This window comes from Juglans regia, chromosome 9 (assembly GCF_001411555.2).
Source record: "Juglans regia cultivar Chandler chromosome 9, Walnut 2.0, whole genome shotgun sequence".
Lineage (NCBI taxonomy): Eukaryota > Viridiplantae > Streptophyta > Magnoliopsida > Fagales > Juglandaceae > Juglans > Juglans regia.
Window position 1 is genome coordinate 19,223,720 of NC_049909.1, and position 137,370 is coordinate 19,361,089.

Consider the following 137,370-nt stretch of genomic DNA (forward strand, 5'->3'; position numbering starts at 1 on the left):
CTAATTTATTCTAAATAAACTTCTTTATGATATTCTGACAATGTCAACATGAATCTTGCTTCAGATCTCAATAAACAAGAAGGTAGTAGTTGCTTCACAGCATAATTTTCATGAGAGATGAAAAGGAAATGCTTAATTAAGACTTTTTTATTTTTTCAAAACTTCTCAATTCATCTTATTTTATTTTATATAATTATTATAATCTTTTTAAATTTTTATATAAAATAAAATAAATAATTTAATTTTTTTAAATTTTAAAATAAAAATAATATTAAAAAATATTTTTTAATAATATTTTTTTAATTTTTAATTTTTATCTTAACTCAATTTATCTCATCTCATCTTATCTCATCTATAAATACAAACGTGGCTTAAGTCTATTATCAGGATATTTATGATTCAATGACTAATCAGCAAATGTAAACACAGTTTACGTGGGCTTTATATCTTTAACCCTTTGGCATTTTCGTCATAAAAAGAGTAATTTTTTTTATGTATTTTTTTAATCATTATAAATAATTTTTAAAAAAATAAAAAATTCATAATATTATTAAAAAATATATTTTTAATCATTCAGTGAAAAAAAAAATTTATTTGAGACATTTTTTAGATCCGAACCCAAAGCATTTCTCATTTTATTATGTGAATAAAAACTTAGAGGGCATGTCACACCGCTCGTGGACCTCCCTGTCCGAGTTAAAAGTCAAAAACGTGTTCGCGTTTCAAGACAAGTCAGCCACGCGGCATAGTTCTATGTGAATGTGTTATTCCAAATTTTTGGAATTTTTTTCTTGACCTAGCTTTAAGCCAACGGGCAATAATGTAGAGATAGACAGCGGGGCTCCGGGCAGGTTTGGTACATCAACCAAAACATAAAATTCTCATCTCATTTCATCTCATCATTATATTTTTTTCAAATTTTCATACAAAATATTATAAACAATTCAACTTTTTAAAATCCCAATACACCTTTTTCAAATCCCAAAACAATAATAATATTAAAATTTAATATTTTAAACTTCAAAACAAAACACAAAATTCTCATCTCACTCCCCAAACCTACCCTTACTGCCCCGTCTTGTTTCTGTCCCGTCTCTGTATGGGTGGACGGGCTATCCAGCTTGGTCCATGCAAGGGCGGGTCCCCTGCCCCACATAGAGAGATGTCCCGCCTCCGCTTTATATATAAATTATTTATTTATTTATTTATATATATATATATATAATTTATTAAATACTTAAAATTATATTCAAGTCATTGAATTGTTTTAACCTCTTAGGCCAATTAAGTCTCACATTACTTAAGGATGACTATTGTATTGCATTAGCCTTCTATATAAAAGTTGGTCTAAGAGACCAAATCAATCCAAAATCTAACTCTAATGAATTTAAGTTTTTTTTTATATTTATAAATTTTAATTTATTATTTAAATTATATTATAATTTGGGTCTAAAAAAATATTTTTAGACTAATTTTTTTTTTTAAATACAATGTGGTGCCTAGGTGGGGGGTGAGACGGATTGAATTTTTTCCCCCGCCTCCCGGCACCGGGGCAGGGGGAAACCCCCAACCCCTGCATGGTGCGGGGCAGGGTGCGGCGGGATACCCCCGCCCCGCACCATGCGGGTATCACCCCTACAATAATGTTATGATTCTTCGATTCCCAATTCAATGGTTCTATGATTAAAACCGTGTTATATATAAGAAAAATTTACATGTATTTAAGAAAAAATTATAAAAAAATTATTTTTTCACATATCAGTTATTAATATGTTAAAAATCATAAAATTTAATTAAAAAAATAACAAAATAAATCTTATAAATAAATTGTAAATACATATAGCATTACTCTATATATAAAGATACATATCTGGTACCTTATTAATTGTATGAAGTCTAAGTTCTAACTTATTAGAAACAAGAAAAAAAAACTAGCAATTTCATGGAAAAGAGAGAAAAGTATTTTAGATTTGAGAAATGTTTTAGTTATAAAGAGATTTTATAAAAATAAATTTAATTGTTGTGACTTCATATAATACGTCAATATGATAAAATAGATCTAACGTATCACATAAAGTCACATCAATTTATGAGTTCACTTTTATAAAATCTATTTATGTATATAGTAGCACTTCTAAAAAAATAATATTTTTAAACAGACACATAAAATAGAGTAATACTAAACATACAAATCCTTTAAGAAAATAAAATCCATTATATTATTTCAAGTTGGTCCTTTTCTTCTTTTTTAATTTGTACAAAACTTGCGGCTCCTAAGCAAACCCAAGTCATTTTACTAGAGCTAAAACTTGGAGTAGCTCGCAATCTCGTCCGATTTCAGACACAATGGGCTTGTTCCCTCATCCACTATCTAAAGCCCAGCTTTTAATTAAGACACTGGCAACTCGGCCTATAAAAGAAAGAAATATGGGCTTTTTGGGCCCCCACTGAATCAACTCTGGCTCCAATGAACAATCACTCATGTTTGATTCAGCAAATTCAGTGTGCTAGAGCATTGCAAAACATGAATTTGCGGGGGCATCGGCGTCCCCTTTCCTTCCCACTATATTATGGTGGGACACCATTCATATTTTATAATTATTTTATAAATTATTTTAAAATTAATTAACGTCACTTTATTAATAAAATATTTTAATTTTATATAACTACCCTTTACTTTAAATAGAGTTATAAAATTGGCATAGACTAATTGTAAGTTTATCATTTTTCTTTCATAATTATATTTTAAATTCTAAAAAATAACATATCATATCCTTTTAACTACAATGCGCTAATTGTAGTTGAAGGATACAATGTGTTAGTTTTGATTAGTTAGTATAAAATATAAATCCTCTATACATTTAAAAGTGAAAAATACATAAGGTCTCGAATCAAATCTCCATTTTTCTAATATTTAACAGCCAAACGGTGGAAGTTCACGGCTTGAAGCAATATAGGTTACAATCGTGAGGCATGCTTGTCCCAAACTACATCCCAAATAGAACATGACACTCAAAAAGAGAGAATTTATACAAAGATAACTGCACGGAATTTGACTATTTGAAACTTGTACAAATTATTTCTCTTTTAAATAATATTATCGGGTCGAAATCCTATAATAATCTTACATGATCCCTAAGTATGATGGAAATTATTTTATACTTCATGTCTTCTGCTAAACTTTATACCATGATTATGTCGTGCTGTGAGCAATTTGGAGACCCTTATGATGAATGGCAATCAGCCCTTCAGATTCTGCAGGCAATCTCAGTTTTACATCTTTCTTCTTGCATAACCCTACACTGCAACATATACTAAAAAGCCTGCTTCTAAGCTTTTTGGCCGTCTCCTTCATTTCCACGTCCAATATCCTTCTCTTCAAGTGACTCCCAGCTTCAGAGTTGGCGACAGATCCTGCTTCATCAAGGCCTTCCTTCTTTACGGCATGGCCACAATCTGAGCTCGATGTAAATGGTGAAATCGTAGAGTTAGAACCGGAGAAAAGTGGCAAGGCCATCATGTGCCGCTCAAGGACATGGCCAAGTGTAGCTATTTCATATGAATCATACAAAGGACTCCCACAGTCCCAGAGGGTTGCAGCTTTTTCTTCCTTTATTTTCTTCATTTCTGCATTTTTATAAGGGATTTTGAGGTTATATATATAGACACTAGTATGCTTTTTGTTTTTTTGGTATATTCTGAAACCTATATTCCTTGGTTAAAATCTTGAGATGATGTCACCTAAAACTGCTTTATTTCATGTCTATTTACTATTATAATTATTTATTAAGACCATAATATGTTTACATGTAAGCAGATAGAACAAGCCATTGGACATGTGCTTCGATGTAATTGGGCTGCTGAAATTGATGCAGTTGGAGTTGTTGTTGCATTAACATGTTCCTCAAGTTTTAGCAAAAGAATCATTTTTCTCCTGTTAGTTTACAAGGAAGCCACCTACCTAACCTTGGCCACAACATGACTGCACACTTGGAGAGTTCAAAAATCGACTTCAATGATACCATCATGATAACGTTGATTATCACTACTAAAAAGAAATGCAGAACTCTATTGGCCGGTCGGTTTTTGTCCATTTTGGGGTCATGTACTACACTGGTTTGGTTGATCTTCTGGCAGTTTTCGTAAATGAAATGATATGAAATGAGTTAAGAAAAAAGTTAAAAGTTAAATAAAATATTGTTAGAACATATTTTTTTAATATTATTTTTATTTTTTTATTTAAAAAAATTGAATTGTTTATTATTTTGTGTAGAAATTTAAAAAAATTGTAATAATTAGATAAGATAAAATGAGATGAATAATTTTATAAAAATGAACGAGTAAGTGTTCTTTCGTGGATGATTAGAAACTGTTGCGGGTTGGGTCGGCCTTGGACATGCATGAAGTTTAGAAGTTTCGGGCTGGGTTGGTACGTTTTCTAGCCTAGGCTGGCTAGCACTCGAGCCTCACTGAACTTCGAACGCATGAAAAGAAAGATCGAGTTGAGTTTAAGGAAGTTGTGAATCATACTGCTTTATTTGTTCATTGAGTCTTGCTTACAACTCATCGTGTAAACAATACCATATCAATGCGGTTTGAAGCTCAGATTTCCTGCTGAAAATTTTCAGAAGATGCTAGCTCTTGCGTCGAATGATCGGTGACCCCGAGGCCACCTCCAAGCAAAAGTCTCTACTGTTTTAACACAGCCTCAATGATCTGTTGTAAGATTGAATCAAAGCCGACGTTTCATCATTTCAAGATATAGCTAGATAATGGTAGATACATTCTGGATTAATGATCAGGGTAGGCTAAAGTTGGCATCCAAAAATTTTACACTATATGCTGAACATCAATATTCAAGCATCACCTTAAATGATTATCCACCAAATTGCCTGCCTCCCCGGAAAATAGAAAAGGAAGAAGAAAAATAGAAACAATAAAAACAATTATGGAGCAAAAGCATAAGGACACACTTATATGCGAAATGATCGGGCACTTAGCTTGCCCCCTGCCCTCTAACAGTCACCTTTGAGAGCATTTCCTTGAAATAATCCTGTCTACTGCGGTGATAATCAATCCACACGCACAGCTGCCTTATGGCCTCCCTTTTCTCCTCCCCAATTCCCAACATACCATCATCCTTTTCTTTTATCGTGTTTTTCAACTCTGCTACTGTCTTCTGGAGTTGGTTTACTGCTTTACTCAGATTCTCTTTCTCTGCTTCTTCCTCGCTTGCCTTCACCTCTAGCTTCCCAACCCTCTCTCTCATTGCCGCTTCCTTGTCTTTAATATCTTGCAGCTGCTCCACTAGATTATGTAACTCCTTCTTTAGCTGCTCTTTCTCAATATTTGTCTCCGCGACCCAGTTCTTTGCAATGTGAAGCTCACTTGAAATTTCAAACATACAATTCTCATAATTTTTGTAGTCCTCTTCAAACTTCTGGATCACTGTTTCCAGCCCTGTCATGGTACTGTTCACAATCTCCGAGATTTCTATAATCATTCTTTGATGGGCTTCATTGTTGCTAGCAATGATTCCAGACAATGTCTCAATTCTTTCTTCACATGCTCTCTGTTCTTGCTGGAATCTCAGTTCTGTAATTCTGAAAGCTGCTTCTCTCTCAATTAGTAATTGTTCAGTGACACGGAGCTTCTGGTTTGAGAGGCGGTGCTTAACTTCAATTGTGCGGACATTCTCAACCAAAGAACTATGTTCGTCTCCTTTTAACTCTAGATCTCTTCTCAGGTCTTCAGCCAGTTGTTCCAGATCAGCTATCACCTGATCTTTGGATTCAATGTTCAAGCGGAACTGCTCTGCTGTTTCTCCAATCTTCTTCTCTGCAACTTTGAGATTTAACTTGCACTCCTGAAGCTGACCTTCTAGCTGTTCATGCTCCTCTTTCAGATTTTCTATCTGGATTATGTATTCTGAATTTTCAGGTTTTCTATCTGAAATTTCATCTTCTCTCTTACTTGACATCATTTCCATTTCTGAAATTTGGGCTTGCAGTTGTATATTATGTTCTCCCAGTTGTTTTGCTTCATCTGCTTTACTCTCTAACTGTGTTTCCATATCTCTTTTCTGGTTTTGCAGCAATGCCAGCTCCTGTTCCAGGCCTGTAATTTGACCCAGAAATCCCTTTAGCCGAGTTGATGATTCATTCTCATGTGCCTCGCTCATATCCTTGAGATTTGAAAGTTCTGTTTCCCTCTCACATAGTTTCTCCTTTAACTGACTTGACTCACCCGTGAGTTCTTGTATTGTGTTCTGTGTCTGCTGAATCTCATTTGAGACTTCTGAAATTTTCAAGCTGAGAGATTTATTCTCTTCCTCAGAAGCTTTCAGATTGTGGCCTAAATCTGACACTTGCTGCTCTGCAGATTCTAGCTGCTGCCTTATATCGACAACTTCCCGTCTAACAGCTTCTAGCTCTTGCCGAAGGTTTACCTTTTCATGTTTGAGCTGATCAACCATAGTTCTTAAGCCTTTTGTAATCTTCTCTCCCTCTTCAATCCTTCTGACAACAGCCTCCTTCTCCACGATCAAATTATCTCTCTCCTTGCTCAGTTCTGCTTCTATCTTGCCAGCAGTCTCCAGTTTTTTATTCAGTTCACTATTCTCAGTCAAAAGTTTTGTTTTTTCAAAGTCCAACCTTTCACCTTCAGTCTTCATATCGGCAACGATTTTGTCTGCCGCTTGTATCTTGCTCAAAGCTGCATGGTATTCCACATTTAAAGCTTCCTTTTCCTCACCCATAGCTGTCAACTTCCTCTTCAGGTCAGCAACTTCTAGACGAACCATTTGAAGTTCTTTCCCAACGCCATCACTAGTTTTCCGAAATTCACTTTCCAATTGTCCGTTCTGACTACCTTTGTCCTTTGGAGAGTAGTCTGAATCCGAGTCTGAGCTGGATGAAGAATCACCCTCTTTTCCTTGTTTGCCATGAATTTCTTTCCTTAGCTCTCCTGTTAGATGATCATATCTTGCATAGAGTGACTGGTAATGTTTGTGGAAATCCTTAATTAGTTGAGCAACTGCTTCCTTTTTGGAGTTCTCTGGGATACCATCTCCTTCAGGATCTGTGTCTTTGATCAGCTTCAAGATCTTTTCCACATTGTCCTCAATTTCTGCAAAATCAGGGAGCTTAATTTTCTATTTGATGATCAATTAAGGTTAAAAGGAAAATATCAGTAGATACAAATTATGATTCAAAATTGATGTTAAGCCAGTTCCAGCTATGAATTTGATTGCGTCCAAATACCCTTCACAAGCTCAAATCTATGGATCAGCATTATTTTGATATAAACAATCACCTGTTTTAGCTTCTTTCAGTTGTTGATTATTCTCTGAATCAATGTGGTTCCCAAAGAAAGACTTTATAGAATCCCTGAAGCGATGTTTTGTCATCTCTTCTTCAGAATCTCAAATTTATTTAGCAAGTAGGCGTCAAGACAAGGTATCTCCAGCTTGATTTAAGAAGCTCAAAATCTGAGAAAACAAAAGAAATATTAACGCTATAATGGAAGTTAAATCTGCATTTGGGGGACAGGGGCCACCCTAATATCAGTTTCAGCTGCTGAAATTAAAGGTTCATTAATATATCGGTTCATGACTTTACAGATGGAAACTATAGCCACTAATTTTTTTCCACTGGTTCCCAACTAAATTCCTTTTAATTTAATGGTAATTACGCTACTAAAGTCTGATGCTTTTTTGTACCATCAAACCCATCCGCATAAAAAGTACCAAGAAAACAGATACACTGGTCTTAAATTCACAACACCACCCACTTCCAAACCCATTCGGAACCAAACATGGCTCCCACCAATACGTTCTCTCTCCCCCCTCTGTTCCTCTAAACAAATTAATATTACCATAGCAAAACCCCTTAACGGCCACCGTGTTTAAACTTTAAACAGCGCAGGTCATTAATAGGGGAGACGTTACTAATCTGGCGCCACCTCAGCACATTGCAGGGAAATCCCCCGGAAAGCCAAAAAAAGAAAAGGTGAGTTGTGCTTTTTGTTAGCTTTCTGCCCTCTTCACAAGAAAACCCAAAAAAGGAAAAAGGTGGTTTCTGTATAACGGAGAACGGTAGCAAATTTTAATTTCAGACACGCGGTATTAAACGGTATAACAATGGGGACGATTCAGCCTTCACAACCACAGAATAGTCAAGAATTACTCACCCAACAACAGGTTTTTCCTTAGCGAGCCTTCGGTTTCCGCGAACACAACATTTTAAATTTTTCACCCTAAGCTGCCAAAAAAAAAAAAAAAAACAAATGAGTCAGATGCAAAAATATGAAAGCTTCTTCCGAAACCACGAACAATAAGATTCAGAGTTGATTCTATATCATAGTGACAACTTTTTTAAATTTATATAAAAAATATAATAAACAATTTAACTTTTTCAAATTTCAAAACAATACTAATATTAAAAATTAATAATCAAACAATATTTTATTTTCCTTCCCTTAATATCCAAACCTCAACTAAATTACCTCACAAAAGTGTTGCTTTTTGACTTAGGAATTCGTATGGAATTCTGATTTGAAAACATACGTCAAATAAAAACCCGAATAATCGGAAACGGGAAAACGATTCGGGACTCTGAACAGAACTTGGAAAAATCATGAAACAAACATTCCAGAAAGCGGAAGGCAAGCAAGTCCAAGCAAGGAAAATCAGAACTAACCGTACAAGAACCTGATCTAGGCAAATTCAAAAAACCAGACAAAGCAAACCGGAAACCAGAGCCTTTGGTCCAAAGTCTTAAGTTACTGTCGTTCTTCACCGAGAGTTCACTCGTAGATCGAGACTTCAGTTGAAAAAATTTGAATAACAACAGGAGAGAGAGAGAGAGAGAGAGAGATTCAAATAAAGGACCATAGATTACCTGAAAGTCAGAGAGAAAACACTAAAACAGACAATCAAACTTGGAGTAAACCGAGGAAGAAGGATGAGGCTCTCCGATGAGAGAGAGAGAGCGCAATGGAAATGTATTGGAGCGCACAAAGAGGCTGCTAAAGCATTTGTAGCTCCAAATTTCAGAAGCTGCATATCTTTGGAGCATCCTTCCAATATAGACACCCTTTCGTTTTCAATCTATTACCTTTGTGCCATCCAACTGATCCAAGTACTGTCGCAACCTTCTCTAATAGGAAAAGGGAAATGCTATATCTGGCTCCCGCTAGAGATTAGTAATGTATTTTTTTATGTGTTTTTTTTTTAAGTTATTTTTTATATAGATTTTTTAAATATTTTTAAAAATTAAAAAATATTCAGAATATTATTAAAAAATATTTTCTTAATCATGAAATAAAATAAAAAATTATAAAAAAATATTTTTTTATTTTACTTCATGATTAAGAAAGTATTTTTTAATGATTTTTTATTTACTTTCTAATTAAGAAAGTGTTTTTAATGATGTTCTAAATTTATTTTATTTTTTAAAAAATATTTTTTATAATTTTTTATTTTATTTCATGATTAAGAAAGTATTTTTTAATATATATTTTTTTACTTTCTGATTAAGAAAGTATTTTCTAATATATATTTTTTACTTTCTGATTAAGAAATTATTTTCTTAATGATGTTTTAAATTTATTTTATTTTTTTAAAATATTTTAAAATAATAAAAGATCTATATAAAAAATTACTTAAACAAAATACATATAAAATAACACTACACCCCAAGCGGGAGCCCCCAACAGGGGCTGTAGCATCACCCATAGGAAAATGTTGTAGTCCACTTATATTTTTTTATTTTTTATTTTTTAATATTTAAGTAAGTGATTTTTTGTTTTTAAAGATTTCAGTGATTGGTAGTGAATTTATTTTTTTTTTAAATTTTTTTTAATGGTTATAACATTTAAAAAATACTTAAAAGAAAAGGAAAAAATCATTTGTATTTAGTGTCCATATTTGGGGTGCAAATTTGATGTGCACTTTAAGGCTATACAAAAATCGATGGAACTGGCCCTTGCCGACGTAAACTCGCTAGAGTTCGGAACTAGTCGGCCAACAGTAGAAAATTGATGAAACCAACGTCAGTCGATTCGGTCCAGCACCGAACCAGCAGATATAACATATTATATATTATATATATATATATCTTAGGTAAAACGACATAACGTTGTTTTACACGTACCATTTAGAAAAAAAAAAAAGTTAAAATAAAATTATGTCATTGTTTGGTTTTAGGGTTTTAAACCCCCTCCTCCTTATTCTCCTGGTTCTCATTTATCTCAGATTCTCTCTCCATTTTCTCTCGCAGCAAGTCGCCGTCAGCTACACATCTCTCTTTCCTCTCTCACTCATCGTAACTATACGACATCTAGTCTCTCGATACTATCTCTCATCGTGCCATCTACAAGACATCGATAAATCGACCTGAACCATGCCAAAATCGAGCATGCCGGTTTTCTCCCATTAGTTGGTTTCAATTGTTTTTAAACATGTATAAAACTAGTCGATTTTCACCCCTAGTGCACTCTAGCATTGTCCTTTCATATATAACCTTAAAATTGTGATATAAGGTCTCGTTTGGTTACACATACGAAATAAAATAAGATGAGATGAAAATTAAAAATAAAATAAAATATTATTATAATACTATTTTTTAATATTATTTTTATTTTGAGATTTAAAAAAATTAAATTTTTTATTGTATTTTATTTTAAAGTTTGAAAAAATTGTAATAATTAGATGAAATAGGATAAAATAGTTTGCAAAAACAAATGAGGCCTAAATCTACCCTTCTTCCAACTTAGTGCATAAATATATAACTTTTTAAAAAAATATATATATATAACTTATTAGAAAAGTTATTACACCATTAAAATAAATATAAAAACTCACAATAAAAATATATTTGTATTTAATTACTGTGGCAGGTCTTTATATTAGCTGTGTACAATAAAATAAGCTTACAAATAGATTTTTTTTTACGTAATTTATTATTAGTGTTTTTAACTATTTTTGGTAATTAAAAGTTTTTTTTTGTATTTTTTTACCCCTTTGTTTGAATTATTTGATGGGATCAACTTGCTTGGGTCCAATTGAAACAGGAACTATTGACACTTACATATCCTTTATGTCTTGCTATTAAACATCTTATGTCCTTGTCTTTACAATTTAATGGTCGGGGTCCTACTATTTATTATTCAACAAATCGTCATCTCGGTCAAAATATCGCATTCTTGGTTTGTTAAAGCAGGGGCAAGAGATGCGAAAAAATCATGACATACCCACGACCCATTCTATCCGGGGACGAGAAATCAGGTTCCCGCCATTCTTTGGACATTGGTGTGGCCAGCTTTGAATTCGCCGTAGTAAACGGATGAAATGTATTGCAAAATTACAAATTATAGTTGATTTCAAGATGGTATAATTGACATTTGAAGTTTAGTGCGCAGCACGTTTTTCAAAATAAAATTGAAAAATTTGAGAGTACTGCAAATAATTTATGTATCTTATTCTTTAAAATATATCATCAAAATTTATTTTTTTATATTTTACATACTGATTTTTATAATATATTATATGTTAATTTATCTTTTTTTTTTATATTATATTATTTAATAGTTTTTTAAAAAAAAAAAAGTACAAAGAGAGAAATTCTTGTGAGAGATAAAGTACATGAAAAATAAAAAAATAAAAAAAAAATATTTTTACATTTGTGTACAGTTCACACTACATGTAGCTAAATACTATAGCAAAATAAAAAATAGATTTGAAAATGATGAAATTAATGGGCCTAACTCATCTCATAAAACCGGTTGTATAAGAGAGGATTGCTCATTGCTTATAAACATGCCCAAGATCTTGTCCACAGTCAATGTGGGATTATTCATCAACACCCTCCCTCACGTACAGGCCAGTATTTTTTCTGGTCCTTGTCACGGGGTAAATAGTGTAGGTCCACATTCGTCCTGTGACAGACTCTGATACCATGATGAAATTAATGGGCCTAACTCATCTCATAAAACCGGTTGTATAAGAGAGGATTGCTCATTGCTTATAAACATGCCCAAGACCTTGTCCACAGTCAATGTGAAATTATTCCTCAACAGAAAATACATGATTTATTGGAGGTAATTTTGAGTTATTTTTCTTTAAAGTTTACATAAAAATGAGTTTTATAAAATATATTGGGAGTGTTTTAAAAAAATAATTTTTTTAATGATAATATTTTTTTAAAAAGAAGTATACGAAACTTACCTATCCTATGAATCTAACATTATTACTCTACAAACAATCAGATGTATCAGGACTCGTTGCCCGTTGGCGAATGATCTCCAACCCAATGCAAAAGATGGCTGGCTTCTGGAATCGAAACTCATCCCAAGTTCCTAGTTGTTAAGGCCACAGGTTGTTTTTGTATTTTTGTTTTTTTACAGGACAATGTCAGTATGTACTATGTATCGTTGTCTTTAGTGAGTTTTTACTTTCTTTCTTTTTTTTTTTAATATTTTTTAAATATATTTAAATATATAAAAAATATGCTCATAATTATTAGTAATTACTTTTTTAATTATGAAAATAAAAATAAAAATACAGAAGACAAAATCAAGAAGCTCTTAAAATTTTTACTTTTTTAAATTGTCGTATATGTTCTGTCACTCTGATTGTTTTTTCCGTTGCTGTAACTGGTTGTCTTCTCCTTGTCTCGAGAAGGAAATTGGCGCCTCTTTCGGAAAAAAATACACCCTTTGAGTTTGGAAATATTACGCCGAAAGCCATTGAGTCAGCCTGCCAATTTCTCTCTGACTCGGAAGTGGAAAGAGCGTGAGATGTCGTGTGCAACTTGAAATTTAAGTTTTTTTGAATTTAAAATGTGTATAAGATGAGGCCACGTGAGCCATTTCCCGCGTTTGTCCGTTATCTTGTCTGGTAATTTGGGCTGTGAAAATAGACGTTGCCATTAACGGATATTATTTTTTAGGAAGAAAAATGCTATGCCCACAGAAATTTTTTACCCAAATTGTTGTGATTTTCTTTTAAAAAAATATTTAAAGATATAAAAAAAAAATGTATGGAAAAAGGAAAAAGAAAAATCAAATTTACTCTTTTCGGTGGAAGTCATCTGTGGACCTAACAGCATCTTTTCATCTTTTTAAGAATGCGTCAGTTACTATTCACTCTCACTCCTCACATCTATAATTTATTTTTTCATTAGATGTAAGAGTGTTTCTTATAGGGTGTGAGATAGTGAATAGTAACTGATAAGAATAATTTTTAATTATTTTTTAGAATTTTTGTAGGAACACCATTTACAAACAGTTTATTATTATTATTTATTATTATTTTTATTACTATTCATAAATCATTTAAAATCACCCTAGTATCCAAACCAAGTCGAGTGAATACAAAGAAGACACGTAAAGAGTGTCTCACCAAATTTTAATTTATAACCATCATAATAAATGATCTTTTGGACAGTATTAAATATTCAATAAATATTATAAATTCACATTACGTGTCTATGTCCCTTACTCTATACTAGGGGTGTCAATATGTCACACGACCCATTAACCCAACACGAACACGACACGATAAAAGCGGGTTAGGGTTTACTCTTAACGGGTTCGGGTCAAAACGGGTTGACCCGTTAAGACACGATAGCTTAACGGGTTGATAACGGGTCAACCCGTTATGACCCGTTATAACCTGTTATGACCCGTTAAGAAAGTTAAAATTACAATTATACCCTTATACCTAAAAAATAAAATTGTTGAGATTTTAATTTAGATATTTTTATTGTTTAGATTGTAATTTTGGACTTGTAGTTAGTTTTATATTTTGTATAGATATTGTGATTTTAACATTTATATAAAATTATATGCTAAACTTAACTAGATTAAGGAGGTTAATTTTGGGTTTGTTTCAATCCATTTACATAAATAGGTCAAAACGGGTTGACACGACACGACCCGTTATGTTATTGGGTCGTGTTAGGGTTTGAGATTTTGACACGATAAGCTTAACGGGTCGGGTTAGGGTTGACCTATATAGTATAATATACATGTCTTGACACGACACGAACACGACCCGTTAACACGATTTGACACCCCTACTCTATACTATGTATATAGTTTGGACAGGAATTCTAAAAAATATCATATTATCAAGAGGACCTCTTAATACATAATCAAATACTAGATGTCCAAATCTACAATTCAATATAAATCCAGTTAGATTATATGGATCAATACTTTCATTAATGGAAAAATGTAAAAAATTTAAGAGTTGATGTGTGTAGTGTATATATAAATAAGTAATTGGGGACACGGATTGTGATTTGTTGTTTTGTAATATTGTGTAAAAATGATTAAATTATATGAAATATCAGTGGCAGTCCATCACGAGTAATGCAAATCCTGGCTGAAAAATGATTATAACATTCATAGACAAGTTCAGTACTAAGAGATAGTCATTAATCTCCAAGACTCAATTCCAGTTCCCAACCCTTTTTGGTTGCGAAGTTAATTTCTCTCCCAACCCGCCTAGAGAGGAAGAAAATTGAAGTACGAGGAATGGATATTCACTCGGATCTCTTCTTCTTCTTCTTCTTCTTCTTTTTCCAACGATAAGTCAAAGTCCATGACTAGTACAACAGCTGGCCAGCCTGAGCGGCTGCATGTGCAAGATGGGTAACCAAACCTACTGCCACTCTGAGTCAATGCGGCTACATTACATTCACTTCTTTTGTGTAGGGGTTTGGAGATTTACGAGCGCATTCGAAGTGGAGCCCTTCAATCATGGAGTTGATGTGTTTTGTCAAAAGGCAATTCCAGATTATCAGGAAGATTAGTTCCATTTTCTTTTGGGTATATATCTTTCTTAAAAAGTGTCGATGGAGAACGAAATATGATGAGACAGTACTTTAGGTCTAGTTTGTTTTCAGAAAAGTTTTTAACTTATTTAATTATTATAATTTTTTTTAATTTTTATACAAAATAAAATAAATAATTTAACTTTTTCAAATCTTCAAATAAAAATAATATTAAAAAAATATATTTTATTAATATTTTATTCAACTTTTAATTTTTATCTTAATTCATATCATCTCATTTCATCTAAAAAATAAATAAGAACTTAGTTGATCAGCTTTGCAATCAAATACTTGTTACTTGTTAGTCTCGACCCAGTTTCCATCCTCCCAACTGTCATCCATGTAATACTCTGACGACCTCAAATTATCCTTTTTTTTTTTTAAGACATGACTATGGAAAATAATAGACCATATGACAATTGTGGATATATTGAATCTTGACAAGATAATTCACAACATATCATTTTTCTTTTTATTAAATGCAATCTCTAGAAATAATATTAGTTTGGATTGACATTGTAAGAAAACTCAGCAATTACAAACCGAAAGTATGCAATTATCAAAATGAATGTACACATCAGACAAGTATGGTATATAATTACAAGATGACTTGGTTTCAAATGTCTATCCTGAGGATTTTTTTATCTCACATGGCTACCGCAACATCACTCGGTAGAGAGTCGAGACATATGGTATAATATTTCTGTGGGAGTAGCATTTTTCATGTCAATAGAAAAGTTGCAAATAATTTTATTTTATTTTATTTTTGGTAAGAAAGTGACACTTCATAATATACTTTTCCCGAAAGTTTAAGAAATAAAAGAATACTTACTAGCTTAACCTTCTATAGCACTAGGACTAAGACAAAAGAAGATCGATCATCGATGTAGTTCGAGTCCTCCACAAGAATATCTAGACAGTTAATCCAGATTTAACGAGTAAAAAGAAAAAAAATAGCTGGATAGTTAAACTGCATGTAGTAAATAAAGTGTAAGGATCAAGTTCCTGTGCAATTTGCTTAGGAATAACATTGTATGGTACAAGGTTTTTTTTGTTTTGTTTTAAATTGTATGGTACAAGTTATTTAGAAATAAGATTGTCTAGCAATTTTTCTGTCTATCAACATCTACAAAAAATAAGTAATTCAGTCACACAGATCAAAGTACTAATGGCTGTCAAAGCTAGCGTTATATTCTTATTCTCTTATATTTTACATTATTGTTAGTTTAATTCAAAACATTAAACCTTCAAAATTTTCTTCATATATGCAGACAATATATTCATAGGCTTAGGCACAAGCCTTGCTATAAAGTAAAACTATATATGAATTGGGAAAATCAATTTTATGAACAAAAAACAAAAAAAAAAAAATCATCTACAAGTTAACTAGCTACAAAAAAATTACTCATTTGCGACCAGTTAATTCTAGTAAAATGACTATTTGTAACTAAAATTGATTGTAAATAATCTTTTAATTGCAGTAAATTGATCACAAAAACCCATTTTTCTTTTTAATAACATGATCATGTATAAAATAAATACATGCCCTATCTAATAAACATTAAATTTTACAATGATTGTATATATGTTTCTTGGTTTAACTTGTTCATATATCGTTGCCTTGCTTGCTACCTCTGCTGCTACAGATTAGCAATTATTTTTTTATAACTAACAAAACTATAAAAAAACTTCTATATTATTTAGTTCATTATCATGTTAATAATTATTATTTCTCGTCGATAATTCTTAATCTTAATGATATGTTCTAATTGATATGTATTATGAAGGTTATATTTTATCATATAAAAAATGTAGCAATACTTTCACTTGAGTAGGCCCATATCGTGTGTGTGGGTGTGTGTATATAATAGTTACAAAAAATACGAGTAAAAAAGGATGGAAGACTCCAACAATCCTCCCAATCAAGCTAATACAACACAATAAAAGGGGGAAAAAAAATAGTAGGGATCCGAAATCAATGACTTTGTCTCCATCCATTATTTACAAAGGAGAGTCGTTTGAAGCGTTTTTGATACAATTCAAAATCTAGATTGAGATACTACGACCAAAAGTCTTAGTAAATTGATTTGTATTGCATTTTGCTGATCTAAATTGGTCAAATGAGACTTTGCATTTCATATTTCTCATGACTTTTGAATATGAGAAGTTGGAGCATCGAAAATTCGCAAGAGACAAATGGTTCGAATCATCTGCAAACGACCATCAGTTGTTATATGGGTGCATGGGGACACATGCCAATGTTGGAGAAACGAGGTTGGTCGGAAAAAATCACAATGGCGAGGCAACGTGTGGATCTTCTTATGCTTGGCCATGAGTGAGCCACAAACGCCATTTTTTTATTTTTTTGACGATCTTCTTCTATCGATTAAAGGATTGACGCTGAAGAGTCTTGTAGTGAAAGGCGTGTGACGGTCATGGATTGCTGGAATGCAATAGATCAAGCCGTTTTCGAGCTATAGTTGGAAAATAATAAAAAATAACGCAAAAAAACCACTAGACAATTAGTGGGAAGCGCCAAGATGGATGAGGGAGAGAGGAGCCCAGATTTAACCCTCTGGAGGGAGATAAGTGGATTATTAGGTGCTGGGCGGATAACACAGAGTTTTTAACTTTTTAAGACGAGAAGCTCTCGAAATGATGATTTTACTTTGTTGAATGATTATTTTTCACAATCACATCAATTTATTTTTAAAACATTAATATCACTTGATATTTTAAGTGACATTGTGATCTTATCCTTTGGGAATTTGATTAGAGCGGTGTAGACAATGAAAAGTGGTAAGTACTCGTACTCCAGCTCCAATAAAGAGTTTAATAAATCTTTATATGAGTAATACTAATTGTTATCTTGAATGCCTTCTATTCGGGATTTTTTTTTTTGTATTGACTAGTTACAGTTATAAATTTATTTCCTATAAAAAAAAAAACTTAATAAATGCAAAAATTACACTGGAGTAAATACGAAAATAAATATTACAATTTTCAAGGTAAAGTTTCTTGGATTGGGTAACGTTGCTTTCTTTGATACTTTTACTTCAATATAATAAATTTCATTATTTTTTTATTTTTGCATCTTAACCTATATATATATTTTAAAAAGTTATAGGATTAATGAACAATATCATCTTAATTACAGTGAGATAAAAATATTATAAATATTAAATACGTAATTTATAAAACTTTTCTTTAATGATAAGAGGATTCAGATGAATATAGCATTAGCACCAGCGGCGCGATGCCTATAAAGAGTTGTCGTGGCTGTATTCTACCTCCACTCTCTCCAATTTTTATAATTTTAATATGCGGTTTTTGAGTAACAAAAATTATAATCAGCTGCTCTACATTATACACTTAATATTTATTAAAAAACAAAAAAATAAAAATACAAGAGATATATAATATAAAGGAAAATGTTAGTATGTTCCATGAATTTGTTTTTTTACTTTCTTATTATTTATTTATTTTTACTTAATGATTAAGAAAATAACTTTTAATGTATTGATATATATTTTTTATTTTTTTAAAAAATATTTAAAGATATTTAAAAAATATAAAAAAGAAAAAAATGTGAATTTGTACTTGTGGGCACTCCAGCCGTTGAAGTTGGACGTCAAATTAGCACTACTCTAATATAAAACTATTAAATATAGTAATGTTCCGTTTGGATAATAAGTTAAGATGATATAAATTGAGATGAAAATTAAAAATTAAATAAAATGTTATTTTTTAATATTAATATTATTTTAAAATTTAAAAAAATTAAATTATTTATTATATTTTATATAAAAATTTAAAAAAATTAATAATATTTTATTCAACTTTCAATATACGTTTAAAATTATCCTACCTCATTTAATTATCTAAACCGCACCTAACTTTTCGAGTAAACCACGTAATTCGGTGGCCTGTGGAAAACCAATGCCTCAGTGTCATGGGAGGTTTTTCCGCTCAATGGAGGGCCACGTGACATGACCACCATCCCCTCCTATAGACCACGTGCAACACTGTTGTATTCCATCTACGTGGACCGTGCATCTCCATTTCTTTCTTCATCGTTAATAATACTTCTATATTAAATCATTTTCTTCCTAATTCAAAGTCATAACAACTAAAATCAAGTAATTTTTTTGAAAATTATTCTTAAATTTTTAAATGCGTTTGAGCTTATTTAAGATCTAATTTTTAGAGTAATATTAGATATAAGAGTATATATCTTCCGCACATTTTATTTACAAAAATATACTATTAAAAAAATAAAATTTTCATATATATTAATTTTTTCATATTTATTATTTGTTTATAACTTTTAAAAAACAAATTTTGAATTTTTTGTAAATATATTTATTGATATATATTCATTGAGATTTAAATAACGTGTATGAAAAAAAAGATCTATTCAACTATTGCGAGCGAGCCCATAACAAAGAACCAGAGAAAACCAAAGAAAATCGGTCTAACAAATTAACAGATTTAGTTTCGTAGAGTCCAAAAATAAAAATTAGAGTTTTGAAAAACGAATTCCTAATGTTTGCAGTGAGAGATTTATGTACAAGTTTCATCTTCAGGATCAACTAGGGCTTTCGTCTTCGACAATTTATGCGGTTTTATCCTTAGCCGTTCGTACTTGAAGGAATTGGAACAACTCTCGAGCTCGGCCTGTCGAGGTGGAGTGCTTCGTTTCGGAAACGTCAGTAAGCACTGCGTTAAATTGGGATGGTTTTTTTTTTTTTTTTTTTCGCTTTTAATGCATTTACTGTTTTTGTACCGTCTCTGCTTTGAAAAGTAAGGGAGCTAAAATGGTTTGGTGTTGTATTTAAATTTTGGGGTCTTAAAATAAGTTCATTCTGAAATTTACATATGCTCACTTGCTTTATTTTCTTGCGTTTTGTTGGCTACCAATTGCATCCGAGGAGTTTTTTTAATTTTTTAATTTTTATTGTTTATCTTTCTTTTTTAGTCCGTGATGCTAGCAGTTGCTGTGAGGAGGAATTGGAAAGAAAAGCTACATTTAATTTGTAGTTTATCTGGTTTTGACTGTCCCTTGTGCAGTAAAAGCTCAGCTATGACTGAGTGAGGTCAGTGTGGATAGCATGGACGAAGGAGTAGGCGATGAGGTGACCCCGTTAGGTGCAGTAGAGGGTGCGCACCTCCAAAGCAAAGAGAGTGAGTATTCTCTAAAACCTGAAAGCTGCAACATGTTGGAATCTGGGCAAATGTTTATACATGGAGAGGGTGACTATTCCCAAAGCCCACCCCAGGAATTTGCAGTTCAAGAGGGTAAGAATGTAAATAGGAGTATAAATCATGTGAATGGATTAGAACACCCCCATGCCACTCCTTGCTCAGTTGATGATGCTGGTATCATGGTTGAAGAATTGAGATTGACCAATTACAATGGCTCAAACTTAGCTATAGTTGGTACATCAAACAATCGACAAAGAATGCGGACTAGGCAGAATCAATTGCAGCATCTCAATCAGCTCGCAGGTGGATCAAAAGGTGGGGATTCAAATGTTGACATAATACATAGGGACAATGGTCAGACAATGTCATGTTTCTGGGAGGATATGGGGTGCGGAGCTTTTCCGGAATTATTGGCACCAAAACCATTGAGTGACGATTGTAATGATAAGATGGAAAATTTACCGCATGCCGAAAATGAAGGGGCATCAGAAAACAATCATGGAGGTATCCGGACGAAGATTATATCTAAATCAGGGTTTTCTGAGTTTTTTGTTAAACAGACGTTGAAAGGAAAAGGGATTATACATAAAGGTCCGCCTCATCATGTCTTTCATGTTGAGTCCAGAGATCAGAAAATTTTGAAAATGGCCGGTAGTACTATGGTGTCTTCTGACGTATCGCAGTCTTTGGCTTTGAAAACTGAAATGCCTTCTCTCGAAGGTGTTGCTGGGATCAGGCCTGGTAGTTCTGATCATGGTGGAGTCAGCTTGAGACAATGGCTGAAAGTTGGACGCCACAATGCAAGTAAAGTTAAGTGCTTGCATATATTTAGACAGATTGTGGATTTGGTGAATCACTCTCACTCTCAAGGAATTTCCTTGAAGAACCTACGACCTTCTTGTTTCAGGTTGTTGCCATCGAATCTGGTCAAGTACAGTGGGTCACCTGTCCAGAGAGAAATGTTAGATGGTGTTGTGGATCATAATACTTTGCACTTGGATAATTTGCTTGTAAGAAAAAGGCATTCGGAGCAAGTAATGTCTTCCTCTGCTGCTTTATATGGTAAGAAGCAAAAGTTTAAGGAGAATGCAAACTTCATTAGGCAGTGGCATCAATTCCCTTCAAGATCTGGCTCCAAATTTGAAACTGCATGTGATAAAAGCATTAATATCACTTGTCCACGGGATTCTTGTGATGGGTATGGTGAAGATAATGCAGATACAGCATGTGAGACTCAGACCAAATTTGGCAGCCCTTGTGGATCTTCTATAGGTCAACAGCACTTGACATTCTTAAGTGACCAATTGGAAGAGAAGTGGTATAGAAGTCCTGAGGAGCTCATTGAGGATGGCTGCACTACTCCATCAAATATTTACTGTCTGGGCATTCTTCTTTTTGAGGTGAGATGCTCTTTCCCAATATATGACTTGAAATTTCCATTTCAGCTTTTATATTTTTGCTAATCCTTAACTCCAGCCAGACATGCTTGTCGCCTTTGTGTTGAACACTGTGTCTACTAGAGACAAATACAGAAGTACATACATTTGTCCATAAATAATGTGGTTTGGTTTGTGTTTTGCAAATGATGCTGAATATGTGACCAATTTATGTTTAGTATCTCTGTATTGACTTGTGATTTGAGGTACTGCTGAGTTTGAAAAGATTTTTGCGCTTATGAGGGTGTTTTTAGCTTATGAGAAGAAGTAAATTTGAAATTCCCAGTTCTTAATAAGTTAATATACCTTTGGTTCCACTATTTATATTTAATCTCAAAGGAACTTTGCATTTTATCTTCATAGTGCTGTTTCAATCAATTTTATTGTTGCATACTCAGCTGCAGAATGTGGATATCTTTATGATATGAACTTCTGATTCAATCCAGCTCTAGTTTGCAAAGAACTTGAGCTATGAAATAAGAGATCCTTGCACCGTAGGAGACGTAGCTCTGGGAATTTAGAGTTTTACTGCTCCTCTTGATCTGATAGCATGAAGGTTTAAATTACACCCACTGGTTGTCTAAATCAATGCTATTCCTCCCCCACATTGTATTAGGCTTAGCTATGCTAATTTGGCACCCTCTACTTGAATCACTTTGCATTGGTGTACCTAGTCATCCTTGTTTCATGTGACCCAGCCATTTTGGACAAGTTTTTACATTTTCCCCTCTTTTATGGTAGTCACCACAAATGAATTTATCTTTTCTTACCACTCATCTGTCTCTATGACAGTTCAAAACCAGCATTATCACAATTGAAAAACTCTTTGTAGCCATGTTCAGGATCTGGAATCATTATTTTGGTATATTTTTGTTTGGTTATACCTATGAGTTATGGGGTTTTTTTTTTCAGTTACTTGGCCGTTTTGACTCTGAAAAAGTGCGTGCTGCAGCAATGTCAGATCTGCATTATAGAATTCTTCCCCCAAATTTTTTATCAGAAAATCCCAAGGAAGCTGGATTCTGTCTTTGGTTGCTTCATCCTGAACCTTCATTGCGCCCAACAACCAGGTAATACGGAACTTTTTTGATGTTGAAGTCTATTAAATTTAGTTAATGTTGGGTTTGGAGAATTTGAGGCCATGACATGCTAAGTGTCTTTTCCTTCACTTGAGCTGATGAACAACAGAACAAGATACTGGATTTTTATTTCATCAAAATAATTTCTGTTAGAAAGTATTGGGTTGAGCTGATAATAAAGCTGATGCAAATACTTTGAATTTTGGACCTCAGCTTGGATCTGTATGTGGGCATAATTATCTGAATTGATATATGTCTGTCTCTAACAGGGAGATTCTACAATCAGAATTGATTAATGGAGTGGAGGAGGTGCATGCAGAAGAATTATCATCATCCATTGACGAAGATGATACTGAATCGGAACTACTATTGCATTTCCTTGTTTCATTGAAAGAGCACAAGCAGCAGCATTCTTCGAATCTAGTAAAAGACGTTAGCTTCTTAGAAGAGGATATTAAAGTGGTTGACAGGAGGTGCAGTTTAAGAAGCTCATTGGTTCATTCTTGCTCTCACGATGACTCCCTCTGTAGAAAGGAGAATAGGTTTTGTCGTAAAGAGTCATCAAGTCTGGATATGCTTTCTCAATCACCCCCTATCTCTAATACCCATGAGTTGGGGTTGACTAGGAATGTTGGCCAGCTTGAAAGTGCTTACTTCTCCATGAGATCCAAAATTCAGCTCTCTGAAAATGATGCCACATCACGGCCAGATAAGGATTTATTGAGAACTCGCGACAATTGGCATTTGGCCCAAAAAGATGGAGAAAACCAGATTCCTACTGATCACTTAGGAGCCTTCTTTGATGGTTTATGCAAGTATGCTCGTTTCAGTAAGTTTAAAGCATGTGGGATACTACGAAACGGTGATTTCAATACTTCTGCAAATGTCATTTGCTCTCTTAGTTTTGACCGGGATGAGGATTATTTTGCTGCTGCTGGAATATCGAAGAAAATAAAGATATTCGAATTTAATGCACTCTTTAATGACTATGTTGATATTCATTATCCAGCAATTGAGATATCAAATAAGTCAAAGCTCAGTTGTGTTTGCTGGAACAACTATATCAAGAACTATCTGGTTTCAACTGATTATGATGGTGTAGTGAAGGTGTGTATATCTACATGTCTCGCTGTGAATTGACTTATGCTTGGGGAGTGAGATGAGTTGAGAATTTTGTGAATAATAGTAAGATGGTTTGTGTATAGTAGTGAGATGGTTTGAATTAAATATTTTCTGGGTTTTAGGAAAAGAGAGAGAAAAAGTTGAATAAAAAATATTATAAAGTTAAAATATTGTTAGAATATAATTTTTTAATATTATTTTTGTTTTAGGATTTGAAAAAGTTGAATTGTTTTTTGTTTGAACGTTTGGGAAAGTTGTAATGATTAGTTTGAAAGTGTTTGTGTTTCAGTTATGTTTGGGAATGAGATGAGATGTGGTGAGATGAGATGAAAATAATTTCCAAACATCCCTCCTAAAGGATCTTTTTCTATTAATAGTTCATGCTCATGCTCTGATTACCTCTGTTAATTCTAGTTCCCACTGTTAATATTTATCATTTTTTTATTGCCTTGAATAGGGCGTATAGGGGGGGAACTCCAATGTTCCATATTGTAGGGCTGACCAGAATTTCTTAAACCTGAACAATGAGACCTTAAGACTTCATCAGAGTAGATACAATTAATTTACATACTCCCTATGGATGGTATGAACTGTGTGCACACCATCTTCTTTAATCCTTTTTATCCTCAGTACATAATATTGAGACACTCTCTATGGAAGAATGGATTATATATGTAAAATTATGGGCTAAGATTATGTTCAAGATGGGTACGGGAGGTTTCTTGATTTCTTTTAGACATATCTTCAATTGCGTTATGCTAGCAACTAGATGCATATATGCAATTGTTCATATTAATGACTAAGTATTTCTGTATTGATGGTTGATACTACAATATACATCATTATTAGTTAATCCATGATATTACAAGTTAATTTCAAACATGGAGGTTCTTGTGGGCTTCCCTGATGCGTGGTGTTTTAACTTGGCATATACCTTGCTTTGACATTTACTAAATTTCCTTGTTGCTCATGACATGATTTGCTTGGATTGAGTTACAGTTATGGGATGCAAGTACTGGTCAAGGGGTTTCTCAGTTCAAAGAGCATGAAAAGAGGGCGTGGTCTGTTGACTTTTCTCGAGTATATCCCACAAAACTGGCCAGTGGAAGTGATGATTGTTCAGTGAAACTGTGGAGCATTAGTGAGGCATAATTGCTCTCTCTTTTACTCTCTTTCTTTGACAAATTAATACAAGAAAATTGGTACCAAAATACATGACCTGTTGTTCTTAGAATTTCATTATCTCAATAATTTTAGTGAAAGCATGAGAAAAAAGGGGATTTTATTTAATTTTATGCTGTTCTTTAAGCTAAAGAAGTGCAAAGTTTGCTTGTTGTATACATCAAATTGCTGATATTTGAAGAACTATATTTCTTTTTTTTTTACTGGATAAATTTACTTTATTTCCAAAAAGGATCATCTTTATGCCACTCATTGAACATAGTGAACAACAAATGCAATCTTGTGATTTGAAAATATTTAAAAAAAAAAAAAGATCGAATAGGAACGCAAGGACTGTCCTTTGTTGGGTCAATTGGCAAGATGTGCTGGTCGGTTGATGGATGGTGATAGTTTTACTTTGACCCATGGGAAGATAATGTCACATTTTAGAATTATTTTATTGTAGCTCTGACCACTGCTTGAAAATATTTGGAAGTCTTATGCAATAGAACTTCTTGTGCAGAAAAACTGTTTAGATACAATCAAGAACATTGCAAATGTCTGCTGTGTTCAGTTCTCTGCTCACTCCTCGCATTTGCTGGCCTTTGGGTCTGCTGATTATCGAACTTATTGCTTCGACCTTCGGTTTACTAAAATCCCCTGGTGTGTATTGGCTGGCCATGGAAAAGCTGTCAGCTATGTGAAATTTTTGGACTCTCAAACATTGGTTTCTGCATCCACTGACAACACATTAAAGCTTTGGGATCTCAATAATACCAGTCCTAGTGGTCTATCCGCTAATGCTTGCAGCTTAACCCTTTGTGGGCATACTAATGAGAAGGTTAGTTTTTTTACATGCTATGACCTACCTTTGTTTCTTGATTCTAATTAGATCTTGCTTTGACTAAGAATCTGACATTTGCTTCCTTTTTCTTGGTTGGTTCAATATTAAATTTGTTTCCTTAGAATTTTGTGGGTTTATCCACTGCTGATGGTTACATAGCATGCGGTTCGGAAACAAATGAGGTATTCATCCATTGCTGGTGTCGCATGTGTTCATTGATTTATAAAGGAGAAAGCATTTTTCTTTCGTCCTTTCTTTTTTCCCTTCTGCTTTTTTGTGTTCTCTTCTTGTAAATCGAAGGAAATTTGGTACCTGGTAGAAATTGAAGAAGTTTAAAAAAAGGGCTTCCAGCTGCTGTTCAATTCACCAATATCTACATTTTTTGCATGAGATAATAGAATTGTCTAATCAATTGAAGCGGTCTTGTTGTTTTCAGGTTTATGCTTACCATAGGTCTCTGCCTATGCCAATTACTTCCCACAAGTTTGGCTCCATTGATCCGATCTCCGAAAAAGAGACCGAAGAAGACAATGGACAGTTTGTTTCAAGTGTCTGTTGGAGAGGGAAATCAGATATGGTAGTTGCTGCCAACTCTAGTGGGAGCATAAAAGTGTTGCAGTTGGTTTGAGTAAAAGTTGACTGTCTGAGACCAAGGAATTGCCGTCTTCGGTGGCTTCTTTAAAGCTCTGAGTCCCCAAGCTGAAACCATATAAAATCTATATGGGGAAGCTGAGAATCTGAAGAATTCTTCGGCTCTAGCTGTTCATGTGAAGGGATTCACTCCTTTGAAATACCGACTCAGCAGAATCTCAGCCCAAGAAAATCTCGGGAGAGAAGCCAGCCAGAAATTGTGACAACTGATTCGAGATCTCCACATTGGGAAGATTGAGATACCAGAGCATAAGAAATTAAAGGCGTAAAACCAGACATCATCTTGTCACTAATAGAAAGAGGCCAAAGCTTCACAATGTCAAATGATTCATCCAGATCAACATGAATTCAGGATAATTTATAACTATAGGATTTGAGGCGCCAATGTATAGGATCGCAATAAGTGATCAGTTTTGAACAAATGCAGAGTGCGTTGCGGTCCATACCATACAAAATAAGTTCTGGATGAAGGACTTGCATTTTTTTAACCCGAGTCGTTTGTTCAAAGACGACAGCTCAGAAGTGATGCTGACAAATTAATGCCATAAAGTGAGAAATTGTATTGTAAATTTTCATAAACAGATCTGACAGGATGTCCCGATTCTGTCTTTTTTGGCTTATTTTGTAATTTTATAAACTTGCGATTAATTTTTCTTCGAAGGAAGAGTATATGTCAATCTGTTTCTTTCATTTTAAAAAGTATTAATGATGTTGTATTGGGCCATTTTCAGAGGAATAAAGTGTACAAATTTAGGGCGTATGTGAAATGAAAAAATTCTCTTGGCTGAGGGCTAACTGCTATATATTTTTTTAAAAAAATTATATTTTTTATTCTCATACCACATATTACACATAATTTTTTTTATTTAAAAAAAAAAAAAAGAAAAAAGAAAAGGCACCGGTTTTGAAATTAATAAAAAAATATGGACCGAGCATCGTTTCAGTCGCAAGCTAAAGCTAGCTAGCCATAGATTGCAAGGACCACAAAAACGACTGCGTTACATGCTCGCACCGCGAACGTAGAAGACGATGCAGTGGTACTTCGTTGCGGCGCTCCTCACCATTCTCACCAGCTCTCAGGTCAGCAAACAGAACATCATAACTCCTCTTTGTTGAGCTTCGAATCTAATACAACGTAATGTACCCAATCAATGCTCGATTTGCTACAATTTCATCCAGTATCCACGCTGCCTGCTTTCCTTTTCCATTGTATAGATCCCTTACATTAACTGCTACTCATTACTATGATTTTTGGGATTTTTCATTACAATTTCGACCAATTTCATATAGATCCGATGCTTATTGGAAATGAAGTGACATTTTTGTTAATTTTACTTGCTTACGCTGACTGATTGAATTCTAATTTAGAATTGAAAGAGTTATCTTCCTGATTCAAATGTGCTAGACATTGATATTTCTGGATCTGACAGGGGATTTTGACAACACTCTCTCAAAGTAATGGACGGTATTTGTATGATTATGCAACCGTTCCATTTCTTGCAGAAGTTTTTAAGGTATTTTTCATAAACTGAAGTATTAGTCTAGCTGTGCTATCAGACTGTCAGAAGCCCTTAATATACAATTTTTTTTTTTAAAATCTTGTTTTTATTATTCCAGCTAGTGGTTTCTAGTTTACTTCTTTGGCAAGAGTGCCGGGTATCGCCTTCTATAAGGATGACCACGGACTGGAAAAGTGTGCGGTTATTTCCTATTCCTTCGGTCATATATCTAGTTCATAACAATGTTCAATTTGCTACATTAACTTTCGTGGATACGTCAACCTACCAGATTATGGGTAATCTGAAGATTGTGACCACTGCCTTATTATTCAGGTGCCCACATTGTACCATTTGAGGTCACGTATTATCTGATTTGTTTTTGCAATTTTTGCTGTACTGTTTGTTATCAGTAAATCTTTAGTCTCTTGCTTTTTTTACTAGGATAGCATCTTGTCGATAATTTACTGAAGAATCACTTTATATGATGCTTAGGCTATTCCTGAGGAGGAAGCTGTCTAATATAAAATGGATGGCTATTTGTCTATTAGCTGTTGGAACAACCACAAGCCAGGTTTGATTACTCTAAATTATAGAATAACACAATTGAGGTTGGTTTCTTACTTGAAACCGTGGTGTCTTACATGTTCATGAACCATTGGTCTTTAATCATCTGATGTTTTAGCAACGATCTTCATGCTCATTCAGAAACATACTCAAATTAATGAGAGGCAGCTTCCTGCCTGGTGTTTTTATGGCGTTCATTATAAGAGGCTGGACCTTACATATTCTGAATCCACTTAATAGAATGTATTATTTGTACCCTTGATAATCCTTAATAGAATTTTTTTTAGATGCATTTGAAGGAGTGAACTAGGTGGTCATCTTTGTATTCTTTTGTAGTTGAGAAATTATGCTATTATTTTTCCTTTAATTGGTGAATTATTAAAACTAAAAGAGAAAAGAAGTCTATATAAAAGAGACCGACCCTTTTGCCCAAATTTTATTGTTTCAACTGTTGTAGATTAAAGGTTGTGGAGAAGCTTCATGTGACTCTCTATTCTCAGCACCAATCCAAGGGTATATGTTGGGGATTCTATCTGCTTGTCTATCGGCATTGGCAGGCGTTTACACAGAATTTCTGATGAAGAAGAACAATGATAGCTTGTATTGGCAGAATGTACAATTATATACGTAGGTATCTTTTATCCTCATATTAACTTGATTATTCAACTGTAATCTTGAGTATTTGCCATTGCATATCTCATCCAGAAGTCTTTCATTATCGGAGTCTTAAAGGATGTCTAAAAGTAATTCACCCCCCCCCCCCCCCCAAAAAAAAAAAAAAAAAAAATTGCTAAATTGAAGATTGGTAGTGTTTCTCTGTTTCGGGTCCTTTTAAGATCTAAATAAGGAAGCTATTGGATTATGAGTTTTATGGAGGTTTCTCAATATATCTTGTATGATATTTTTGGGAGATAGCCTTTTTCAAGGCATATGCTTGAATTATATTTTTGATTGTACTCTTTTAATAAAACATTTGATTACTTTTTTAAAAATATATATGTAGATTGTAGTCTAGTGTTTCCACTGCCCCAGTATACTTTGGGATAATGTTTCTTTCTCAGGTTTGGTGCAATTTTCAATATGGCACGGCTTCTTGCAGATGATTTCAGGGGTGGATTTGAGAATGGTCCTTGGTGGCACCGTATTTTCGATGGATACAGTATTACAACTTGGATGGTTGTATTAAACCTTGGATCCACAGGCTTGCTGGTTTCATGGTTGATGAAGTATGCTGACAATATTGTGAAGGTGATTTTTTTTTTTCTACAAAGCTTTTATTACAAATATAAGTTACCTGAAAATGCATATCACTGAAATATTCTATTAGTTTCTTTGTTTTTTCCCCTTAACTTTTACGTAGTCTTTTACTCACATTCTATTTGGGGAACCACATTAGCGGTGTAAATATACAAATCAAGTGTACCTATTGTAATGAACTTGATATGAAATTACTAAAGAAGTGAAATACTGGAATGGATGATAGAGAAATGTATGTAAATGATATTATGATAAACTGAGTATTTTCGAGGAATACTCAACCTCCATGAAAACAGAAAGCAACTTGATCAATATTCTTCCAGATGCCCCATCAACGACCCCCTACCCAGTACATATACTAGAAGACAATAACCCTAACTCAACCACAACCAAACCAAGGCCATGGGCCAATTCTTACTCACACTAACTAAGCCCATGGGCCACTAACAACAACTTAGCAACTCAATAAGATAAAAGATAACAAGTAGGAGGCCCATAAAGTCCGGCCCAATTCAATTGGGTTCATAACACCTATACGCTAAATTGTATAACATTTTCAATGGTACGCTTTTGCTGACCATTCAATGTGTTTTCTTATTTTTACTGCTGTTTACATGCGCTAAAATCAGGTGTATTCCACATCAATGGCCATGCTGCTTACAATGGTTTTATCTGTATACCTTTTCAATTTCAAGCCTGCACTGCAGGTAAATTACCATGTATTTCAAAGTCCAAATTTCTTCTCTATATCTCATGCCAAGGAGTACTTTTACATGGTTATTGAATTTTGTTTTTTTTTCATGTTTTCCTTTTCTTGTCTTACTGCAGCTTTTCTTAGGTATTATTATCTGTATGATGTCCCTACACATGTATTTTGCCCCTCCAAACATGCTGGTGGATTTGCCATCAACCACGGAAGCAGCTCCCATGAGAGTCTAAAAGAAGTTTGTGTTGAACCAAGAACAGATTCCTGGTGTTTCTCTTGTTCAAGGAAACTGATAACTTTTGTCAGATGCCCAGTGGAAATGGCTACTAACTTATTAATGAATTGCCATATTCCATGGAATATATGGAGAGGGGATACCACACTACGTCCATCGAGAAGCATCTGTAGTTGGAAACTACCCTGTTGACATCTGGGTTCTTCACCCCCGCTTACAATTACTATCCTAAGTTGTGACAGAACAAATGTATTCCATTATTTACGTGAACAGACTGACATGTAGATTGTTTTCAAACTATTTTTTAGCTCCATGTACTGATAATCTTGTTCAAAATTTAAATTCCGCTAATTTTTTTTCGTTTTTCATTCATCATCATTAAAGAATGGCTACAAATTCATGATGTTTGTCCTGTGCAAGGAAACTGAATGCTCTTTTGTCATGTGCTCACCTGAAGCTGGCTATACTCCCCCAAAGGCACTAGAAACAAAATCATATATTCAAGGATATTTATGAACAAAAAGTTTTACAACTTGAATTCTTTAAGCTAATCATAGAATAGCTGAAGAAGTTGTTAGGGAATCAGAATCTCTGATCGAGGATTCTTTGGTTCTGCTTTGTTCATTTTGTATATCCTGCATGTTTTTTGATGAATCCAAATCTGGCAAGATCGATGGATATCACGGTTAGATTTGGATAGTGAGTTGAAATGAGGTGAGTTGAGCTGAAAGTTAAAAATTGAATAACATTTTGTTAGAATATTATTTTTTAATATTATTATTGATTTAGAATTTTAAAAAGTTGAATTGTTTATTGTATTTTATGTAAGAATTTGTAAAAGTTGTAATGATGAAATTAGATGGGTTGAGAGTGTTTCTCAATCCAAACTGAGCTATTTTAAATTCACATAGCTGGGTTTTACCAAAAGAAATCGAGTGGGGGTATTTTTTGTTAGGGATGATAAGAGAAAAAAATAGAAAAAGAATTAGACACGACACAAAGTTTACTTGGTTTGGTAAGTCTCTACGTCCATAGAACTGCAGAGAATTTTATTTCAGATGATCACAAAAACAGTGCGCAGCCATACAATAATAAAATACAAGTAATCCCTAATGAACCTGCATGTTTTAGCACTTTCCTTTTAAAATGCCTTGCTTCTCTGATTCTAGAACTCGCTCATGATGAATTGAAGAATCACTGCCTTCACCCTATACTGCACTAACAAGTAACAAGTGCAATGAATTGAGCAAAAATGGATATAGATATGTATGTACACATGTAACATCAAAACTGCAACTGGGTGCATTATTTTATTACTTGCAAGGATAGCTCTAGAAAATGGATGGTCAGCTGGCAGTGTTTCTAAAACTTAATCAAACAATACTAACCATTCAATCGTTAGAGGCATGAATATGGACTATCATATATAGCTTTCAGTGTTGTTCGGATGCATTAAATTGAGTCTCTCAACCCTTAGCCCGCATTATATACTGTAAAAAAGAAGAAAAATCCATCATAATGTTCGGAATGCTTCGCTTTCAAAACATTAATGCACCCTCATTCTTGTAATAGTACACATGACTCTCTAATGTTCTCCTTCCAGCTAGGATGTCTATAAAAGGGTAACTTGGGGACTGGTTTCTGATCAAAACAACACATTGTGGGAAAAGTGATCAGGATGAGTAGTGGAAGTGGTTGTGCCAACACTGCCTATGCCATGCAGGGGCTAAAGCCAAATGGGCAACAAGTGATGAGCAAGTGCAACAAGTGCTACACGTTCCAGATGCCTCTGCACTACCCAAGGTACAAAAAGAGTGACTACGAGGCCATGCCTGAGTGGAAATTGGACGGCCTGCTTAATGAGTACGGGCTGCCTGTCAATGGAGATGTCACCCAAAAGAGGAAGTTCGCCATGGGAGCCTTCCTTTGGCCTTCCCAGCAATGAACAAATGCATGCAATTTCGTTCCAAAAGCTTATTAGTAATAACTAAGAAAAAAGGGTGGATGATAATCTTGGATATTTATCTTTGAGACTTTGAGGTTTATTTAGATTATGTAATTTTTAATGTTTTAAGGTCGATCGATCCTTGGTCTGTGTAATACTTGTGTGCAAGTATAATGAAGATATATAACATATTAATACATAAGACGAATATCTATTCAAACGATCGAGGAGCTTTAGATTCATGCGTGATTGGGGTGGCCATGATCCCCTAAACCTTTATATTTAAGTTGAATTTTGCAAGAAGCATATAGGTGGCGCCCAACCCTATGTTTGACTATTTATCAGCAGAACCATCACGTTGGTTCGCATGATCCTAAAATTTCGGACGGCCTGTGCTAGCTTGTTCATGATTTCCCTGCATATATATACACACACACACGCACGCACGCACATACAAGAGTACCAGACTAAAGCATGCATACAGTTCAATGCTCAGCCGCTCATATGCAGTACCTGATTGTCATGTTTGTGTGTAAGCTAGCTAAAAGGGTTCAACTGTAATGCAGATCATAAACTTCAGCATGCATGCATCATACTTGAGTTCTCCAAGAAATAAAAAGGGATCACAAGGCTATTCTCTTAATCATCATTATAAATAGATGGTCATCATGATCTCTACAGGATTACTTATTAAAAAAAATGATATCCAACAGGATTCTTTTTTATTTACCACGTTTGAATCTTTGCTGTTATTCATCATCTAAGGAATTACTGCGCGTTGGACGATAGTTTTGTTTAGTGTGTGTGTATATATATGATAATCATGGGCGGTCTCTCCCCCATCATATATATTGAGATAAAGTGTGTGGTGTGAGATGATGAATAACATCCCTTTGAAAATATATATATAGAGAGGATACAGCGAAAAAAATTAGCTTGTACGTAATGGGGTGTTTTCCACCCAGTGAAATTTGTGGTGGATTTCAGAACAAGCTTTATTTCAGCTCCATGCTTATGGTGCAATCAGGGGCGGAACCACTAAGAGGCTGGGGGGGCTTTGGAACCCCCAAAAGTTTCAAAATTTGATGAAAATTAAGTTTTGAATGGTAAACTATATAAAAATTAAGTTTTTATAAAGTAAACTATATAAAAATTAGTATTTGACCCCCCAAACTTTTTTTTTTTTTAACTTGGCCCCCCAAACCAGATTTTCTGGTTCCGCCCCTGGGCGTATTGCATCCTTTCACGATCATAACGTACTGTGTAAAGTGTCACAAAATTTATTGGCACAAATGACATCGCCCCAATAACGATAATATGTAATTAATTCGATCGAAGAGATCAAAACCATATTGATCTCTCTTTCTGATTTGAAAATTAGCAGTATTTTGTTATGATACGTGCAAAAACTAGAAACCCATCTTCTTCAATTTCTAGTGCTGCAGTTCGATCAATATGTAGGCCCTCTTTTTTACGGCTTCTGAGACTGGTTTTGATGGCTCCATTACATAGAAATGGATGAGGTTGGACAAAAACTTGTATCAGATAATGAAGAATATCAAATAGGGTTTGCCATCACAGATACATGAGTTGTATGTGTAGTTTGCGTCGAATTAATTATAAGGTCTCATTCAATATGACAACTACGAACACGTTACCTCTCACCCACGGCATCAACAATATTATGGAATGCCAAAATGTCTGTCTTATCCGGTATCGACATTATGACATGATCAGCATAAATATATATGAGTAATGTTATACACCACACTCTCATTCTATTTTGATCATACTAAGTAGTATGTGATACATTAATCACCATTAGATGATAAAAAAATACAATAAATAATAATTTAATAGTGATAAATATGCCACATTATATTTAGTGAAATAAAAGTGAGATGGTAGTATGGTGTATAAAATTTTTTAACATATATACTTCTTTAATCGCCCCCCCCCCCCCATCAATCATATCAAATTAACATATTTAATGGTTTTTAAAATTCAAGATTGTGTTGTAAGAATCGTCTCTCAAAATTGAAAAGTGTTATATCCCGTTTGGATAGTAAGATAAGATAAGATAGTTTTAGATGAAAGTTAAAAATTGAATAAAATATTATTTTTTAATATTATTATTATTTTAAGATTTAAAAAAATTGAGTTGTTTATTATATTTTGTGTGAGAATTGGAGAAAGTTATAATGATGATGTGAGATGAGATAAAACACTTTCACTGTCCAAACGGAACCTAAAATCATGCTTGTGTGACTAGTGCTTTTCAATTTTATTTTTTAAAATCATCTATAAAACTTAGTTTTACCGAAATTTAACAGGCGTGATTATATTTAGGATAATGTTAGGGTGCACACCAAATGTGCATCCCAAATATGCACATCAGTGTAAATAGTTTTTTTTTTCTTTTAAGCATTTGTTAAACATTCTTAATCATTAAGAAAAAAAATTTAAAAAATATATAATTTTATTAATAGTCATTTTCTTAATTATTAAAAAAAATTAAAATATATAAATAAACATATTTGATGGATACATTTGAGAGTCATGCTATCACTTTCTTGTATTTATAGTCTAACCACTCTTAAGGGTTGGTTATATTCCCAATGTGAGATTGTTAATGACTGAGGTGTTACACATTTTTACCTACTTTGTTTCATGGTCTATGCTATATCTGATGAGTAATTTTTTTTTTTATAAAGTTATTTTTATTATAAAGTAAATCTAACAGATCAGATAAAATTATATTAATTTATAAAATTATTTTTATGTAATTTGTTTATAGATATAACAATACTCTTCGTCTTTAGAAGACGTTTGGATTCGAAGATGACTTGAGATGAGCTGAGATGAGATGAGTTGAGATGGATTGTGAATAGTAATGAGATGAGTTGTGAATAGTAATGAGATTTGTGAGTTAAAGTTGCTGAATAATAATGAATAGTAGTGAGATAAACTGAGATGAGTTGAGATGAGCTCAGATGACTTGCGAATCCAAACGTGCCCTAAATGCACCATATAAGACAAAAGAATCATATTTCAAGCCACATCTGCTTGAATAGCCATAAAGTCCGTTTCAATACGCAAGAAGATCAACCACTCTCGAAGGCATCAATTAATATGAAAAGAAATTATGATTCACGTCCAACTACCCACTCGACTGACATACACAATTAATAGATTCATGAAGTCAATAGCAATTAAATATGAGAATTGCTATTGACTTACCATCAACGGCATGAACATTACGGATTGAACAAAATTCGTGTCATATCAAATAGTTTTTCGTGCATATACAGCCACCTTCCCTTCAAAACTCAACCTTATAAAATGTTAAAATATGCAACTTGGTTCAAGTTTTAAGACTGTTCATCCGAGTTTGATTTTGATTTTGATTTTGATTTTAATTTTTTTTTCAGTCCGATCCGAAACTCGAATAACTAGATTTCGGTACGGTTTTCGGCCTGAATTTGATCCGGGCCTAAACCCACATTCTAATAACCGGTTTCATCCGGTCTGGACCCGGGTATGAGACCCGGGTTCCATAAAACACCCGATACCATCCCGGATTTATATAAATTCGAAGAGACGTATGTTGTAACCCTAGTGTCTAGCCGCTTCAGCCTTCATCTCTAACTCTCCCATACTCCCATCCATCTCTCTCTATCTCACATCCGTCTCCATGCCCTCTCCCCCCCCCCTCTCTCTCTCGTCGCTCACGCTGAAACCGTAGTGTCTCTATCGAGCAAAGCTCCGTCTCTCATTGAAGAGAGTGAATCGAAGGTCTCTTTCGATGATTCCGTCTTCTTCTTCATGTTTCTTTCGGGGCTCGAAGGTCTTCTCTCTGTGCCGATCGAAGAAACCCTAGCCTCCCTCCCTCAGTACCGATCGAAGAAATCCCGTCATCCTCGTGACCTCATCGTCTTAACTGACTCGCCGTCATCCTCTCGACCCCAAAGTTTGTTCTCTGTGATTTGGATAACATTTGTGTAGAAAACGAAGAACCAAGGCAATATTTCTCTGTAATATTTGTGTAGAAAATCAATAACGACCCAGAATGGAGGTCTTGGCTTGCTTTCTCTGTAACAGTTTTTTTAGGGTTTTCTCGTTTTATCACTTTGTTGATTTGGGTCTGTTCTTATGAAAATGTTTGAATGGAAGAATGTTTGATAGATCTTCGTTTTTTGTTTTTTGTTTTTTTTGTTAAATATGGGTATAAAGTATATGCTGCTAAACATGGGTGTAAACATGGATTTTTTTGTTATTTTGCTATCTGAACTCTTTGATGATGCCTCAAAGTATGATGCTCTTGTTATCCCTGGAGGTCGAGCTCCTACATATTTAGCTTTAGATGATTCGGTCATTGCCTTGGTGAAGGACTTCATGGAGACCAAGAAGCCAGTTGCATCCATGATCCATCTGCCATGGTCAGTAGATTTTAGCTGCTGCTAACGTTCTAAAGGTAGTCTTCTTGAAGGATTGGCATTATATTATTCAGTTTTCAATTTCTCTTATAAATCCAAACAATAAACTAATTGAGAAAAAGATTAATCTATTTCTTATAAAAAGGTGAATTTTTTTCTTCAGATAAGAAAATGGTACGAGGATAGACTTTCAGGGGCTATCTAGATATATTAAAAAAAAATGGATAGATGCTTACTTACTACGATTGGTTTTGTGTGTTTGGGGATTGCTGCTGACCCAAGTATTTAATTCTTGAAAATGAGATAGATGAGTTTGGCAGTGACAATAAAAGATAAATTTGACCATTTTCTGTTTGCAGGGAGATTTAAAATGCATCATTTTCTTTGTTGCTGCATAAATTACCATTATGTCTTGGTGCTATCTGTCTTTCATGTTGTCTTTACCGTGCCACAAACATGGCTACACCTTTTTCTTGAATATTATTAGCACATCTTAATGTTTTGGTTTTGTTCAATGTGTTGGAATAGGGAAGAAAATGTACTGCATACCCAGCCGTGAAGCTCAATGAAGGAATGGTCATGTAGTCCCAGATTCAACTAATGCCACAGAGTTGCAGTTTTCACCTTTCTGTTGAATACATCTTGCTGATAAGCTTGGACCAACAATGGTTGTTCTGAGACAGGAAATTCATCAGAAACTAAACTAAAATTGTGGAGGAATGCATTGATTGCATGAAGTAGACATTATGTATTGGTGGCTCTATGTAATCCACTTTTGATATATAATTTTATATATTGTAATTTGTATTTTGTAATGTAATGTATAAATACTAAATAATGAAATATGTAGTGATTGCATTATGTTTTTTTTAGATGCATTTAGTTATAAAGTAATTAGTTTTATATATAAAAGAATATAAACATTTATTCTTGAAAAACGACTTCTTTTTCATTGCTATTTAAAGCACTGGTAGAACGCTATTCTTTTTTAAGATCAGCAATCATTTGCTCAATTTTTTCCAGTGTTTTGGCCTGAGGGGTTTTGAAATCAATTTTTGGCCGTTCTTCTGGTAAAATTATCAAAGGTTTTTCAATCTTTTTCTTTGACTGATCTTTGGGAGGAACCAAAGGATTTTCAATTTTGAAAATAGGATTAGAAGTAAAAATAGGCTTTTCAACCTTTTCTTCAATCCTATCTAGCTATTGTCCGATCGTGTGGAGAGCAAGGTTTACAAAATTATTCTGATGAATAATCTTTTTTGTTTCTTTTATAACCTTGTCTTTCTCAAGATCTCTGGAAATAGTTTCAGGGATTTTAAAAGGAGAAGCAACTACTTCTGATCCTTTAAAAGGAATAAGTATCTGTCTCTAAAGGCGGATGACTGGCTTGAATGACAGTCTTGCCTTCTTCCTTGACAAAATCGTTTTTAACAACATTGAAAATATTTTTTGCAACATAAATGTTTTCAGCAAAGTCTAGAAGAGGAATATGTTGTTGAAGCCTATTCTTCTATTCTTTCCATTTGCGTTTAACACGTTTTTATCGTTTTTAACAACATTGAAAATATTTTTTGCAACATAAATGTTTTCAGCAAAGTCTAGAAGAGGAATATGTTGTTGAAGCCTATTCTTCTATTCTTTCCATTTGCGTTTAACACGTTTTTCTAAATCAGAAAATTTTGCAAGGTAGGCTTTTCGCCTTTGCTTATTTTCTGGCAAAGCAAATTCATTAAAAAGTTCAATCAAATCAAACTTAAAATGTTTGTTTAAAACAGTTAAACTATGATAAATAGGTGCAATAGGGGCTTGCATATCTGAAGCTGTTGGTGACATAGAAGAATTATCTTCTTTGTCAACTTTATCATTTATGTTTTGATCTTTGGAAGATCCAGCTCCCTGTGCTGTGTAAAAAGCAGAAGTAACTTGAGAGGATGTGGAAAGTCCCTTCAGTTTTAAAGCAGGTTTAGCAGGTTGAACTGTTCTTATTGAATCTTCAAGGAATTGGTTAAGATTTGGGTTATTCCTTGAATTGTTTTGGACAGAATCAACAAAACTAGATCTAGAGCCAGTAAAAAAATTTCTTCTTTTGCTTGGGGCTTCAGATCTGTTAAAAGAAATTTTAACAGTTCCATTTAAATATTGTTGGATGATATCTACATCAGCATCCGAAACAATATTTCTAGGAGGAGGGGGTATTTTTTGTTCCAAAGTCTATTCAGTGGGAAGGGTTATGTCTTCCCAATAAATTCTTTTTGGAACCTTGATGTCCACATCTGGAGAAGTACTCTGGATCAGTAGAGTATTTTTTCCAGAAGGTTTTACAATAGCTTTTGGATCTAAATTCGTTTTTAAAGGACGATAATAAATCCGAAAAATTAAGACAAGTGGTTTGCTTCCTTCAAGAATTTGATAACCTGAAGTTAAAATATTTAGAGTTAAACATTTTAAAATATGATTGTCTGTTAAAGACAAAGTCAAATTTGGAAAACAATCAAAATGAACTGGTTCTTCCGAAAGGGAGGATTGGATCATTCCAAGAATGCTATCCTTAAATTTGAGGAATCTGCCATCTCGTAAACAGAAAAGAACAGAGGCGTTGATGCCTAACCTTGTTAGAAGTTTAGCAGCAACCTGAACAGAACCTATATGAATATATTTATATCCCAGTCTTTTGTATTCATCAATATCTTTTTCTTTGAAAAGAAAACATTTTTCTTGGGATTTAGATATCCTTTGAAAGATCCTCGTATGAAAATGGGAACTTTTTGTGAACAATTTGGCCTTTCTAGTATTGCTCCGTCTAAAAGAAAGTATAAAATTTCTAAACCTCATGGTGGTTTTAGGAGAAAATCCCGTGATGAATTTTATAAGAAAGCTTATAAAAAACCTTTTTCTAAATCATTTTCTAAGAAAAAGAATTCCAATGAATCTTCTCAAGGAAAATATTTTAATTCTGGCAAGACTGGGCATTTTGCAAATAAATGTCCCAAGAAAGCCAAAAAATTAAAAAAGAAGCTTAATCAGTTGGATATTGATAACCATGATAAAGAAGAACTATTTCAACTCCTAGAAATAACCTCGTCTTCATCATCGGATATCCTTGAGTTCAGTTCTAGTGATTCAGAATATCACTCTGAAACTGAAACTCCTGGTCCTTCTGGTCCAAAGCTGGGTTGCAATTATAACTCCACTTGTTGTAAGCCTCCTATTAAGACAATTAATGTCTTAACTAAGGCTGAAGAACAAGAAAATCTCTTGTTAACCTTGATTTCTCAAATTATAAATCCTGAGCTTAAAGAAAAATATCTTCTTAAGCTAAAGAAGACCATGGTTTGTCAAGAACCAAAAATTTCAAAACAAAGGATTAATTTTCAAGAAACCTTGAAGAGATTTCAAAAGAAAAAATCCAAAAATATTTCTATTTCTGATTTACAACACGAAATAAATTCTGTTAAAAATAAACTTGTTGAACTCAGATATGAAGTTAACAACCTCAAATCTGAAAATGGAGTTTTAAAGCAAGAATTTTTATTATTTAAAATTGATAAACAGCTTGATCAAGATATTCCTTCAGATAATGAGCAAACAGATGAGGCTGGTTCTAGTCAACATGACTTGACTACAGACAACTAGATTTGTTTAATCTGTTACATTATTCCTCCAAAATGGTTTTCACGAGTTACCATTATTATTGCTCATGATTTTTAATTCTCTGTTGTTGCTATGATTGATTCCGGATCAGACCTGAATTGTATTCAGGAATGACTCATCCCTAACAAATATTTTGAAAAATCTAAAGAAAAATTATTCCCAGCAAATGGATCAAAGATGACCATTAATTATGAGCTCAATAATGCTCATGTTTGCCAGGATAATGTTTGTTTTTGAATTCCCTCTGTTTTAGTCAAAAATATGTTCGACAAGGTGATTTTGGGAATCACTTTTATTTCCTCTTTATATCCTTTCATGACTGAAAAAGATGATATCACCACCGACCCTTTTGGTCAAAAAGTAAAATTTCATTTTGCCTCTCGTTTTGAGATTAATTCAGATAAAAGTAAGAAATCTTTGCTTTTGACAAAAGAAAAACATTTGAACTTCCTCCAACATGAAATCAAATACAAAGAGAGTTCTGAACAGTTATAATCTTCCCTACTAATTTCGAAAATCGATGATTTTAACAAATGTTTGATAACGGATGTTTGTTCTGATTTACCCAATACTTTTTGGTATAGGAAGAAACACATAGTTTCTCTCCCATACATTAAAGGTTTTGATGAAAAACATATTCCAACAAAAGCCACCTCTGTTCAAATGAACAGACAAACTTTGGAATATTGTCAAACTGAAATTACTGATCTTCTCAAAAAAGACATTATCAAGAATAGAAAATCTCCCTAGTCTTGTTATGCCTTTATATCCAAAAAAATACTGAACTAGAAAGAGGTATCCCTTGTCTAGTTATTAATTACAAACCCTTGAATAAAGTCTTGGAGTGGATTAGGTACCCTATTCCCAATAAAAATGACTTAATTCATAGGTTAAGTGATGCAGTAGTCTTCTCCAAATTTGACCTTAAATCTGGGTTTTGACAAATCCAAATAGCCGAGTCGGATAGGTATAAGACTGCTTTTGTTACCCCTTTCGGTCACTTTGAGTGGAATGTGATGCCTTTTGGTCTAAAAAATGCTCCTAGTGAATTTCAAAATATTATGAACGATATTTTCAATTCGTTCTCTACTTTTACCATTATCTACATAGATGATGTTCTTGTTTTTTCCAAATATATTGATGAATATTGGAAACATTTGTATTCGTTCCTTGACATCATTAGATATAATGGTCTTATTGTTTCGGCAACAAAAATCAAATTGTTTCAAACCAAGATTCGGTTCCTGGAATTCTGCATAAGAAAAATATAGTATTATTAAAAAATAAATTTTAGCTATAGTACTATGTATTTCCAAATTTCAATCTGATTTACTTAACCAAAAATTTTTTGTTAGAATTGATTGCATGAGTGCTAAATTTGTTTTGAAAAAAGATGTAAAAAACATTGCATCAAAACATATTTTTACACGTTAGCAAGCCATTTTATATATATATATATATAGATGACTCCTGTGGTAGAGCAGCCTTCTCCAAGCCAATTTCTAAGTATCAGACAAACAAGACAAAATTATATATATATTTATATAAAAAGGAAAATTATAGGTTTTTAGTATTGTGTTTGTTTATTTTTTCTATATTTTTTTAAAATACATAAAAAATGCTTTAAAAACAGGAAGAAAAAAAAAAGCTTGCCCTATCGGTACAAATTCTCGGTGGATTTTCTCGGTGGCCCTAGCAGCTTCTACAAAAAAATGATAATTTCATTTGGTATATACTCCTCTCACGCGAAATACCCAACAAGTGAAAGGGATGTGTTTGATGTCATATAACAAAAACCATGGTTTTCCTTCCACAATTATGGAACAGATACGTGATAGACTATCGGAATTTGTATTTATTTTTGTTGCAATATCATATTAGATCAAAGAAAGCTCATCCAACATGCTTCTGCTGCTTTGCAGATATGAAAGAGTCCACGACCCGTTAGATCCAATAGTTTAGACAGTTTCCCATTGAAAACCTTGCATTTCCTTATTTCCTACCACTACTTACCACCTGCCATTGCCATTGTACAAGTAGATAAACTTGATAGATGTTTTTACCATTGTAAATGTTTTAAGTATTCAAATGCTGAAAACACATAAGCCTTCTAACCAATCAAACAAGAAAAATAAGACATGCCATCCTTCTGACCTTCCAAATGAAATTCCGGCCAGAATCAATAAACAATACTTTTGTCAAGATCACAATCTGTTGCTAACAACAAAATCCTTTATGCATTTGCATGCCCAGTTATAGTCCAAACACTAATGTACTGGGTACCAAGTTTCTCATTGTTAAATATCGAAGCATATTTCAGTCAAAATTCAATCAAGTTATCTTGCTTGTTGGGTTTGCTTCCTGCTGTTCCTGATCAGCTAGTGAAAATTTCTTGACTTTCTGCGTAGGAACAAAACAACACAACAATTTCAAACAAAAGAAAAGAAAAAGCAAAAGAGAGCACAAGCGTGTGTTTGTCTATTGGCCTGCAATCAAGATGAACAAAGAAATAGAACGGTTATGCCAAAGAGCATTTTGTGATGTGTATCATATATAGCATTTTGCACTGTCTACTCCCTTCAAAATGCACACCTTCACCTGAGGCCAAGTCTTTTGCAAATGGATTACATTGCATGTCAAATCAAAAATTTTCATCACAGCAGTGTCTGTGCTACCTTGCCTCAATAATCTATTCATCTTACAGCCAAGCATCACGGTTGAAAGGTCGAAGCCAATTAAGTTCAACCGAGACTTAGGTGGGGTTAAATAGCAAAGAAAGAAAGAAAGAAAGAAAGAAAGAAAGGGAATTAAATGAAAAGTCAATTCTGTTTCACTTCCAGCCTACATAAAACAGAATCAAAAGAATGAAGGGCATTCTCATCTTCTGTTACCTTTGACAGAAAATACTAAGAAGGTAAATTTAGAGCTTGACAATGGCATTTGAGATGATGTAGCCAAGCAAGCTGTTCTGCAAATGTGTTAAATTGGCCAGCATGTGCGATAATCAAAAGTTTTATCACCATGATAGAAGCATTGTCTATTCCCCCAAAATTAGTTTGAGAAACAACTGATGCATTTATCAGGGAGACAAAAAACAAGGGTACAGAAGAGGCTACTATAGTTAATATTTCTTCAGGCTGACCCTTCTTATAACTTTAATGCAAGTTTTGAAAAATTCCCCCATTCTTCCATCACCAATTTAACTAAATGCCAAAAAAAAATTGAGACAAACCAAAAAACATTGAGACAGAAAAAAAAAATAGTTGGATAGTTTCAATAAAGATCTTATGAAAAATGCAAATTCAAATTTTGATTAGCAAAACCATATGAACAGAAGGGAGATGTGAAAGTCATCCTTATCAAGAATCAATAAAAGATAGTACTTTGGTACCATGGCCGCACATTGATGTCAAATAACTAAAATATTCCAGCTCAATCAAGCCACCCAAACGCTATGACCCACTAATCACACTATTAAAATTAGCAAAGATCAAATATTTCTTGCTTGGATAAAACTTCAAAACGACAACCTCCAAACCTAACCCCCCCCCACACCCCCAGGCCCCCCCCCCCCCCCCCCCAAAAAAAAAAGAGAAAAAGAAGCAACAAATCCGTGATATATAACCCAGAAAACAACCATATACATGTCTGACAGGCAATCGCAATCATATAGAATACCACTCAATCATCAGATTTTCTTTCGGATAGGTAGAATACTCAAATTTTCATATCAGGGCATGTGCAACTCCACAAATAGCTATAACAACCTGTAATTATATACACACAAATAAAGAGAAGGGGGGGGGCACCTTGTTGAGCACGCAGTCTCGCAATGACAGCAACAGGCGGAGGCATTTGTCTTGATCGTATGGCGATTCGGTGACGCAGTTGAGCAGATCAAGAGCCTCCCTTGCGCACACAGGCTGGCTCTGAGCACCATCAGGTTTATCCATTGGGGTTGGGGTTTTAGATTAATCGGGGAAAAACCCTTGATATATGATACAGTATACTTATTACTTGGCTCTCAAGAGAAACTTTGGGAAATTTTGACTACCGCTACGTCTGTTTGACCGTTTGTACACAGTACAGACACTGAAAATGCTGATACAAGCCGCGGACTTTAGCGTTGTAGATCCATGCCTCCACGTGTATGTTTAGATCTGCCTCCACGTGTATGTTTAGATCTGCCTCCACGTTTAAAATCTTTCACAAAAATATAATTTTTATTAAATTTTATGTAAGTGAATGGGAATTATTTAAAGATTTATTTAAATATAATATTTTGAGAGTTTTTTTTTTTTTTTAATGTTTTGGTTTTTGTATTTTTGTATTTTTTCGTGAAAATTTAGATAAAAGTTATAAAATGATTTGATATTTTTTTTTGAAAAAAAATTTACATAAATTATAAATTCATTCATTAATCATTACAACTGGCCATTCAACTTTAGGAAATAAATAAGGAATTTGCTTCTGTGCATGATTTTCTCTAATTTCGATAAAAAAAACTTTTGTCATGCATATAAATATATATACATATTCACTTTTTTAATTATTAAGTAAAAAAAAATTAAAAATATATAAAATAAAATATATGAGGGGTCAAATTAAAGAGATAAACTCAAACGGCTGGATGACAGTGTTATCGTTTTCTATATATATATATATATATATTGTTTCCTTTTTCTGAAAATTATACCTTGCCTGGATGGCAGTGCTAGCTCACCCTACCCATTAAAAAGAAAGAAAAAACAACCTCGTTGTTCTCCAAAAATAGAGATGAAATGCTCACGATCTCTCTTATTTAACTGAAATTTCCCATTAATAAGCAAATACGTGGACTTTGACAAACCCATGGAAATTTGGAAAACCGCGAGCCTCTCATGCACAGCAGCACAGGCACATGAAAAGCCGACCACGTGCCGATATAACTGAGCGTAGATCGATGCATGATCTCAACGTTATGTTTTGTTCCCGCATGTGTTGAGGGAAATCGAGCAAACTATACAACCTCTCCTTCAACACAAAATTAAGATTGGACAGAAAGTATTTTTTGGGGAAATAGCAGAAAAGGGCAGGGAAGAAAAAATGGCAAAGATTCATCTAACTTTGTTCCTGTTGGCAGTAATATTTGGCTGCAGCGCTTTTATGGGTTCAGTAAATGCAATGACCCATGTTGTTGGAGGAAGCCATGGCTGGCGTGTGCCTGACAACAAAACCTTCTTTGATGAATGGACTAAACCAAGAACGTTTGGTGTTGGCGACAGACTTAGTAAGTTCATTAATGTCTTTAGCCTCATCATCTGATCTCTTGTTAAAGTTTTTGAGATAATTAAGAGGTATTGATCTACCATATATCTCTCTCACCTTCAATCCTTTTGGATAAATTGCCCTTTCTTTAGGGAATTTCATCAAGGATTCAACTTTTAAACTAAGTAACAAGCTGTCTAACGATAGACCCATTTGATATTTTGTATTGCTTGATTAATAATGATCGATGAGCTTATTTGGGTTTTAATTGGTCGCTAGACCTTCTTATTTTGATGTTTGAATTTTCTGTTTAATTAATGATATGCATCCGATAAATGCTACAAATATAAAAGAATTATATAAAAATAAATTTACAAAATGATGATGTGCATTAGTTATGATATATTACTTATCACATTAAATCTCATCATTTTGTAAGTTTATTTTTATGTAATCTCTAGCCTAAAGAATTATTTCTCTGTACATTCTTAAACGTATGAGCATTGCAATTTTTCTTGTTTCGCATTTGATTGGTAATGTCAAAAAATATATGGCATAGATTGAAGAACATCGAATAAACCTCAAAGTTTCGCATAGAAGGATCACTAATTAGCACAGCCAAAATTGCAGTTTTTCCATACAGGCCAGGGTCGAACAACGTGGTAGTGGTTCACAAGGAAGATTTCGACGTATGCGGTCAAAAGCATGTAATCAACATGTACTACAATGGACCAACGATTATGAACCTCACAGAGACTGGGGAATACTTCTATTATTGTGGCGTTGGGAAGCATTGCGAGGCTGGCCAAAAGCTCCACATCCAAGTCGTCAACGAACAGGGCTCCTCCGGCAAGTCTTCCCCTTTTAAACTTGTCGGCCATGTCAATTCTAAAACTGCTGCACCGGCACCGGCCGCCCTTCCTGATCATTTAGATCCTAAATCTTCGGCGACCACCGTTCGTAAGTTTTGCATGGTTTCTGGTCCATTAGCTTTCTTGGTTTCACTGCTCATCTGAAGTATTGTGCCATTGCTTCTGAATCATGATCAATGTCATAAAAATGTCTATTGATTAGTGTGTTTTAAGTACGAGATGGGATCAGTTTAATGTTATACATCGTGAGATCATGTGTATACTATTGTTGTTGCTGCTTATGTTATATTATGTAACATTCAAGCTAAATGTTTTTTTTTTTTTTCTAGTGCATGTAGGAAAGAATATTATTATTTTTAGGCATTTTGTTATCATTTCTGGTTTGCTAAAAACTTTGTCAGGCCTGTATGAGATTAAGATAGGCATTTCCATGTAAGATCCGCACTGAAAGAAAATTCTATATGGACAACATAAAATGCGTGCGACGCATACGTTATATGTATATTTTGAGCTTTGTTACTCATCATTCATATACACCATATTTATTTTTATTTTTTTAAAATTATTTTAATTTTATTCTTTTTAAACTAATTAATTTCTTATACTCATCATATATATACCACATATTTAATAAGAAAAAATAATAATAATACTCAGTGTGAAAATAATGAATAGAATTTTTCCTGTTTAAAACTAAGGCCAGATATCCATCGTGGGCCTGAAGACTATAGGAGGATATATGAACAATTGGACCAAAAGTAAATCGAGAATAAAACGGGCCAACAAGTGGCCTGGGCTGCTGGGCATGTACATGGATGGTCAGGCTTGGTTAACCAGCCTACTACCAAACATGACGCGCTCAACCTTCTCTTCCATTTCCCAATGCAAGCCCATATACACGTATGCGTATAAGAAAATGGCTCTCATATTTTTCTTTTCAGAGTAATGTTATTCGTAATTTTTTATTTATTTATCATTCCCTCAACATTTTATGATATAAAATTGAGTAATTAGAAAATTATTTATTTACGATTCACTTATTTTTCAATCATTGAATACTACATTAAATGATGTTAAGAGAATGATTATTAAAAAATATAAATAGTATTTTTTTATTCTAAAAACAAAACAGTTTAAATTTTGGCCATTGTGTGGGGGTACTGCATGGGGCACAAACACTTGCATTAAATAGCCTCATAAACATATGGAAGTGCAATCAAAATCCACACAAGAAGTGCGCGCATGGTGCAGTCTCAGCTTTTATTACAAATAACTTCTGATCTATCACACTTCATGAGATATCTGTCTCTATTTATAATGTGCATACCTACCCAATCCGATACTTAATACACACATCATCAAAATCGTCGTCTCTATCCAAGTCCACGATATATATCGGACTTGGATAGAATATTATATTATCTTGATATGATCTTTATAATAATTAATATATTTAATTTATATTCTTTCAATGTAATTCTCCTAAAAATAAAAATTTAACACTTGAAGATAATAAATATGTAACCCTCACAGTCTTATTCTCTTCTTTTATATATATTTTCTATCAGTACGGTAGTTGGCTGTGGCTTGAAATGCGGTGTGATATTGCTAGCCTGCTTTTCTAACCCCACACAGTACTGCATTAGTACATGAGACGCATCAAAGAGCTGAAAATTAATGTGTGAGGTCGATGCCCAATAAATGGAAGGAATTAGAAAAGAAGACTAGTGTCCAACACAGGTTATATAGAAAATTAATATTTATATTCTTAGGAAATTCAAATATCGCGTGCTCTCTTTAGAAATAAATAAATTATTTTTTTAATAATAAATCTTATATTGTTTTTAAAAAAATATAGCATTCATTACCCACCAATACATAAGTAGCATCCATGCGTCAGCGAAGGAAGAGATTAATTATTAGGTGGGACCGCATGCAATCACAATCAGACCCCCTTCGATACAGCGATGATTGAGCTGGATTGGACGCCGGGGACCATGCATGCATGCATGCCTGCCATGGGGCCTAACTCAAAAGTAAAATGGTCTGGTCTACTCGCACTGCCCAAGATGAAAATTTGAAATCGATAGACCGACATTTCGTTTACGTCCGTGATTGACTGCTTGTGGCTGGAGAATGACACAGAAGATCTTGATCTCGGATTGTTTTGTTTTTTTTTTTTCCTTCTCTTCGATCTTCTTCTATTGCTGAATGAATCTGCAAAAGCTTTGGCATCTTCTGCCAAGAACTGTCGTTTTGCCTTGTCGCCTCTACAAGTTTGGTTTCTGTATTTTTTTGGCCTTAACCTTGACCTTTTATTGCTTCAATGACAGGGGTAGATAGCCCAGCTGTTAAATTGTGTGAATGCCAAAATGTAATATCAATATTCACTTGCAAACTACCCATTAAGCATCGATTTTACTGGGGAAGAAATAACGTAGTCTTTCCTCCTCTTTCTTCTTCTTCTTCTTTTTTTTTTTTTTTTTGAGTTTCTTTTTCTCTTTATAAAAGGTTTGAATGCATCTTATTATCTTATATAGTCAAAAGATGCATATATCAATGACGGGGACCCAAAATTTAATTAAATACAAAAGTGAAAGGCTCGAATGTTGCTGTCTTTATAGCATCAAATGGGTTGAGAAGTTGGCAAAAATCTCAGTTTCTAGCCTTTGCAGTATCCTCCTGGATGCTCTGAGTTATCACTCTCTCATTAAAAGCCTGCAACGACACTAGCACGATAGCACCTGATCTTGATTTTATCGCACAGCACAAGTGCATGCAGGGGTTTAGAAAAACCCTGCAAAATGTTAAACTAATTGAATACACAGACATAACACAAACAAGGAAAAAGGAGCAAGGGCATCTAATTTCTAGAATTATCTGTATCCCAGACTGGAAACAGATAAGTAGGATGCAAAGCTTCATAGATAGTCCAATGGTATTTAATTAAATTATTGGCACTAGGCTGCAATGGTACTGCAGTGAGAGGGTCCTAATATGCCAAAATCCGATGGCAGCCATTCTACTAGCAAAGGGGACCATCTCATTGCTCTGATCAAACCCAAAGCCACTTGATCAAGTTGCAAGTACTTTGAAGATGTGCTTAAACTTGCTAATTCATAAAACTTATGGCCTTTGCTGCAATTATAAATTCCCATTTTTGGCATGATTAGAAATAATGGCTTCCTAGTCTAAAATTAAATATACCATTATTGTTGACGCGGTACATTTTAAATGATTTTACTATTGATCTGTCAACACTCAAAAGATGCACCTTATGGCTTATTGTGATCCATTTAATCATAAAATAAAAAATAAAAATAAGTTTGTGCTAATGCCTAGGTTTGCATCTGGTTGAGATAGCAAGTGGGAGTATGCGAGCGTGGGTCACTCCTTCCTATGCCCTGAACCGTATCGAGGTTCCAGCTTTAGAGCCCAATGGACGCTCCTCTCACTGCCAAAAGCCTTTTTATAAAATAGAAAAGCCTTTTTAATAATGTTTTGAATATCGTACCGGACGACGTACCGGTCAATGCACTGGAACGAAATATTTCGATACCGGTATCGTTTCGAGATAGCGTTTCGGGATAATGTTTCGGGATAGTCGATATATAAATAAATTATATATAAATATATATAAAAATTATATTTCAAAATAATAGTCTATATATAAATAAATTATATATAAATACATATATATATAAATTATAAATAGTCTAGTCTGAATTAGGAGTTAAAAAATAAATTTATAATTTGAAAAAACGAAAAAAAAAAAAAAACAGGCCGAAATATAGGCCGGTACAGGCCGAAATTTAGGTCGAAACGGCCGGTATTTTGGCCGGTACGGAACACATATAGTACCGGCCGGACGGCCGAAACGAAAAATTTCGGCCGTACCGGCCAGTACGGTACGAAATTTAAAACTTTACTTTTAAAAGTTGCTTAAATAAATAAAATAAAATAGAATAAAAATATCTCACTTGCTTGCTTTCTCACTGATAACTATCAGATCTGGGAGTGATGCTTTCTACGTAACGGTCTTAACTGTATGCCCGTGGCATAGAATTCCAAATCCAAGATGAATAAGGTGCCACGTACTCAATCAAAAATCATGTCTGATTTCACCTTTTGTTTTTTTTTATATGGGAATCTGCAGTGTTGTTCTTCTTATATTTTTATTGACCGTGATTGGAGTGGTCATTTTCCTTTTTTTTTAATTCAACTATGTATGTATTCATTTCATCAACTATTCACGTGTTGCATCTTTTTCCTTTATAATTAAATTGTACACAATTGCTAGAATTTTCTCTATCCAGCATTGTTCTTCATCAGACTTTAAGTCTAACTTTGCCAATTGGTGGGCCATTTCATTTCCTTCTCTTCTTATAAAATCAACAGTCCACTTCTTCCTCTACTCCAGTATATTAATGAGATGCCCATCCCATGCTTCATTTCTCATATCAGCCCCCACAGCATCAATGACCTCTTTTGCATCCCCTTCAAAATCAACCTCAGGGAAGCTTAACTCATTATATAAGCACATAACCCTCCCTAAGACATTACATTTAGCCTTAAAGGGGACCTAACATAATCTCTACTAGCACACGTTGCAGTTAAAACATCCCCATTATAGTCCCTTATCACAATACATATACCCATCCTCTGTTGAATTAACACAATTGCAACATCAATCAAAATTAGCTTTGAATCTATCACCGTCTGGTTTCCTCCATTTCGCCCTTTCCACAGCCCCCTTCTTCAGACTACAATCCCCTTCTTTTCTTTTATTTGTCTGCTGAAATTTATTCAACCATATAGTAGCATTCTGTACCATTACTTTAGGGCAAGAAAGTTTATCTTCAAAGTAAAATTTATTCCTTCTTGACCTCACATCCTTCATTATTACCACCATTTTCTCTACTTTATCTTTTGGTAGTTTTTTATACACTTATGTCCATAGTTGTAAAAACTCTCAACAGTTGTTCTTCCATTTATTCACAGGACTAACATTATCTGCCCACACATCAGAGGCAACAAGACAACTCCATAGAACAAGAATGACAACTTCCTCTTCCATTTTATAGATAGGGCACCTCGAATCCTCAATCACTTTCCTTCTCCACAGGTTGAGTCTTGTAGATAGAATATCATTTATGGCTCTCCACATAAAGTGTTTTGCAACCCCAAGTATCTCCAGCTGCCACACCTGCCTCCACACCTTAGCCCTCTCCCCTTCCTCAGATCCCCCCCATCTCATTTCTTTATTTGTTGAGCTACATAATACGCACTTTTCACAAAAAAAATTTCTATTTTTTTAGAAGCCTCAGATCAGTTTATTTGCAGCACTAGTTCTGCTAATAGGAATAGCACATATCATGTTAGTCTGTTCCTCCATAAAAATTCCTTTCGCTAACTTTTCATTCCATGTTCTTCCATCTTCACCAAACAACTCATTAATCTTTGAGTCAGTAATGGGGAGTTTCACAGGAGATTGGACACAATAAGTGATAGGATTTGGCAGCCACTTCTGTCCCCAAATTTTTATGTCTTCACCATTCCCCACTCTCCACACAGCCCCCTCGCTCACCACCTCCAATGCTGACCTCTATGCCTTTCCTACTCCCAACCAGCTCCACTTTTTCCAATATGGATACCTCTATCCTTCTGATTTTGATTCCAAGGGCTGAACCTAGATATTGAGGCTTCAATGTCACTACACAACTTCTTAAGCATTCTAAACACTTATTGTGTATGTGGAAATTGTCTGAATGACTACTTGTGATCCCATATGATAAGGATAATGATAGGTAGTGTATGAGATCTCACATTGCTTAGAGCGTCACACTGCTTGTGATATTTCACATTGTTGTGATACCCAACAACATCACAACCCCAAATTTTGATCATCCTATCGTGCAATTTCTTAAAATTATTAGGTGGGTTTCATTTGAATAGAGCACAAAAAAAGAAGAAGAAGAAGCATTAATTTGTGTGTGCAAATGTTCAACTTACATTCAATTTGATGTCTATTAAGATCAGCCCACGTGATTAGAGAAACAAATGAAAGAGCTCAAGCCGGGAATTACATAAATGATAAAGCAAAAATTACATATCATCTTTGCTAAGAATCTAATGGTCGGATACTAAATAGAAAATTTGGGTTCGAAACCTTTCACCCCTTGTATTAAAAAAAAAAAAAAAAATTTACTTTACTTTTATTGTCTAATTTGACAAAACCTGGCAATTTCTATATATGTCTGTGTACTCATAATTTCCTTGTATATATATGTAGGAGTCGATTTAGATTAAGATTTTCTGAAGTGGGGCAGACCCGGGCAGTTGTTAGTTAAATATTAAAATATTTTTTAAAAAAAGTGCATTGAAATAAGAAAAAACTCTTCTAACTCTCTCCGTAACTACTTTTCCCACTAATTAAGAAATGTTTCGTCCAGAAAGGATTTGGCAAGACGTGTAGATCAATGAAATTATAACTTTATTTTTATTATAAAATATATTTAAAAAATTATATAAATAAATTTATTTTTATAATATTATTTTGTAGATGTAACAGTACTTATCTCGGATGCATGATATCCTAATATCGTTTATTAGAAAGTCGATTTGCATGTCGTACCCAAGTGAAAGGTTTTCAAACTTGTCCTTTATATTCCACCGTATATATATAGCATGCATACAGTAAGTACCTGCAAGTTGGTGTAGACAGTTCATATTATGAAATGTTGCAATGAATTTGTTTGGAAGGTAACAATTATTTGGTGCATCCTTTAAGGTTTATTTATTAATATCATCTTCCTAAAGTTAGGTGGACTGACTCAATTTGATTATACCATTGTTTGATCGGTGAACAGTACTACACTCTGAACAATTATCAAAGCCCATTTAAGTTTCAACTCTATTTAATATTTTCATTTGTAGTCATCAAGAGCAGAGGACCTAAAGACAAGTGACCCACTTCTCTAACCAAAAAAAAAAGCATTTGTAAATAAGCAACAAAACAGGCGGACACGTAGTCCAACTCTGTCCGTCCCCGTTGCTGTAACGGACATATTTAATATTGATATTAATAAATAAAATATAATACTTAATATTAAACTACACGAAGAAATGCAAACAAATATTAAAACCGAAACACCGAAACAAAAACTCCGATATATAGTTCCCGCCCGATACAAAACTTGCCCTTTTTTTGACAATACATGCAGGTAGGAACCTTCCTTCTAAGCGAGAAGAATCAAAGAGCCATAAGAGGATCTGACCCAAATATATCGCCGATATCTTGAAAATAGTCGTCCACGTGCCATCTTGAAAAATCGAATCCAAAATTTTCACAGGAACTGAGAAATACGTCCCCACATTCTTCTTCAAAAAAGTTATCTCCCAAGCTCGTCTTTTCGAATAAACTTGTTGCCGGACTTTCGAAATCAAATATATCGTTCGGTATTAACGAATCGAAAGTTGAATATTCTGAAAACTCCAAGAAATTCTCGGACATACAGGATTCATCTTGTATGTCTCCAACTTGGACAATTTCTTTGATAATCTCCGGACTTTGCAGCTCCATTTCTTCGTTAGAGGGTGAAGAACACCGTAACACTGAGGTAGGTGAGCAAAGCCGATTGTTGTGAGACTCTTCGCCGGAGTTGTATCCAGAGCATCTCATCGGCTTATTTTCAGTTGGATGTTTCGACGTTGGCGGGGTGGCGAAGTTGGTGAACGCGTCGGGTCCACGCAGCTGTATAGCCGCGTTGTCGTACACCATCGCCGCTTCCTCGGCGGTGTCATAGGTACCTAACCATAGCCGGATACGTCGTAGAGGATCTCTTATCTCCGCCGCCCATTTCCCCCAAGGCCTTTGCCGCACGCCCCGAAACTTCCTCGCCCCAGGCACCTTCAACACCCGGTGACTCTCCGAAACCCGGGCAGTCTTCTTACGTGCACTTCTCGCCGACCTGCTCCTCGAAACGCCGTCGTTTTGGCTTGAGCATGACTCGATAGTGATCTCGTCGATGAACTTCTTGACCCTTTGGCGCCTAAAGCACACCTCTTCTCCATCTTCTTCGTCGCTGGACGAGTCAGTTGCGTCACCGTCCGTTACGGATATCCGTACGACTCTGCGTTTTATTTCCTCAGGGACCGGTCTGACAAGCTTTGTGATGTTACGGTGTTCTGTGTACTTAATCGGAGGTATAGCATTAACACTATGGTGGTTCATATTTGAGAGCAAATTTCCGATCAGATTCTTCGCAAGATAAGCATTGAGAGAGAGAGAGAGAGAGATTGCAAAGCTTGAAATATGGAAGGGTAAAAAGTGGGTTTGAGATTCCTTTGATGATAGTAGTAGACACGAGAGGAGAATAAAGAGATTGGGATATAAAGGAAAGCTGAGGCAGAGAGAGAACACGTCAAAGAGAAGCTTGAAACGGAGAGAAATCTACCATTAATGAATTTTAAAACTCCATCAAAAAGCTTATTAAAGGACGAGATATTTCAAGGAAAGTTGCACAAATAAAGGAGCTGAGATAAAGAGTGTGAGCGGGACTGTGTGTACGTGAGAACAGATAGACAGAGGGGCCGGGGGTTGTAATGTGGGAACAGATAGAACCTAAGCCGAAAGTACGGAAGGGAATGGGAGCGACCGAGAGAGACCAAGAACTAGGAGTGGTAATACTCGTTGAATGAAAAAAAGGGAGGAAATTTCTGGGAAAGTTTCAAAGCTAGAAAGAAAAGGGCAGTGCGACCCACCGAAACCAAAGGCTTTACCGGAAAGGGAAAGAGAATATATGTGTCCCGAATCTGGGACAGACAGCTATAAGCTTTTCTTTTTCCTCAAGTACCGGTGGTTATACTCAGCTCAGAGAACATTCATGAACTTTGCTATTTCAGGAAGACTATCCCTTATATATGAGAGCCGAGACAGTGATCTTCTTCTTCGTCTTCTCGGTGATCGGAAACTGAAAGTTTCAGGCAATAGAGTAGTAGTGGTGGATACTGGAGGTATAGAGAAAGTGAGAACTAGTCTGAGCGAGAGATAGAGATAAGACGGAGATAGAGTATTAAGCACAGTTGCGGTTGACACTGGAGTGGACCTATTTTATAGGATCCCCCAACAGCCGTAATAGTTAAACCCGGTTCAAGCGCCACTCTTTTTTCTTTTTCTTTTTTTAATTTATTAATTAATTAACCAAATTAATTCTCTCCCTGCTCTCTCTTTTCAACTGTTTTTTTTTTTTTTTTTTGTGTTCTTATTATTAAGAATTTTTCAAAGAAATATCGTAACCGTAATTAATATTGAAAATATTGATATAAAAAATAATAATTGGCTATAACAAGAAAATTGCAGGTAAAGATGTCACCAGTAAAATTTGTTTAGTAAAATTGACTAAACGACGGATCGTATAGCGGAGACGTGGCAGTAGAAAGGAGGTATTTACTAGGCGCCGCATAAGATGGGCACGTGACGCGTGGCATACGGACACGGGGTGCTGACTCGGCAAAAGATTTGTTCTCGGAAACAGGGATTCAGGTCACGTGGTAGACGAGAGAGAGAGAGAGAGAGAGGTGGGGGGACATCGGTTCAGTCCCTCCTTTTGACTGGGGAAAAAGAAAGCATTTACACTCTGTCAATTGCTACTAATGCCCCTTTAATTCCTCGTTCTAGTTACCGTTTTTTATGTTATCCCCGTGGGTGATCTCGTCATTTCGTAGTAAAAGATCGTACAAGTATTTACTCTGGGTTCATAGTTGTTTTTTTTTTAACCATCCAACCTCATTATTTTGTCCGTTTACAGCTCACCGTAACGTGGGAGGCAACCTAGAATTTGGCGCCAATTATATTCATTTTTTTTTTTTTTACCTTTACGGTGAACTAAATATACACGAATAAAAATTATAAAATGAACGCTATCATAGATGATCGATTAAAAGTTACTTACCAAAAATTTATATAAAAAGTAAGTTTATAAATTTCGAAGTTATATTATAAAATTATTTTTATAATAAATAAATTTAATATATTACAATAATTTTTAATTTATTTTTATAAAATTTCTTATTTTTAAATTACGAACGAGCTTAATATTATTATAATTTTTTTGTTAAGCATATTTTTTTTAAAATAAAAAAATCTACTATTAAAATAAATATCATATTTATTCAATTTTACTATATAACTATAAATATCATTATAAATATAATTATAAATATCATTCCTCTTTATTATGTCGACAATTTTCCTCTCCTCTTGGATTCAAGCTCATTTGTACTTGACAGGTGGCCTCAACCTATTGGGGGGCATCCGAAGGAAAAGTAAAAAATTTTCGTCGGCAAACAGAGAACCTTACCAATCCACTTGATGGGTAAGATATAATTTTAGAAGTATGTGGACGCTGCGATAATTAATAAGATGGGTTGGGGATGCAATGGGACCGTCCGTCCAAGTGTTGAATGATTCACGTGAGTCATACTGTCTTTAGCTTTGAGAGTGTGTCCTTGTGAACAAAGGCCACATTGACATATATTTTGGTGGTTAACAAAAAAGGAAGATTAACATGCCTCCTTCCTAATCCCAATCCTCTTTCCTGTCTCTAATTTTCAGGATCGTTTTGGCCCGCAACTATTGATATTAGTACCATAATTAGTTGCTTGTACTAAAAGCAGTAACGTCCCAAATATTACACGAAAAAAGTTTGTGACACGCGCAATAATTTTTACTCGGTTTAACGTCTTATGCTTTTCAAATTTCTAACATTTTAATATTTTTCTCCTATAATTATTATACATATAATGAGATTATATAAAAATAAATGTATAAATTAACGTCATCATATGTTATCCATTAAATATGTTTTATAATAAAAATAATTTTCAATCTGATATAATACATTAAGTCATGTCATTTTGTAAATTTAACTTTTTGTAATATTTTTGTTATTAAAGTATTTCTCTCTAATTTGGTTATCATTTAGTATAATCCTTTTTTTTTTTTTTACTTTCGCCAAAATATTTTATATATGAATACTGCTATTCTAGAACTATTTCTACATCACACATTACTTATCATAATTTGATTTAAAAGATAAATTTTAAGATTTAAATTTTACAAATCAAATCTTACAATTTAAGGCATGTGGATGATGTGCTCTATAGATAAGTTTGAGAAAAAACTAATTATATATATATAAATACACATGATAAATAATATTTACAATCTTAAAATATGTATGTTCTACGCATTTCTTTTCAAAAAAAATGATAAATCTGTAATTTATATAAAAAATTATATTTTTACTAATAAATTATATTTTTTTTAAAAGAGATAATTGAGGGTTTGCATTATAACTGTATCTGTATCAAGTATTATTGATCTGTATATATATTATGTGGGCCGAGATCTGAAACCATTGGATGGGTTGACCCCTATTCGGCAATTTGTTAAATTGTCTGGGCTAGAAACGTAATCTGGACAGATATCGGACAACGTGTCAAGCATCCTAGCCGTCCAGTTTGTTTTTTTTTGTTCGCTCACTGCCTGCCTAGAGCCTTCTTCCACTTAACCTTAATCACCTGATATTTTAATCAATGTGCTATTTTTTTTTTCTTCTTTATGATAGCTGAACTTTGATTATTTATTAAATTAAACCACAACTATTCTAAATTTGTTGTTGGGGTCCTGGTCAAATATCTTAGGCTTAAGGCTTAATCCGTGTCGTTACTCGTCAGGTATGTTTTGGGTATATTGGCAACGGTATTAAGACCTCTGAAGCTCGTATTGGCATGGCTTTTGATGTCACTCATTGATTGGTCTCTCACCTTCTTTATCTTCCTTTCATTTAATTATAGTTTTTATATTAAAGAGTTGAGGAATTGCAAATCAGACACGTCCCTGCATATAAATGTTTTGCCGGTTTGTTCTTTAACTAAATTTGGATTACTTCTCAACTCTTAGTAGTTAGACATATTTATCTTATCTACAAGCAACCATTTATTTGTATAAAGGTATATTACATGCAAGATTTACAACCATTTTAAAATATTTTTTTTATAATTATGTTTTAAATAAAAGGCAATTATATAAAATCTAAAATTTAAATAAAAAATTTCAACTCTTAGTAGTTAGACATATTTATCTTATCTACAAGCAACCATTTATTTGTATAAAGGTATATTACATGCAAGATTTACAACCATTTTAAAATATTTTTTTTATAATTATGTTTTAAATAAAAGGCAATTATATAAAATCTAAAATTTAAATAAAAAATTTCGGTGCTTTTAATGAAGATCGAAGCATTATTACATAATGAGAAATGATAGTTGCAGTCGTAAGTGTACAAGCGCCGTGCAATTATTTTGAAAAAAGTGAATAAATATGGAATCTACATAAAAAAATAATATTTTTTTAATAATAAACGTCACTCTTTTTCAAAACGACTGCATGACGTTTGCGCATTGCACGACTGTATGTAGCATTACTCTATTATTATTATTTTGATGATTCTAACAATGTCATTACGAGATGATAGCAAAGACAAGAACAAAATAGTCTCAATAAGACATAACCTAATTGCTAGCAACAACTCAACCAATTAATAGATCATGATCGATCATGTAGAATCGATAAACATTACAACATATATATTCAGATACATACCATGATTGTTATAAATAGAACTGCACCAGTTTTTAAATGTTTGTCGTAACATTTTTGTCGAGTGTTAAAAAAACAAAATTGTATTAATTTTTCTAACAGATTTCAAGGAAAAGTTTATGATGAACTGAGAAACACTACCCAGTTGTACAAATATTAATTATGAATTTATTGAGAAGAGGTGGGGCGTCATGTGGATTAGCCAAGACAAGATGATGAAAGCTGTAATTATTAATCTGATCTCTAGCACTTTTCCCCCCACATTACAAGTCGTACATAGATAAAAATACAAGCAAACAAGAACATCGAATTCGACAAATCCTTGAGAAGAAGTCTTGGGGTCCGACCGACTTAACAAATACATGATATCGGTCGGGCTTTGTTTGGGTTCTTAAACCACGGAATTTCTATTAATTTCTTATTGCAATTGCGTGGAAGACCCATATACTAGAGACGCAAGTCAAGAAGCATCATCATCCCCAAGATGCATTCTTTGAGCCACAAAAATGGAGATGAACCCCATATATTAATTTTTTTTATATAAGGCATGATTAATAATCAATATCGTATCCCAATGTTATTGAATGAGTACTACTGAATTAACACACATGGACCTACAACTACTTGGTTTTTGTATTTGTAATTAGACAATCATAACGTTTATGAAACATGACAGAGACTTATAAGAGTGATCAATCTCGTGATCTAGGGAGAACTCTTTTGTTTGTTTGAATTTGCATTGGAAATATCTTCCTTAAATGGGTATCACACCCCTCTTTTGGAAAACAACAAAACGATCTTTATCTTATGTACCCTTTCACTCTTATCAAGCCTATTTCTAACTTGGAAAATCCCAACTTGATTGCAAAAAGTTTGGACCACAAAAGTAGACGTTAATGTAATGTAAAACTTAAAAGGAAAATCATGATTTGTAAAGTTTTAGGATATGCAATTTTTGCGCACATAATATGAAAAAAGTAGATAAATCTAAAAACCATTTAAAAAACTTAACTTTTTAATTGTGGGTCCTACTATTTTTCAAAACGAATACATGAGACTTACACAACCTAAAATTATATATATATAGTATTACTCAAAACTTAATACAATAAAGTGGGGATGAGTCATGGAGAAAAAAAAAAATACAAACATATTGAGTTTTTCAGAAAGAGAAATGCTATATATTTGCATACCTGCAATAATTGAGTATGCAGTTTTCATGTACTTCTTTTGAAAAAATTAAGTAAATCTAAGATTCATATAAAAAAATATTTTTTTAATAGAAGCACCCACTTTTTTTTCAAAGAGAGTACGTATAGAATGCACACTACATGATTGTATATAATATTATCCGTTACACCGAAAGTTCACGAGTTTAAGATTATAGTGTGCATGGACATGCAATTAAGTTCGTTCATGAGGCGATCAATTGAGAAGGTGATAGTTTTCCTTTATATGTAGTATCATTATAGATCACTTAACTTGACACCAAACAACGGGTGTACACATTAGATCTATATAAGCGGAAGAGCTTATACGGCACGTATGTAGATTAATATATAACCAAAACAACTAATGTACAATTTTATGTATTAATTCTAGAACGTGTTTATTATGCTCTCCACCAAATAGTTCGATTTTGAAAGGAGTCACATGCATGCTCTTTAATCGGTTTAAAATACCTCGTACTTTTTTGTTGCAAGTGCTATTGCAAGACCGGCCACCACTCTCTTCGATCTTCATAGAGATACAAATGATGTCACATCACCTCTCTCTCTCTCTCTCTCCATGTGCCTCTTCCTTCATTCCCTTTTCCTCTCTCTTTCTCCCTTCATTCCCTTTTCCTCTCTCTTTCTCCCTTTCAGAATGGTTCTTGATCACCACAGACGGTCAAAATACGACAACCATTGACCACGCAAGCTGTCGAGTTAGGCTGCGTTTGGTTAGTAAACTACTCTCAACTCATCTCAACTCATCATTACAACTTTTTCAAATTTCAATACAAAATATAATAAACAATTCAACTTTTTCAAATCTCAAAATAATAATAATATTAAAAAATAATATTTTATCAATATTTTATCATCTCAACTCAACTCAACTCAACTCATTTCAACATCCAAACTCACCCTTAGATCGTGACCACCCCGATAACGTAGCTGTGGCCACACAAAAAAAACATTTACCTCAACAAAAAAAACGAAAAACAAAGAAAGAGTCAAGAGGCAGCATAACACATTTTTTGGTCATAACATTATTTTTTTGAGATGAACAAAAATATTTTTCCTGTCAAATAAAAAAATTGTAGTGTTTCTTTTTTTATATAATATTTCATGACTCCTCGAGCAAGAGAGAGAGATAGAGCTTGGAGCGAACATGTAAAAAAGATATAGCCATATAAATATATTTATTATCTTTTATATAATTATATTAGGAAATATTTGGTGCTAATTTTCATCTCATCTCATTTTTTTTTAAATATCACTTAAATTTAAATACTTTTAAACTAATGATCATTACAATGTTTTAAAACTAATCGTCAAAATTTTTTCAAACTTTTAAACAAGAAATAAAAAAAAATTATAATTTTTTTAAAATCTAAAATAAAAATAATTCTAACAATATTTTAATTTTATAATATTTTTTATTCAATTTTTTTTCTTAAATTTTTAAAAAAAAAAATTTAACTTAAACTATTTAACTACTATTCACAAATTATTATCTCATCTAATTCTCTAAAGATCCACTAAAAAATATTTTTATAAAATAATATCACTTTACATCAATATACTTAATTATATAATTATATAACAAAATAATTGTAAAAAAATTGTGTATTTAAATTGCAAGTCTTATTAAAAAAAAAAAAAGAATAATGCTACTCTTACCAATGAGTTTTACCAATGATTTTTACCGCTCTATTTTTTTTATTTTTTTATTATTATTTTTTTTTACTTAATGATTAAGTAAGTACTTTTTAATAATATTATGAATTTTTTTATTTTTTTAAAAATATTTAAATGTATTAAAAAAATACATAAAAAAAAATACAAAAAAAATAAAACTCACAATTACATTAACGGTAGCTCCCAGCGGTGGCCCTAGCGCCACTCAAAAAAAAAATTGCATGTCGACCAGCGGTGGTTTGTCTCGAAATGCGAAAGACAGTAATTAACCGGAAAGAAGCGGTGGGCTCCGCTGACGCCTCTGAAAGCTTCTTGAGCCCAACGACCGACACGTATGCATCTCCCCACCATATGTGACGTTATCTTTCTGTATTTGGATGGAAAAACTTTTTACTGTCATAATTACCATTTACGAAGGAATATTTTCCATTTCTTTTACGTACCAACCATTTCAAACCCAACATGATAATCCTCTGCATCTCTTAAAAAATTACGATATTATTAGTTATAATATTTAATGTTTAATTTTATCACACAATTTATTATCTATATTTATTTATTTACAACTGATATTTTAAATTCTTGAAAAAATTGAACATTATTTAAAAAAAGAAAAAAAAATCTTTCCCCACATTTTGTGCTTCGGGAACAGTTACTGTTTACTGTTCATGTTTGCAATTAGATGAAAGCTTTGGCTGTTCTGGAAAAGGTGAAGGTTAGACCTAAATTTGAAGTGGCCAAGGTTAGGGGGACAAAAGCATGTTAGGAATACATGCTACAAAGTCTTTAATGGGGTTAGGTGTATTTCTCATCAACTCCTACATTATTTTTCTACCTCTTTAAGGCAGCATTAACAAGGCCCACCACCCTTTTTGGTTGAAAGTTGTAACCATTGTTTACAGCATATATAGTTGTCTTCTCCCCCTTTCGATTTAGCAGCACTATCTATCGACAATATCTCGCTTCAAATGCAAGTTTTAAACATGTTTTTTTGTTTTTTTTTTCATGGTTCTTTCAAGAATCTGGGTGCCAACAAATAGCATCATTTATTTCCCACCCAATAATTGACCTTAACTTGACAGTATATTATGAAATTCTAAGAGGCGTGATCACCAAACGGTATATCCTTCTTGATGGTGAGGTTGATGGTTAAGGAAGTGTCAAGAGACACAATTTTTTGATTTAGTCAAAAGGTTGTGTCACTTCTTAAAGTTGAGTCATTTGCCAACCATTGAGTTACTAATGGTTGTGTCATTTATCAACCGGTGCATGATGACCTATAAATATGAGTCATTGGTGCACAATTTCACTCGCTCAATTTTTTTTATCCATCACCAACTTATGAGACAAATAACCTCACGGGAGTGTCACCATATTGTTAAATTTTGTTTCTTTTTGTTCTTCATAATTCTACATATTAGAAGTGACCTAAATTCTTCAAAGTTCAAACAAGGAACAAGAATATTCATATGTCAACTTAAGGTCCAAAAAAAACATCTGCTAAAGGGAAAATAATGCAAGTCTAAATGCATTAATTTATAATTAATGAAGAATGATTAGTGAATCATTTTTTAATCTCAAAAAATAATCACAAACTCTCAGAGACAAGTCCACCTATATAAGCAACTATGAAATATCCAAATCACCCATTACTGAGATATTTATTAGGTGGGGGGTCTGCTTGTGAGTTTTACACTGTCTCAAGTAGATCATGACAAAGCCCTCAAGAACTTACGTTAATGGTGATTTAAAAGTTGAGATTGGGAGACCAGATTTTCAGGGAGTAGATGCTTTCCAAATCGTGAGCACGACTGCTTTGCCGAGGGCATGATTTGAATTTTCTCTTCTGCATTATTAGGGTTTCCCCATGCAATTTATATATATATATATATATATGAAAGAAAGAAGTGGGTCTGAAAGAAGCACATAATATTATTACCATAAAAGAAAAATCAACAATCGATATCGTTGGTCGAAGGAATGGCTCCAAATGCAACGTTGCTAGACATAAAAAGACATGGGTCACAGTGTCCCATAGAGAGAACATTATTGAACTGAGATTACAACTAAGCTTTGTTTGCCCTTTTCTCTTTTGATTTTATGGGGAACAAAACCGCATTAAATGTCTTGCAGACATACAGGCCATGGTTTTTGACTCCTAACTTTCCGGGTCATCAGTGGAAAAAGGGCATAAAACAAAAAAAAATCATTTTCATGTTCTTGCATCAATACCAAATAATACAAATTTAATTGGTAGATTCAAATTAGGGAAATGATAGTTATAATTGTTATTATGTAAATATCGTGTAATTATTTTTAAAAAAATAAATAAATATAAAATTTACATGAATAAAAAAAATTAATTTTTTCATAGTGAATTATATTTTTTTTTTCTAAACGATTGCATATTACTTACATATTATACGACTGTATGTAACATTACTAAAAAATTATAATACAAATTATAAAAGTTTTTCAATCGAATTTAGAGTGGTAGATTCACTCTATATATTTTTTTAATTTTTTAAGGAGAGAAGAGAAGCAAAGTAGTGGAGTTATAGTGGCAGGGAACTGGCACCGACCTTTGATTTTATTCTAGTAGATAGGTATTAATTTTTTTGATTATTGCCAATATGGTTTTGACTTTGTTTAAATTAAAACATTGAAAGTATATGGGGAGCACCATATGCCTTTTCAGTTGCCCGAGAGGTGTGAAAAAAACCTACTAAAGAGTGGTTTGTATTCAGAAATAAGTTAATATGTATTGAGGTGGGTTTTAAATCCAAACAAGGTCTGAAAAATTCGAAACAGAGATTCAGCTAGAATGTGAGAAGTGAGAGACGATCTATATATGTTGCTCTAGTGAGCGTGATGCTTCTGTCCAATAAGTTTAGGTTTGTACCCTACGTGATGTTTCCAGGAAAGTTGTCATTTTTTTTCTGGGAAAATAATGCTGCATAATGCTGTATATACTCAACTGAATCAATTTCGAGTAATGTTTGGTTTAAGACATTATTTCTCACAGCAGAACTACCCAGCAATAAATCATTCATTAAGAACAAGTTTGAACTAGGTTTTTTGAAGAGTAACGCTAGAGCCACTGCAGGGGCTCCCGTTAAAAGCTCTTGTTAGTGTATTTAATGTGTTTTTTTTTTACATTTTTTTTACATATATTTTTTAATACTTTTAAAAAATAAAAAAATATTTACATGATAATTAAAAAAAATTAATACTTAATCACAGAAGTAAATAAATAAATAAAAATATCCCAGCGGGAAGACTAGTATTGTTCTCTTTCGAAACATAATTGAGTGCATACTGTTCATGTTGGGATAGATTTGAGGCATAAAGGAGCCGCCATTGTTTTGTCATGTGGTGGGGGGCGGAATCAGCTGATGCCTTACGACCGTTAGCTTGGCCCAAACCAAATATGTAATTTGGACTGTATTCACCTTTTACTGTCATTATGGACCGTATCCACCTCTTACTGTCATAAATGAAAGTAAAGCATTATTTCACCTACGAAGTTTGATGGAGGAAGATAATGTCAGGGTTTGCGTAATGGGGGTCTAGCACTGTTTTCACCAGTATTTACTTTTTTTTCCCAGGATGTTGTTACAGCCACAGACATCCATCATCAATTTGCAGCTAACTTCTGGAATGGTCCCCAAAGATATATTTCCGTTAAAGAGAATTAGTAAATTCAATGAGGAGCTGTGAAATAAGATGGAGGATGGAAGTTGATTACAATATTGATAAAGCAAGGGTACATTATTATTTTACTCTTGACATTCTTTGAAGACCACCACGTGAAGAGCAGGTGGAGTCCAACTTGTAGTAATTAAAAAGACCAAATCCATTTGGGAAAGAAGCCCAACCTATAACAAACACACACACACACACACACAAAAGCAGCAGCCCACTAGCCCATAGCATACTTCTGGGTCCAGCTTCTTGCAGTTGTCTCGTACTTGCTCCTGTCCGTCTTGTACATATGGGCAATTTCGGGCACCAGGGGGTCATCAGGATTTGGGTCCGTCAGAAGTGAACAGATTGAAAGCAACACCTGAACATGGTCACAATGTATCAAGAAACATCACCCAAGCTTTTAATTGTTTACAGCAAAGAAGATTATGACAAAAGAACAATGCAACAGTATACAAGATAATTGTTTGAATATCAATATCACAACAAGAACGTGTATCGATGAACAACGTTTCCAATAAAATAATCATTGGTAATTTTTTCTTTACAAACTTCCCGTCGACTCCACAACGATTCTGGGGCTCCGGAAGAAGCTCCAAACTTGTGCGCATGTGATCAGTCAAAAAATATTCAGGTATAAAGGTAATACCAGTTTAAAATGGAACAGGATTTGAGTAGAGCAAAAACAAAAACATAGCTTATATCTCTGTATCTTTCATACGTTAAGACATCCAATGAAAACCGAATAGCTCCATTCTGTTTTCTATAGCATTCACATACTCCATAATTGGGCCTCAGAAAGAATGGTATCTTTAAAATATTAGATTGCTTGTTTTCCAAAATCTCGCCAGCACCATTCAAAGATGGGTGACATTTTTTGTTGTGGCGCATACGTAGATTCATATTAGATAGACACTATATATGTAGACACAACGGGAAAGCTGTGTTCCACATAACTTTCAAATGAATATGGAATTTCTATCTGAAAGATGGAATGCATCATTAGAGATAGCAGGGGCCGTTTAGACCATAAAATAATAACCTTGGCTATTGTGAGGGCAGGGCTCCACTGCTCCTTCAAGATATCAAGGCAAATGCTCCCATTGCTGTTGATATTGGGGTGGAAGACCTTTGTCCTGAAAGCAACCTGAACAAACCATCCATCGAAGACATATTTTAATACATGTAGGTTGGAGAAAAACTATCAAACAACTTTCAATAATCTCTTCTAATATACAAGCGTATTTAATACTCTTAAAAGGCTGAAATAGAGAAGAAGAAGCCAGAGTGCCAATTCAGTTAAGATCCTAAATACCCTAGTTTAAAGTGAGCCTTTTAATATTAACAGAAACGTCAAGATCTCGACATAAAAAGACCACTGTGAATATCTCAAATCAAAAATATCAGAAAGGAAATACGGTATCCTTTTAATAAAAGAAAAAAAAAAGAAATGGAATTGACATGAAAATAAGAATCAATTGCGTACCTTAGGTGGTTTAAATGGGTAGTCCGGAGGAAAATGAATGGTGACTAGAAAAACTCCACCCGCATATGGACTGTCAGCAGGACCCAAAATTGTTGCTTGCCAATGGAACATGTCTTCAGCAACTGGGCCTGAGGATTTATAGATCCATACAAGCAGAGACAATAACAGTGAATAAAAATTGAACAAGTAAACTTGCAAAGAATGTATACGAGGATTGAAAACAATCTACAGAAAAAAAAAATGCTTAACTGGAGGAAAAATAAATGCTGGAAAATACCAGATATAGATAAAAGAAAATCATAAAACAGATACCACAAAGAAGCAAAAGGGTGCACTTATAAAGAGCTCCTTCGCACATATCAAATGACCTAACTGTAGGAATATTCATGTGTTCTTATTGCATTTTCTTGATTCACTATTTTCAAGTGAAGCTTAAAATTGTTGGTCTAGTCTCCATATACGATGTTATTATAAAGATTATAAAAATCAGTCTGCAATTATTTTATTGAATATTCATAAATTTTCCATAGCTAACATTGAAAACGTCCATAGCAAATTTGCAACTCTGTTGTAGTACATTACATACTTTGGCGTGATACTCCAGATATGATCCCTAAACTTGGGGTCGTGGCCTGTAAAACCCATATGTCCAGCAACAAAAAGGGTGGCATCGTGAATGCATCAAAATTAGCAAAACAAAAAATAATAATAAGACTTGAACAAATTGGCCATGTTTGGTTTCAACCATTTTTCAACTTCAAACCAAATATCTTTCAATCTAAAAAAATTTACTATTCCAACTTCTCATCGCAAACTTTGCCTAGATTTCAGTGAAAAGATAAAAACAAAAAAACCAAAACAAAAATGTCCTAAAAAATTATTTTAACCATCTTTTCAACTCTTCTCATCCACTTTCAAAAATGCCAATACAGAACATAATTTAAAACAATTATTCAAATTTCCTATCTATCTTCACAAAACCAAGTAAAAAACACATCTCAAAATTACAAAAAAAAAATCTCAAAATTTTATTAGCCAAACATAGCCTTTTAGTCCTACAATGTATTAGAATTCATAATATGAACTATGAAAAACAAAATATCTAGGACTCACCTCGTTATATTGTTAGTATTTTTAAATTAGAAGTCCATTAGACAGTTTTACTGAGAGAAAACATATGATTCCTCAATTTTATCGATGCAAGCTATTGCCAAAAAACAACGTGACATCCTATTTCTCATTGCATTTGTCATTTATGCTAGATTTTTCCAACCTCCTTAAATTTTTTTTGATAAGTAACCTCCTTAAATTTTTAAGTTCTGTATTCACTCCAAAAGTAATGTATTCAGAAACTCCAAGGATAACGCATTCAGTGCTTATGATCGCACCAATATGAAGAAGTTTCTATAGATAGGCCGCGAGAAGTATAGGTAAAACTCAACTGAATGGCACTTAAAACTCATTGGCAATAGAATCCGAAGAAATGAACAGCAATAAAACACGCCTAAAAATTTCGAAGTCATACATCAGACACTCCGATTAAAATTTGAGCAGACAAAGTTCACAAACACGAATTTTTATCCACGCAAACACGACAACAGGCCGGATCAAAAACCCTAACAAAATGATAAATAAAGTTCAATTCCACAACAAACCCTAATGAAGAAATAGAAATTCAGCCTAACAAACTCGCGGAAAGCTCACAACTCGAGCAGAGGAAAAAGCATAAGGAATGAACGGAAGCACAAACAAGGAAAAGAAAAAAATATTACATAAATAGAACATCATAAAGTGTATCTCTTTCTATCTCTATATATATGCGGATCGGACCAAGAAGGTAGTACCAGCACTGCAAGACGTGGGAGGATCCTTCTGGAGATCCTTGAGCTCCTTCAAGATTCGCTTCGACGCCATCACCTACAAAATTTGAAACCCAGATCCTCTCAGCCCGACCGTTCAAATATAGATGCCTTCTCTGTCTGCGTATAAAGCTACACGCATTCACAGAGAGGAAGAGAAGAGAGAGAGAGCAGTATACCTTGGAAGGTCTGATTATTATTTGAGCTTCTAACAATGGGGGATAGAGCAATTCCGCCTTTGGGAGATTGGGCTTTATATACTGATCAAACCAAAGAGGGGAATGTTATTAAAAAAAAAAAATCCAAAGGGGGGCAGTTTTTCGGTCTCTAGAAGTGGTTCACAGAATCACAGTAATTGGTCAATGGTCAACTCCCGTGGACCCCACCCACGCATTATTATTATTATTTTTTTTTTTAACATCTTCATACACTATATATTATATTTTTTTTTTCTATAATAAATATTCGATGTATGGAAGATACGTATAACGACTCAATTAATTTAATAAAAACAATATTAAAATATATTAAATTTATGGTGTGTAATGTTTGACGATTAGTAACATCCTCTTTGATGTAATTGTTCTTTTTTTTACTGTCTGGTGTGGCATGGGATCTCCGTCGACAGTGTAATTTTTTTTAATGTATTTTTTTAATATTTTTTAATATTTTTTTAATTTATAATATTATTAAAAAATAATTTATTAATTATTAAATAAATAAAAAACCACTATCGGGAGCCCACACATTGGATTTAGCATTTCTGATTATGAAATGGATATCTTATTAGCAAATAAAATGGATTGGATTATAATGTTCATAGTATTGAGGGATTAAAAAATTATAATTTTTTTAAAAGATAATATTAAATATAGTCATAAAATGTATAAATTTTGTACACTCTTTTGAAAAAAATAGTCTATTCTTCAAAAAATAATTTTTTTATAGTCTCAAATTTATCTTCTTTTTTTTTTTTAAAAAAATAATACATGAAACTTGCTCTAAAATTATAAATATTCATTTATTTTTCTTAAAAATTCCACTTAAGATTTTCATATATACCATCTCAGCGTAATCTTCACCCTTGGTCAGTTTTGACATGCTTGACTAATTTTCAAGGTCAATGGTAGCTGTATTGCCGATTGGAAGTACTGGATGTATGCAGCTAATAAGTTCCTTCACCTTTCTCTGTCAATACAAATCAAAGTTCAAAGATGCTTAACCAGGTCTCAAACGCGTATACGTTGACCACCTCCAATCTATGATAGAATTTTTCAAAATTCAACCTTCAAAGCCTTTCTGTTACATAACTGTGCGTGTATACTATTCCCTTAAATCATTGCAAATACAAGTTGATTCGGAAGTTTAGTTTGATGTTGATAAGTAGCATATGCACCGATGAGTCCAAAGGAAAAAACTGTTGTGCACGTCGGGTTAAAAAAAACTGAACGGATGAGATCAATTCATTCAGTCATGATCTCAGTTGTGAATACTAATATTTCAGAATATCCATAAATAATAATAAAATAATTTTAAAATATCTAAAAATAATTATGTTTCCAAACAATACCGACTCATCCAGTGACTTATTTTTTAAGAAGCCAAATTTAACTTTCAAATGACCCGCTAATTACCCTATCCATAGTCTAATGAGCTTTTGGCCGTTTTGTTACAATCATTTTTATCTCATCTAATCATTATAATTTTTCTAAATTTTTACATAAAATAAAATAAACAATTCAACATTTTCAAATCTAAAAACAAAAATAATATTAAAAAAATATATTCTAACAATATTTTATTCAACTTTTAACTTTTATCTTAATTCATCTTGTCTAATCTGAGAAAACAAACGAGATTGGTCAATAGAATTTCATGAAAGAACAAAATGACAATTAAATCTTCCAATTCCAATGGACATCACTACAAACAACACGAGTAAACACATGATTTACCCTGCACGTTTTGTGCTCTAAGCGGGAAGGGATTCATGCATGATGCATTCGCTTGTTGTAGTTAAGATCGAAAGTAACAAATATGAGAATTGAGCATTCCATGCAGTCGTTGTTAATACACCAGAGAGAAAGAGGGAGAGAGAGAGAGCATCTTACCGCTATCGCGGGCATCAACAGCCCACTGAGATACACAGATATGAAACCTGACCTAAATCTACCTTACTCGGATCATGTTGACAAAAATGAATCATGATTTTGTTCATTAACAGAAGCAAAACATCTTGCATGAATCGAACTGACAAGACACCAGCAAACCAAGGTTGAAAGATAAACAAATGGCTCACTCAGTGCGAGAGAGTTCTTTTCCACCCACCAGTTGCGGTTTGGTCGGCATTTCATATTTGTTTCCAGCCGCTGGCCGATTCCCTGTATCAAGCCGCTGGACATTTTCTATCATTTTCAGGACATCCATGATTTTAGGTCTCTGATCTGGCATCCTCACCACACATGACATTGCTATCTGTAACATCTCCACCATCTCTTCCTCAATATTTGGGTATCTCATCAGCTCCAAGTCAAAGACTTCTGCTGTCCACTCTTCTCGGACAACTGAATGAACCCACCTGACCAAGTGGACAATCTCGTCACCTGCAGTAGTATGGATGGGGGATTTTCCAGTGAGGAGCTCCAGTAGCACCACCCCAAAGCTGTAGACATCAGAAGGCTGTGCTGCTTTCCTGGTGTCTGTCACTTCTGGGGCTCGGTATCCAGAAGCGCGGGAGATAGTTGGGGCCAGTGCGCTCATTATAGTTGTCAATCCAGCATCAGACATACATCCATACAATCGAGAGTTGAGAAAAATGTTTGAGGATTTGATGTTGCCATGAACAAGCTTCCCGCCATTCTCTGAATGGATACAAGCAATGCCTCTTGCTGCACCTATTGCTATTCTTAGTCGGGCATCCCAGTCCAAAGGGGTCCTATCCTCTCCCCTTTTACCTGAAAAAATATCTAGACATTAGAAGATGTCTCAAGATCTACAGCTACTGATCACTCTGGTTATCTGGTCCAGGAAATTCATCAAGTTATATTCATAAACCTCTTGAAGCTTTAACACCTACAGACAATTATCTCAAACCTTGAAACGGAAGAAACATCAAATGGTAAGCTAGCTGCCCATACAACACCGGTTCAGCCATAATTGACTTATTGATCAGATAATAAAGTCAAATCTTGCCACAACTTTCAAAAACTTGAAATAGAATACCTATTGACTCTTATTTTCTAAGTTATATTCAAAGCACTCGAATTGCTCACAAATAACTGAAATAACAAAACTGCACATTCTTATTCTGACAATCAACGGAGTTGTTCTTCCACTTGAGTATGCTAGTACAGTGAAATTAAACAGGTGCTCGTTTAAGTATTCAACATGCATAGTCCCATGAGATTCAGATATTCAGAACTTCTTGTGATAAGTAACATTCAAACATGAGAGTATTTCGAAATTAAAAGAAAATTTGGAAAAGATTGTAGGAAAATATTTTAGAAGATGACCTTTTTAGAAAACTTATATTTTACTTACAAAAAGAAAAAGACATAGAAAAGTAGACAACATTAGAAGAAGGCAGAAACTACAGCTATGAAATTCATACAACAAAGCTTCAAGTTCACACTTCAAATTAATGGCATTCCTTTTGATAGGTACAAAGATCCGAATACTCTGCTCACGGTGCAGAGGGACCTTCTCTCAATTCATGGTATTGAGAAGACCAATATTTTCTTGAAAACTTTATTCCATACCAATTCCAGAAATTCTACGGTTTATTATAAACCGATTACATCAAAGGAAATAATGTCCCAACAAGGAAAGAAAACCAACAATAAAATAATCCATCATAAGGAAAGAGCAACAAACACAGAAATAAAATAGCAACCAAACATGGAAATAATATCGGAGATTCATCTTGCCAAATTAAGCTACATAGTCAGCCAACTGTACGTTCGGTTTAGTAGTCCTCATGCTCCTACGTGGCGTTGCTTCATGCGCCATCGTATCACCTTTTATCTTAAGGATTGAGAAGAATGGCTCTGATCTCAAGAACGGAGAACCCCAGAGATATGTACCCATAAAGCCCTACTTCAGATGTCCAAGCCTAAATATAGAAAGCAAGCTTGAAATTGACAAAACCAGCTGAATGTCCTTACTCCTTATCTAATTGTTCGTAAGACCACTTTGTTTAGATTATATGCAGATCACCCTGATACAATCTCTCACATTCTTGTAAAAAGTAAACTCCAAGCCTTGGAAAAATCAAACACAAATGAAATTGCTTCTAATTATGAAAACAAGACTTGAACGCCAACATGTGTTTGCTAGCAGTTGTACTCTCATGATGCTTTCTTTCCTCCTATGGTGAACAAGCACAAGAGACAACAAAAATTCTACCTAGGCTTCATTTGGTTTCACAAATACTCTCAACCTATCTCATCCCATCTCATCTCAACATCCAAAAATCATTTCAAACACGACACTTTTCAATTTAAAATTTTCAACTTTTTCATCTCATCATTATAACTTTTCTGAACTTCCAAACAAAACAAAAAAAATAATTTAACCTTTTCAAATCTCAAAACAAAAATAATATTAAAAAATTCTATTCTAAAATAATATTTTAATTTAATATTTTTATTCAATCTTTTCTTTCTCATTTCTCAAAATCCCATAAAATATATTAAATCATTTTACTACTATTCACAAACTATATCGCTATTATTCACAAATTTTTCATCTCATCTTATCCCATATGTATAACCAAACCAAGGCCTTATTCTTGGTCCCTGCAAGTCAGGTTACTTCGATACAAACATAAACAAGTAACAAGGAATTTAATAGAGGACTAATTTGCATGTTCCATTACTACTGGCTGGAAAACCAAACATTACAGTTCGATTGCTCGGTAGCAAGGTTTAGCTCCCCAGGTCCATGTCAAGGCATCAATGATCTAAGCGCAAAAAATTTTAAAGCTACATGCATGTCAGCTCAATCACATGGGGAAAAGGCAAATTGGATTATCCAGCATTGTCATTAGAAATTTTGAAAGTACGTATTTTCCAGCATGGGGAAAATCTTGGCCTTGCTGGAAAATACATCCAGCAAGGCCAAGAGATATAATAAAAAATCAGCTTATACCCAAGAGAGTTCAATTAGAGACAGGAGGCTACAACACTGCCTTCCTCTAGACCTTAAGAAATGTTCCAATTAAATAAATGTACAAAAATTAAGTAATCAACACAGAAAGATCAGGGGTTAAAGAAAGTACGAACCATGTAACAAGGCCGAGACACTTCCCTGGCTGTAATAATCATACACGATCAGCTTCTCATCTTTTGAATAGTAATATGCCTTCAGCTCCACCACGTTCTCATGTCTAATACTCCCCACAAGCTCCATTTGCTGCTCAAAATCCCGCTTCCCAACGCTCACCTCCTTCAACCTCTTCACCACCACAGCAGTTGCATCCTCTAGAATTGCTTTATAAGCCATGCCGAATGTCCCCTTTCCCAGCACCTCAGCAGAAGCCCTCAGTAAATCCTCCAGATCAAATGCATAGCTACAACCCTCAAAGAAAACCAGTTTGTTATTCGCATCTTGACTCCTGGAAATCACTTTTTCAGGTGACATCTCTCCCTTCTGCAATTTACCCGATAAACTATCTTCCCTTTTTCTTCTGAAGCAGCAGACAAGTACTAGAAAAGCAAACGCCACAACTCCTAGAACACCACCAGCAACTATAATTCCTAAAAATGCCGCTTCACTAAGCCTCCCGGAACTCCTATGCTTCGGATAAGATGCTGAAGAGGATGGAAGCACAGGAGGTAGTTTAGGAGGAAAAGTTTCAAAAGAAATATTGTTACCACTAAACACCGACCTTGAAAACCTTTGAAGTGACTTAGGCACACTGCCATTCAGATCATTGTTAGACACATTTAGCACTTGCAATCTGGGCAGATTGAGGTCGGGAATTTCACCCGAAAGTGAATTGCTTGCAAGATTTAAACTCGCCAGCTGACTCAAATTCGAGAACGAGGAAGGAATGCTCCCATTGAAACCATTGTTAGACAGATTGACGATGGTTAAGTTCTTCCAAACTGAGAAATCCGATGGCAATGGACCCGAGAATTTGTTGAATTGAAGGTAAAGAAACGATAAGTTTCTGAGGTTGGCAAAATCAGAAGGGAAATGCCCAGTAATGGCATTGGATCTGAGGCTCAGAATTTGCAAAGCTGAGAGGCGGCTTATAGTGTTCGGCGGAATGGGGCCGTTAAATCCAACTCCGGGCAATCGGACGGCTATAACGCGAGAGTTATCTTCACTACAAGTCACTCCGGCCCAATAGTGACACACACGGGAGCTCTCATTCCAGTTGAGAGAGCGAGAGTGAGGGAAGTTGTTCACAAAGTCAAGCAGAGCTCGCTTCTCCTCAACTGGGTCCGCATTACCCAGAATGAAAACCAAACCCACCAAGAAAACCGAAGAGAAAATAACTCCCAGACCTCCCATACCCTTACTCTGCGTTAAATCCTAATTCTTCAACCAGATAACGAGCTGTTTCTGCCAAAAGAAAAAACTTCTCTATAACATCTATAGTTCTGGCTGAATATGAACCAAAACAAACAGACAAAAAAACTAAAAATTGAAAAATGAAGGAACTGTTCAGAAGAAGAGAAGGAAAAATAAAATAAACGATTCAAATTCGAAAGTAATTATCGACAAAAGCATTAGCGGGTCTCAGAAAATCACGCAAAGAAATGAACTTGCAGCCTTTGAAGGATGCATTTCAGTCAAAAAGAGGCTTATTTTAATCTGAAAACTGAAAAGCAATTTGTTACAGCAGAAGCAGCGATGCTTCCTCTATTCTTTTTGTTCTTTGCCCTTTAACTTTTTGTTTGAAGTTGCAAAACCGAGAATTCACTGAAAGAAAAAAAGGATGAAAGTTCCAAGAGAGACGCGCGCTAGAAACTAGAAACAGAAGCTACTAATCTGAGACGGGGAGAGAGAGAAGGTACCTGGCCTTGGCTTATCTTAATTCTTACATACCATCTTTCAGATCTGAACTAAGGAAGTGCTCTGCTAGTGAATGTACGTTAAATACCGAACAACTCTGCTTCTCAGAGATTTTTTTTTTTAAAAGGTAAACTTATAATTGGTATGCTAAATAGGAACAAATACTGAGATGTATCGCAAGGAATGTGTGTTGTGAAAAACGTACTGGTTTGTGGTTATGATTTATCTGAGACAATGGTGCTGTATAAAGTAGCATCCAATGCGAAAAAGGCAGAGAAAGCTAATGATTTTTCACACAGAACGAGAGAGAAAGAGAGTCAGAGGAGGTGGTTGAGATAAAAAAAAGTACTGAGATCGCCATTGACGCTTTTGCCGGAAATGGTGTTTGAAATGGCTCCCAATGGCTCTATTTTCTGTGTGTCACTGTAGCTGAATGCTAGAGAGCAAGCAAAGGACGAGAGAGAGAGAGAGGACCAGAGATTGGGAGGAACCGGCAGTAGTAGAACTTAACGGCGAACGTACGAACGGACGGAAAATAGCCTGGCCGATGTGGGTCCGAGGTTTGTTCCGTCGACTTGTTTGTTTAGGATGAGTACAAAAGAGGGTGCGGATTCTATTTGATGATTTGGTAATTTGGGCGGTATAGAAGCAATCCCCACCGTTGAATCTGATCCAATAAATTATACATACGAAATCGTGCCGTCGGATTGGATAAGGTGCAAACTCTAGTCTAACCTTTTCTATCAATCATATCGGATGATAAGTCAATGGTTGTATGTTAAGATTACTGTACATTGATAATATGTTTGTTTAATCTATAAAAGTAAAAGGAAAAATAGTAAACATATGACTATTACCATCCTAAGATTCTTTGTGCAACCTTATTTTAAGTGATGATTATTGTCGTAAAATAATTTATAAAGCATTAGTTCACACTTTTCATTTATTTATTTATTTTTATGTCAAACCCGTTACATTTGTCTGATTTCGATCTGTCTCTTTAATCTCTTTCACTAAATCATATCTCTCGCATCGACCTCTCTCTCTCACCTTTTTCTCTCCTCAAGCTATATCTCACCAAACCTTCTCTCTCTCATCATGCTTCTCTCTCCTCGAGCTTAGTTTTGAGTTGTTTGATTTTTAATTTTTTTTTTTTTGTTTTCATCAAATTTTTTACATGCAAGGTAAAAACCACTCAAAATCTGGAGTCGGTTTTTGTGTTTTTATATTTAATTGATGAATCCAATTTGACACATCATGTATGAGGTGTAGAATTTATAAATTGACTGATGAAAAGATTTATTTATTTATAAAAATAATATTATTTTATATAAATATTTTTATGTAAAAATATAATTATATAAAAAATTGTGCGCATATTATTATTATTTTAAAAAATTGATTGTTTTATTTTTTTATTGGATTTTGGGTGTGCTTGAAAGGAAAGAATGTCTTAGGCTACTAGTGGCATGCAAATGTTGATTTACCATTACGGATAATGTTTTGGTACATTACCTGATAAAAAATGACCATTCAGGAATTATAGGATGTAGCTTGTTTATATGTTACTATGTTCTAGCGGGGGCTCTTTTCTTGCTTTTGTAATTTTCCCTCTATACCCATGAAAGAAAGAGCAAAGAAATGGGCCTCAATTACTGTATTTGAGGCAATTAAGGAAGACGAAATAGGAAACTTGCCAAGGAAAAACTTTTGCTTTTGTATTTATATATTTTCGAGCACACTTGATCAACAAATCAGAGTGGCGCAGCGGAAGCGTGGTGGGCCCATAACCCACAGGTCCCAGGATCGAAACCTGGCTCTGATAAACAAGAGTAGCTCCGCTTGCCAGAATTTTTTTTTTTTTTTTTTTTTTTCAGTTTATTGGGTCGTCTTCTTTGATATCTTGCGTTCAGAGCTTTTATGTGTTTTTATGGTGCCAGGTAAAGGAAGCGCCTTAGGTGCATTTCCATATATCTGCACATAAAAGCTTGTCGCTTTGGTCATGGATCCATGATTTGTATCAACAATGAACGATTTACAAAGTGGTCAGGGACTCGGCAAGATGAATCTTGCAGACAAAAAATTGTTGGAGTGGGACGGATAGAGAGAGACTTGCATCCATAATCAAGCATGCCTATCACTCAATCTACAGTTCATATTTCATATACATACTTAGTAGTTGAAGCCTGAAGGTATAACTACATTTTGAAACGTGGCTAACGTGGAGAGAGAGACATTAAAAGTTTAAAACGATTCTCCACCTTCATTGCAGGAAAATTTATGGATTACAGGCATGACCAAGTTAAGAGGATGATGTTCTGATTCAGTTTCAGATTGCAAATACAGTGTATGAGGAGTATCAATAGTAGCATCCAGCGCAAAAAGCAGTCTCTTGTTTGTAATTGGTATTATTAGCCTTCCATCTTGAAATTATTCATGTGGGGATCCAGATGCTCAATATTAAGTTGAAGGGACAACAGCGAGTTCCAACTTGCCTGTCCATTCTTCACCTGGTTTTAAGGTTATTGGTTTCTCTACTGCTGCAGCATCAATGCAAAGCATCTTTTTGTATTCTTCATCCCCAAAATCCGCCATGGATTTGGACTTCTTCTCCCACGGATTCCAGACGCCTGCATACAAGCACAATCAAAAAGCATAAAATTTAGATGCCGATCTGTATGGCATTACATATGATTAACCAGGTAAAAATTACAAGACTGGATGCTTGAGATCATATGGATAACTGGCTAATGAACCAAGTAGATGCCTACTAAACAGAGTGCCAACTTAATACTATTTAATATTGGATGCCCGTATGTGTATATGCAAGTGCATGTGGATACATGTGTACCCATATTCAATGAATTTTGAGCAGTCAATGGCTTGTAAGCTCTAGCTGCTGTGGGAGGGAATTCATTGGCAGGCACAGATTACAAGGTAGATTTCTAGTTCATTATATGATCTGAAGTATATGGCACTGATGTATTCAGTTGTCCTGGATTGTTGGAGCCTATTAATCTTAGGAGCAGGACTTTATTTGAAATAAAAGTTCTAATTGTATCAGGACATCTAAAGTCAGGATTTTTATAAATGTTTGTTCCCTACACATTAATTGATAGATGTAAATGGAACAAGATTTTGTGAGAGTATTCTTCTTTCTCCATTTTCTTCTCGTTCTCCTTTCACTCTCTCCTTCCACTCCTCTCCCATGTCTAGTACTGCATTTTCTTGTCTCCTTTTATCTTGCTTCTTCTCCTCTTTCCTTCCTACCTTATTTTCTCTCCCGTGTTGTCCTGCATCAGGCACTATGCCTTTTGAGAATAAAACTCTCTTGGTTCAATCTAGTTTTTCAATGCAGACAAAAGGCTACATGGTTGGCATTCTGAGACCGAAGTGTCGTGTAAACAACCGACTTTGTGTATGGTGGGTTCTTGTAAATTATTAAATTGTTATTTAAGAATGTCGACTCTATGATTCTATGAGAGATCCCTCACCAACATCTGAAAGCCCTTCCTTCTGTATGGTAAATGTGCGCTTTTTTTCATGATCAAAAACAGCAATCACGTCCATGGAATTTAGATAAACTCGATCCACCTGCCAATAAATGAGAAAACAAGGAACGTGTCCAAAGGAGAAAAAAAAACACTCAGTCCAACCAAAAGTCTTTCTATTATAAATACCTTGTTTGACAGCAAAGTTAACCCACTATCGTCTGATTGCAATTGATTGACTATCACTCGTTTTTCTTCCTAATTTTCTATCAACAAAACGATTTTGTCCACAAAATGTTCAGAAAAAAGTTCTATTCCACTCAGTGCCGACTGCCTTAAAGTGTTTGCAATAGGCAATAGCGGTCACTTCCCAAAGCATAAGATTCCCACAACCCAACCACTTAAAAAGTAAACATAAAAAGTTTCACCTCAGATTCAAATGTCAAGGCATCTCCTTGTTCCGTGAAGCGCTGTTTTTGACATAAGTTTTCAAAGTAGTCAAGAGTCTCCAACCCCTCTACCCTCACTTCACTGTGAGCACATTTCATATTTGTCAGTGTCCAGAAGAAACAAGTACATAATAAAAGTTTTGGAATTTCTTGCAAATATGCAACATGAAAAACAGTGAAAATTATTGATCTTAGTCCAGATTATAGCACTGATAGTTCCTCCCATCTTGAAATTTTGGGTGATGATGAGGTAACCTGCAGCTACAGATTGACATGCCCCTCCCCTTGTGACCACTCACCACATACATGCATATGGACTTTCAAAAGTCTGAAATATCATAAAGCCAAGACATGAATTCCAGTTTAGGTTATATGAATCCAGCACATTCTTTGCATGGATGTGCTCCTCAAAGGACAGAAAGGGAGAAATAGAAAAGACAACGAGTGTAGGAAGCATTTCCTCTTTTATTGAAGATGCTAGTAGCGAAATAAAAGCTTTTTCAACATGAATTTATTGTGTACCTGATATCAGAGATGGAGAAATATGTACGGTAGGCAAATGAGAAACTGAAAGGCTTGTTGTCGATGTTTCTGATGCGTGATATCATTGTTAGATATCCATCATCCTCCAAAGAGACTCTCAGACGAAACTCAAAACTGTAAAGACATGTCAAATCATTATCTTTCTATGCAAAAGGGTAAATTTTCACGTTCACTAGAAAGTTATGGTGGAACTTTGGTCATAGCATGCACCTATTTCTGTAAAGTTGTTGGTCCACAACTTACACTACATGGATCAGTAACTTTGAAAACTTAAAAGAGTACAAATGTGATGCTATCATGACTCATTTGAATCATTTCACTTGAAACTTGGAAGGATGATAAGTTATTAAGCTCTTTTACTGCATTGGCCTGTATGAACTAATATGATGATTCTTTTTTTTTTTTTCTTTCCAAAATTGAATAACCAAAATGTGACCCTATCACCTTTGATAAGCTACTCAAGTTCATACCTATGTGGCCAGATCTTCAGATCTTCTTCAGATGGTTTGAGTAGCAGGTCAATACAGGATTTTCCCTTTGAATCATTGGGATGCAGTGGTGGAGGATTTTGATCGATGACCCAAATCTTGTTCCTGGCAAACCCATGTTGTTCCAGCAGTCCACGGGTTCCAAACTAACATGTATTTAAGCAAACATTGCCAGTTATACCAACTATCAACCAAGATTAATACATAATTTGATAATACTATAGAAAGTAGGTACCTGAGGGAAACAAATTGGTATTCCTCCTCGCACCGCCTTTGGTAGCTTAAAGATTGCCTCCAGTAGAAAAACAGAACAAAAAAGGAATTTTTTTGGGGGTTGGGGGGGGGAATCAGTTTTGTACATGTCATAAAATTATAAGCATCAAAGCAGCCAAAAAACCAGATTATGTAAGAAAATATTAGCAAAAACTCATAACAAGGTTGAGAGGAGGCAGAGCAATATGAAAAGGACATAATCTCATCCAAAGTTTCTATCATCATTCTGCAGAATTTCTCTATTGTTGGACAGTTGCTCTTGATATTAGAAGCTAGGAAATTTTTGCCAATTACCTGATAATTATTCATGATATTTGGATATTGGAGAATATTTTGAAATTATTGAACGTTACTCATGATTTTTTAGTCGATCAAGAAGCCTGGAACTTACCTACTGGCAATCAGTAATCCAAAAAAAATTGTTGTAATGGCTGAAACAGGAAATATACAACAGGGGAAGAAGAAACCACAAATTGACAACTTTTACCTTACTACTAGTGAATAGTAATTCTTCACCATGGTCGTTCCTCCATGAAAGAATCTGTCCTCCATGCAAGCTAACCTGGATGGATGTCACACAACATCATTAATATGATACACTGAGTTTTGCTTTCAAGTTGCAGTTGGCAATAGATGAATTAACACCAAAAGTCATTAAAAAAAATCGAGACAGCAATTAAACAGGGAAGAAAGGGAGGTAAAGAGATCCAACCCGAGCTGAAGCTCCTTGAGGGTTCCGAAGAACGACCTGTTCAATTCCAGTACTCTTGTCCTTTGTAATTTCAACTGCTGCTCTCAGATTAGTTTCTGCCCCAGAATTATTCATTTCAAGAACACAATAAGGGAAATCAATAGAAGAAACAACAAGACAGAACTCTCTCCAAAACAAAAACCTGAAATTAGTGTCCCAAACACTGTGAACAACCACTTATGAGCAGTAGAAAATGGCTCACAGAAGTAGTTGAGAATCTGAGCTTTCCCTCTACTCCTTTCTTGTGAAACACCAATTTTCTCGTGAACTGAAAACAAAACCCCAACTACCAATTTAAATACTTTAATCTTTATTCACGACTCAAACAAACCCCCAAACAAATTATAAGTACCAAGAAAATCTATGATTCGTCTGAATTGCCCAATACTCACTAATTTCAAACCAATCCAAACACTATTAACTTTATTATGGGAACTGCTGCTATAATATCTTATAAATAAAGAGAAAAACTGAAGCCTACCAGGCGCAAACAATGAATGGAAAGCACTATAATCAAGAAAAGTTCATCAACATTTTGGTTTGACCTTTTTTCATCGACAAAGAAGAGATCTTAAAGGCTGAAAAGATCAGAGTTCAGCCTTCACTCCTCAGATATATATATATATATATATTAGTGACAACTTGTGCGTAGGTACAAGACTCATCAGCCATGAATTTTTTCTGTGGTCGGCTTCTCCACTCCTGGTGTAGGATGCATGAAGTCTGACATGTGACACGGGTTACCAGAATTAACGACCCATTTGAAAAATATCAAGCATTTGTCCCCCTGTTATATTCGTGCATCTATCTAAATGGACAAAGTACAAACTGCCGTGTGTGTTTATTTTTTTGTCGCTCTTTTTTAAAATTTTTAATTTTTAATTTTTTTAAAAAATTCTATTTAACGACTCATACTTTTTTTTTTCTTATTAAATGCATAGTATATAAAAGATGAGTACGATAATTCAATGAGTTTAAGAATAATAAATAAAAAATATGGTATGTGGTGTGTGGGGATGGCCCAATACTTTTTTATCCTCAATAAATATTTTTTTTTACACAAACTCAATAAATATGTTGATCATCAATTGACAAGTCCCAACAAAATTTGACGACCAATGTTATCGTTTTGTTTATTTTCGTCATCTCACTATCATAGTTAACAAAATGTGTGATTATTCATAATGTCTCCTTTATTATAATGGTATTATTCATCTTATATTTGTTTTTTCTTAATTACATCAACTAATATAATATATTTTAAATAACTTACAAGTGGCACTTAAATTAAAAGATATTTGAATTTTAAAATATGATATATCAGTTAATATTAATTGCTAATGATAAATTCATTATGAAAAATAACATTTTATTTTAACTTGTGTTTGGATTGGATTCCGAGTTTCAAACATAAATTCTTTTACAATTTAGGTGATTAGACCACGTGAAAATTTGTCATAGATTGTCCAGACCATTTAAAACATCAATGCAAACCCTAATTTAGGTGTTCGATTTTTATTTTTATTTTTAAAGTTAAATGGTCTCCATAATAAGTGATGTATTAACATATCAATTTGTACATAGTAAAATCTTAAAAATAAATAATTTTGGTTAGATTAATAATTTGAAGATTATTATTTGTAAAATTAAATTTGTGTAATGATGAGAGGTGAGAGTGTGTTGAGCTCAATTTGTTCAATGAGTGTGTTTATTTTTTTCAATAGAGACAAGATGATTTTGTCGCTCTCGGTTACGTTTGTATAATCTCGTAGAAACACAGACAAAAGTTCGAACAATAATTCAAACCCACTTGCTTTGATTGGATAGCTTCGTGGTCATGAGCATTACACGTAATACTACATACGTGGAGTGGAGTGTATAAGTATTATATAAATTTTTTTAAAAATAATAGAATTTATTATTAAAAAATTAATTTTTTTATACAAATTTTATATTTATTTACTTATTTTTAAAAAAAAATTATACTTTGCATTAGAACATAAGTAATGAATGTTATTAGTTATTACCAATTGAAATGCATTTCTGAATGTGAAACATTTTTCTTTTCGCGTGCAATTGGATACCAGAATTCTTGAAAATATGGTACACCGTACACACTATTGTAAAATTTGAACATTACATTAGTATTTTTAAAAGATTAATCATATCCAATTATTATTTTGATTCTTAAAAGAATCCAAATTGGCAGCAAGTAGAACGGTAATTGAGCCGAATTAAGCCGGTCTTTGGCTTGTCGGACTCAAAATACTTGAGCCCGAGTTCGAAATATTTTTTTATTCTTTATTTGCGTTCGACTCGAAAAGTTAAACTCTCAATTTGAGCTCGTCCCACAAATGAGTTTGAGTCTAGCCAATCTCGAACAGTTTATTTTTTTATTTTTTAAATAAGATTTAATAATTAATAAATTAAATAAATAAAAAATCTAATATTGAATTTATTCAACTAACAAGTAGAATCTCTATTGAATTATAAAATTTTAAAAAATTTATAAATAATTAATATCTAACTAGTTGATATTTATCCAAAATAATATTATATTATATGTCTACATATATTATTAATACATACACTTAATATAATAAGATATATCTATTTCATATATGGTTCTCACATACTAGTATATGAAATTATTAAATTTTATCTACTAATTATTATACAAATTATAAAATATACTTATGAAATATATTCACTATATGGACATAAGTAAGTAGATTACATATTATATATTTAATTATAAAAGTGGTATACTTATATTATTAGTTACTACATATATGTGTGTGTATATACATAGGTATATGTATATATTTATCAATATATGAATGGATTTTAATAGATTCAAGTATAAACGAGCAAACCTTAATAACTCTTAGTCGAGTCGAATCGAGTTTTGTCGGGTATGTGTCAGTTACAATTCGAGCGGGTATCTATTTTAAAGAACGAGCTTTTATTTTTCATGAGTCAAGTTCGATTTGAGTTTAACTGAGCAAGTACCAAACGGACTATCGAACAGACTGGTTCACTTATAGTCCTAGGCCAACAAGAGAGTTGATCCACTCTAGAGGTAGCAACCGCCACCTCTCAAAATGGTTGGAATCCATCTCGACCCGCTCCATGGGTGGTCCTAGCCAGCTTGGAACGTGGGTAGGAGGGTGGGTGAACTCCTTTTAATGTTTAATAAAAATTTGATGTGATACGCTAAATTTTGTTTATATTAAAATGAGATAAATTTCATTTCATAATATGCTTAGGTGATAATTTTTGCTTTAGACCTCAAATTATTCAAATGATTTACTAAATTAGCAAAAAATAACATTTTGCAACCTTAATTAAAATTTTACCATTAAAATTATGAAGCATTACATTTTTTTTCCATTTATTTAAAATATGAAAATTGGAGGATAGCAAATAAAGGTTGTAATTTGTCATTTATGATAGCCACGCCAAAAGGAAGTAAAAAATGAGAACGCTTTCAGCACAAGAAGTTAACAACACTGAAACGACGCATATATATTGGACATACTGCTCTCTCGTCGTCTAGTCCCCCCAATCAAGATCGAGGAAGCTCCCCGAACCGAACACCGGTGCTCGAACACTCTTGGATCTCCTTCTTCTTCGATTCAGATTTCAGAGAACAGTGAAAATGAATGACGCCGATGTGTCTAGGCAGATCCAGCAGATGGTCAGGTTCATCCTCCAGGAAGCCGAGGAGAAGGCCAACGAGATCTCTGTTTCGGCCGAAGAAGTAGGCCCAAATTCCGATCACCTTTGCCATCCCCATATATTTCCCTATATTTCCACTTTTGACATTTTCAATTCCAAAATTTTTAATGTCAGTCTTGTCTGGTTTCTTACGTGTACGTATAGACCGTAACATTGATCATCCAAGTGATCGTTTTTTCTCGGTGGCAGGAATTCAATATCGAGAAGTTGCAACTTGTTGAGGCAGAGAAGAAGAAGATCAGGCAAGAGTATGAGCGGAAAGAGAAGCAGGTCGAAGTTCGAAAGAAGATGTAATTTTTTTTGCCTGGAATGCTTATTTGATTTCTCATTTTTATTCGCACAAGAACTTTATTTTTCCTCACATTTTGTTGTTCAGATTGCTTAGAAGTTAAATTTCGACTTCCATGAGCTAGGATTTGGTTCAGTTGGTTGTATAATGTGGGATGAATGTAACGAATAGATGTTGCTCGTGTATATTTGCCGTGTGACTTTGCCTACTTTTCTCATTAATAAAGTTCTTCTTTATTGATAAAAAAAGAAAAAGAAAGAGAACGTAACGAATCGCTGAGAATGCTATTGTTAAGGGCATTTTTTTGCCACAAACATAGGATTCAATGTATGGAAGAAGGTTTTGGAAAATAGTCGTTCTTGTAATTTATTGAAATAGGAACGCTGGGGATAAATAATTGATTCTTATGTTGGTGCGTTGCAGTGAGTACTCGATGCAGCTTAATGCTTCTCGGATAAAAGTTCTTCAGGCGCAAGATGATGTCGTTAATTCCATGAAAGAGGCGGCATCCAAGGAGCTTCTAAATGTGAGCCGTGATCACCATGCATATAAAAGGCTTCTGAAAGATCTGATTGTTCAGGTCATCAAAATCCGACTTTCTGAATTTGTGTCTTCTAGTATAGTACAATTTAGGAAATCATATTTTGGTAGTCATGATTAACTTGCTTCGGCATTTAAGAAGGCAGTGGAGTTGCATTTACATCCATAGATCCTGTAAATTTTGTTTATGGTTCTTGGGTATTTTCTGAGTATAGAAAATACACGCTTTGTTTTGTATGCATTGCTGCAATCGATTTTGGCTGTTAAATGCACAAGAGGTCAATTCATGTAATCTTCAATGGATGCTGAAATATTTATAATTGCCATGAGTTTCAGCACAATTTTTGGGAAGAGATTAGCAATAATCAATAGTTGTGGTCTCTAATATTGCTACTAAGATAATGATTCTGTGTTCCAGAGTTTGCTTAGGCTAAAAGAGCCTGCTGTTTTGCTGCGTTGCCGTGAAGATGATCTTCACTTGGTGCAGTCTGTGCTGGATTCAGCCGCACATGAATATTCTGAGAAAGCAAATGTTCATCCACCTCAGATCATAGTCGACAATATTGTCTATCTTCCACCTGCTCCTAGCCATCATAATGCCCATGGTCCTTCCTGGTAAGTTTTGTGTTTAAATCGTTAGACTAAGAGATTGCTGGGTTTAATGTAAGTTTTGTCCACCAATGACCCTTCATATAAGATGTTTGAGGTTTTGTAAAGTGTTCTAATTAAGCTGTACCAAGCTTTTGCTGAACTAGTTTTTGTGATACAAAAGTAGCTTTTAGACAGGCCTTTCCAAGAGTTCAGAACCACCATCCATTTTCTTTTGTTAATTTATAGCAGCCAGCCAATTAGAGAGAACTAAAATTGGATTGCCTAACATCTCTTTTTCTCAACATACTTATCCGAAAACAAAACATCTCTTTTTCTCAACAGCCTCTTTGTTATTCAAAATATGTTGATGGAAAAGCATTCTGACCGTTTTTTATGTTGTTCAGCTCTGGAGGTGTAGTGTTGGCTTCTCGAGATGGGAAGATTGTCTGTGAAAACACCCTTGATGCACGGTTGGATGTTGTGTTCCGTAAAAAGCTTCCAGAGGTACTTCCGGATATAAGTCGTGGATATGTATATATTGTTTTAAAAGTAAAATAAACTAAAGATAAGAATATGATACAAATAAACTAACACAGACTGCATAAATCCATATGTATGTATACGTTACTGCCTCTGTCGTTCTAATTGGTAGTCACTTGTTTCATGGATTGTGATATCATATCTGTAACCATTCTGGTTAGATAATTATGATGTTGCAAAAGTAAAATACTAATTATTTGTTGCCCCCTCCTATGCTTCATTGTCAAAGATGATTGTTCTCTTTGACTAAGTTATTACATATTATGTCATTAAAACAGGAGTTTCTAATGCGAGACATGCTGCAGTATTTTCTAGTTATATTATTCTTTTCCAATCTGCAATGCTTATGTCCTACAGTGTGACAACTCTTGAATCAAGTTTTATATTTTTCTTATTGCAGATCCGCAAGCGGCTATCTAGTTTGGTTCCTGCATAATGGGTTGGGTTGAGTTGTTTTTCGGCTCTAGATTTATTCAGGTCCTAAGTTTGGTCTTCGGCTATAAGATCTATTGTCAATTGCTTTCTTTGTGTATTTTCATTTTCTTGTTTGCCGAATAATTTTATTACCCAAAATTAGTGTGTTCAGTGTGGTGCTCATATTGATTAGGGCATGGAACAACGCTTTATTCTTATTGATAACCTTTAATAAAGGTCCCGTCTTGGATATTTCTGTTATAAAAAATTCTTCTTATCAACTAATATTTACTACTTTACATTCTACACTCTATAAAAAATACTTTCACAACTTATGAAATAAAAAATAAAAAAAATTATAGTTGTGGGATGTGAGAGTGAATAATAGCTGATGTATAACATTCATCATCGACTATTCGTCCACTACTTTGCATATGCATGCTTTGGTGTAAATCTCTCGTTAGGGTCTTATAAATAAGATTACTCAATAAGTTGCTCAAGATCAGTTTGATCAAACTCGAGTTCAACTCGATTTGTTTATCAAATAAAACGTTTTCAAATATAAAGTTATATTGGGTATTAAACGATAAAACTTATACACCATTTGCATTATGTTTCTTAATTTACTGCTGATTTTAGCCGCTATGGTAGTGGGGAGCTCTACTACTTTTGCTCTCCATGGCGGTTGTCTCTAACTTTTGTTTGCGCTCACTATCCATGCTAATAGAATTGTGACACTTGTCCAAGTTATACACCGTACCTACAACTTGAATAGATGGAGCATTAATAGTGAAATAAAGCTAGAGAATTCACTTTTCTAGTCACTACTAAATAATAATTTTTTTTTAAATTGATCTCTATTTTATTAAAAAAAATCATTCTTAATTTATGTTTTTTTATTCTTACAATAATTATGATGCAAACCCAAATTGACATAAAGTATTTAGATTTAGATTCTACGTCAATTGTATTGAAGTACTACTTTAAAAAAATGAATCTGTACAAATATAGAAGGAAAAACTTAATATCTTTCTTGGACCAAGGACAATATTAGTTATTTTCTTTTAAATCATATATTTATGATTATTCTTACTTTGTTAATAAATATTTGGTTTCAAGTTTGGAAATAATTTTGAATTTGATTTTGACCAAATTTTTGGTAGAATTCTTATTTATTTATGTATTAATTTTTCATACAATAATTTATATTTTTTCATTTTTTGAAAAAATCTTCATAATTTTGAATTTTATTATTAATTAATATTATCCAGAATTTTTTTCTCTGTATTTTGGGTGAATCTCGTATTCTTTGTATTGGTTATCTGTTGGAACTAATCTTTAAAATTAATCTCTATTCTATCCGGCATCAAATTGGGATATTGATTCTTTTAAAAAAAATCACAAATTAAAATACAAAAATTTATAAGTGAAAAAAAAAATGAAATGAGAATTATAGATTTTGTCACTCGAGTGAAAAAAAGTTAAGATTTTGATTTGAGATGGATTATGGAGTACAGGGTCAAAATATTTTTAATAAAATAATAGTAACAAATAAATAGGAAGAGCAAAGAGAAAAATAACTACCATGCTAAAAAGATTTCTAATAAAATAATAGTGAAAAATAAATAATTAGCCAAATTTACTGGTCACATTTGGCCAGCCCAAATAACCAACAGTAACTTGATTACGATATATAGTTAGTTTGATATTTGATATATTTTGAACTCATTTAGCTAGATCTTAATTTTGGCTAGTTCACTATAAGGGCTTTTATATCAAGGCCTCATTTATTTTTATAAAATTTTTTTATCTTATCTCATTTAATCATTATAATTTTTTAAATTTTTACATAAAATATAATAAATAATTAAATATTTTTAAATTCTAAAATAAAAATAATATTAAAAAAATATAGTCTAATAATATTTTATTTAACTTTCAACTTTTATCTCAACTCATCTTATCTCATTTGTGAAAACAAACAAAGCCTAAAAAGTAATTTTAAAATACATAAAAATTAGAAAAATTTAAAGTAAAAAATATTTTTTCTGAACTATTAAAAAATAAAATTTTGAAAAATATTTGAAAAAACTAACTAGAAAAAAGGACTTATGTTTAAACAAAAAACAAAAGAAATAATAAATCCTATTTCCGGAAGAGAAAAGGAAAAGGCTGCAAATAAAACGACATCGTTACCAAGGGGGAAAAAAACCCCTTACACCACGGCTCATGCTCCTCCTTGGCTTTCCTACCTTCTTCTCTGAGTTCTCTCCGCGCAACGCCTGAAGAGTTTAGACACACCGAGCCACACCATAACACAGGGTCGGTATGATCTGTTGCAAAAATTAGGTTAATTTCTAAATTTTCTTAACCTGAATGCTTGATTAATTTTTGTACATGCTGGGTACGGAATAATATAAAAGAATGAAAGTTGATAATGGCTATTTGAGGGGGCTGGAAGGGCAAGACTTGGGAAGGGGGAAAGTCTTCCCGAAACCCATAATCTTTTTTTTCAGTTGAATTGTTAACTTTAAATTATTTGCTAGGAGTTGTTGCGCATTTTGTTGGAGTTTTGAGTATGGTTTTAGTGACCCTGAAGGCTGAATCCCGCTCACATTCATGCTTATACTATCACACGGACGTACGCACTCTATATACTTATATATTTATTCTCTTTATTTCAACGTTCTTTCCTGGGTCGAGCTTGGTTTTTAGGAAAAGTGTTTCAGCTCAGTTGGGTCGATTAATTAATTTTTTATTCTTTTAAATTTCCCGTGGGATCATGTTAAGGACTCTATCACAGATCCTCTCCAGCACGATACTACTGCATCCTCACAAGATAAAGTCCAATCAGATTGAACAACTACATGTTTCACAGTTAGAGTAAACTGCACGTTTCATAGTTAGAGTTGGTCACTATCTTGTATAGATTAATGCGATAGCTTATCAGAGGACTGAGACTCCTACTTGAATACAAGCTGCACCACGATTTGGTGAGCGGAAAATTATTCAAGAGAAGCTATACTTTAACAGATCATGAATCATGGTAAAATGATAGATGGGAAATCTTGGCAATCATGAATCATGTAAACTAGATTTGGAAAATCCTGGCTCGTGTAGTTCGTTTTATTTTGTTTAATTTTACTGAAGAAGATGGCCACTGTTGAACAATATGTATAATTTGGATATATGTTCTCAACTACTTGATCAGCAATCAAGATTTCTGATTAGATGTTGAACTACGGTATGTTTCTTGTGTCATGTGAATATTGGAAACTTTATATATATGTAAATGTTAACATGGAATGAAATGGAGTGGTTTGCTTTCAGCCTCACTTTGTTGATACATTATGTTTGTGGGTTATGGTTGATTGTAAGTGCTTCTTTGGCTTATCTCTGAGCTAATGATTATTTGTGTTCTTCTCTAGTTCTCCAACTGCGTGGAGTTTGACATGCTTGTGAATGGCTTTGAGAGAGCTTACCAAAAGGGTAAGCTGCTAGCTGTTGATATGTATCTGAATTATGATCCCATTTTTCTTGCTAGGATCTTTGTTTCTTTTCCTATCAGAGTTATTGTACTAACAACTAAAGCTAAAATTCTATGTGCTAGGCCCTGATTTTGGAGGTTGGGTCCACATATGAACCGGTGTTATAATAATTGTTAAATGAGTTAATTTACCATTTCCCACTAGTTTAGGTTTTTAATACAATCGGCTGTTTACCATATCTACACACACACAAACATGCATCGATAGATGGTGGATGTATAAATGGATTAAACAATTCTCTCAAATTCATACTATTTCATAGTGCCCTGTTTTTCACCGTGCCCATTTTTTTTCACTTTATTTGTGTAATAAGAAGGCTTCCATTCCTGAGATGCTAAAATTTTCTGTTTATGGTCCATTTGCAAATTACAGTTTCTTTGGTCTTGATATTTATCATTGTCCTCTTCATTTCACCATTATAACAAGATTTTGTGCAGGGTGTACGCACTGGTCTTACAAGAGCTTTGACTTCTGTACCACCAAGACCGGCAGGGCAGTCAAAAATTTCACTTGGACTGGATGATGCCCCCACTTCATTGAGATGCATATCAGGTATTTCTAAATCTTATACATGTTTTTCTGGCTTTTGTTACTGTTTCTGTTCAAACTTGAGAAGGTCTTAATCTTAACGGCTTCAGGTGATTTTGTGGTGTACTTTTGGTAGCAAATATGTCTAAAGTACCATAGTGATAGGTGTGGAGATGCACACTTCAGATTTATTTTAGTTGAGAAAATCTCAAGATTGTACGTGACCCTTCAGTAATTTTTTCCCAAAATTTGTGCTGCAGAGTTCCCTTTCAGCTTAGTGTTATGGGGTTTGGCAGATCACAAGATGCAAGCAGTATTGCCCCTTACAAGGTAATGTAGTTCTTTTTCTCCCGAATAGGGGGTTCTCTTGTATACCTTTTTTTGTACTAGGATTGTGCCCTCTACGTTTTTTTATTGGGATTAAATTACTTTTCGATAAACAATTTTTTTTTTCTTTTTTGAAAACTTTACTTGTTTATCTGGTGGTAGGAAGCTACTTTTGACTACTACCTTTGTCTTGTCATTCTCTAGCTTTCCAAAATTGCTGGTTGCAGTATTTTTTTGCCATTCTTTTTTATGGGCCATTGTCACTTGTCAGAGGCAATGTAAAGTCTAATGGAAAGAGGGGGCAGGGTTGTGGCTTATGAGAACACTTTGAAATAGGGAAACATAAAATGTATTGTATGTAATCCATACATGACTGAAAGTGAGGATGATTGGGGTGTAAATACACTTGAAAATGATAAATTGCTGTCCAATATTCTTTATATGCACATAAGAATTTATCTGTAATGAGTAAATTTCTGTCTAATTTTATTGCTCTTATGTGTTGCTTAGGTGTTTTCATGCCACTCCAGAGCTGTGGGTGAAAAGGGCAAATGAGCTAGTTCATGAGAAGAATTCCAATACAAAAGCCTCAAGAAAAGGGAAGTTTGTGAAAAGAGTCAGGACTGAGCCACCTGTTGAAGCTCCTTATGTGCCTCCTAAACTGAAAAGAACCAACACAGATAAAACAATTGACATATTTGAAGGCATGACAATTATTGAGCTTGCCAAGCGTGCTGGTGAGTCAATACCCGTTCTGCAGGAGATTCTTGTAAATGTTGGGGAAAAGGTTGAATCTGAGTTTGACCCTCTCAGCATCGACATTGCAGAGCTGGTGGCAATGGTATTTCCCTTTTGGTCATATCTATCAAAGAATTATCTCTCAAGTAATTACTTATAAAAATAAATTAAAAAAATTCTCTCAGGTAACTAACACCAAATTGGAGAACAAAGAGTTTTATTTGTGGACTGAAAAAGCCTATCGAAAGAAAAAAAAAAAAAGTATTTAGTTCTCATCTACAGCTAGAGTGGAATATTTATTTCTGTCTGTACTGTCTCCATAAGACAGTTTTGAGATATAAATTGTACACATGATCAGAATTGATTTCAGCATCCTATATCATGTGCCTGGTGGATCTTTGATTAACTTGAAAGAAGAATCTTACTTATAATGGTGAGGAAAGAATTGCATACTTTGCAAAAGAATGGTCTGTTGAATAAATTGTTAGGACTTCTGATTCTTGAGCTTTTAAATTCTTAATCTACACTTTTCAGTGACAATGAGGCTGTTTAATGAAGCATGAGCTTGTTACAATGCGGATTAACATGAAAACTGCACTACCCAAGTTGTCTGGGTTTTACCATTGCACCAGACGAACCCCCTAGCATGCTATAAACTTAGCAAGCACTATAATTATTTGCCTTGACTTTTACGCCAAAAAGCTTTTCTTCTATTATTGTTCTGTTATTGTTATTGTTATTATTATTATAACTACTTTACCTATAAAGAAATTTGTTATTATTACTATTGCTATTGCTATTGCTATTGCCATTATCATTGTACCTGCTGCTGCTGCTACCATAATTTGTTTTTTTTATAAGTAATAAGATATTTTATTTATTAGAAAGTAGGCATAATCCAGGTACACATGAAGTATACATGTGAATACACCTATTTATGAACTAAAAACAGTTACAAAGAAGTCATGGAAGCTGAGACCATTCAAATCTAAAGCAATGACCCACATAAATAAAGTCTTCTACAAAAAACTCCTCAACTCTTCCAAGGAGCGTTCATGATCCTCAAAATGTCTATCGTTTCTTTCACACCAAATGCACCAAAGAATACATAATAGAGCCATCTTCCACACAATTGCTATTTGTGATGTCCCATTAAACCCTCTCCAACTTGCTAGTAGTTCCACCACCCTTTCCGGCGTTACCCATGCAATTCCCATTCTACTAAAGAAGTAGTTCCATATTTCTCATGCAAACTCATAATGTAAGAGTAGATGGTTCACTAATTCACCACTATTTCTACACATACAGCACCAGTCTGTGAGAATAAAACCACATCTTCTAAGATTATCAATAGTTTGAATCTTCCCTAAGGCTGCTATCCAAACAAAGAAAGCAACCTTCATAGGTGCTTTACTCCTCCAAACGTTCTTCCAAGAAAAATTCTGTCGATGTTGCATGGTAGTTGATTCATAGAAGGAGCGTACAGAAAAAAATCCCTTTCCTAGAAGGTCTCCATTCCATTTTATCTTCATTTGTGACAGCAATAGCAGCGTTATACAACAGGTTAAGAAACTCCATCAGCTCCGCCACTTCCCAATCATGTGCATCTTGAGTAAGGCTAATGTTCCATTCTTGTGTGCCATGAGTTATAACCCGCAAGTTAGCCACCATAGCTTCTTTGTCTCATGCAATTCTGAATATAGTGGGATAAGCCTCCTTCAACACCGTGTCTCCCACCCACACATCATACCAAAAGCTGATCCTATTGTCATTCCCCAAACACAACCGAGTATGACTAACAAATGAGCACCAACCTTTCCGTATATACTTCATAACCCCACACCATATGCCCCTCCCTCTGTAGAACACCACCCCCCTTGGGCACTTCCATACTTCATGTCGATCACCCCTTTCCACAAAGCTCCCCTCTCATTAAAGGCCCTCATAAGTTGCCAATAGAGCCTTATTAAAGGCCCTCATATTACGAACCCCCAATCCTCCATCTCTTAAAAGGAGTACACACCTTATCCCACCCCACTAGGTGAAATTTAAACTCATCTCCTAGTCCACACCACAGGAAGTCACGATGAAGTTTCTCTATTCTATTTGCAATGCTGGCGGGGAGGGGAAAAAGAGACAAGTAATATGTGGGAAGGTTGGATAGAGTGCTCTTAATAAGAGCAATCCGCTCCCCTTTAGTTAAATACAATCTTTTCCACCCACCCACCCAGCCAACCTACACTCTATTTTCTCCAACACCTCCTCCCAAATTGTCTTAGCTTTAAAAGAAGCCCCCAACGAAAGACCGAGATACTTCAATGGCAAAGAAGAAACCACACATCCCAATATGTTTGCCAACCCCCTAATGTTACTCTCCCCCACTGCAACCATCTTCGTCTTAGCAAGGTTAATCTTCATCCCGGATACTGCTTCAAAACAAAGTAAGATAGCCTTCAAGGATTGTACATGTTCTACATTTGCCTCCCAAAACAACAATGTGTCATCTGCAAACAAAAGGTGGGAAATAATGATGGAACCATGATTAGCAACTTCCGCTGAAAATCCTGAAAAAAATCCCCCCTCTACCACAACTGACACCATTCTACTTAGAACCTCAATTACTAGAACGAATAAAAGGGGTGATAATGGATCCCTTGTCTTAGTCCCCTCGAGCTATTAAAGAAGCCCACAGGGTCACCATTTACCAATACCGAGAAGCGGGCCATTGACACACAATGCTTCATCCATGTCCTCCATCTTTCTCCAAACTCACATCTATTCAACATATAGAGCATAAAATCTCAATTAACATGATCATAGGTTTTCTCCATATCTAATTTGCATAAGATGCCGGGTTCTCCTGACTTGATTCTGCTGTCCAAACACCCATTTTCTATAAGGACTAAATTCAAGATTTGTCTCCCTCTCACGAAGACATTTTGAGACCTAGAGATAGTCTTGTCCATAACCGTGCTCATCCTATTAGCAAAGACTTTGGAAAGTATCTTGTACATGCTGCCCACTAGGCTAATAGGCCTAAAATCTTGTACCTCTATTGCACCCGCCTTTTTAGGGACTGGTGCAATAAAAGTTGCATTCAAGCTCTTCTCAAATTTGCCAAAACTGTAAAATTCCTGAAAAACCAGCATGACATCCTCTCTTACCACCTCCCAACAAGTCTGAAAAAATGCCATAGTAAAACCATCCGGTCCCGAAGCTTTATCTTTGTTCATTTTTCTGATTACCAGCTAAACCTCTTCCTCTTCAAATGGTCTCTCCAACCAATCCATACTACTTTGGTCATTGGACTCCAAAGCTAGTCCATCTAAAGTAGGTCTCCAAGCATGAGGTTCCGATAGTAAATGTTCAAAATATCCAGCCACATGATCCTTTATCTCAGCTTGATTCGTAGATGAGTTTCCATCAATGTTCATGGATTCAATAGTATTAAACCTCCTATGTAAGTTCGCAATTTGATGAAAAAACTTTGTGCACTTGTCCCCCTCCCTAAGCCACAATGCCCTTGACTTTTGTCGTCACGAAATTTCCACCATTAGGATCAACCTTTTTAGTTCCGAAACCACTTGCCCATTTCGGTTATGTTCATCTCCTACACCCTCCAAGCTTTGTAACTCTTGGAATAAACTCTTCTTTTGTAGAGTTACGTCACCAAATACTTGCTCATTCCATGTCTTCAATTCCTTCTTCAAAACCTTTAATTTTCCAGCCAAAACATTGCTAGGAGTGCCTTGGAGTTGAAAGAATTCCACCATTGTCTAATCAAATCCACAAACCCCTCTATTTTTAGCCACATGTTCTTAAACTTAAAAGGTCTTCTACCCCCATGAATGACTCCACAGTCCAACATAACCGGGAAGTGATCCAAGCGTATCCTTGAAAGTCTTTTTTGGCATAAATCTGGAAATTGCAGCTCCCAAGAAGGAGATATGAGAAATCTGTCCAATCTTGACCAGCTTTGATTATTAGCCCAAGTATATTCACCTCCCATCAATGGTATGTCCATAAAGCCCAATTCAAAAATTAGATCCGAAAATTCCACCATAGCATGGTTGTGCCCCTCCCCTGATCTTTCACTAGGAAACCTAGTCATGTTAAAATCTCCCCCAAGGCACCAAGGTACATCCCACCAAGTAAATAGGCCAGCAAGTTCATCCCAAAGTAGCCACCTCTCACAATCCAAGTTGGGGCCATACACCCTTCCAAAGGCCCATAGAAAGTCATCATTTGTGTTTTTAAAATAACACCTCACCGAAAATTCTCCCACAAATTCCTCAATGTTTTCCACCACCCTCTTGTCCCACATGACCAAAATTCCACCCGAGGCCCCTTTCAAAGGTAAGTATGTCCATCTGACATATTGGCAACTCCATATGCTCTGGATGGTTCTTCTAGTGATGAGCTTCAGTTTTGTTTCTTGTAGACAAATGATATCCATCTTCTGTTGTCTTAAAACAGATCTTATTCGGAGACGTTTGTTGATCTCGTTCAGCCCCCTAACATTCCAAATCAATATTTTGTGCTTCATTTAACAACTATCTAGCCCTCCCCTTATTTCTTCCACGACTTGCACTCCCCTTCTTCCCATCATAATTAATGGACCAAGTCAGCCTCTTCAATTCCCTCTCTCTTTTTGACTCTACTCCATGTTGGCCTACCCCAATGGCACATATTGGTGTAGGATCCTCTCTTGGATACTTCACCCCTTTTGCTGAGTGTTTACATGGCTCAAACAAGATCAAAGATCCTTCCCCTTCTATCTTCACCTCCTCTGACGCACCCTCATACTCCAACAGAACAAGTTCTTTCTCCCCCTTTCCCTCCTTTCGCCCTACGCCCATCGTAGGATCCTTCTTCCACCATAGTGCAATTCTGATCTTGGCCCAAGGATGGTGGCGATTTCTGCGACAACCTAGGTCTCGCTGGTGTGGTCTGTGACGGCCCACAGGGTGACGCCCCTCCCTATACAGCTCCCACCCCTGTTGGACACAACTCTAGGCCTTCGGCTTCTGCACTGGGCTGTCGCAGAAATCCCCCTCTACCACTGCCAGCATCGGAGATGGCCTCGCCGGACCACCACCAGCATCGCAACTGACCATCGCCTAGTTTTGTACCAAGTTCGGCCCAAAAACCTTCGTCGAGCCAAAGGTTTCGAGTTGTTCCTTTAAACCTGAGACGGGTTGAATACCTTCATCGGCGTCTACTACTACCTTCGCCGACACCGAAGGCTGAGCCCCACCACCCTCGATGAAACCCACCGCTGCAGGTGGAAGGGAAGCCCCTCGTCTTCTCCAAATAGGCCCCTTGGGTTTGCTTACCACCCTGATGGGCCTTGGCCCATTTGAAGAACTGGCCTTGTCCCCTGGGAAGACCATTGGTTCCTTACCCTTGGTTTGCCCCTTGGGCCTGTCTCCTGGGTCCTTAACAAGCAGCCCATGGCCTTCCCCTTTAGTAAACCAAGCCCCCATTTGCCCCAGCTCTTGATCCTCAACGCACCGTTTCAGGTAGTTGACATTATCTTTCGTGCTCCCCATCTGTTTTTGCATATTAGTCAATACCCGCAAGACCATTTCCTTTTTAAGACCAACACCTCTCCTGCCATCTTCCTCACGTCCTTGATACCCTGCCTAAACGATACCACTGACAGCCCCACTTGTAGCCCTCCTGTCCAATTGATGGTTTAGGTTCAAAGACCTCGGTTGATGGAGAGCCTCCTTGTACGACTGAGGAGGTCTCTGTAGTTCCTGCCCACCGATATGAGCAACTTCCCTTAACAACTCCGCCAGCTTCCACCATCTCCTCCCATTTCTATCATCAGGAACAAGGATGCAGTTTCGACGTCCACCCCCTCGATGCTCTTCCATCACCATGAATGCACCTTGAATATTTGTGCATCTCTGCACAGTGAAAGCCCCTGTCCCCTTCCCGATGGCTAGCATGAAACCCTTTCCTCCTTGCAGTCCTACCATCCTCCTGGGCTTTACTAAACCACCGTGTTGTGGCTAACTCCATTTTCATGCTTTTCACAAACTTCCTCCCTCTTTCTGTAAGAATCGACCATTGGCCCTCCCTAGATACCTCAAAGGATTTTAGTTCAATAACTACAGCTTTCACATGAGCCATTTTCCTTTCCAGCCAAACAACCAACACTCAGATGTTCAAGCTATCACGAAACCATCATAATACAGTTTCATGCAAAAAAAGTGTGTGAGAAGTACGGAGAGGATTTTCTCTCTCCAAAAGACACTAAGCTGCTACTACCATAATTTACTACTACTTTGCTGCTCTTTAGCTTTTTTTTCCTTTTTCCATTCATATTATACATTCAGTATTACATGAATTTTAGTCGTTTTGGAAACTGTTGGGATTTTAAATGTTAGGTTGTTACTTCTTCAGGAAGTTGGAATCAACGTTAGAAGGCTACACTCCAATGAGGGTGCAGAAATTTTACCCAGGCCTGCGGTTGTGACAGTTATGGGTCATGTCGATCATGGTAAAACTTCTCTTTTGGATGCTCTACGTCAAACATCAGTAGCAGCAAAGGAAGCTGGAGGCATAACACAGCATCTTGGAGCTTTTATTGTGGGTATGCCATCAGGAGCTTCAATCACATTTCTAGATACACCTGGTCATGCTGCATTCAGTGCAATGAGGGCAAGAGGTGCAGCAGTCACAGATATAGTGGTGCTAGTTGTAGCCGCTGATGATGGGGTGATGCCCCAAACTCTAGAAGCTGTGTCTCATGCTAAAGCAGCAAAGGTGCCAATTGTTGTTGCAGTTAATAAATGTGATAAACCAGCTGCTGACCCAGAAAGGGTAAAACTCCAGCTTGCTTCAGAGGGCTTGCTTCTGGAGGAGATGGGAGGCGATGTTCAGGTGGTTCAAGTTTCAGCAGTAAAGAAGACTGGATTGGATAGCTTGGAGGAGGCTTTGCTTCTCCAGGCTGAAATGATGGATCTGAAAGCACGAATTGATGGGCCTGCTCAAGCTTATGTGGTGGAGGCACGACTTGACAGGGGACGAGGTCCGTTGGCTACGGCAATAGTGAAGGCAGGGACTTTGGTTTGTGGGCAGCATGTGGTTGTTGGCTCAGAGTGGGGTAGAATAAGAGCTATAAGGGATATGGTGGGGAAGTTGACCGAGAGGGCAACACCTGCAATGCCCATTGAAATTGAAGGGCTGAAGGGGCTCCCAATGGCTGGTGATGATATTATTGTTGTAGACTCTGAGGAGCGAGCTAGAATGCTTAGTGAGGGGAGGAAAAAGAAATTTGAGAAAAATAGGCTTAGAAAGATCAGCGAGGGGGCAACAGAGTCCTTAGAACCATCAGATGAGTTGTCTAGGAGGATTGAAATGCCAATGATAGTCAAAGGAGACGTTCAGGGCACTGTCCAAGCTGTCACAGATGCATTGAAGACTTTAAATAGTCCTCAGGTATGACAAGATCATTATAGCCATATATCCTGAATTTGTACCATCTTTGTAGTGCTCAACAACAGTTACTTGTTGCTTTAACTTATGATGATTGTTGATCTTACAATATGATAACCAGTAGCCATCTGTTTTGTCATGCGTTAAACCTGGTCATTTCAGAAATAAACTCAGAGTTTGAAATACTCCACTATTCCAAGTATACCAGAACAAAGGGTGCTTCCTATAGATTTTCTCCCCAAATGTTACTAAATTATAAATTATTTCTTACTGCATAGGATTTGAGCCTATACTCTACTCCAAGGCCTCTCACTACACGAGTCTAGGCCCAGTTGCTGCTTTTAGTAAAACATTGGAGAGGTTGCCTGAAAGCAGTTCTTTCTGAACTTATCCCTCATTATAATCTTTGCATTCTTCACTTTGGTTATCAGGTTTTTGTGAATGTTGTCCATGTTGGTGTTGGGCCTATTTCTCAATCTGACGTGGAACTTGCAAAAGCTTGTGGTGCATATATAATTGGGTTCAACGTAAAGAGTGCGTCCAGTTCTATCAGTCTGGCGGCCACTCAAGCCAGAGTAAAGGTACTGACCTGTTTGCTTTCGATCTCAATCCTCTAATGTTAGATTTTGAAAAAAAAAAGAAAAAAGAAGAGAGATAATGGCCTTGCATAATAAAGTTTGAAAAATCTTATTATCGTTGTCATTTTTTTGTTGGCTGTAGATAGTGCTGCACCGAGTGATCTACCACCTTTTGGAAGAAATTGGCAGTTTGATAGTTGACAAGGCCCCTGGAACTAGCGAGACCCAGGTTTCTGGGGAGGCTGAGGTGCTGAATATATTTGAGCTCAAAGGAAGGAGCAAGTCGAAGGGAGATGATGTGAAAATTGCTGGCTGCCGGGTTATCGATGGCTGTGTCTCAAAATCATCAACCTTGAGGCTTTTGAGGAGTGGGGAAGTTGTATTTGAAGGATCCTGCTCTTCTCTTAAGCGGGAGAAGCAGGATGTAGAGACAGTGAGAAAAGGAAACGAATGTGGACTTGTGATTGGTGATTGGGCTGATTTACGGATTGGAGACATCATCCAGTGCTTGGAGCAAGTTGTAAGGAAGCCAAAGTTCATTTCCTCAGAGAGTGGTGCCGTTCGAATTGAGTGCTGATGAACATGTTCAAGATGATTTAGATTTTCCCTTTATTTTGAGTCTGATGGTTTTGCTCTGCATTTCTGCTTACACTCATAGCAAATGCTTGTAACAGCAGGGTCAGCCCCTGGAAGTTTCCAGCCATTTTGCAACGAATGATCCAGATGGATTGTAAAATAGTTGTTTGAATACTATTATTCATCCAAATAACGGTATTTTTTTTGTAGCGGCAGCTGATTTTGATCAGTGTAGGACATTTTTTGAAAGGTCCTAAAAAAATATTTGGGATTTTGATACAACTTTTGCTGTAAAATAGTGAAACTCGGCGATCATTGGATCCTAAGCTGAAGAGGGAGGAATTTATTGATTGATTATTTCTTTATAATGTTAATTGCATATGAGAAGGTTGCTTTCCTTTATGATAGATCAAAGATCAAGAAAATAATAGTATCCATGCATATGATAATAATATTTAAGCTTATCCCACTCTCTCTTTCTTTTTTTCAATTTTTGCATTATAGCTTAATTTGGGGTTTTGATGAGAGCAATTTTTAAAATTTCAACTTTTATTTGATTATCTGACGTGACATTTAACATGATATTCGTGAATTAATAGAGTTTAAATGTAAATTAGACAATAATTAGCAAGTAGATGAAGTCGTTATTCATCGTAATATTAATCGATATTTTTTTAACTATCGTGAGATAGTTGTAGTTTAGATAGTGAGTTGAGATGAGATAGTTGAGATGCAAGTTAAAAGTTGAATAAAATAATGTTAGAATATTATTTTTTAATATTATTATTGTTTTGAGATTTGAAAAAGTTAAATTATTTATTATATTTTATGTAAAAATTTAAAAAATTATAATGATGAGATAAGATGATATGAAACACTTTTAAGAATAAATTTTTAATTATTTTTAGTTATTAAATCACTTTTTATAAATTTACTTAACATATAATTTTTTTTTTCAAAATAAGTTTTAGACTATGTTTGAATATCAAGGTGATCAGATATAAAATAATAATAAATAATAATAAAATAGTATGAAAGTAACTATTGATTAGGTCTCGTTTATATTTAAAATTCACCTCAATTTATTTAATTTTATTATTACAATTTTTTAAAAAATTTTATATAAAATATAATAAATAATTTAATTTTTATTTTATTATTTATAAATTATCTTAATCCATCTCTTAACTCATCAATCCAAAATTAAAAAAATGGACCGAGTTTCGAGTAGGCATAACCGCGGTGTCAACGACGTTTACTACGGCACCCTCTCGTAGGTAGTTTGAGTCGCTGTCCCTTCACTGCCTCGACGAGTCCGTCACTTGCCCACCAAGGAGTAGGCAGCTCGCTTTTGCTCATCTCATAAATTCACCTACTCAACCAGTATCCCCACCAACCCCCTCACCAGTCACTACTCATTTTCATTCCCAAATCAAATCTCCTTCGTTCCAGCTTCCTCAATCATGGATGCTTCCTCGGCTCTGTCCCGTATAGGCCTAGCCGGCCTTGCCGTCATGGGCCAAAACCTGGCTTTAAACATCGCCGATAAGGGCTTCCCTATCTCCGTCTACAACCGCACCACCTCCAAGGTTGATGAAACCGTCGATCGAGCTCACAACGAGGGCCGCCTCCCCTTGACTGGCCAATACAACCCCAAAGAATTCGTCCTCTCCATCCGACGTCCAAGATCGATCATCATCCTCGTCAAAGCCGGCAATCCGGTTGACCAGACCATCGCCGCGCTCTCCTCCTTCATGGAACCTGGCGACACCATCATCGACGGCGGAAACGAGTGGTACGAGAACACCGAGCGCCGAATCCACGAGGTCTCGGAAAAGGGCCTCCTTTATCTTGGGATGGGCGTATCGGGGGGCGAAGAGGGTGCCCGTAACGGCCCTTCTCTCATGCCCGGGGGATCCTATCAGGCATACACTAATATCCAGGAAATACTCGAAAAAGTTGCCGCCCAGGTCAAAGACGATGGGCCGTGCGTCACCTATATCGGCGAGGGTGGCTCGGGGAACTTCGTGAAAATGGTTCACAACGGGATTGAGTATGGCGACATGCAGCTCATCTCAGAGGCCTACGACGTGTTGAAGAACGTGGGGGGGCTATCGAACCAGGAGCTTTCGGAGATCTTTGCGGAGTGGAATAGAGGGGAATTGGAGAGTTTCTTGATTGAGATTACCGCCGATATATTCAGGGTTAAGGATGAATATGGAGATGGGGATTTGGTGGATAAGATTTTGGATAAGACCGGAATGAAAGGAACCGGGAAATGGACGGTCCAGCAGGCGGCGGAGCTCTCAGTTGCAGCTCCGACGATTGCTGCGTCGTTGGATTGCCGGTACCTGAGTGGGCTGAAGGAGGAGAGAGAGAATGCGGCTGAGGTTCTGAGAGAGGCCGGGTTGAAGGAGGAGAAGGAGGTGAAGCCTGGCGGGATTGATAAGAAGAGGTTGATAGACGATGTGAGGCAGGCATTGTACGCGTCGAAGATCTGTAGCTACGCGCAGGGGATGAACCTGTTGAGGGCAAAGAGTTTGGAGAAAGGTTGGAGTTTAAATTTGGGAGAGTTGGCGAGGATTTGGAAAGGCGGGTGCATTATAAGGGCCGTGTTCTTGGATAGGATCAAGAAGGCCTATCAGAGGAACCCAAATTTGGCGAGTTTGATTGTGGACCCCGACTTTGCGAGGGAGATGGTGCAGAGGCAGGCGGCGTGGAGGAGGGTGGTGGGGCTGGCAATATCAGCCGGGATTAGTACGCCGGGGATGTGCGCTAGCCTTGCCTATTTCGACACGTATAGGAGGGCGAGACTACCTGCAAATCTCGTGCAGGCACAGAGGGACTTGTTCGGGGCGCATACGTACGAGCGAATCGATAGGTCAGGGTCGTTTCACACCGAGTGGACAAAACTTGCTCGGAAGAGTGATGCCGTTGTTGGTGCTCTCAATTGATCTTTAGTCACTATCATTTGGTGGGTTATTTTGTTTGTTCTGATGTTTCCGATCATTATGATGCTATTTGAATCGGGTTTGTATGTCGTGTTTAGCTGAGGAATTATTGTTGAGCCTTGCCTTCTTGGCTGTTAATAAGAAAATGCATGCCTTCTGAGTTTACGAGCTAAATTGTTTTCCTTTTGATTTGCTTTAACTTCTGTTGAGGTTTAATTTATAGATACTCGGCAATGCTTCTTTATTGTCTAAATCTGTCTAGTTTTACCTCTCTGGGACTGTCTATATATGTTCAGTCCTTGTCAAAGGTAGATATGTCCTAACGGTATATGTTTAGAATCAAGCTGTGTGTTGTACTTGTGTAAATACTTTTGACTATTTGGAGATGACATGAAGATTATACGGGGGACAAGGTTGCTACTGGTCGAGCTCTCTGTTTAAAATTGCTTGAGAGAAATGCATGCTTATTGCTTAGATGAATAGATGGGGGCACTATCCTTGCACCCTTTCGCTGGCTGGGGTTTGGGGGAGTGGGGTGTTTCTTTTAGGAGTAAATCTACATACAATCGTGAAGTGTATAAATGCCGCGTAATTGCTTTGAAAAAGAGTGGGGTCTACTATTAAAAAATTAATTTTTTTCATGTGAATTTCATGTTTTATTCACTTTTTTCAAAGCGATTACACGGCGGTTACACAATTCACGGTTGTAAATATCTTTTCTCTTCTATCAGTGCTTCAAGAATTGGTATATTATGTTCAAAGCATCAATCTGGTGTTCTACTAAGGTTAATTAATTGCTGGTGATTAGTTGATAGATGGGTGAGGTTGAAGCTACTGTAGTAAGAGTGGAAGGAAATGGGAACGTTTCTATGGTGTTTCTATTGGATTTACCATCGGCAACCTGCGTGGTAGGTAATTTCGAAATAAATTTCTACATGGTTTACCATAAAGAGATTATCTAGTCTTAAAATCCACCACGAGACGGAGTCCAGCACCAGAGGGAGTCTGTAAGTCGTAGTTATCAGCAAGGAAATAAGGATTTTAATCCATTAGTGATTATCAATAAGGATGTTAATCCATTAATTTTAGTATTTAGAAATTTAGTTTGTTAAGGAATTCTATTCCTACTCTGTTTATTATTCTAGGATCAACTTATTAGCTATTTTATTTAAGGCCTCGGGTTATAAAGGAATGGACACTTTTGCTTATTCGAATAAATTATTTGCTGATCTTGATATGGGAATTTTGGCGTGGTGAGACTCCATTGCTGTAGCAAGTTTTACATTCATTTGTATTGCAGAGTCCGCCATCACCACGTTTATAGGAATTGACTTTGTTTTAGAAAGTTGCTGGGATTAAAACCGGGAGAATATCGGCCCCAAACACAGCTTGCTTTTGGATTTGCACGTTTTCAACAGCTTTTCTCTTCATGAATGGATGTTTGTGTCGTTGGATATCACATTTAAGGTTTAAGGTTCAACAACTTCATGGGTGTTTCTAGTGAAAGTCAGTGATTTAACTAGTTTAATGTAGAGAAATTTTTGAGATACGGTATACGAGATTGGAATTTACTCTATAGGATGGATCTGAAGAGCCCCTTGGAGACGTTTCGACATAAAAAAAAAAATTTAATAGTAAATGGATGTTTGCAATTTTCGTGGTTGGTCTTTTACTCCCCATGCTAAATGTTTGGCCCTTTTCCCAGGTTGGGGGCCTGATCTGCACTGATATGAGGGACGGCAGTATCCTTTCTTTCCTTTGGATCTATAATATTACATTTTATGGTCTTCATGGCTATAGAAATTATCGTGGAACGCTGAGAAGTTGATTGTCCTTCCCTTGTAGCACACGTGTTCCTATACAACATCACTAATTGTAGTACTTCAAACGTTGTACAATGTAAAGTTAACAGATCAGAAGACATGCTGCAAAAGTGAAATGTTCCAAAAATCTTGTTTCGTTTTGTGAATGTTGAAGATTCGGATTGAGATTTTATTATTATTATTTTGACCATCTATGGGGAACGTCTACTTTGTTGACCTTTGTTAAAGACTGAAGTTTACAGTGATGAGTTGAAATGACATGCTGGCATGACAGATGGAGAGTACAGCTAGAGTTGGTTGTCTTTGCTGGCAGTAGAGGTGGCACGCGATTAATTGCAAGTAATTTAGTGAAAAACTCTGCCCAGCCTCTGTTTTCTGGGTAGCACACCACACTCGTGGCAAATCCGATTTCTTTTCCACGTCAAGGTTCATTGATTTCTCTCCCCCTACTCACACTTCTCCCATTTTCGCCCTCTCCATCACCTCGAAAATGAGCAACCCAGCCATTTCTCAGCAATGAAGCTCCTTAGCCAGGTTGACGCCCCTCACCCCAGCCGCAGTTCCCTCTCCCTCAATCCAGATCTGCCTCCAAGCGTCGCGGGCCAAGCTAAATCTGCTGCATGGACACCAAGTCACCAACCCAAATCGTATAGTAACACCATTTTTTCGAAAAGGTTGATTTTTGGTAGATTTCTTGTATTTTTTTTGCATGTATACTGTTTATTGCGACTGGTTGCGTTGTTTTATCTGGTTGATTTTTTTGTGATTTCTAGTATACAACTGATTTGCAAAAAAAATTACACGAGGCCAAAAAAATTCCGCACGTCCCAATCCAATAGGAGCTGGCTGAATCCCATCCAAATTCAATTTACCTACACATTTTTCTCCCCCGCTAATTTGCTTTCGTTGGTAGTTGCCAAATTTTGAATTTTTCAGTATTTTCTCTCTTAAGAAGTGAAGAAGAACACGCCGCAAGGGGGTTGAACCTTTAGGACCAAGGACCAAAACGCACGTTTACTTTCTTTATTTTTATTTTTTAGAAAGCCTCGTAGGTTGGAGTGCGGAGGTTGTGTGAACAATGGACAGCTGTGTAGTAAAACTCTAATTTAGCAGTTAATATCACTTATTTTGTGAGATCTATTTGAATACAACCCAATGTAATTTGTACAATTCAATTAATTCTTCTTTAGAATTCAAGGAAACTTTTTATTATCAAGTTGTTACGTAAAACATACTTAATAAATTATTTACATGATATAATTTGATTAGAAAAATAAATTTTAAATTTTAAATTTTACAAATCAAATCCTACACATCAACAATAAAATAACTCTTAAAATTGAAAATCCGATTAATTTACACTTGCTCTCCCTTCTCTCTAAAACTTTCTCCACATATCCAACTAGAGGGGTTTGAGAGCTTTGGCCCCCTTCCCCTCCCTCCCTCCTCTTCTGCGTTGTGTTTTGTTTTGTGTATTTTCAGGCGAAATAAGAGAGAATTACAGATCTAGGTCTTCTCGTCGCCCACAGGCTAGCAAGCGCCCCGCCATGGTGTTGCCAAGTCGTCGATTTTCAAGACCACCGAGAGCGGCACCAAACGGAGCGGTGAGTAGCCCGCATGCGCGAGTTGAAGTTTCAGCATCGTTCGGCGCATGACTTTCACGCACCACTGGGGAGCCATCTGCCAACGCCAAGCGCGGCGTTTCTGGAGTCTGTGAGTTCGGGATCTCCAAGATCAACTGTCGATTCTTTTCCTAGAGTGACGCGTGTATTGCATGTGTCACAACAGCCTTTGTGCACTGCTTTCCGTTTTTGTGCTGTGTTTTTTCTTTGTAATTTCTTTTGTGTAATGTTGTTTCTAGAAAAATAAAAATCCAAAAAAAGTAGTGTCTTCGGACTTTGGTTCGAATGGAGTAGTGGTCCCCCCCTCCACGTTGACGGGGTTTGGTGAACCCTATCCTGCTTAGTCAGATTAGGAGGCTTTGTAACCTCTGTCGTGAATATATGTGGTATTTCTCTAAAACTTAAGTCTTTAGAGATTTACTATCTGGACTAGACCATATCAGTCATAAAAGTATACTGGGAAGATATTAACGATTGTAATTAGTTTATTTTTCAAGTCAACTTTATAAGTCCTCTCTTAATGAAGGGTCATGATCCGTTTTATAAAAAAAAAAAAAAAAAAAAAAAATCTACCATGTTGTTCTTTTTATTGTCTCTTTTTTAAAATTCTTTTATCAAGTTTCCATGACTGCCCTGTTTTCTTGATATTCTCTTTTAGAACTCTCAATCACATGATCAGTCTTTGCTATGTCATTTCCAGTTCCAATTCTCAAGAGTTCATTTATCTTGTTTATACGATTTCTTTATTCTCAATCATATGCAAAAGTAATAACTTTATTTGCTGCTACAAGCTGGTGTAAATACTAATGCTCGGAGATCCAGATAGTTTCATATGAATTTTGTGTTGGGTTTCTAGGACTTTCACATTGGGCTTGGTCAAATATTTATTTTTTCTATATTCTATTAGAATAATTATATTTTATTTTTTTATTATTTTTAACTCATTTCCATTTACATTTTAATAACTACTCAGATATTTGTCTCTCCTTATCTTTTTAACTATTAATCTCTAATAAATCTCTCAAAAAAAGGTAATATTTTCAAAATTTATCATTTTTTAATGATAATATTTTTTTCAAAAATCATATTTTTCCAAATTCTAAAATTTTATAAAAGATCGGATTATCATAAATGACAAACGGAAGGCATGGGAGGGTGGATATATACAAGCTAAGAGAGAATGAGAAATGCGGGAGGGCAATCTCCAGATCAAATAAACAAATATTTTTTTAAAAAAGGTTTTTGGGGATTTACGGTATGGAAAATGATTTACCCACAACACATTGAACAATATATTGTACAACAATGTGTTAAATAAGTGATATATTTGTAAAATCATCTTACAAAGTAAGATGATTTTACAAATATATCACTTATTTAACACATTGTTGTACAATGTGTTGTACAAAATATTGTATCTTACGGTATATCCCACAAGGATGGTACTAGTAGCTGGCGCAGTTTTTTTGGTGTACCGTTAGTATAAATTTATTTTTTATTTTATTTATTTTCTGATAAATAGTTTTTTAATATCTTTAATTATTAAGAAATAAATTAAAAAATATACAACTTTACTAATAATTATTTTCTTAATCACTAAATAAAAATAATTAAAAAATTAAAATATTCAAACGGTAATATTGAGGGGGCTAAGTAGCATTTTCAATCCCATAAATGGTGAGTTACTGCAGCAACACCAAAATATATGTGAATAGTAGTGAAATAATTTAAGTTAAGATGTTTTATTAAATTTTGAAAAAGACAAAATAAAAAATTTAAAAAATTATAAATTTAAAAAATTATTTGAATATAATTTTTTACTATAATTTTTGTTTTAAAATTTAAAAAAGTTATATTATTTCTTGTGTTTTGCTTAGGAGTTTGAAAAAATTGTGATGATTAGATAATAATTAGATGAAAAATATAAAAAATTTGAAATGGAAAATGTTTTATTTTTGACTTATAATGGCAAATAAAATATTTGAAAATATTAAATAATATCTAAAAGTAATTTGATTATAGTTGTTTACGTGGGCCCTTATCTCCCAAAATTAAACAATTTTGACTATTATAACGATTAACTTTGATAAGCGGCCAGATGCGAGTGCTCTAACAGACATGATGAACTCTTCCAAAAATGTTAGAATTTGAACACTGTCGCGTCAAACCCGACGAATAAATCCTAATCTTTGAAGGTGATATATTATATAATATATCTATCTATATAATCTGATAGTTATTAATTACGTCCGTTTTTAAAGTTATTATCGATCGGTATAGAACTATAAAAAATATATTTTTCTAAAAGCGGTGAAAGATCACATGGATAATTTCTCTCAAATAATTGATAAGAAGTTGCTACATTTTTCTATATATAATATATATATTTATATATATCCTTCTAGCTTTAAATTAATCTAATAATTTTATATTTTATCAGTACATGTCCATATCTGATGAACTAATTGGGAAAAATAAGATAGGACGTACAAAATCTTGGTACGTTTTAGATAATAACAAAACAAAAAGTCCTAAGACTCTTATCCAAGAAGCAAAATTTGTATAGCCTATATATATATATATATACTTAATTATCACTACAAGAAAATAGGTCTATTGCGGCGATTTTTGATCTGCTGGGATTAATGTCGCCGCAATAAGTCTTTATTCACGGCGATTTCATGATCGACGCGGCTTCCAACCGGTGCGTATTATTGCCGCTTTTTTGCTGCGATTTTAATAATATTTGCGGCGAAAATTTTCGCCGCAAATATTATTTTTGATTTTGCAGCGACTTTAGTGATAGTTGTGGCGATGTCTAAATGCTTGAGGAACCTCCCTAACCAAACAGCTTCTTGAACTGCTGCAGAACAAGTTATGTATTCTGCCTCCATAGCGGATAAAGCTATACAAGGTTGTTTCTTACTGCTCCAACCAATGGCGCCTTTGTTGAGCAGAAAGACATTCCCAATGGTTGATTTGTGCTGATCTAGATCGCTGCTCCAATCAGCATCACTGTAACCTCTTAGCTGCAAATCTGAACTCTGATAGCACAACACATAGTCCATAGTTTCCTTGAGATATCGCATAATCCTCTTAACTGTTTTTCAGTGAGCTAGTCCGGGATTAGATTGGAATCTAGTCACTAAGCCAACTGTATAGTATATGTCTGGCCGAGTACACATCATTGCATATATTAGACTATCCACAACATTAGCATAAGGGACACAGGTCGTCTTTTCCTTTTCTCTTTGAGTCTTAGGACACAACTCTTTGGACAAATTCTCGCTTCTTGCAACATGGGTGTCAATGGATTTACATCCATTCATTAGGAAGCGCTTGAAAACTTTCTTTATGTAAGTTTGTTGAGACAAATACAAAAGTCTCTTTGAGCGATCTCTGTAGATCTTAACTCCCAAAATGTATTCTGCCTCACTCATATCATTAATCACAAAATTGAAGGATAACCATTATTTTGTGGCGACTATCAACCCTTTATCATTTCCAACTAATAGTATGTTGTCAACATACAAAAACAACATAATGAAACTCTTCTTGAACCTTTTGACATAGACACAATGGTCCTATGTGATCATCGTAAACCCATTTGAGAGAATGGCTTGATGGAATCTGAGGTACCATTGTCTAGATGATTGCTTTAGGTCATATATAAATCGTTTGAGCTTGCACACTTTGCGCTCTTGACCTTTGACCACAAAACCCATTGGTTGATCCATATAGATCTCCTCATCTAGTTCTCCATTGAGAAATATTGTCTTAATGTCCATCTGATAGAGTTCCAAATCCATGTTTGCTACTATAGCTAAAATTAGGCGAATTAAGGCAAACCTCACCACTGGTGAAAATATTTCCTCATAGTCTATACCCTCCTGTTGGGTATATCCTTTCGCCACCAAGCGAGATTTGTACTTATCTATTGATCCATCCAACTTGCATTTGACCTTAAGAACCCATTTGTTCCCAATAGTCTTATGTCTTGTCGGTAGATCAACCAGATCCCAAACCTGGTTAGCCTTCATAGACTAAATCTCATCATTAAGAACTTTCATCCACTTATCTTTAGTAAAATATGAGAGAGCCTCATGAATTGTCCTATGCTCATCATCATCATGCAGAGCAACCATAAAAGTTTTCCCTTCAATCTCAAAACAATGACGGATAATACTTTCACGTGTGCTTCTACGCGGCTGAGGTTGTTGTAATTGATTGACAAGTAGTGCGCTCCCACTCGGATTCAAATCCTTTTTATAATTTGTAGGAGCTTGAAGAATTTATTAATCATTCTCAACTAAATTCCTTGAAGCACTTTCTTCTTGTTCCACAATCTCATGAAGTTCTAAACTCTTATCAACATCATCTCTACTTGAAAACTCATGTTTAATGAAATCCACATCTCGTGACTCAATCTCAATCAAACTTCCATCAGATTGTTCACCTATTAACACATACCCTTTAGAGTATTCTGAGTACCTTATAAAGGTACACTTCTTCCCTTTAGGGCCTAACTTCTCATACTTATTAGAAATATCGTGAACAAAACCCGTTGAACCCCACTGCCGCAAGTTACTCAAATTGGATTTCTCGCCGGTCCATAGTTCATATGGGACGGAAGTTACTGATTTGGAGTGTACTCGTTTAAGAATGTAGGCAACAGTAAAAAATGCATCCCCAAAAAAGAAATTGGTAGGTTTGCTTGTGTCATCATTGACCTAACCATCTTAAGCAGAGTTTGATTTCTCATTTCTGCCATGTCATTTTGTTGTGGCGTAATCGGTATCGTCAACTGTCTTTTGATTCATTTTTCATCATAGAATCTTTTAAATTGCTCAGAGAGATATTCTCGTCCTCAGTCAGTTCTTAGAGTTTTTAAACTCTTGTCTAACTGATTCTCAACCATTCTTAGATATCGCCTAAAACATTCCAATGCTTTAGACTTATGGGAGATTAAGTAAACATGACCGTAACGTAAAAAATCATCTATAAATGTGATGAAGTAGACACCTTCGTGTCTTGCCCTCACACTCATTGGACCACATATGTTTAAGTGGACTAATTGCAATGGAAACGATGCCCCAGTGGCTTTTCCAAACGGTTTTCTCTTAGTTTTTCCCATTAGACAATGTTCACATATGGGCAAGATGACATTAGCGAGATTTCCTATACGACATTCTCTAACTAACCGAGCCATTCTATCTTACCTTATATGGTCAAGTCTAGCATATCATTTATATGAATCCAAATTATCAGATGTAGAAAGAAAAACAATAGACTCATTCATATTTAAATAATCCAAATTCAATATCATAAAACCATATTGAAGAAAAGTTTTACCATAAAACACATAGCCCAAATAAAAGGAAACATAATTGTTTTCAAATACAGTTCGAAAACCAAGTATTGATATAGTGACTACAGAAAATAAGTTTCGTCGGATCTTGGGAGCATATAGCCTATTGTGGAGGAAAATAGTGCGACCACCCCGCAAGTCCAACTTGTATATACTAAATCCCAGTACCTTCACGCTAGCTCCATTCCCCACGTTGATATCACGACTCTCAGCTACTATCTGACGGTACTCCACAAATCTGACTCTGTCTCGTGCTATGTGTTCGGTCGCTCCTGAATCAACAGTCCACACATGATAGGTATGAGCAACCATCACATGACTAGTTACAAAAACAATACGAGAAAAGTCAAAGTGTACCTTCTTTGGCTTAGTGCAATCACGAGCGAAGTGGCCATTCTTTCCACAGTTAAAGCACTCTAATTTTGACTTATTCTTCTCGAGCTTGCCCTTATTGCTGCTGAGAAGTTCCTGACATATTTTTAATTTGTCTAGCAGTTATCCCATTCTTGGACTTCTTGCGCCTAGGCCTTGATGCCTTGCGTGAACCAGAATCAGCCACATAGGCCTTATGATTGGGCTTAGCAGCTTCTAGGCACTCAGCCTACATTTCCAAGTAACGCGAGACATCATCATAGTCTTTAATATTCTCGTTATGCGTCATGTTCTGGCTCATATTCTCTCAAGAATTTGACAGTGATGAACTTGTTGTTCATCAGTCATGTTGTTTTCTACCAACTTAAGTTCGCGGATCATGGTCGACATAACCCTAAGATGTTGCTTCATAGTGTGGTCAGAGCGCATCTTATAAGAGTTAAACCTCATAGTTAATCCACGCAACCTAGTGGCTGAAGTTCTACCAAACTTCAACTTCAAAGCCTCCCACATGCTTTGGGTAGGGTTATAGATCTCGGTAGGCGTGGCCTGGGCTTGATTCAGACCTGAGGGCGGAGGTAGTGAGCCCTCTGCTCCCAAAGAGGATCAAGGACCGACAATCACCAGCTGCCAAGAAAAATTGGGAAGAGATTCCCAAGTCTCGTCACACGACCCGGGCCGCACTAGAGTTGAAACAATGGATTCCTCGTCATCGCTCAGATTGATGACCAGGGGAGCAACCTCCGTCATGATCCGAACCGAGGCAGGGGAAGCTTTGGGAACCGGATCCTCATCATTATCGCCCCTAACACTCCACCCTTCTTTGTCTTGAAGGGGAGACCCGCCAGGCCCCTCCTCAGGGCTTCCAGTTTCGAAGGGACCAGGCTCTGTCTCCCACAATCCCGGTTCGCGCATGGAGTCACAATCGTCACAGCCTCATCCTGGGAAACATTTGTCTTGGCAGGAATTTCAGAGGGGCTTGGTACAGGGGCCAGCTCGTTGCCCCCAGAACTGAAGGCCGGCGAAGTGCTCCTCACCCCCTCACAAGGCCTGGATCCTGGGAAGGCATCGTCTCCCTCGTCTCCACTTCCCTCGGAGACTGGATTTTTGAAAGGAGGTAGCTCGGCCGTTCGTAGCCTGGTCGACGAGTTGTCTCGAGCAGACACAGCAACAGTCTCCTCCTGGAGAGTGTCCTCGAAGAAGGAGAAGGTTGTAAATGAGTTCGGCTTGTGGGGAGAAGGATGCGCCAAAGAGGCAAAAAAGGCTGCCTGAAGGTAGCAAGCCTCCAAGTCTTCTTCAAAGTGAGGCAGCGGGCTTTGAGAGGGCTCCGCGACGAGGGAGCTGGTGGAGGCAGAAGGACCGTCGGCAGAAACTGGGCCCCTCGGGAAGGAGGTGGTCCCCCATGACGAGGGGGCCGGAGCATCCACTTGGGTATATCCCTGCTGCTGAGACGAGCGGGTGAGCACTCCCGACCCTCCAACTCGGCTCGCGGGTGGAGTAGAACCCCTAGCAACGTTGCTTGGTGGCGGAGAGTAGTGCCGCACCCGAGGCCGCTTGGCCTGACCACAGGAAGGGCGTGCGGCTCTCTTCCGGCGAGGGGGGCAGACGTATGGAGGGGGGACACTGCCCAAAAAATTCCTTCCGACAGCGTACAAGCGATTGGGGGACGACAAGTAGCCGTGGATGTTTTCGTCGGAGAGAACGACATCAGTATTCGATTCTCTGGGATGAGCCCTCACCTAGGCCGTAACCAATTCGTATCGGGCCTCCTCCCGTCTGTTGAGGGTAAGCTCTAAGCTCTCGGTTGACGGAGGGTACCCCCAACTTGCCTGGACGGGGAACTCTTGGTGAGGGGCCTCCCCTTCATGGTACTCCCAGCCCGAGCCGGACACGAAAAAGAACTTGCGCGACCACTCTTTGATACTCGAGTGACGCTGCTCGAGCGAAGCTATCTTGCGAGTAGAAGATAGGACTTGGAAGTTGACAATGTTGCCCGGGCGGTAGACGAGCCGATACGTATAGAAGAATTCCCTTGGCATCAAGTTGGGATATTCTTCGGAGGTCTTGCTTAGCACCATCTTGTAGATAATGCAACTGGAGATCAAAAGGCGCCACGCATTGGGGTGCAGCTATGCCGGGGCCAACCCGAGGAAGTTCAAGACTTCTCGCACAGGGCAGTAAAACGGGAGGCGAAGGCCGTTGGCGAACATCAACTGGAACAAAGCAACCCTCATCGTAGTGCTGTCGGAACCCATTAGGTGTTCACACAGTGGCATCTCCAAAACCACGGAGGAGGGAATTCTGTACTTAGAGCGAAACGTCCTAAGGTCAGCACCAGTAACGAAGGATACCCAACGCCTCCCCCTAAAGAGCGGAGTAGCGACGTCCATGGAAGCCATCGAGTGTGCGAGGAGAAGGCTGTTGAACGAAAGGAAGTGAAGAAGGAGAGAGTGGCTGGGAAACTAAGAGCGAAGGGAGAAGATGAAGCAATAGGCGGGAAGGCAAAGGTAGAAGGAATGAAGACAGGGGGGATGAACGACTTAAATAGCGAAGAAACAGGTAGGAGGAAGCTCGGGAAGCGAAGCGACAGCAGGGTCAGTGACGTCCGATAGTGCCATGCGGCGCAGATGGCCGTCGGAGGGGTGAAACAATACAAGACACGCACCAGAAAGGTGTCAGGATAGTTAGAGGTGCAGTCCGCACGTCTCATCAAGCCTCGAGAAGCAGGACGGTTACAGGGGCAAAGAGATGCATTTACTAACCCTCGGGAACGGGGAGCTGCCTACGCTTCTCATCAGCCCTTGGGAAGCCGAATCGGCAGACACTGAGCTGTCTCCAAGAAGCAGTAGGAGAAGACCCGAAGCGACGGGGATCAAAGGAGCCGACCAGAATGAGGAAGGCTAGAATTCCCACCATGTGTCCGTAGTAGAAATTCGCGGAGTACTGTAAGGGAAGGCCCACTCCCATAGGGCCCATGTCTAAGAAAGCCAAGGCCCATTTCCGAAGGGCCCAAGCCAAGGAAGGCTGAACCACAAAGCTCAGGCCCAAGTAGGGAAGCCAAGGACTTGGGGCGAGAGGGTCAAGAAGTCAAGTAAGCGCGAAACCGGTCTATCCGGGCCTATCAATTCAGGGTCCGGGAGGATAGGGGTCTGCCAAATCAAGTTACCAGGCCAGGTGGGCAACACATCATCATGCCCCCGACCCCAGAGTCCCAAATCCCAGGCACGAGCCAACCCATATCGATGTCAGGAAATTCGGCGCACAGTGGAACGTCCCACGAGCCAAGGACGACTGGCCCGCAATCTTACATCTCCTGGCGTGACAGAGAAATGGTGGCCGCGCAGACGTAGGACAACAAACACGGTGCAATCCCTCGTTAGGCCATAGACTAGCCCCCACTAAGGTGACCGAGAATGGGTGGTGGCAAGCCTGACATCTGACACGCCACGATCTCTCTCGCATAGAACTCTTTTTGAAAGTTCTTTTATCAAGTTTCCATGACTGCCTTATTTTCTTGATATTCTCTTTTAGAACTCTCAATCACGTGATCAGTCTTTGCTACGTCATTCCCAGTTCCAATTCTCAAGAGTTCATTTATCTTATTTATACGATTTCTTTATTCTCAATCATACGCAAAAGTAATAACTTTATTTGCTGCTCCAAACTGGTGTAAATACTAATGCTCGGAGATCCTGCTAGTTTAATATGAATTTTGTGTTGGGTTTCTAGGACTTTCACATTGGGCTTGGTCAAATTTTTGCCAAATCTTATTCAAAAATTCTCTCTCTCCTCTTCTTCTTCTTCTTCTATTAATATTTATTTTTTCTTTATTCTATTAAAATAATTATTTTTTATTTTTTATAATTTTTAACTCATTTCCTTTTACATTTAATTAACTACTCAGATATTTTTCTCTCTTTATGTTTTTAACTATTAATCTCTAATAAATCTCTCAAAAACGGTAATGTTTTCAAAATTTATCATTTTTTAATCATAATATTTTTTTCAAAAATCATCTTAATTTTCCAAATTCTAAAATTTTATAAAAGATCGGATTATCATAAATGACAAACGCAAAGGCATGAGAGAGTGGATATATACAAGCTAAGAGAGAATGAGAAATGCGGGAGGGCAATCTCCAGATCAAATAAACAAATAGTTTTTTTTTTTTTTTTAAATTTTTGGGAATTTACGGTATATATCATAAGGATGGTACTAGCAGCTTGCGCAGTTTCTATGGCATACCGTCAGTATAAATTTATTTTTTATTTTATTTATTTTCTGTTAAATATTTTTTTAACAATTTTAATTATTAAAAAAAAATTAAAAAATATATAACTTTATTAATAATCAATTCCTTAATCACTAAATAGAAATAATTAAAAAAATTAAAATATTCAAACGGTAATATTGAGGGCCGCTAAGTAGCATTTTCAATTCCATATATAAATGGTGAGTTACTGCAGCAATACCAAAATATATGTAAATAATAGTAAAATAATTTAAGTTAGGATGTTTTATTGAATTTTGAAAAAGACAAGATAAAAAATTAAAAAAATATCATAAATTTAAAAAATTATTTAAATATAATTTTTGTTTTAAAATTTAAAGAAGTTGTATTATTTTTTATGTTTTGTCTAGAAGTTTGAAAAAATTATGATGATTAGATAATAAGTAGATAAAAAAATCAAAAATTTGAAATGAAAAATATTTTATGTTTGACTTATGTTGGTAAATAAAATATTTGAAAATATTAAATAATATCTAAAAGTAATTTGAGAATACTTGTGGACGTGGGCCCTTATCTCCCAAAATTAGACAATTTTGACTATTAGTCAAGCTATAACGATTAACTTTGATAAGCGGCCGGATGCGAGTGCTCTAACAGACATGATGAACTCTTCCAAAAATGTTAAAATTTGAACACTGTCGCGTCAAACCCGACGTATAAATCCTAATCTTTGAAGGTGATATATATTATATATATATATATATATATCTATCCATCTATATAATCTGATAGTTATTAATTACGTCCGTTTTTAAAGTTATTATCGATCGGTATAGAACTTTAAAAAATATATTTTTCTAAAAGCGGTGAAAGATCACATGGATAATTTCTCTCAAATAATTGATAAGAAGTTGCTACATTTTTCTATATATAATATATATATTTATATATATCCTTCTAGCTTTAAATTAATCTAATAATTTTATATTTTATGATCAGTACATGTCCATATCTGATGAACTAATTGGGAAAAATAAGATAGGACGTACAAAATCTTGGTACGTTTTAGATAATAACAAAACAAAAAGTCCTAAGACTCTTATCCAAGAAGCAAAATTTGTATAGCCTATACATATATATATATACACTTAATTATCATGAAACTTATAATTCCAACGAATTAAAGGTACAGAGTTCTGATCTCTTTCGCTAGCTCCCTCGTCACTGTGACATCAAAAGGTACAGATCTAGCTAGTTCTCTCTTTCGCTAGCTCCCTCGTTACGTACGTACGATATCTGCGTCATCAAATGCTTGATAATATGCTCAAAACTTTCGTAGTCTACTGCAAACAATTGCTAATTGGCTCTTTCAACAAGGTTGTGCCATGGAGGCTTCTAATCACGCAGAAAGCTTTCATATTCGGAAGATCATGGACTCCTACTTCTCGTCCAATGGGAGCAACACCGGATTCGATTTCGAGTCCGACTCGGACTTCCCATTTTCCGTCAACAACAGCATCTTCTCCGATCGAGTTCTGAGGCTTGAGATAATTCCCGATTCGCCCGAGACATACTCGGAAGGCGAAGGTTGCACGGTCGACACTGCCGAGAAGGTGGAGAACAAGACTGGTACGTACGTAAGAGTTTATCTCACTGCCATGCAATGATACATACTTTTTTTATGTATTTCATCGTACGTACGTATATATTATACTATACATATGTATATATATTATATATTTATGTCTATATGGTTCATCGTGTTTATATATATATATATTTTTTTGATTATGTATAGCATGAATAAATTATATTTATTTTACTGCAGATTCATCTTGGAGCATGGATTGCTCAACTCTTCTTAGCATCAAAATCATACACATAAGTTCTCCAGTTTTAGCGGCAAAGAGTAAATTTTTTCGTAAGGTGAGGCGCGACGGTTCTAATTCATGTTGTTTAGGGATACGAAATTGATATACGTGTGCCCAACTTTTAACATAATAATATTTTAAACGAGTGATATTTTTGTAAAATAATTTATAAAATATTAATATCATTTTATAAAAATACCTTCATTTTAAAAAATAATAATCTTGAGATATCCATTAATTAATGGATATCCATTAATTAAACTTTTTTCTCTTGACATTAGTAGATATAAAAAAATCTATTCATCATTCTATTTTTCATCATCTTCTCCTAATCTCACGGTCTATTTTTATTGACTCGTTGGTTTCCTACGCCTTTTGCAGCTGTTTTCAAATGGCATGATCAAAGAGTCAAACCAGCGCCATGTAACTCTACGGATGCATGCATCTGGTAATGATCACACAGTACTCTTTCTTTTTCTTTTTCGTTCCAGTGCTTGTTCAAGATAGCTCGGCTTTTTGCATGTGTTTGTGTAGGCGGTAGCTTCTCTTGATCTTGACATAATACATACTAATAATTACCGTTTCTTATTATCTCACTGGAGCAGAAGCAGCAGTACTCGTCGAGATTCTTCATTTTCTGAATAGTAGCATCTTGGAGCCCAAACACAAGAGACCTCTTTTGGTTCGATGGATTCCTCCCTCTTTTGGCAAGTTTAAGTTAAATGTGGACGGGGCATCCAAGGGTAATCCTGGTTTAGCTGGCTGTGGAGGGGTTCTTAGATCCCATTGTGGCTTCATGTTTGCCTTTTCACGCTGCTTGGAAGTTGGAACCAGCATCTATGCAGAACTGTCTGCCTTAAAGTATGGCTTGATGACTTGCTATCAACTGAATATAACTCATGAAGTGGTGGTAGAGACGGATTCGATGTTGGCAGTAAACTGGCTTAAGAATGACACACGGCCTCCTCAGCAATATTCTGATCTCTGGGAAGATATCTTGCAACTTCACAATCACTTGTCTTGTGAGGTCATCCACGTATATCGGGAGGGGAATCATCTGGCTGATGGACTTGCAAATTATGGAGCAGCAGGAAATGATGCATCATTCTCTTACCTGTCTCAACTTCCCAAACATTTATTGGCAACTTTTGCACTTGATAGAGCTGGAGTTCCATGCCTTCGACAATAGTACTTTGTGATCTTTGTTCATGATGTATATACATTGGATGTATAACTTGATGTAAGGATGGTTTTCCTCAACCAAAAATGAGGGTACTTCAATAAAAATGAAGTAGTTCTATAATTTTTTATTTTTACTTTTAAAAATGAACTACACTTATAATTTGTCAAGAATGACGGCGCTGATCTAGTTGTGATGTGAGAAATGTATCATCCATTAATGATCTCTCTCCACCTTCAGACTATATTATATATGACATTGAGCTAGCCGATCGAAATGGGTTGTGTAAGAAAGCACAGTGGAAAAATACTTCAAGCTCAGCTTATAAAATTGCTCCACAAATTCTTCCAGATTGACAAATCTCCAACGTTTCCTTTTAGTGGTGAAGTGTACTACATAATATAAAATTATAGTAACACTTACAAATCCACAACTTAAATATCTTATCAAGAGAAAACAAAAGAGAGAGAGAGAGCTTTTTCTGTATTTCAAATGGTTCAAAAAACCAATTGGGGAGGACTATATATAGTCCACCTACACACGGCTGGCCTTCAAGGCCAACCATTGCAACGGTATGTAACGTATGTCATTAAGCCATCCGTTACAAGTCAAGTAACGTATGGCTTAATGCCATACGTTACTACAACCTGAAGGGAGGGGTTCAGCCCACGTGGGGCGCCCCTCCTACCCTCCTGCTAACATCTCTCACTCGCACACATTGGGCATGACCCCAGGTCTATATCTCTATAATGTTCTCAATCTTGTTCATACAAATAAATAGGACGTGCGACCACCAAGCACATTTATAGAAAGGTAGGAGTACATACACCAAATCTCTCCCAGAGAAGACCAGCATAGTAACATCCCTAAAGTGTCCGGTCATGTCCTAGACTCATTCGATCGCATCAAGATCAAGCATTTTCGAACCCTCTTGAGTTAAAAAAAAAAATTCAAAACAATGTTTGACTACTTCCAAATAATTTCAATGTGTTCACAACCTTAGCGTCATAGTTTGACATCAGCAAACACAATTGAAGATACGATATCGAAGAATCTTTCCTTTGCACTCATATCACTCAATTTTGGTTGAACTGCTTTCCCAGCAATGCGTCTTTAGCCCGTATCAATCATGGTCATAGACAACATGCCAAAGTAGCGGACATCATAACCTCTATTTCGTGACATAGTCAAAAGTAAATGACATTTTAAAAAAATGAGACTCACATAGTGAGAAAGAGGGGAACCTTTTACTCACTTACTCATATGGTCATATAAGTACATGTAGTATAAAACACATGCTACGGTGGATTTCTCTTTTTCAAAGAGCATATGTCTATATCAACACCGTACAGATCTTAGTCTAGCCGCTCCTTAAGCGTCTAACCAGAATTCTTCTATTTGCACGCCTCAATGGCGTCAAAGAGGAACTCGCATCTAGCTAACTACAGGCTACATGGATGGTGGGAAAATCCATGCATAGTCCTATCAATGAACCTCATCTTAGCCCCCACTAAGGCAACATAACTTTGTGTCAACCAATTTATACATTTGGACAAGTACCTAGGGACACAATGTCTCATCTCTACTTGCTACTTAAGCGCTAGAGACGATCGCTTGTGTGAGTGAGCCGATCTAAGCCTGTTGACATATCTTTTGTGTGTATTAGAAAAAAAATACGATAAAGACAAGAACTGAATCATATTGTATTAATATCCCAAAGGAAATGTTACATCTTAATGTCATTTGAAACATAAATTACATTTACAGTTTACGCAGTCCTAAATTCCTAACATGAGCTTCAAAGACATCTCTTACAATAGGCTTCATTAAGGGATCAACAACCATGCAACTCGTAGAAAGGTGTTTCAGAACCACTCCCTTTTGCGCTACCATGTTTTTGATGTTGTGATATCTGATATCTATGTGTTTGGTTCTTCTATGATACTTTGAGTCCTTAGCATATGCGAGAGCTGTCATGCAATCGCAGAATATCATCTCCGGATCTGAAGTATCCGTGCCAATATCTAAATGCTTGAGGAACCTCTGTAACCAAACAGCTTCTTGAACTGCTGCAGAACAAGTTATGTATTCTGCTCCCATGGCGGATAAAGCTATACAGGATTGTTTCTTAGTACTCCATGCAATGGCGCCTTTGTTGAGTAGAAAGACATTCTCAATGGTTGATTTGCGCTCTTCTAGATCACTGCTCCAATCAACATCACTGTAACCTCTTAGCTGCAAATCTGAACTCTGATAGCACAACACATAGTCCACAGTTTCCTTGAGATATCGCATAATCCTCTTACCTGTTTTTCAGTGAGCTAGTCCAGGATTAGATTGGAATCTACTCACTAAGCCAACTGTATAGTATATGTCTAGCCGAGTACACATCATTGCAGAGTATCCACAACATTAGCATAAGGGACACAAGTCGTCTTTTCCTTTTCTCTTTGAGTCTTAGGACACAACTCTTTGGACAAATTCTAGCTTCTTGCAACATGGGTGTCAATGGATTTACATCCATTCATTAGGAAGCGCTCGAAAACTTTCTTTATGTAAGTTTGTTGGGACAAATACAAAAGTCTCTTTGAGCGATCTCTGTAGATCTTAACTCCCAAAATGTATTCTACCTCACCCATATCATTAATCTCAAAATTGAAGGATAACCATTCTTTTGTGGCGACTATCAACCCTTTATCATTTCCAGCTAATAGTATGTTGTCAACATACACTGACAACATAATGAAACTCTTCTTGAACCTTTTGACATAGACACAATGGTCCTCTGTGATCATCGTAAACCCATTCGAGAGAATGGCTCGATGGAATCTGAGGTACCATTGTCTAGATGATTGCTTTAGGTCATATATAAATCGTTTGAGCTTGCACACTTTGCACTCTTGACCTTTGACCACAAAACCCGTTGGTTGATCCATATAGATCTCCTCATCTAGTTCTCCATTGAGAAATATTGTCTTAATGTCCATATGATAAATTTTCAAATCCATGTTTGCTACTATAGCTAAAATTAGGCGAATTAAGGCAAACGTCACCACTGGTGAAAATATTTCCTCATAGTCTATACCCTCCTGTTGGATATATCCTTTCACCACTAAGCGAGCTTTGTACATATCTATTGATCCATCCAACTTGCGTTTGACCTTAAGAACCCATTTGTTCCCAATAGTCTTACGCATTGTCGGTAGATCAACCAGATCCCAAACCTGGTTAGCCTTCATAGACTCAATCTCATCATTAAGAGCTTTCATCCACTTATCTTTATTAAAATATGAGAGAGCCTCATGAATTGTCCTATGCTCGTCATCATCATGCAGAGCTACCATAAAAGTTTCCCCTTCAATCTCAAAACAATGACGGAGAGTACTTTCATGTGTGCTTCTACGCAGCTGAGGTTGTTGTAATTGATTGACAAGTAGTGTGCTCCCACTTGGATTCAAATCCTTTTTATAATTTGTAAGAGTTTGAAGAATTTATTCATTATTCTCAACTAAATTCCTTGAAGCACTTTCTTCTTGTTCCACAATCTCATGAAGTTCTAAACTCCTATCAACCTCATCTCTACTTGGAAACTCATTTTCAATAAAATCCACATCTCGTGACTCAATCTCGGTCAAACTTCCATCAGATTGTTCACCTATCAACACATACCCTTTAGAGTGTTCTGAGTACCTTATAAAGGTACACTTCTTCCCTTTAGGGCCTAACTTCTCATACTTATTAGAAATATCGTGAACAAAACCCATTGAACCTCATGGTCGCAAGTTACTCAAATTGAATTTCTTGTCGGTCCATAGTTTATATGGGACGGAAGTTACTAATTTGGAGGGTACTCGTTTAAGAATGTAGGCAGTAGTAAAAAATGCATCCCCCAAAAAGAAATTGGTAGGTTTGCTTGTGTCATCATTGACCTAACCATCTTAAGCAGAGTTCGATTTCTCATTTCCGCCATGCCATTTTGCTGTGGCGTAATCGACATCGTCAACTGTCTTTTGATTCATTTTTCATCACAGAATCTTTTAAATTGCTCAGGGAGATATTCTCGTCCTCAGTCAGTTCTTAGAGTTTTTAAACTCTTGTCTAACTGATTCTCAACCATTCTTAGAAATCGCCTAAAACATTTCAGTGCTTTAGACTTATGGGAGATTAAGTAAACATGACCGTAATGTAAAAAATCATCTATAAATGTGATGAAGTAGACACCTCCGTATCTTGCCCTCACACTCATTGGATCATAGATGTCTAAGTGGACTAATTGCAGTGGAAACGATGCCTTAGTGGCTTTTCCAAACGGTTTTCTCTTAATTTTTTCCATTAGACAATATTCACATGTGGGCAAGATGACATTAGCAAGATTTCCTGTAGGACCTTCTCTAGCTAACCGAGCCATTCTATCTTACTTTATATGGTCAAGTCTAGCATGTCATTTATATGAATCCAAATTGTCAGATGTAGAAAGAAAAACAACAGACTCATTCATATTTGAATAATCCAAATTCAATACCATAAAACCATATTGAAGAAAAGTTTTACCATAAAACACATGGCCCAAATAAAAGGAAACATAATTATTTTCAAATACAGTTCGAAAACCAAGTCTTGATAGAGTGACTACACAAAATAAGTTTCGTCGGATCTTGGGAGCATATAGCCTATTGTGGATGAAAATAGTGCGACCACCCCGCAAGTCCAACTTGTACATACTAAGTCTCAGTACCTCTACGCTAGCTCCATTCTTCACCATGATATCACGACTCTCAGCTACTATCCGACAATACTCCACAAATCTGACTCTATCTCGTGCTATGTGTTCGGTCGCTCCTGAATCAACAGTCCACACATGATAGGTATGAGCAACCATCACATGACTAGTTACAAAAATAATGCGAGAAAAGTCAAAGTGTACCTTCTTCGACTTAGTGCAATTACGAGCGAAGTGGCCATTCTTTCCACAGTTGAAGCACTCTAATTTTGACTTATTCTTCTCGAGCTTGCCCCTATTGCTGCTCTGAGAAGTTCCTGACACATTTTTAAATTGTCTAGCAATTATCACATTCTTGGACTTCTTGCGCCTCGGCCTCAATGCCTTGCATGACCCAGAATCAACCACATAGACCGTATGATTGGGCTTAGCAGCCTTTAGGCACTCAGCCTACATTTCCAAGTAACGCGAGACATCATCAAAGTGTTTAATATTCTCGTTATGCGTCATGTTCTGGCTCATATTCTCTCAAGAATTCGACAGTGATGGACTTGTTGTTCATTAATCATGTTGTTTTCTGCCGACTTAAGTTCGCGGATCATGGTTGACATAACCCTAAGATACTGCTTCATAGTGTGGTCAGAGCGCATCTTATAAGAGTCAAACCTCATGGTTAATCCACGCAACCTAGTGGCTGAAGTTCTACCAAACTTCAACTTCAAAGCCTCCCACATGCTTTGGGTAGTGTCATAGATCTCGGTAGCCGTGGCCTGGGCTTGATCCAGACCTGAGGGCGGAGGTAGTGAGCCCTCTGCTACCAAAGAGGATCAGGGACCGACAGTCACCAGCTGCCAAGAAAAATTTGGAGGAGATTCCTAAGTCTCGTCGCACGACCCGCCATTAGAGTCGAAACAATGGATTCCTCGTCATCGCTCAGATCGATGACCGGGGGAGCAACCTCTGGCATGATCCGAACCAAGGCAGGGGAAGCTTCGGGAACCAGATCCTCGTCATTGTCGCCCCCAACACTCCACCCTTCTCTGTCTTGAAGGGGAGATCCATCAGGCCCTTCCTCAGGGCTTCCAGTTTCGAAGGGACTAGGCTCTGTCTCCCGCAATCCCGGTTCGTGCATGGAGTCACCATCGTCACCAGCCTCGTCCCAGGAAACATTTGTCTTGGGATGAATTTCAAAGGGGCTTGGTACAGGATTTTTGAAAGGAGGTAGCTCGGCCGTTCGTAGCCTGGTCGACGAGTCGTCTCGAGCAGACGCAACAACAGTCTCCTCCTGGAGAGTGTCCTCGAAGAAGGAGAAGGTTGTAAACGAGTTCGGCTTGTGGGGAAAGGGATGCGCCAGGGAGGCAAAGAAGGCTGCCTGAAGGTCGCAAGCCTCCAAGTCTTCTTCAAAGTGAGGCAGCAGGCTTTAAGAGGGCTCCGCCACGAGGGAGCTGGTGGAGGCGGAAGGATCGTCGGCAGAAACTGGGCCCCTCGGGAAGGAGGTGGTCCCCCATGACGAGGGGACTGGAGCATCCGCTTGGGTATATCCCTGCCGCTGAGACGAGCGGGCGAGCGCTCCAGACCCTCTAACCCGACTCGCGGGTGGAGTAGAACCCCTAGCAACGTTGCTTGGTGGAGGAGAGTTGTGCCGCACCCGTGGCCGCTTGGCCTGACCACAGGAAGGGCGTGCAGCTCTCTTCCGGCGAGGGGGGCAGACGTATAGAGGGGGGACACTGCCCAAAAAATTCCTTCCGACAGCATACAAGCGATCGGGGGACGACAAGTAGTAGTGGATGTTTTCGTCGGAGAGAACGACATCTGTATTCGATTCTCTGGGATGAGCCCTCACCTAGGCCGTAACCAATTCGTACCGGGCCTCCTCCCGTCTGTTGAGGGTAAGCTCTAAGCTCTCGGCTGACGGAGGGTACCCCCAACTTGCCTGGACGGGGAACTCTTGGTGAGGGGCCTCCCCTTCAGGGTACTCCCAGCCCGAGCCGGACACGAAAAAGAACTTGCGCGACCACTCTTTGATACTCTAGTGACGCTGCTCGAGCGAAGCTATCTTGCGAGTAGAAGATCGGGCTTGGAAGCTGACAATGTTGCCCGAGCGGTAGACGAGCCGATACGCATAGAAGAATTCCCTTGGCGTCAAGTTGGGATATTCTTCGGAGGTCTTGCTTAGCACCATCTTGTAGATAATGCAACTGGAGATCAAGAGGCGCCACGCATTGGGGTGCAGCTGTGTCGGGGCCAACCCGAGGATGTTCAAGACTTCTCGCACAGGGCAGTGGAACGGGAGGCGAAGGCCGTTGGTGAACATCAACTGGAACAAAGCAACCCTCATCGCAGTGCCGTCGGAACCCACTAGATGTTCACACAGTGGCATCTCCAAAACCACGGAGGAGGGAATTCTATACTTAGAGCGAAACGTCCTAAGGTCAGCACCAGTCTGACCAGTAACGGAGGATACCCAACGCCTGCCCCCAAAGAGCGGAGTAGCGATGTCCATGGAAGCCATCGAGTGTGCGAGGAGAAGGCTGTTGAATGAAAGGAAGTGAAGAATGAGAGAGTGGCTGGGAAATTGACAGCAAAGGGAGAAGACGAAGCAACAGGTGGGAAGGCAAAGGTAGAAGGAAGGAAGACAGGGGGGATGAACGACTTAAATAGCGAAGAAACAGGTAGGTGGAAGCTCGGGAAGCAAAACGACACCAGGGTCAGTGACGTCTGATAGCGCCACGCGGCGCAGATGGCCGTCGGAGGGGTGAAACAGTACAAGACACGCACAAGAAAGGTGTCAGGGCAGTCAGAGGTGCAGTCTGCACGTCTCATCAAGCCTCGAGAAGCTGGACGGTTACAGGGGCAAAGAGACGCATTTACTAACCCTCAGGAACGAGGAGCTGCCCGCGCTTCTCATAAGCCCTAGGGAAGTCGAATCGACAGACACTGAGCCGTCTCCAAGAAGCAGTAGGAGAAGACCCGAAGCGACGGGGATCAAAGGAACCGACCAGAATGAGGAAGGCTGGAATTCCCACCACGTGTCTGTAGTAGAAATTCGTGAGGTACTGTGAGGGAAGGCCCACTCCCGTAGGGCCCATGTCTAAGAAAGCCAAGGCCCATTTTCAAAGGGCCAAAGCCTAGGAAGGCTGAACCACAAAGCTCGGGCCCAAGTAGGGAAGCCAAGGACTTGGGGCGAGAGGGTCAAGAAGTCAAGTAAGCAAGGGACCGGTCTATCCGAGCCTGTCAATTCAGGGTCTGGGAGGATCGGGGTCAGCCAAATCAAGTTACCAGGCCAGGTGGGCAACACATCATCATGCCCCCGACCCCAGAGTCCCAAATCCCAGGCACGAGCCAACCCATATCGATGTCAAGAAATTCGACGCATAGTGGAGCGTCTCATGAGCCAAGGACGACTGGCCCGCAATCTTACATCTCCTAGCATAACAGAGAAATGGTGGCCGTGCAGACGTAGGACAACAAACACGATGCAATCCCTCGTTAGGCCATAGACTAGCCCCCACTAAGGCGACAGAGAATGGGTGGTGGCAAGCCTGACATCTGACACGCCACGATCTCCCTCGCATAGAACTCTTTTTTGAAAGTTCTTTTATCAAGTTTCCATGACTTCCCTGTTTTCTTGATATTCTCTTTTAGAACTCTCAATCACTTGATCAGTCTTTGCTACGTCATTCCCAGTTCCAATTCTCAAGAGTTGATTTATCTTATTTATACGATTTCTTTATTCTCAATCATACGCAAAAGTAATAACTTTATTTGCTGCTCCAAGCTGGTGTAAATGCTAATGCTCGGAGATCCTGCTAGTTTAATATGAATTTTGTGTTGGGTTTCTAGGACTTTCACATTGGGCTTGGTCAAATTTTTGCCAAATCTTATTCAAAAATTCTCTCTATCTTCTTCTTCTTCTTCTATTAATATTTATTTTTTTCTTTATTCTATTACAATAATTATTTTTTATTTTTTATTATTTTTAACTCATTTCCTTTTACATTTCATTAACTACTCAGATATTTTTCTCTCTTTATGTTTTTAACTATTAATCTCTAATAAATCTCTCAAAACCGGTAATGTTTTCAAAATTTATCATTTTTTAATGATAATATTTTTTTCAAAAATCATCTTAATTTTCCAAATTCTAAAATTTTATAAAAGATCGGATTATCATAAATGACAAACGGAAGGCATGAGAGAGTGGATATATACAAGCTAAGAGAGAATGAGAAATGCGGGAGGGCAATCTCCAGATCAAATAAACAAATAGTTTTTTTTTTTTTAAATTTTTGGGAATTTACGGTATATATCATAAGGATGGTACTAGCAGCTTGCGCAGTTTCTATGGCATACCGTCAGTATAAATTTATTTTTTATTTTATTTATTTTCTGTTAAATATTTTTTTAACATTTTTAATTATTAAGAAAAAATTAAAAAATATATAACTTTATTAATAATCACTATCTTAATCATTAAGTAAAAATAATTAAAAAAATTTAAATATTTAAACAGTAACATTGAGGGGCCGCTAAGTAGCATTTTCAATCCCATAAATGGTGAGTTACTGCAGCAACACCAAAATATATGTAAATAATAGTAAAATAATTTAAATTAAGATGTTTTATTAAATTTTGGAAAAGACAAGAAAAAAAATTTAAAAAAAATTATAAAGTTAAAAAATTATTTGAATATAATTATTTGTTTTAAAATTTAAAAAAATTGTATTATTTTTTATGTTTTGTACAGAAGTTTAAAAAAATTATGATGATTAAATAATAATTAGATAAAAAAATCAAAAATTTGAAATGAAAAATATTTTATGTTTGACTTATGTTGGTAAATAAAATATTTGAAAATATTAAATAATATATAAAAGTAATTTGACGTGGGCCCTTATCTCTCAAAAGTAGACAATTTTGACTATTAGTCAAGCTATAACGATTAACTTTGATAAGCGGCCGGATGCAAGTGCTCTAACAGACATGATGAACTCTTCCAAAAATGTTAAAATTTGAACACTGTCGCGTCAAACCCGACGTATAAATCCTAATCTTTGAAGGTGATATATTATATATATATATATATATATATATATATATCTATCCATCTATATAATCTGATAGTTATTAATTACGTCCGTTTTTAAAGTTATTATCGATCGGTATAGAACTATAAAAAATATATTTTTCTAAAAGCGGTGAAAGATCACATGGATAATTTCTCTCAAATAATTGATAAGAAGTTGCTACATTTTTCTATATATAATATATATATTTATATATATCCTTCTAGCTTTAAATTAATCTAATAATTTTATATTTTATCAGTACATGTCCATATCTGATGAACTAATTGGGAAAAATAAGATAGGACGTACAAAATCTTGGTACGTTTTAGATAATAACAAAACAAAAAGTCCTAACATTTATCCAAGAAGCAAAATTTGTATAGCCTATACATATATATATATACACTTAATTATCATGAAACTTAATTATAATTCCAACGAATTAAAGGTACAGAGTTCTGATCTCTTTCGCTAGCTCCCTCGTCACTGTGACATCAAAAGGTACAGATCTAGCTAGTTCTCTCTTTCGCTAGCTCCCTCGTTACGTACGTACGATATCTGCGTCATCAAATGCTTGATAATATGCTCAAAACTTTCGTAGTCTACTGCAAACAATTGCTAATTGGCTCTTTCAGCAAGGTTGTGCCATGGAGGCTTCTAATCACGCAGAAAGCTTTCAAATTCGGAAGATCATGGACTCCTACTTCTCGTCCAATGGGAGCAACACCGGATTCGATTTCGAGTCCGACTCGGACTTCCCATTTTCCGTCAACAACAGCATCTTCTCCGATCGAGTTCTGAGGCTTGAGATAATTCCAGATTCGCCCGAGACATACTCGGAAGGCGAAGGTTGCACGGTCGACACTGCCGAGAAGGTGGAGAACGAGACTGGTACGTACGTAAGAGTTTATCTCACTGCCATGCAATGATACATACTTTTTTTATGTATTTCATCGTACGTACGTATATATTATACTATACATATGTATATATATATTATATATTTATGTCTATATGGTTCATCGTGTTTATATATATATATATTTTTTGATTATGTATATCATGAATATATTATATTTATTTTACTGCAGATTCATCTTGGAGCATGGATTGCTCAACTCTTCTTAGCATCAAAATCATACACATTAGTTCTCCAGTTTTAGCGGCAAAGAGTAAATTTTTTCGTAAGGTGAGGCGCGACGGTTCTAATTCATGTTGTTTAGGGATACGAAATTGATATATGTGTGCCCAACTTTTAACATAATAATATTTTAAACGAGTGATATTTTTGTAAAATAATTTATAAAATATTAATATCATTTTATAAAAATATCTTCATTTTAAAAAATAATAATCTTGACATATCCATTAATTTGACTTTTTTTATCTTGACATTAGTAAATATAAAAAATCTATTCATCATTCTATTTTTCATCATCTTCTCCTAATCTCACGGTCTATTTTTATTGACTCGTTGGTTTCCTACGCCTTTTGCAGCTGTTTTCAAATGGCATGATCAAAGAGTCAAACCAGCGCCATGTAACTCTACGGATGCATGCATCTGGTAATGATCACACAGTACTTTTTCTTTTTCCTTTTCGTTCCCGTGCTTGTTCAAGATAGCTAGGCTTTTTGCATGTGTTTGTGTAGGCCGTAGCTTCTCTTGATCTTGACATAATACATACTAATATATAATTACCGTTTCTTATTATCTCACTGGAGCAGAAGCAGCAGTACTCATCGAGATTCTTCATTTTCTGAATAGTAGCATCTTGGAGCCCAAACACAAGAGACCTCTTTTGGTTCGATGGATTCCACCCTCTTTTGGCAAGTTTAAGTTAAATGTGGACGGGGCATCCAAGGGTAATCCTGGTTTAGCTGGCTGTGGAGGGGTTCTTAGATCCCATTGTGGCTTCATGTTTGCCTTTTCACGCTGCTTGGAAGTTGGAACCAGCATCTATGCAGAATTGTCTGCCTTAAAGTATGGCTTAATGACTTGCTTTCAACTGAATATTACTCATGAAGTGGTGGTAGAGACGGATTCGATGTTGGCAGTAAACTGGCTTAAGAATGACACACGGCCTCCTCAGCAATATTCTGATCTCTGGGAAGATATCTTGCAACTTCACAATCAATTGTCTTGTGAGGTCATCCACGTATATCGGGAGGGGAATCATCTGGCTGATGGACTTGCAAATTATGGAGCAGCAGGAAATGATGCATCATTCTCTTACCTGTCTCAACTTCCCAAACATTTATTGGCAACTTTTGCACTTGATAGAGCTGGAGTTCCATGCCTTCGACAATAGTACTTTGTGATCTTTGTTCATGATGTATATACATTGGATGTATAACTTGATGTAAGGATGGTTTTCCTCAACCAAAAATGAGGGTACTTCAATAAAAATGAAGTAGTTCTATAATTTTTTATTTTTATTTTTAAAAATGAGCTACACTTATAATTTGTCAAGAATGACGGCGCTGATCTAGTTGTGATATGAGAAATGTATCATCCATTAATGATCTCTCTCCACCTTCAGACTATATTATATATGACATTGAGCTAGCCGATCGAAATGGGTTCAGACCTAATATTACTCAGTAGTACTCGAGGATACGCGAAGAAAGATCCTGCACTGCATGCCTCTATCGGTTTCCTCGTCGTTTTCAACATATAAGCTAGATCAGAAAGCTAAAGCAAGTTTAATCTGCGTTAATGTATGACTTTGAGTTTGATCCTGACATTAATTAAGATTAATAAAGCAAGTTTTTTAGTCTGCGATGACGTAGCTAAAAAAGGCTAAAACGGTCGCCTCATCAATGTTTGCAGTGCTCATATATATACATATTGGCTCTTTAATTTTTTCAAGGCTGAGGCGGTACCATACCGTTAAACGAGGCAAATGCGTCTGTCCTCTTAGGCTATATTGGAGGCCAATGCAACTATATGCGTCTGTCCTCTTGGCATTGGTTTCTTTATATATATACGTAAAATTACATTTTTTATATATCATGAAAAACTCACTTATTAGATTATACATTTTTTAACCAAATAATAAAAAAATATTAGATTAATCAAAATCGTTGGTGGAGAGCGAGATCAAGGTGAAAGAAATATTTTGAGAGAAGGTTTGTTTCAGAGAAAGAGGAATGAGAGAGAAAAATTAGTTAAATAAGATTTGGAGAGTGATGATCAATAGTGCATCTTTAAATTTGAAGAAATACTATTCATAGTTATTGTAAATTTTTAGATATGTATAATTTAATGTAGTCTAATTTAAGATCATATTATGTAAATATATAGATGCATAATGCATATATAATCCAATGCTAAGCTATATTCGATCCACTGCTTCGGCCTTATCTTTTGGCTATACACTTGAATATTGGACTTGCCATTTTTCCCGTTGACCATGCCTTTGCAGTAAGAAATGATCGTATACTTTCAAGGAACTTGACAAAATAGATCCTTCATTGGACTGATATTTAGGTTTTATATATGCATGATAAAAAACCTTATTTTTGGAAATATATATTTTGAATCCATGTATGAGCTTGCATAGTTTTGAAAAATCGATCAGTGTCTGATTAGAACGAATCCAAGTTAGGATCGAGCACTCTCAATGGATTAGCCAAATTTAAATGATACTTTTAGCTAATGTGAGATGAATTTGACTTTGATTATTCTAATCTCCATATTGGAATAGCTATTTGTTCATTATATAATAATAAAATAATATGAGATGAATTTGACTTTAACTATTCCATTCACATCAAATTCATACATTGGATTATTCATTTATTCATTATATAGTAATAAAATAATATTACTTTAAAAATATTAATTTTTTTAATTAATAATTTTTTTTATTTTATCATATTTTATCATTCTACCTATTATTATATGTGAATTAGTATTAATCATATTATAATTAAATTAATGTTGTTTCATATGAAGTAGATAAGAAAGAGAAAAGAGAAATAATTGATAAAATATGTATTTAGTCTATCTACAGTAACTTTCAAATTTGAAAATATTTTGAAAGTCATTGTAGCTAAAGTCCAATTATTTGGAATTTAGCTGATCCATTGTGATTATATTTTGTTATCTAATAGTTAAATACTCAATAGATCTAATTTTTAGCTAATCCATTGAGGATGCTCTTATTAAAGACGTTGAAGCCCCTAGAAACTCCAAAACACTATTTAATTAACCTTTTATAATTTTTTTTTATAAATAGATTTTATAAAGTTATTTTCTGCAAAAAAAAATAAAAAATTGTAATTTCACCCGCCAAATTAGTAAAGTACTTTCTGATTCTGTCCCCATAATTAAATGACCTAATTTGAAAGGTTATCTTCCTAGATCATCTCTTAATTAGACATGTAATCACAGTACTCTCATAATTTATTTTTTTATTATGCTTACTGCAGGTCTAATTAATATTGTCTTAATGACCATCATTGTAATTAAGTGCATGACTAGTCTTAATTAATTGCATGTGTTTTTATTTATCAGCTACGTTAATTTCTTCACTAATAAAAATTTCAACCGACTGATCTTAATATGCCATATACAGGATTTAGTTATAAGATGAAGGCAACTCGCTGTACTTCAGAACTGTCACTCCTCTTAACTATGAAAAATCTTATCCATCATCCTTTAATATCCACCGGCCTCATGTATGTGACAATATTCAATAATTGAATGATAAATAATAAATGGTTTTTCAATCAATTATTGCACATTAATTAGATAATGGTGAAATTATGATGACAAAAAAATGGGGTACGTATAACATTTCTCTAAGGGCTGGTTTGAATTCAAATATGAAATAAGATGGTTTTAGATGAAAAATAAAATTTAAAAAAAAAATATTAATCTTTAATAATATTATTATTTTGAAATTTAAAAAATTAAATTATTTATTATATTTTATGTAAAAATTTGAAAAAATTAAACTGATGAGACGATCTGAGATGAAATATTTTTTGAATCCAAACGGAACCTAAATATATATATCCCTCCCATTTTGCTTTTGTTTTGCTTTTAAGGAAAATCAAAATCTTTTAAAAATGTAAAACATCGAAAATTTTTTATTTTAATATCTAACATTTTCTTCGACCTAAATTTTTAGTTGATCAAGGATTGCCTCACGACTTTTTCTAATTTCCGCTTCTCATTCTATCCAACACGGCATTATTCACCTTTTGTTTATTATTTTAAATTTAAATAAGTATTTTCAGAAAATAGCATTGAAGTGTTTTCTTGAAATAAATTATTAATGAGTTCCTCTTTAGAACAGTCCGACTAGTTTTGGGCATTTAACAGCCCTTAATAAAAGGACAACACGTCAGCAAGTTTATACCAAAGAACATAAAACCAAATCACCCGATAATTTCACATTTCACTGTCTTTGTTTCATCCTCCGTCGACCATTCATCAAATCAACTGAAAGAAGTTAGATTTTCACACAAAGCAACTCAAATCACAGACCCAAACATGCATCAAATAATCATAAAATCAATTTAAATCACCATTTGTTTTGAACAAAAAACCAGAGCAGAGCCATTCAAGAACAACCAGAGCATCACCACTTCTCTCTCTCTGTCTCTCTCTCACCAGAGCATCACAACCAGAGCCATTCAAAAACAACCAGAGCCACTCAAATCACTCACGGCATTTGGTAGGCATGTGTTAGAGGTCAAGAAAAGTTGCGTTACATGTATTTATCTTTTGTTCAAGAATTTCCCTTTCTGTTAGATCCAACCACTAGTTGAAAGGGGGAAGGGTATGAGGGGTAGATTTTGCCTGGAAGGGGGGGCTGGTGGGATGGGTTCGCCTCGGGGGTATTCCGTGGGTGAGGGGTTCCGAGAGAGGGTGGGGGGAGGGCTCGACGCCGGTGCGAGGTA

At 35.7% G+C, this 137,370-nt stretch overlaps 10 protein-coding genes, 1 non-coding gene and 1 pseudogene across 18 annotated transcripts; 7 read left to right on the top strand and 5 right to left on the bottom strand.

Moving 5' to 3' along the window:
* Window positions 1–4,712: 4,712 nt before the first annotated feature.
* Window positions 4,713–9,044, bottom strand: LOC109022182 (COP1-interactive protein 1-like). Its single transcript, XM_019005006.2, has 4 exons — window positions 8,901–9,044; window positions 8,191–8,261; window positions 7,315–7,489; window positions 4,713–7,128 (listed from the first exon to the last, which is right to left on the bottom strand). The coding sequence occupies exons 3-4, from the start codon at window positions 7,406–7,408 to the stop codon at window positions 4,997–4,999; spliced, it is 2,226 nt and encodes a 741-aa protein (XP_018860551.2). The 5' UTR covers window positions 7,409–7,489; window positions 8,191–8,261; window positions 8,901–9,044; the 3' UTR covers window positions 4,713–4,996.
* A 10,218-nt stretch (window positions 9,045–19,262) lies between these two features.
* On the top strand, window positions 19,263–27,015 carry LOC108982356 (protein SPA1-RELATED 2-like). Of its 4 annotated transcripts, none has more exons than XM_018953702.2 (8): window positions 19,263–19,552; window positions 19,819–21,445; window positions 22,394–22,551; window positions 22,830–23,667; window positions 24,682–24,828; window positions 25,367–25,684; window positions 25,810–25,869; window positions 26,124–27,015. In XM_018953702.2, the coding sequence occupies exons 2-8, from the start codon at window positions 19,952–19,954 to the stop codon at window positions 26,313–26,315; spliced, it is 3,207 nt and encodes a 1,068-aa protein (XP_018809247.2). In that variant the 5' UTR covers window positions 19,263–19,552; window positions 19,819–19,951; the 3' UTR covers window positions 26,316–27,015. The 4 variants fall into 4 exon arrangements, with proteins under 4 accessions (XP_018809247.2, XP_018809251.2, XP_018809248.2 ...); XM_018953706.2 differs by having other exon boundaries at window positions 19,911–21,445; XM_018953703.2 differs by having other exon boundaries at window positions 19,263–19,548.
* A 263-nt stretch (window positions 27,016–27,278) lies between these two features.
* On the top strand, window positions 27,279–31,002 carry LOC108982355 (annotated as a pseudogene).
* A 14,460-nt stretch (window positions 31,003–45,462) lies between these two features.
* Window positions 45,463–47,312, top strand: LOC108997349 (umecyanin-like). The gene is made up of 2 exons (XM_018973563.2): window positions 45,463–45,900; window positions 46,509–47,312. The coding sequence occupies exons 1-2, from the start codon at window positions 45,717–45,719 to the stop codon at window positions 46,892–46,894; spliced, it is 570 nt and encodes a 189-aa protein (XP_018829108.2). The 5' UTR covers window positions 45,463–45,716; the 3' UTR covers window positions 46,895–47,312.
* Window positions 47,313–53,888: 6,576 nt separating this feature from the next.
* LOC108997304 (ethylene-responsive transcription factor CRF2-like) lies at window positions 53,889–55,814 on the bottom strand. The gene has a single exon (XM_018973511.2). It carries the CDS (start codon window positions 54,981–54,983, stop codon window positions 54,003–54,005), a length of 981 nt encoding a protein of 326 aa, XP_018829056.1. The 5' UTR covers window positions 54,984–55,814; the 3' UTR covers window positions 53,889–54,002.
* A 10,207-nt stretch (window positions 55,815–66,021) lies between these two features.
* On the bottom strand, window positions 66,022–69,678 carry LOC108997444 (ubiquitin-conjugating enzyme E2-17 kDa-like). The gene is made up of 5 exons (XM_018973738.2): window positions 69,553–69,678; window positions 69,359–69,431; window positions 67,515–67,642; window positions 67,071–67,175; window positions 66,022–66,389 (listed from the first exon to the last, which is right to left on the bottom strand). The coding sequence occupies exons 2-5, from the start codon at window positions 69,426–69,428 to the stop codon at window positions 66,246–66,248; spliced, it is 447 nt and encodes a 148-aa protein (XP_018829283.1). The 5' UTR covers window positions 69,429–69,431; window positions 69,553–69,678; the 3' UTR covers window positions 66,022–66,245.
* A 1,719-nt stretch (window positions 69,679–71,397) lies between these two features.
* LOC108997365 (probable inactive receptor kinase At4g23740) lies at window positions 71,398–76,880 on the bottom strand. Of its 2 annotated transcripts, none has more exons than XM_018973585.2 (3): window positions 76,430–76,880; window positions 74,656–75,943; window positions 71,398–72,327 (listed from the first exon to the last, which is right to left on the bottom strand). In XM_018973585.2, exons 2-3 carry the CDS (start codon window positions 75,890–75,892, stop codon window positions 71,669–71,671), a joined length of 1,896 nt encoding a protein of 631 aa, XP_018829130.1. In that variant the 5' UTR covers window positions 75,893–75,943; window positions 76,430–76,880; the 3' UTR covers window positions 71,398–71,668. The 2 variants fall into 2 exon arrangements, with proteins under 2 accessions (XP_018829130.1, XP_018829129.1); XM_018973584.2 differs by having other exon boundaries at window positions 76,399–76,880.
* A 1,269-nt stretch (window positions 76,881–78,149) lies between these two features.
* TRNAM-CAU lies at window positions 78,150–78,221 on the top strand. Its single transcript has one exon. It is a non-coding gene; the product is annotated as a tRNA-Met (tRNA).
* A 292-nt stretch (window positions 78,222–78,513) lies between these two features.
* LOC108997366 (putative glucose-6-phosphate 1-epimerase) lies at window positions 78,514–83,069 on the bottom strand. Of its 2 annotated transcripts, none has more exons than XM_018973587.2 (10): window positions 82,937–83,069; window positions 82,534–82,659; window positions 82,353–82,447; window positions 82,128–82,202; window positions 81,603–81,647; window positions 81,350–81,513; window positions 80,859–80,993; window positions 80,316–80,418; window positions 79,891–79,990; window positions 78,514–79,026 (listed from the first exon to the last, which is right to left on the bottom strand). In XM_018973587.2, exons 1-10 carry the CDS (start codon window positions 82,944–82,946, stop codon window positions 78,857–78,859), a joined length of 1,023 nt encoding a protein of 340 aa, XP_018829132.1. In that variant the 5' UTR covers window positions 82,947–83,069; the 3' UTR covers window positions 78,514–78,856. The 2 variants fall into 2 exon arrangements, with proteins under 2 accessions (XP_018829132.1, XP_018829131.1); XM_018973586.2 differs by having other exon boundaries at window positions 81,603–81,659.
* A 2,780-nt stretch (window positions 83,070–85,849) lies between these two features.
* On the top strand, window positions 85,850–88,768 carry LOC108999431 (V-type proton ATPase subunit E). Its single transcript, XM_018976320.2, has 6 exons — window positions 85,850–86,154; window positions 86,322–86,422; window positions 86,845–87,001; window positions 87,380–87,576; window positions 87,957–88,056; window positions 88,493–88,768. The coding sequence occupies exons 1-6, from the start codon at window positions 86,053–86,055 to the stop codon at window positions 88,526–88,528; spliced, it is 693 nt and encodes a 230-aa protein (XP_018831865.1). The 5' UTR covers window positions 85,850–86,052; the 3' UTR covers window positions 88,529–88,768.
* A 1,944-nt stretch (window positions 88,769–90,712) lies between these two features.
* On the top strand, window positions 90,713–102,614 carry LOC108997364 (translation initiation factor IF-2-like). 3 transcript variants are annotated; one of them, XM_035694070.1, is made up of 8 exons: window positions 90,713–90,855; window positions 91,935–91,995; window positions 92,492–92,606; window positions 92,843–92,912; window positions 93,420–93,750; window positions 100,062–101,099; window positions 101,528–101,677; window positions 101,817–102,614. In XM_035694070.1, the coding sequence occupies exons 2-8, from the start codon at window positions 91,969–91,971 to the stop codon at window positions 102,249–102,251; spliced, it is 2,166 nt and encodes a 721-aa protein (XP_035549963.1). In that variant the 5' UTR covers window positions 90,713–90,855; window positions 91,935–91,968; the 3' UTR covers window positions 102,252–102,614. The 3 variants fall into 3 exon arrangements, with proteins under 3 accessions (XP_035549963.1, XP_035549964.1, XP_035549962.1); XM_035694071.1 differs by having other exon boundaries at window positions 90,713–90,832; XM_035694069.1 differs by having other exon boundaries at window positions 90,713–90,828.
* A 913-nt stretch (window positions 102,615–103,527) lies between these two features.
* LOC108997435 (6-phosphogluconate dehydrogenase, decarboxylating 3, chloroplastic) lies at window positions 103,528–105,372 on the top strand. Its single transcript, XM_018973716.2, has one exon. The coding sequence runs from the start codon at window positions 103,714–103,716 to the stop codon at window positions 105,202–105,204; it is 1,491 nt and encodes a 496-aa protein (XP_018829261.1). The 5' UTR covers window positions 103,528–103,713; the 3' UTR covers window positions 105,205–105,372.
* Window positions 105,373–137,370: the final 31,998 nt, after the last annotated feature.

Coding starts and splice junctions, on each gene's coding strand:
- LOC108997435 (XM_018973716.2), top strand. CDS start 103,714: ATGGATGCTTCCTCGGCTCTGTCCCGTATAGGCCTAGCCGGCCTTGCC.
- LOC108999431 (XM_018976320.2), top strand. CDS start 86,053: ATGAATGACGCCGATGTGTCTAGGCAGATCCAGCAGATGGTCAGGTTC. Junction 86,423..86,844: donor GTCGAAGTTCGAAAGAAGAT/GTAATTTTTTTT, acceptor GGTGCGTTGCAG/TGAGTACTCGATGCAGCTTA. Junction 87,002..87,379: donor TGAAAGATCTGATTGTTCAG/GTCATCAAAATC, acceptor TCTGTGTTCCAG/AGTTTGCTTAGGCTAAAAGA.
- LOC108997304 (XM_018973511.2), bottom strand. CDS start 54,983: ATGAACCACCATAGTGTTAATGCTATACCTCCGATTAAGTACACAGAA.
- LOC108997444 (XM_018973738.2), bottom strand. CDS start 69,428: ATGGCGTCGAAGCGAATCTTGAAGGAGCTCAAGGATCTCCAGAAGGAT. Junction 67,643..69,358: donor TCCCACGTCTTGCAGTGCTG/GTACTACCTTCT, acceptor ATAAATCCTCAG/GCCCAGTTGCTGAAGACATG. Junction 67,176..67,514: donor ACCCATTTAAACCACCTAAG/GTACGCAATTGA, acceptor TGGTTTGTTCAG/GTTGCTTTCAGGACAAAGGT.
- LOC108997364 (XM_035694070.1), top strand. CDS start 91,969: ATGGCTTTGAGAGAGCTTACCAAAAGG. Junction 93,751..100,061: donor TTGCAGAGCTGGTGGCAATG/GTATTTCCCTTT, acceptor TTACTTCTTCAG/GAAGTTGGAATCAACGTTAG. Junction 101,100..101,527: donor AGACTTTAAATAGTCCTCAG/GTATGACAAGAT, acceptor TTTGGTTATCAG/GTTTTTGTGAATGTTGTCCA.
- LOC108997365 (XM_018973585.2), bottom strand. CDS start 75,892: ATGGGAGGTCTGGGAGTTATTTTCTCTTCGGTTTTCTTGGTGGGTTTG. Junction 72,328..74,655: donor TGTCTCGGCCTTGTTACATG/GTTCGTACTTTC, acceptor ATATTTTTTCAG/GTAAAAGGGGAGAGGATAGG.
- LOC109022182 (XM_019005006.2), bottom strand. CDS start 7,408: ATGACAAAACATCGCTTCAGGGATTCTATAAAGTCTTTCTTTGGGAAC. Junction 7,129..7,314: donor ACTGAAAGAAGCTAAAACAG/GTGATTGTTTAT, acceptor CTGATTTTGCAG/AAATTGAGGACAATGTGGAA.
- LOC108982356 (XM_018953702.2), top strand. CDS start 19,952: ATGGACGAAGGAGTAGGCGATGAGGTGACCCCGTTAGGTGCAGTAGAG. Junction 22,552..22,829: donor TCATTGCGCCCAACAACCAG/GTAATACGGAAC, acceptor TGTCTCTAACAG/GGAGATTCTACAATCAGAAT. Junction 25,685..25,809: donor GTGGGCATACTAATGAGAAG/GTTAGTTTTTTT, acceptor TTGTTTCCTTAG/AATTTTGTGGGTTTATCCAC.
- LOC108997349 (XM_018973563.2), top strand. CDS start 45,717: ATGGCAAAGATTCATCTAACTTTGTTCCTGTTGGCAGTAATATTTGGC. Junction 45,901..46,508: donor TGGTGTTGGCGACAGACTTA/GTAAGTTCATTA, acceptor CCAAAATTGCAG/TTTTTCCATACAGGCCAGGG.
- LOC108997366 (XM_018973586.2), bottom strand. Junction 80,994..81,349: donor CTGAAGATCTGGCCACATAG/GTATGAACTTGA, acceptor ATGTCTTTACAG/TTTTGAGTTTCGTCTGAGAG. Junction 80,419..80,858: donor TTCTCCATCTCTGATATCAG/GTACACAATAAA, acceptor ATGTGCTCACAG/TGAAGTGAGGGTAGAGGGGT.